The sequence below is a fragment of the Amblyomma americanum genome, chromosome 1 (genome assembly GCF_052857255.1).
Source record: "Amblyomma americanum isolate KBUSLIRL-KWMA chromosome 1, ASM5285725v1, whole genome shotgun sequence".
NCBI classification, from domain to species: Eukaryota; Metazoa; Arthropoda; class Arachnida; order Ixodida; family Ixodidae; genus Amblyomma; species Amblyomma americanum.
The window spans coordinates 202,497,751-202,641,929 of record NC_135497.1 but is presented as its reverse complement, the minus strand read 5'-3'; the positions used below and the strand labels follow the sequence as shown (position 1 = coordinate 202,641,929).

Sequence of the window (144,179 nt, the reverse complement as noted above, 5' to 3'; positions counted from 1 at the left end):
AGTACCGGGGTAAATGCGACCCCATCTCTTTGCTTCTACAGCTGTCAGTTGTCTTTCCCGCATCCATAAATGCTGGTTATTCTACCTCTTATCCTATACTTGTAAGCAGCGTCGTAAAGGAAAGCAGTCCAAGGAGCCCAAGGAAGCAGACCACCGTATACATCTACAATGGCATGAATACTGGCCGCTTTAGTCAGCCGAACGGTTTATATTCTTTCATTTGTCATCGCCCTATTTCACCTGTATATTATTGAGGCAGACCGTCTCCCTTACTTCAGTTGTATACAACGCTATTTTTCTTTTCTGCACACACATATGGAAGTGATGCATTGGTTGTTTTACTTCTCACTCACAAAGAGAGAAAAATGAGGGAGTCATGTAATCGAAGCAAAGAACTAAATCGACTTTGCTGATGCATTGTTCTGCGGCCTGCTCATTTGGCCAGAGATAATGTGCATGGAATAGCACCAGAGGAGCGGGCGTTTATTATTCATCGTTTGGAAGAACTCACAAAGAGGCCGTCAGACAACAAAGAGAGGGCGAAATTCGTAGCGATTCCCTTTGTTCTACGCCAAAATTGTTATGGTACTCACAAAAGAGAGCCTCCCATAATCGGGTAAAATTGTGTCATGTAGTACCCGCACGCGGCGAACATACAGCCCTGAGTAAAAAAGATTAGCACAATGACGTCACTGGAGCGGTGAAAATCGCACTGCGCAGCTGGCGCGGCGCCGTGCTTTGCGTGTTCGTAACCTACGTGCTCGTAACCGCAGCGCCGAGCGTTCATCTACCGCTCGTCTGGCACATAATTAGTGCTAATATCTCCTGCTCGGGACTGTACGTCCCGCTGCGACCGACGCCGACCCACTCGTGGTATTCTGCGGTATACTTTGTTGCCCTCCAGGAATAAGCGCAAAGAAATTCTCTTCGCTAGTGAGCGAGAAGCTGGCACTTGAATGCATGAATAATTTCTTCAGGGCTTGAAATCGTCTTACCACGCAAACGAGATTGTACTGCAAGATAACGAACATGATAATTCGTACCAAGATCAGAAGCGCGTATACTGGGTAAGTCTTTAGTTTTTCCTCTGTGGGACCCGATAATAGACTGGCGATGTTGGTAGTGTGCGGAGCTGCGTTATCATGGTCCACAATTATCTGCCGCCATCCTGCCCTTGGTTGCCATTCTTGCATCGTGCTTCAGCGTACTAGCACTTTTTTCCTCCGCGGAAGCAGTCGTGACATGACCGCTTTTTCCGAAGAAAGTTGCAAGAATTTTTTACCCCTGCATTTGGAGGCCGATTTACTTTTAACGGTCAAGTATTACTGAAAAAAAAAACCGTGTGGTTGACTGGCGCCCGTCTGCATAAGAGCGAAAAATTCAAGCCTCATCGCTTTCAACGATCTCAGAAACACGCCCACAGTTGCGTAGGTCGAAGCTGACCCGAATTTCTTCGCACCATCCAGCGCGAACGTACTGTCGCTTATGATCAAAGCGTAAGGTAGAAATCAGCATGAAACCTTTCTGAACCGAAGATGCTCGTGCAGTATTTTCGACACCGGCGGTCATCTAATCTGTGCTACTGCATCAGTGTCCTTAAAGGGTGTTTAGTTTACATCGAGTCCAATTCCTTCAACGTGAAAGCGTTAAGGCTCCCGCCTTGCAGAAAATGTGGCGTCATTGGCGTCGGCGTTGTGAGCGAAAAACCCCTGGAGAAGCAACCAAGGTGGGCCACCTAGGTCACGTGACCTTGTGCCGTCGTCACAGCCTGCCCACCGGATTGTGAGCAAACTGAGCACCGTGGTAGGATGCAGTTAAATAATTGGTTTGTCGCGAGAGGTTGCTCGGGGAGAGCGATCTGGGTCGCACAAGCCCCACCGGTGGCAGCACCTGCCATCGAAGGGCAGTGACGCGCCGCTTAACCGCTGCACCACTCAGCCAGGAGTGGTACGAGCACCCCCAGAGATCTTTGAATGTAAAGTCGAAAATTACCAACTTCACATACATGGGCATTAACCCATTAACACTATCGCGTCATACCCTCGGGGCGGAGCTAAAAGTGTCTCCTCCATATTTTATTCAGCGCCGATAGCTTTCTCGCTGAATGATTTTGACTGACTCCCGCTTCAGCGTATTGGACATCGTTGGCACCGCCGAAAAACTGTCTCGCGGGAAACGGTACGGTTCCCGAAAACCTGATGCAAGCGCTCAAGGTTTCAAAACTTGAAAGAGCTCATTTTTGAGCCCGAATGCAGCACCAAACGCTTTTTTTTCGAGGAAATTTTTGATACAAAATTGGCCCCGAAGGGCAAAGGGAATGCTGATGGGTTTCCGGGGAACTTCAATTAGTACAGAAATGAAGGGAATGTTTCCATCTGAAGATATTTTCGCTTAAAAATACAGATGACGGGCAGGACAAGCGCTAGCCCGACTGGAAAAGCAGAAATGAAAGGAATAGGGTGGCGCAATCGATGACCGCAGCGGTGCCCGAGTGGTTGAGCATCCACCTCACATGTGGGAGGTGCGGGCCCCAGTGCCGCCGGGTGCCCACCGGTGATACAATGGGTACAAGCTTTCCCCTGGGGCGGTGTTCGGCTTATTTAGGGTGAAATGCTTGGGAAATAGGTTTTTTACCCTACCTTGAGAAATCGAAAATACCTTGTGCCATGGCGCTCTTTGGCCATAGATGCCTTTGCGCCATAAAATTCCATAATCTTCATTATTTATCGATGACAGTGCGGAAAGCCTTTTCTTACGGTAGCCACTGAGTCTTCTCAGATACAACAGTCTCTACCGTTGCTACTTGGCAAATGTTTCAAGCGTGATCTTTTTTTTTTTCAAAAAAGCCGCGAGGAAGATTTTGAGGGAAGGCTGGTGCGCCGATGAGCACCAAACTCTACTACACTCTACCGTGTTATGCGTTCTCACTGTCGTTAATTTGTTGTTCGATATAATACGCTGACGCCAATGTACGTCAGCACTGACGGCAGCAGATGCTTATGCTGTCTGCTGAAAATTGATAGAAAGAATGGGCGATGGTCTCATTTCACGCATTTTATCTAGTTCTCCTGTACACACCCGTTTTCGCGCTGTTTACGGTCGTGTTTTTGCCACAGCGCCACAACGTCAGCGACATACGAGACACCTTAATTGCATTTTGGTGGATCAGAGCTTTCGTTGGAACACCTATCCTCCATTGCAACCTCAATTTTTTTTTTCAGTTCCTAAAGTAGGGTGCCGACCAGTACGACGAATCCAACAATATGGACGTAAATACGGTATTCACCACGAGACATTCTAACCTGAAATTTATTTTTATTCCAGTTTTCCGAAGTTTGAGTGCGCTGACCAGTGCGACTGATCGACCAATATGGGAGTAAATACCGTAGTCATGTTGAGCCTGAGCTGCAGAAGTCATTTACAGTGACGGTCAAAATAGATTAGCACAAGTTACCGACCTCGAAGCGGTGTGAAATAAAAAAAAATGGCTTAGGTTCAACCCGGCTCAATGTAGTAGACGAGCCAAAGCATAGCCGGCATTATTTATAGCGAAGAATGGTGCGACGTCATTGCTACGTCATCACATCACGTCACCATCAGGCGATGCTAATCTCAGCTTTAAAAGTCAAGGTCAAAGATCAAAGGCAAAGGTCAAGGCCACAGGTCACATGACCGCTATTCAGTGGCCATGCTAGCATTAGATATACCCCGTGCCATAATTTGTATATCATGGCTATGGCAGAATGACTAAGTCCTGGTTAGGCCAGAGCCACCGCTGTGGCTCAGTGGTTAAGGCGCTCTGCTGTTGACTCGAAAGACGTGGGTTCGACTCAGCCGCGGCGTTCTAATTTCAATGGAAGCGAAATTCTAAACGCCCGTGCACTGTTCGATGTCAGGGCACGTTAATGAACCCCATGGAGGTGGTCAAAATTTACACAGCTCTTCACTATGGCGTCCCTCATAGCCTGAGTCGCTTTGGGACGTTAAAACCCCATAAACCAAACCTAGTTTGAACGTGCTAGGCTTTGAAGGTCACAGTGACGAACTGACGCTAAAACAGAAGTTGCACCTTGCGTAGTAGAGCTTTCGCTCTTAAAAAGTTCTTTGCTTTGAAACAGATTGAATTTCCGCTGAGCCCCCCGCAGGACTGAAGAATGCAGAAGGCCTGACAGTCTCGTTATAGGCATCTTGGTGAACCGTAACGACTTCTGCTAATACTTTTCACTCGCCACTGCACCAGATGTGAGTTCGTGCTAGTTATTTGCGCTCTTGTTACTTTTGTTTCTATTAAGAAATACGTTCCAACTGCATCAAGCTTGAAAATGAGTTCTTCAGTTTTTCTTTGTAACACGCAACTTTAGGTGGTGATGGTGGCTATCATAAGGGACTTTTCTGTTGCAGCGAGGAGAGAGAGAAAGAAAACTTTATTTGGTTCATTAAGGGTTTAGCGTTCGGTCTTCGTCTTCATTGCTGCAGACTCATGACCTCAAAGCAGGGTTGGGCCCCTAGTCCAGGGCTCCACTGAGTCGCGCTGCTTCGCTTGCGTGCTGCACCATTGCCCTTTGGGCGACGAGCTCGCCGCTGGTGAGCCGGCTCTCCCACTGCTCCGCACTCGGGGTTTTGTGTTGGTGGAACGTGTAGTTTCGCTTACACTCCTAGGTTATATGGTAAAGCGTTATATGGGGCAGGGAGGAGCATCACTGGGGCAGGGTGACGAACAGGTAACGCAATCCTGCCAGGAACTACAGTAAGTCGAAGAAGTTGAAACTTTCCCGTGTCACTTGAAAAGAGAGCCGCTATCCCGGCCGTGATTCTTGCAAATGAAAGGGCGATTGCAAAGTAATCTGTTCCCGTACTTCTATAATAGCCCAGGGATAATTTTATTCTCCTCGGAGTACTGTATGCAGCATACGAGTAACTTTTTACGCGTAAACCCGCTCTTTCCATCTTAGAAATTTAACAGCACGCCGACATGACTGGCTAGCCACCGTTTTTAGGTTCTGGTGGTATACCAAGTATGCGCTATAATTATTACAACTAAAAATTCTAATTATACACATGAGGATGTTTTAGCCAAGCACAGTACTATCATTATCTGTTCTAGTCAGCATGAGTTCACACCGCAGATATCGGCAGGATCCGCAGTCTTTTTTCTAAAGCAAATGGCAAATACAGCCTTTCACGAAAACAAGTTTGCCATAGTAGCGTATCAAGACATTAAGAAAGCGTTCGACACAGTTAAGCGCACAATCCTACTTGATAATTTTCGTAAGTATGGCTTTTTTTTTTTAATTGGAAGGCGCCATGTGGCATAAGCAGAGGCTGTCGAATAGCTACAGTAGGCCGTGAAGACTGTTCTGATCCAGAAACATGAGCAGGCTCCGGCTTTAGAGGGAGAAATATCACATTTGTTTACTATTTGTTTTACAGAACACGACCAGCATATTTTGTAATGAATAACCAGATCTCTCAACCGCGGGCCGTGCTGACGGGGGGGCAGGGCTCAATACTTGGGCAAATATTTCTAAGACTAACGCCGATGACTAGGCCCCAATATTCATAGCAGAAACATTAAACAAACTAAACAATAAAATAATGAAGAACTAGAAAGCTACCTGATGTTGTTTACTACAAATTACCTAACCGCTCATATTCAGAAAACCAAATACACTGTGTTCAGCTCCAGGGGGAAAAAGCTCAAATCACTGCCATATTACCCTAAGCAAATAAGGAGCCGATACAATGTGTTAACTGTTTTAAATCACTAGGCTTATACTTTGAGTATGATATGCACTGGCAAAATTAAATAAAACAAGTTTCTTCAAAACTAGCATATGGTTGCACCTTATTTTGAAAGAGTGAGAATGCTTTTGATAATTTCCCCCTCCGTGCAATCCAGTTTCCTTTCATACTTAGGCAGCTAAGTTACTGCACAGAGTCTTCAAGCAACACGTGCCGCACATATCTCGAACATACAGCGATGGCAAAAGAGAACGATAAGAAATATTGCCTATTCAAAATAAGCTGGCTCTATCAAACCGCTTCTTTAACCAGCCCGCATTCTTCCTTGAAGCTCAGACAGTTCTTAAAATACTGGACCTCAAAGACCCGTTATCCCATAGCATCTTTATAGCTCTTATCAAATGACAACCATTTTAATTACCAATGCATTGCAATGCTTATGGAAATATATTGATCGAGATCAACGGTTCACATATTTGGAATGGCATTGCTTATAATGTCAGAATAAAAGTTGATTTCAGACAATCCCTGAAAACGTTTCTGCTAAGTATTTAAATTTTGAATCAAAATGATTACCAAATTTATGTCAAAATGACTGTGGACAAATAATGGATTTGCAGACCTATCTTCAAAAGGAGCCACAAAAAAGCCTGTTGTGAATTTGGAATTTAGATTTAACTGATGTGATAAATGTTTATTTCAGCCAGCCGCAATTGTCATCATCATCATAATCAGCTCGACTACGCCCACTGCAGGGCAAAGGCCTCTCCAGTGCCTCTCCAATTAATTCTGCCCTTTGCCAGCTGCGCCCACCCTATGCCTTCGAACTTAATCTCATCCGCCCACCTAACCTTCTGCCGCCCCCTGCTACGCTTGTCTTCTCTTGGAATCCAGTCCGTTAGTGCTTGCCTTAGGAGACAGGAGTTGCTACATTAAATTATTACTCGATTAATTACTTACCTTTCAAACCGGTGAAAATTCTCAGAAAAGAACTTTAAAATTGAATGTTGGAGAAGTTGACAGATCTAATGGCGTTCCTTTTTGGAAGAGAGCTTAAGTGCATACGTGCTTTCTGCGTAATAAACAGGAAAGAGACAGGTTTGTTCACAAGAAAGCACAGATAGGCGGGCCTTAGGAAGGGTAAGCGATCCCAAAGGCCTGCAGCAGTTGTGCGCATTTCAGACATCGTCAGGCCCGAGCGCTGTTTTACTTGCAGCTGCCAGTGGGAGGCAAATTCGCTGCCACGCCACTGGAAACAAGCGCGCGACAGCGGCCGCGCTCTTCTGCAGCTCGGCATGCGTTTTTAGGAGCTTTCTTCGGAGCTTCGAAAAAAAAAAAACAGTGAGGAGCGTTCAGAGGAAAGGTAGCGGTGTCATTTTACGGCTTCCTTTTACAGGTCGCGAAGTTTCACATAGGGGCAGATTCGGCCACTAGAGGCGCCAGTGTCACTCAGGAGGCGGCAAGAATATGCCAGTTTAGACAGTTCTGTGTTTACGTAGTGCGCTCGCACGCATTGTACAAGACACTAAAGCAGCCCATTATCGCTGAGCCGGGGCCAGTGGGGATTTCATGTGCCTCTGAATGATTCCAAACTCTCTAAAGAAGGATGTGCCCCTTGCTCGTCGACGTGTTGCCGCGGCGGGGTCAGTCTAACCGGAGAGCAAAGTTCTCCAATAACATATAGCAGAAGCTTCCTGATCAGCAGAATATTACTCTATAGCGTATACAGCTCGTTCGGTCGATGAAAAGCCGTCGCTGTGACCTAGTATTGATAGGAAGGCCCAAGAAACATGACGGAAATGTCCCGAGAAGTTTCAAATGAAAAAAGAAATTCGCCGGCATTAGGGTTTGCACCCAGGCACTCTGCGTGCCAGGCGGGCACGCAACGCATATGCCAGAAGGAGCACCATCGTAACGCGTTGTGGTGTGTATTACAGCAAAGTGTGCTGGGGGGGGGGGGGGGGGGGGGGGGGGTGTACTGAAGTTATCACAATTAAAAAAATAAATATAGAAAAAAAACGTTATCGCCTCTGCCCTTAAGGCGAAGTTTAGGCGTCCTGCTAATTTTTATCGAAATATCCAGTAAGATAATCTTACTCAACTCCTCTAACTTGAGGTTCCTTTCGGCTATTTACAGCGTTTTAACACAATGATATTGCGTTCATTCATTGTCTTAAAATGGGAACAATCGGATAATGATACCCTAGTTTCATTCCCGCAGTATAAGAGTGCATTATTAATGGATCGCCGTTGCTTGTGGCTGGGGATGCGGTTTGGCTCAGAGGCTCTCAAACCAAACCTCATTCGTAACAGGTAGCAAATGAAGACAAAAACTCCTAATATTTCAATTACACTGATGTATCGCTTATCAAAAAGATGACAATAGGTCTCTTCTCGTTCACGTTTTTTCAAATATGATGTTGTAATTTTTGTTCGTAGAAAGAAACAGCACAATAGAAGAAGTGACGCTGTGCATGCCCCATTTATGTTCTTTTAGCGACATGAATCCGTTTCAGTAAACACGAGTTAGGGATATTTATATTGGTGCATGCGGTAATGCGATTCCTAGTACATACGCATCGTCGCGAAGCATAGACATCTTTGTGCGTTAATGACAAAAAGAAAAACAAACAAAGCACTAAGGTAGGTTATGTGTCTTTCTTCTATTCTTTGAACAATCGTACATTAACAAACTGGGTTCTTGTTTTGTCATTTTTACCGCGGGCATTAAGGTAAGCTGAACGTAACTGAATATAAACTATCTTGCTCTACACGAGGTCTGCGATGGCAGTATATAAAATACCATTATTATTAGGCATGCAAAGGGTAGCAGCAAGTTCAGTTCGTGTATTACATAGTGCTTAGGGTCACCTTGGAGACCAGAAAGAAAAATACAAACACAAAAAGGGGCAAGCACGCCCTTACTGTCGTACTGCTAGAGGTAACCTCGAAGACCAGAAAAGAAGAAAAGCGGCTGTGGCTCGACTCACCTGAGCCCCGATATACAGAGCGAGAGCTCTGTTAAGCATGGTTAGACACGGTTTAGCTTTGGCTCGCCTTTATTTTTTCGAGAGTTCAACGAGAGAAAATCACGTGTTGCATCACGTGCCACAATTAAGTGCAAGAGCGAGCGTCGAGAGCGGCGGTAGGCGCAGCTGCGGCAAGCGCAAGAGCTAATCACTTGATACATCACATGCCACAACTGGCGAGGAGGAGCGGCCGAGCAGTCAACACCGACGTGACTGCCAAGCGCGCAGCTATGGCACCGATGAAGAAGATCGAGGGCCCCGCCACGCGAGATTTTGCACCTGCGGCGCGTCTCCCGTTAGAAGTCGAATCCAAGAGCCAGATGACCTTCAGGCTCAGCATGGGAGGAGGAGAGCTCTTCGCTCTAATATGCGAACAGAAAAAGCTTCGCGTACAACATCCTTTGTCTGTGGTGAATGACCACAGGAAGCATGCACGGCTAATACCACATGTTCGTACAAGTACACGGCAAATAAAACGTTATCCCAAGGCTTAAGGTACATAATATATTTAACCACACGGGCAGTGTACATATTTTTAATTAAACAAGGCATTAAAATGCAGAAATGCCACAACGTTTGTGACACTTTTTCACGATCCTATTACTGTGGCGCGAGATAGCGGATTTTGTTTGGAATTGCGCAGCACCTTGTTAAAGGAGATACAACGAGTGGGAAATGAAGTTCGAAACGTCCTTAAAAACACAATGCCGAAAAAAAAGCTGTTACAAATTATGGAAAAGTAGCGTCCTCAAAGTCTTAGAGGACTTAAGTTATCAATTCTTATATTATGAAACATGCTCAGAAAGCATATCCAGCCTCAAAGTACGACTAGGAGGCGTAAGCATGCATACTCTGGTTGGCACCAATGAATGGTTCAATTGGAAAACCGCTGAGAACTTCTCCTCACCGGCCATGGAAAAACATAGGTCATACCCATATAGGGGAATATTCGGACCGCGTTTTGTACTGTCCCAGGGGCAAGTCACTTTAGAGGCAAAAACAGAACGCTTACCCTGGACGCCCTCAATGAAGATGCGGTCGCATTTACCTGTTCTTAACGTGTATGGCAAATAAGCTGTGGCCCGAGAAAGCTAGGACACACGCCAACTTCCTCGTGTGTTGCACGTGAAGGCACAGGTCGCTCTATTTCCCATTCCGCTCTCTTTTCATTGCACGGCGCCTGACCTACCGCATCACTTCACCCTCCTCAAGAGCCTCATTGGCATAGTCCGCCGGATTGCGAGTCATGTTTGCACGGTGCTTGATGCTCTTTGTTCCGAAATAGTTTTGCACAGGTTTCGTTGCTTGTAGTCACAGTTTTCACGCGTTATCGACCTACTCTGTCTGCATGGATTCTTCATGCCTTTTTCTCAGGACCGATCTGGGAAACAGCATCTACAATTGCCTCGACGCCCAAAGCGAGTTACACAAGTGTGGCCAAAGTTAGCGGCACGAAACATGAAAAAAATATCTGAACGTGTAAAAGGATGAAGAAAATAACACATACAGCAAAAACTGTGCAGATCATTCAAATAAAAAGTTCACGGTGAAAAAAAAAAGAAAACAAATATGAAAAAAGTTTGGAGCCGTTGCATTGTATTAGGTTGTTAAAATAAATCTCGCCAATGTGAGGGCAGGAAATCACATTCTGTGGTTGTTCTTGTTAAAAATGAATAACTAAATATTTTTGAGGGGAAAATTGGAGCGGTCGCTTTGTGTAACTGATTGATGCGCCATCATAGGTAAGGTGGCTGTGAAATCAAGTGAGGTTTAATATAAAGTTAAGAAATAAAATTTCTGAAGAAGACATAGACGAGAAATCTTTCTTCGAATGTGTGAGTTTGGCAAAACGAGTAGGACAGCAACATGAACATTATTCGGGAAGATGCCATAAAAACTTCTGTCACGCAGATTCAGGCGCACTTATAAGGCGTGATATACGCTTAGCATATGCAGTTAGTTTTAGTGGTTGAATAATGTGAGCGTACTAAATCGACGTTAGAGTGTCGTGCTTTTGTGCTTATTACCATTTAAAGTCACTGGTCATTTGTTGCACCAGTTAAATCAGTGTCAAGTTTTAATTGCAGGAGGAAATTATCATCAGCAATGCATATTTCCGGTAAACACACGGTAGTCCACGAATAGCTCTGTATACCAGTTAATACGGTTATGGAAATAGCTGCTGCTCAAAAGCGGTTGGTCAGGTGAGACACAATCGCTTTAGCAATGCATGGACAAACATTTATGTAGGAGTGAGACTACTTTGTCCAAAAAATTAATTTTAAATATTGAAACCTGCTGACAGCTTTCACAAAATATATAGCACTCGTGTATTCAGGACTTCAGTGATGCTTGTTTAATCCATTTTCGCGGTCACGTCGAGCGAGAAGGTGAGAGTTTTCAGATGCTTTATCAGCAATTTTCTCAAAGCAGCATTTTTGGAAGTTTCGATACTGTTCCTCATGAACTACTGGGCTTAAGCAAACGGACTTTTCCCCAGATTTAAATAAATGCCTTTTAATTTACTGTTGCAAGAACCGAAAGCACAAGTGAATTGATACTTTTGCGGCAAAAAAGAAAGAACAGTTCATGCGTGACAATTTGGATGCACCAAGAAAAAAAGTAGTAGATCTAGATTTTTGTTTAATGCGCAAAATTTTAGCATCAGTTGTGCAGAAGAAGAGATTCTACTCTTGTGCTAACCTGCAACACTCTGCATTTAGTAGAATCGAAGAAACGTGTACATTAATGGAAATAAATACGAAACAAAATTTCAATTCAGAGTTATGCGCTAACGCGAGCTCCATCTGTTTAGAAGACTGCTTGCAAATTTCATAGCTATAGCTTTTATTACAGCTGCTGCACAGCCTACTTTTGAAAACCATTTCCGATGTCTCACTCCGCCTTAAGGGGATAATTTTTTCATGTACTAAGGTATGGAGAACTTAGTAGAACCACGTTGTACAGCCGAAAATTTTTTTTCCACATTCCATTCATGGAAGAAACAGGAGACGAAGCTTTTATATGAAGACGATAATTGAGTTTTGAAAGATTGGTGTTCATGAGGCCCGTATGCTAGACATGGGAAAACAAAGGTCGAGATGCCAGGAGAAATGCGCGGTCGGAATATATTGTCTTGTAACCCCGTTCATAGACAATGATCGTTATTGTTATAGGCCTCTAATTCAAAAGAGAATGAGCATTACCGAGTTTTCAGAGAGGAACCACTTGGCCTATCTTGTAATACTGCCGCAGTACACTCTATATTTAGAATTTTCCTCTGTTATTTACTTAATTAAAGATACTGCAGCACCCATCGTATCTAACAGGAAGGGCTGAATAAATAATTAGGAAATACAGAAGTAGGTAACAAAATAATGAAGATTAGACTGCGCGAAATGAATGGGCAAAAGAGTAATAAATATGCTTCAGAGTTTCTCAGAAGCCTTCAGTTGAGAACGACACCGGGACAGGTGGAAAGCTTCAAAGGCGGAATTAATCTCATCTCTCCAACATAATCTGTCACGACAGGATCCATCAGAACGAATACGTGACCGGTTAGTTTCGGAATTGCACCAGCAGTGACATCCCACTAAGACTACGAACGCATCATTCGTCTTCGGAGGAAATCTGCCTGTTGTGAAAAATGTCTACAGAAGCTTGATAACGGACCAGAACTTTGAAGATTTTTAGGTAGAAGCGAATTAATATCGTAGGTTAGAAAAGATTCTTTGCTGCGTGTAACATAAACGCGGTGCTTTAGAAATTTTTGTTAGCATAGCATTGTGGAAAAGCCCCCTTTTCTGACTAGGCAATCCTTATTTGCACCTATACTCTAAATTAGGAAGACTGCCATTTTTTTTTGCCTGAAAGTACATATTTGACATATATCTGTAAATGAGTGCTATAATTCTGTTTTGGAATGAACGGCAATTTTCTTGATGCGCGGTCAAAGAAATTGGGCATAGAAGTGTCAATGAAAATTTGAACTTACTGTTTTTAGAAATGGAGCCCTGTTTGCTGCAATATCTGATTGTTATAAATGAGCGAGTTGGAGGTAATGAGCAGCCAGCCGTCATAATGTAAACAAAAAGCAGCGGTCACTCGCGACTGTAATGTGCGTCCTCCACTGCGCAAGATAATAGGATGTCGGTGTTGAGTAAAGCGGGTTAACTAAGTAGGTTCCACTCTGGTAGGCTGTGACATAAATCAAGTGAGGCACAAATCTATGCCCAAATTTACAAAGGGTGCTTCCCAAGGGACGTTCATTGGCAACTAGGTTTGGCTGCGGACAGTTAATTTTCGGAAAATTTAGGTCGCCGCGTGAAAGTAAACGATGACGACCTATTAATAATTTATTTATTAATGGGATCACGAACTACATATATGAACCTACATATATGGACCTGGCTTAGGGCTAATGCCCGGTCATGGTGCACCCAGATCAGACAAAACTACTGATATAAGTTCGCATCATAAACAAAAATAATAATTAAATTAAAGATAGGAAGAGGTACAGATGCAAAATGGAAAGAATATAAACAAAGAGGCTCAAGCATATAGGTTGAGAATAACAGGCTTCAGTACTTTCCACTTTACGGAAAAAAGGCACTGTTGGGCCTTGACACACAGACACACCTTGACACATAGAAATAACGAATGCGTTTGCCATATCTGGCCCTCATTGGACGCAAAATGAAACAGAGGCCTACGGAAGGAGAAATTCATTAATTTACAGGAACTAACGAACAACACTTTCGTTATGAAGTCACAGTAAGAAGGAAGGCATTCGTGATCACAAAAACAGACTAGAATTATCAGGCTTTGGCGTACCTTACACCACGATACGAATTGTAGACTTCAATAAGCAATCAACCCTTTGCGCCACAGAACCATACACAAGTAAAATGAACAAAATTCATAGTCCAGCACGCTCTACGCGAATGCATGTGCAGTCATTTTGCTGTTAAGGAGCATAGAGTATAGCAGACACGCGATTTTGAGCATGTAGAATGCATTTTTTCTTCATATTTTGAGGAGACGTTCGCACACGTAAGCCAAAAGACTGTTCCAAAACATTTTTGGATAAAAAAAACGCCCATATAAAGAACACGATTGCATCTTTAAAATAAGGCAAGCTTGTTTTAAAATGTCATATATTTACTAAATTCTAAATCTGTGCCTGGCGCTGAATAGGCCAAGCATCACAATGCTCTAATGGCGATTTAACTAAATAGAACTAGCACAAACAAAAACAAATTTCCCAACGCGAACTGAATAAAGCTATGTAATACAAGCAGTATGGAAAGTTGGGCCAGTTGGTTCGAGTTCGTGAAGAAAAAATAGCCCGAAGGGAAGACGAAAGATGGAGCGGACGACGGAGAGAAGCGCTGTCCGAGCATTGCCCCTCATGTAAAGAAAAAAAAATGGAAGAAGACAACAAGAAGAGAAAGTGTACACCTGTGTTTTCCAGACCGGCAGTCCTTTCACATACTGTCAGAAGCTAGTACGAGAAATCATGAGGGCTTTCACATACGGAACTGCCAAAATCTATCTATAAACCAGCACTGAGTCACAATGGCAAATTGTGAAGTTGAGCGTGTGACGGAATCCCGTCTGGCCGGGAGCGAACATTTGAAAAATAAGAAACGCCGACCACTGAAAAAAGGTACGTTCTTGACGTTTCGGCTTCCACACGGAAGCCTTGTTCACAATGAATTCATCACCAAACAAGGGTCGTTTAAATATGGTTGAATAATAGGCGCAAGGAGCGTGCGTATATAGGGTTTAGATTTCCGTCGTTCCGAGTTAACGTGCGTGATGTAGTTTGTATGATTAGGGATTCCAAATGTAGCCGTGATACTGCTACTTTTTCCGTTGCGATGATCCTTTCCTTGTCACAGTCAATTTTGTGGCCATTCACGATGGCGTGCTCCGCTTAGGCGTTGTTGCAAATGTTTTCATTCTTTACGTCCCGAGCGTGCTGCTGTAATCGCTTCGGGTAGTTTCCTGCTTCCCCGATATACACACCGTTGCAGTTCGCGAGGGGGATTTCGTAAACAACTCCGGCAAATCTTTCCTTTGGCAGTGTGTCTTTCACCTTAACAAGCTGATGGTGCATCTTTCTGGCCGGTACATGTGCCACCTGCACGTCATATTCCCGTAGGATACGTGCTAGGCATTCACTAGTTCCCGGGATTTACGTACGGCACAGAAGCACGTTTTTTTTTTTTTTTAGCGGAGGGCGGGCTTAAATTGTGCATTTAATTTCTTACCCTCCGGCTTGCACTGTTGCCGGGGAAGGTTTATTTTTATGTTATTTAAACCTCTCTCACACGATGAGTAGCACGAGCGGCATTGAGTTGATTCTCACCCTTTGTCTATTTGACTACGGCTTCCGGAGAAAGCCTGCTTGTTTTTTTTTGTTTTTTCAAGCTCATCATCATCACCATCAGCCTGACTACACCCACTGCAGAGCAACGTCCTCGCCCATGTCTCTCCAATTAACTCTGCCTTTTACCAGCTGCGGTCACCGTATCCCCGCAAACTTCCTAATTTCATCCACCCACCTAACTTTCTGCGGCCCCATGCTACGCTTGAATTCTCTTGGGATCCACTCATCCTGCCTTCGCATTACATGCCCTGCCCACGCCCATTTATTCCTCTCGATTTCGACTAGGACGTCATTAGGCCGCGTTTGTCCCCCCCCCCCCCCCCCCCCCTCCCAAATCTGCCCGTTTTAGGTCTCTTAACGTGACGCCTATCATTTCTGTTTCCATGGCTCGCTATGTTGTCCTTAGCTTAAGCTGAACCCTGTCGGTAGCCTCCACGTTTCTGCCCCGTAGGTGAGTTGCGGTAAGATACAGCTGCTGTACACTTTGAGCTTGAGTGATATTGGTAAACTGCCATTCATGATTTGAGAGAACTTGCCATATGCGCTCCACCCCGTTCTTATTCTTCTAGTTTATCGCTTTCACGATACGGATCAGCGGTCACTACCTGCCCTAAATAGACCTATTCCCTTACCACTTCCAGCAGCTCGTTACCAATTGCGAGATGCTGTTGCCTTGCAAGGCTGTTGAACATTACTTTGATTCTCTGCATGTTTATTTTCTGAGCCACAGTTTTGTTCTTCCGGTCTCTGCCACTGATCATGCTTTGCAATTCATTTCCTGGTGGCTTAGCAAGGTAATGTACATCATCAGTGAATCTCCGATTACAAAGATATTCTCCTTTAACTGTTATCTATTAGCTGTTATCCCCAAGGCGGGGAATAGCACTTTTGAGATCTTGTCTCTCTGTCTGACACCCTTCCTTATTAGAAAGGGTAAAATGCGTGCATTCCGCAATAAACCATAGTTGTGATAACGCATGTTTCCGTCGTCCTGTCCATCTTTCGTCTTCCCTTCGGGCTATTTTTCATCAGTAGCATAAGGTTGGAGCTCAAAGCGATAAGCACGCCATTCTACCTCAATCCACACACAGCGTGTACGGTCACGGCTGTGAATGGAGTACTTTTTTCTAGACCCGAAAGTTTCGTACTCTCTAATTCGTCCGGCAGCTAAGCTTCGCTCAAAAACTCAACGATGGCCTAGCCCCCATAAAAATCCGCAGCGAAAACATCGCGTTTTTTTTATCGACGTGTTCCCTAACAGTTCCGAGCCGGAAGAAAGGTTGAGTGCAACAGTGTTTGAAGAGCACTTTTTTTTGGAATGCAGACGCTCTAGATTAGCATAGAATTTAGCGCACATGCACGGGACCGAGCAGCTGCTGGGTGGTAGTTCACAAACGCTATCAGTCGCCGATGGGTGCAGGGAACATTTATGCTTTGTGAAGAGCTTGTTTTGGGGTATGCATGGAAAATATACTTCTCTTCCAAAATATGGTAACTTTTTTTCCTTGATACCTTTTGTTTTTTTAAAGTCATAGTTAACCGACAGGCCAGAATTTTTAAGCATGCCACGGCAAGTATGTTATTCCAGAGCTTAGGTGATAAATATGTGACAGCTATTGACCCGGACTGAGCGCAAACGAACTTTCCAAGCATAGAGGCACGGGTTACACGATGACCGCTCGATCTGAGCTTGAAGTTCTCGCTGTGTTTAAAAATAGCGCAAGCATTTTATTTGGACTATACCCTGTTTCATCGGCACTACCACAGATGCCATTTACGCTCAAGTTTTCTCTTCTGGGAGTACTGGTCCTTAAAATCGTAGAGACGGTCGGCTAACTAGGTTGTTTTAGGTGTATCGTTTCAGCCCAGATGCACCACGGAAGTGCTTAAAGCACTTTCTACCAGGGTAAACTATTTACGCATATCGGGGATTTCATGCTAAAAAGACCTCCGAGATTGCCTTATTTTGTTGAGCGAGAAGACAGCTTCATTACGTTTGCTACGCACATTTTAAATGCTGATACTATTGGTGAGATCATTTCCGCATACTATTTAACGGGATATTTTTAAAGGCACCCGGGTTTGCCACCGCACCGTCGCGCATGAGTAACAGCTTTGCGACATGGAATAATTCGAAAGTCAAGGAAAGAAAAAGTTGTGAGTTTGGAAGTAGCACCAACCCGTGTTCAATGAATGAATGAATGAATGGCGTTCTTTGCCCAATTTTGCTTACTTCATTGCCAGATGGATGGTGACAGTTGTTTACCTATAGAGGCGTGTCCCTTGCAAACGTTTCAAATGAAGGAAGGAAGGAAGAAAGGAAGGAAGGCCTCAGACGTTGCTGGCACATACCCACTACGGGGGAGTGGCCAAAACACAGGCGGTTAATTGCTGGATAAGGAAAGTTTTGACGGGAAAAGCAGTGGCAATAGTATGTAGTCTGATAGATTGGAAGATGGAAGGACAGGGGTCCTGTTAACTTGGAGATCGAGGACGTGACAATGGCTTAATGTGCATAATAGTATACAATGCCGGTAATGTTTCAACGTCGTACTGACTGAGAGCGGGAAAAAGGAATTATAATGGGAGTCGCTGCGTTTCTTGAAGAAAATTTTGCACAGCAGAGCGCACACTCCTGTCGCTTCGTCCAAGCAAAGAAGCGCCAATGGAAAGAACAACTGCGGAGGACACAGGCAAGCCCCGTTGATGAAATGGAATTTGCAAAAGACGCTTCCTCAAATGAGAGAAGCGGCGACAGAACAGCAGGAAGTGATCTATTGTCTCAGGCTCGGCACAAAAAGGGCACAATGGGGAAGCCGCCAGGCCAGATCTGTGAAGGTAGAAATTTAAAAGGGGAACCCGGCAACGCAAACGCGTGAAAGAGACCGCTAGTCTGCGCGAGCGCCAGTCTTTGCTACTCCAAGGATGCAGAAGATGCTGATATTCGGGAGATGATGTAAGAGCCGAGGCAGCAAAATCCTGAATTATTTTGTAGCTGCGAAACCTCACCGCAGCTGTATATGCACACGTTGGCAGGACAGCAACAATTGGGCCGCAGAGAGAGGCTCTTGCTAAGGAATCTGAAACCTCATTTAAGTGAAAGCCCATATGACCTGGTACCCAAAGCAACCTTACCGAATTTAGATGGAGCGGAATCAGAAACTTAAAGAGGCGTAATGCCCGAGACTCAGTGGGTGAGGATAATGAAGAGCAAATGGACAGAGAGTCTGTCATAACCACGACCTGGGAAACAGTAGTTTATAATTTTTGTAAGGCTAAGATTACTGCTAATAATTCAGCCAAAAAAATTGGAGTGAAGTCAGCAAGACGGAGAGAAAAAGACCAATCCAGTGAAGGCGAAAAAATTCCCACAACTGCCTTTTCGCGATCCTGCGAGGCATCGGTAGCAATAAGAACATGAGAGGGAAAGGACCTTAGGTGGTGCTGCAACCGACCCTGGAGAAACGGGAAGGGCTGCAGCTTTTCATTCGATGGGAAAATGTCATCGAATTCAATCTGGACAGATGATGAGTTGTTATACATTCGGCGGACATCTGTGAAATGAATATTTATGAGATCAAGGAGGGACTGCACGTAGCATATTTGCGGAGTATGAAAACGAGACCAGGCAGAACTAAAAAAGGCGGAAAGTTGACTAAGAAATATTATACTTGAAGCGTGAAGAGGCGAGTCGCACAATATTAAAAATGTTCAAATGAAAAGTTTCAAATGAAAAGTTGGAAGCTGACGCTCGTGTTTTTCGTTTTCTTCGCCCCTAGCTGACGTGTCGTTTCGCCTTCTCGCGCCTCTTAAGGCTTCGAAGGGGAATAGGCGCACAAAAGAAACAGTGGAACGCAATCAATGCGTTTCACGAGTTTTAAATGCTGTTGCTGTTTTTACCTGAAAGCTATTTTTGCTTTCCGTGGCTATGTTCCCCTGCTGTTGTTTCTTGAAACTCTTATTCAGAAGGATGGGAGCTTCTTGCTTCCAGGGTTCGAAATTGGAGAATTCTGATATTTAAATTACACAGTTTCTATTGTACATGCACTTTTTTTTCAGCTTGCTTTTGATTCATCCCAGAACGTGTTGATAAACTTTTCTTCTTCACCGCAGAAATAAAATAATGAAAATAAGTAAGTACCATTGACCTGCAAATATTTGTTCGAGTTTCTTCACTTTCACTAGCAGCCCGAACTGCGCGCCGTGAGCCTAAGATTGTAGCAATACGGCGATTAGTACGGCCGTCGCCGATCCAGTCGTCGCTGCAATGTTACATGCATCTCTCATTAACTGGAGTTATTCCCACGCCCAACTCCGGAATTGGGGCTTTCACAATTTTTCATAATGCTGAAATCTGCTCACTCGAGAAACGTCCGTGAAGTGCACTTTACCCGCTTGGTTTTGCCGTAGCGATAAATCTTGAGCTCATCCCAAACGCACTCGACGCAAAGTCCAGGGTAATTTAGCGTCCATTTGGGGGCTACAGTGGCTTGCATTCTTCGGCGGAACAAGCCTTAAAGGGACTATGCAATGAATAAAAAGTCGCTTGTAAATGTTTTCAGTGCTTAGAAATGATACTAAGAAGCATTCACACCAAGTATGAGTCCTCGGAACTGAGCCGAGAATTTATTAGAAATTTTTAAAAACCGTGTTTTTTTTTAAAATTCGCGGGCCGATTGGTGTGCTCGTAGTGTGCGATTTTGAAACTAAAATCGTGAAAAAAGACGTCACTGTACCCATGACGTCGCCAGGCCACCACACGCTCTCATTCGCTGGCGCCGCGGCAGCCACGACGTCAAGGGCACACTTTTGGTAGCCGTGAAAATCGTCTGCTCGTGCCGCCGCGCGACCCTCTCGGGCAAGCGCGAGCCAGGGCATTGCCTTGGCGCATATGGTTTAAATTTTCCTCTGCCGCCTCCTTCTGTCGGGAGTTCCGGAGACACTCGCAGTGGCTCGCCTAGTCGCTACTGTCGTCGCTGGCGTTCAGCCGGTACGGCGAGAACGCATAGGGCTCTATGCCCATCGCGGCCTTAAGAGCGAGCAGTCGCGCCTCGAGGTCCGGGTCCATTACTGCTAACTAGAACAGATGACAAGCAAAGAAACCCGCCGCGCGCCGCAATCACGCCGCCGACGCTGCTGCTGGGGTGCTAGGAGCGACAACCGGAAGTTGCAAAGGAACGTCAGCGGATGACGTATTCATGGGCGGAGCCAATGTCCCAGAGCTGTTTTTTTGGTGTCTTCGACTGGTCGCTTTAGATCGCTCTAGAGCGCTCTGAGAGGCGACCGCACATTCGGCTCGTCGAAACCGGCCGCTCTGACTACATTCGGCTGGTTCTTTCTGAGCGCTCGCCTCCAGCTCAGACTGCTCTGGCGCGCTCGGAGAAAAAAGTCGGAGCGGCTACGAGATGACTCCAGGTGAGAGAGCCACTTCCGCCATTTCGCGAAAGCGGTGCGAGGCCTGGGCGTCCACTGCGCGTAGGCAGAAGCAAGTGTAGGCTTTTGAGGCAGTAGTAGCGTCCTTGCTGTGTTGTGTTTTGCGGGTGCCGCGCTGTGTGAGGCAAAATGTCCAAGAGACGTCGGATAACTACGCTCGCAGCGCGGTCTGTGTTGCTGTCGCATGACAGCAGCGATTCCAGCAGCAGCTCAGACGAGGACGACAGTGCTATCCACAAGGCGATGTTCGAAAAATGAGCGTCCCGTGGGACGGAAAGCCGGGGTAGCGATCGATACAGACTAAGCGGCGACCGCGATGCAAACTGTGCGCGGCCACGTGCGGCTAAAGGTAATCAAGGGACCTTACATGCGGCTACTGTTGACATCAGCAGCGGTCCCGCGTAGTGGTTCCGGAAGTTACGTCCCTCTTCTGCCTCCTGCGCTTCCGCTCTAAAACCTCGCTGACCATTCGGCTTGACTAGCCTCGTCATGCGCTCAGAGCGAGAGCGGGCTCCCACTCTGCCAGATCCTAACCGGATCGCGGGAGAGACCAGTCGAAGACACCATTTATTTTTGTCTGGTGCCCCGCGTGTACGAGTTGAGGGGGGAGAGGTGGAGGGTAATTTTCAATCGTCTATATCTTCGGTGTTATTGATGCTAGCTTAAAAATTCTTGCGTTGGGGTGACGAGTGATGAAATGCCTATCTCTCGTATGCTTTACGTAATCTCAATTAATTTATTGCATAGTTTCTTCAAGAGAATTTTATTTTTCCAAAAAATATCTACGGTGCTAAGGGCTCTTTACACAAGTGGTCTGGTTTCCAAATACATCACAATGAGCCATCATTGTACAGGCATCACATATATGCAAATGACATTTCAGTGGACAATTCGTGGTTTCTACACGAGCTGGCTTAAAGCAGCTTCATTATGCGCTTAAGTGGAATACAAGGAAGGAAAAACTGAGCAATATTCGCCAAACTTCCTAATACGGAAGAATGAGCGTGGACTCACCTCTATCGCTAAGAACAATGAACCTTGTTGACCAGCGGAGGAGGAAGGCCTCCTCACCCAACACGACGAGTTCTTCATTCAAGTGTTTCAGCATCAAAGTTCTAAGGCGGTAAAGTAAAGGAAAAATTGCTTTCTGCGGGCGTCCCCGCAAGACTGCAAGTCCCCCGCCCCCCCATTTTCTAGAGTACATAAGCACCCACACACATTATTAATTCAACAAAGAAATCGCGACTGCGACTCTGCCACCGCATGCGCACCTGGAAAATGCGTCTGTTCTCCGCCAGGTTAGTTACACGCAGTGACCGAACACTCCGCGAGTTCTACCTTGAACGATTAATAACTGGACGCCCACTCCAGTTGTAGTCAACACAGTGCTGTGCGCGTGTGTTTTTATTCCTCTAAAATGAACTAATCACGCACACAACCTGGACACATTTATTATTGTGTAAATAGTCTGTGTATATTACTTCTCCCCCTATCCTCTCTTCCTGTCCCCTTACCTCTTTCATTTCATTTCTCCATTCTGCCTGCTATCCTTTATTTCCGCTGCCCCAGCTCAGGTGCTTCAGTATCGATGGCAGATGCCGGGGCTAGCAAAAACCTTTTCCTTCCTTTTTACTATTATTTTAATAAAAATCCACTTACTACTACAACATGCGCGCTACCAAGCGGCAGAAATTGCGCGCGACTGGGCATTCAAAAACGGCATTGTTCAGAGTTTCATTTCGACCGCATTGCGGACATGAGGTGGAGGGCGCCACGCCCCACGCCGCAAGGCGTTCAACTGTGGGTAACGCTTCCCATTCGCGAAGGCAGGTAAAATTGGATACATCAGCGGGGAGAGAGGCAAAGATCTGTTTCCGCCTTTTGCGCACTTTCCTCAGCTGGACTACATTCAGGGTGCGAAAAGCAGAATATTCACCAGTTTCACTCGCGGAAAGTTCTTTCAAATCACAATAAGGAAGTGTACCTTCAAGAAATTGTAACGATCTCAAAACATATGTATTGAGAGCTGGCAACTTTTCAGCCGCAGGGCCTTTCCAATGTGATAACTCAAAGAAGCGACGCGATGTTCTCATCAAATATGTGGTGAGTGCTCTTCCTCGATAATCTGTGTCTGAGATAAGGTCCCACATGGCCCTTAAGGCCAATACGCGACACATAACTTCAAGATTCGGGATGCTGAAGCCACCCATGTCGGTGGGCAGGCGCACTAAAACTCTTGCAACGCTCTCTGCATGTCCACCCAAGAAGAAAGATCCACACGCTGTGGCCAGCCTCTGGAGGACGCGGCGAGGAGGGCACGCTATTTTCGCGGCGTAGAATATGGAAGTAATTGCGCCGGCGGTTCTGATAAGGTAAGCTCGATACATGAAAAGCTTGATAACGATATATGAGACATATAACCAGTTGCCACACCGGTGCTTTGCAATGCTGATGTCGCTGGCAGATATTAGCTACACTACAGCACGCTTTCACAACCACCGCTACAAGACATGATGGTTTAACTGGCATATTCAGTTTATACGTTTATTAAGGTTACAAGGAAACCGTTACTCCAGTAATAAATAACAATGCATTCTATAAATTGCATAGAATTGTTAATCGGACGAAAAGGGTTTTAATGGCAATTGAGTGTAGTGTCAACGAATGTTGCAATATTTCATGAGAATAATGGCAGAGGCAACCCATGTCGACACGAGAAACGCTCGGCCTGCTGAGAGCACCGAAAGACGGTGTCAGGGGTTAGGGGAAAATTGGAAAGGAGGAGGAGGAGGTAAACTTTATTAAAGGAGAGGTCTTAGGCGCGGGTTGGGGTGACGCTCCCCTCCCTGCGGTGGGCTTCCCTTCAGACGATGTCATTCGGCGACCTCTTCGGCCCGCTCCGTGAGTCGGAGTTGAACCTCCGGGTCGGAGCTGAGCAGCGCGGCCTTGGAATTTAGAAATTGGAAAGAAACTTTTAAAAACTAAATTTTAAAAGACCCCCCCCCCCCCGGCAGCGGTGGCTCAGTGGTTAGTGCGCTCGGCTTCTGATCCGGAGTTCCTGGGTTCGAACCCGACCGCGGCGGCTTCTCGCGTTCTTCAGGAATATCAGGGGTTCTAGACACGGCCATAATTTGCAAACGCGTGACGTCTTTTCTGGTGCCTACTCAAACACCATTTTGTAAATTTTGCGCCTTGAAAAAAAAAAGAATACCCGGCGCAGTGGCTCAGTGGTTAGGCAGGGCGCTCGGCTACTGATCCGGAGTCCCGGGTTCGACCCCGACCCCAGCGGCTGCGTTTTTATGGAGGCAAAACGCTAAGGCGGCAAGTATGCTGTGCGATGTCAGTGCACGTTAAAGATCCTCAAGTGGTCGAAATTATTCCGGAGCCCTCCACTACGGCACCTCTCTCTTCCTTTCTTTTTTCACTCCCTCCTTTTTTCTTTCCCTTACGGCGCGGTTCAGGTGTCCAACGATATATGAGACAGATACTGCGCCATTTCCTTTCCCCAAAAAACAATTATTTATCTGCGAGAAACATATTGATGCTAATTTAAATTTCCTTTTATGCTACTACGCGGATCCAACAGTGACGCAGCTGGTCAGTATACATGCTGCTTCTGCAGTGCGCAGGCATGATGCAGCCGCCAGTATCTGCGGCAGCTGCGGTATACAGGCTGTAGGATGTGGGCTCGGAGTCGCTCTCGACGGGACCTCAGGTCAGGATCGACGCTTACTCCGAACACCGCCACCACCACCAGGACAGGACTGCCGACGAGTTAAATGAGTTGGATGATGGGAGGAAGGTCACAAGTGGGTTTATTTAAATTATATACATGGATAGAGATCAAAGGGAACTTCTCTCCGAAGAGAGGATCTTAAGGTAGGATCATAAGGGAGGATCCCAAAATGGAGCATGAATCCCAAAATGTAGCATCCAGAAGGAGCATGATGGAGCATTAAACGGGAGCACACAAGTGGAGCATGAAAACTGCAATCGCCGTCCAGTTTTTATACAGTTCTCCGTTCCTAGATTCCCCAGGTTGAGGACATCTCCGGTATGTTTGTGCCTGTCCCAACTCTGAACACTCCCGGACGAGGTGGTCCGGCGAACTACACGCGTAGCAGCACCTGCGTGCCCATGAGCCTGAGCCCCTTCTCCCTCAACCTGTCCTTCCCGTACAGACACCTACGCCCTGTCTCTCAACCACGAGCTCAGTGTCGCCACTCGAGCTTGCCAGCCTGCGGTCTGTCTTTTTATTTCTTAAATGAGAAAATTACTCCAAGTGTCAGTACTGCTTCTCTGCCTATTGCGACAAGTCTCATTTTCGTTTAGAAACGCTCCATAAAAACACAATTTTTTTTGGCTATTTCTCTTCTTGTAGAAAAAGCGATACTAGTTAACAGCATCTTGCGGTCAACTTTAATCAGAATAAGGACACTAACATTCTCTTTACTTAGCGGAATATTTTCCTCTCGTTAACGTTTTTCTGCTTGACTACATGTACCTTTATATTTAAAAACCCTTCATTAGCTAAAGAATCTGCACTCTGTCGTTTCATTTCTTGCTTTTTCGTTTTTGAAATGATACCAGTATACAGTATACCGTAACGTGCTACGAAAAACCATTACAAGCAAACTTTTTGCGCAAGATAGACGAGGCGTGGGAGAGAAACACAGACAAGCACAAGATTGCAACTATACTGAAAGAAAAATTGGCTGTGGTTTAGCTCTGGTTAACACTAGTTGAATTGCGAAAGCTTCGTATCCTCGGTACGTCGTCTACGCAGCGCGACGCTCTCGTGAACTCAAACCTGTCTCTTTCGCAGTTGAAGAGTCACTCCGGGACGTGGCGCGAGTTCTTCTAGCCTCATCTTCGTTACGACGCTTCTCGAGTCGTGCGGCGCGTTCTTGTGACGTCTCTTGAGCGCGTTGTCTCTTCCTCGCTTCGTTCTGTCGTTGTTGCGTCTCTTTCGCGCTCTCCATAACGACTACAATACACTGAGGCGAAGAGCATATATATGAACCCCCGCGAGGCGACACCTCCTCTCCCTCTACCCCAGCGGAGCACATCTGGCGGAGCGAGGTGCGATGGCGGCGCCATCTATTGGAGCGTGGCTGCGGCGTTGCTAGGCAACGGCTGGCTCAAGGTCGTTCGTCAGCCACGGCATACGGCATACGCCTGAAGTGCGACCACGCGACGAGCCGAGCTGGCTGGATGGCGCAGTGTTGCTTTCGCAACAAAACGAAATCCTTCCTCGGAACTATGAAGCGCAGGACTGATGCAAAATATGTGCAAAAAGAAGCAAGGTTTACGTCACAATTAGAACCATATCAGCAAGGAAGGCCGGCGAGCACCAGAGCTGAGCATAAAAACCGACCCAAACAAACAAAGGCAAATGAAAAGAAATATACGCCGAAACTGAAGCAATGAGGAAAAACGGGAGTCATTCGGCGATAAAGAGATTCACCTTTTTCTTTAGGAAGGCATCTGATGCCTTATTCACGCAAGCTTGGGAACCATTCTTTCTAATCATCAGTTTTCACAATTTATCGAGCCGGCCTGTCAAAAGCGCGCCCAGTTTCACCAGTCGAATCAAGAAAATGATGACACGTGTCTGCGTGTTCCACAATGAAAATACAATTTGGATCCAGCATAGGTGTCCAGGGACGTAGCATGCTTTCTAATACTGTAATTTTGATAGTGGCCTGTCTGGCCTATGTAAACAACGCGAGAGCTAAGTGCTATCTTTTATACCACGCCCACAATGCAAGGAAGAAATCTAGTTCCATGTGTGATGTCAGATGCTTTCTTTGTGTCTGTGCACTTACTGGTTAGAGCGCACCGACAAGATAGTTTTAAAGGAGCGATAAAAAAAATAACAGGTGATTACGATAGCCAGTAATGCGTGAGAAAGTTGAGCACAGCTCTTCACACGCCACCAGTGGTGGCACGTGTGTGTGCGTAACACGCCACCTCACAGGTGGCGTGTTACGCTATGTATGCCAGGGGACAACGATGTTTGAGAGGGTAACTATTGCTGAAGCAAATTTTCCTCGAAATCGCTTCGGTGCATGTAGTTGATGCGACGCGTCTATTCAGTCAAGTCTATATCCTCGTCAGACCCCGCGCTCATTATAATGCACAAATGTCTTCTAAGAATTTCTTAAAAAGCCCATCCCTCCTGCAGCCTAAGTGCCATTGAAAGCCAGAGAGCACTCACTGTGCTCCCATGTAGTCAGCCTTTCAAAAGGTGGGAAATTATAAGGGCGCTCTTAGCAGCCTCCGAAGTTTGTGGATTTGGCTAAACCAGATTTATTCCCCAAGCGGCCGAAATTCTTCCAACTCACTCGCGCTTTTTCATGAGATGTGTTGTCATTTTAATTTAAATACGCATTCTCTCGCACTTGTAGTTAACTGAATATACTCCATAAAACATTGTTGCTTGTTTGTGTAGGCCCAGAGGCCTTAGCAGAGGGCATGCAGAAATCTTATATATGAAGAACCATATATATATATATATATATATATATATATATATATATATATATATATATATATATATATATATATATATATATATATATATATATATCGCCGTGAGACCCGATAAAAAGTTTGGGTAAAGGGCACAGGATAAAGAAAAAGAGGAAAAGATGTGCTGATTATGAAGTAGATGACCGAAACCAAAGGGCATAGGGATGCGTATTTTTTCCAATTTGCAGTGTTGATTAATGTGGAATTATCAGTTTAATTATGGGGTAGATTAAAGGAAATTGATAAGGAAGAAGAAAAAAAAACCATATGCCACCGGTGGGAAACGAACCCACGACCTCCGGAGGTGAGTCCACCACCAGCGGCCGCTGAACGCATTAGGAAGTGAGCGAGTTGTTCATAGGTGCAGCCGACCAAATCTTTAGCTGGCAATAAGATTTGTCGGGCTCGTTTGGTTCCTACTGAATGACTAAGGGTAAACGCGGACGTCGCGCACGCCAGCTAATGGTTAAGGGCAGACTGCGCGAAAGGGTTAAGACAAGAGAAAGGAACAGACATGACACTTAGCATGTTGCCAACCGTCGTGTGTGTTCCTTTCTCTTGTCTTAACCCCTTCACGCAGTTTTCCCTTCACCTTTAGCTGGCTTGCACGACGGCCGCGTTTTCGTGTTCCTGCAGCTTATCACGGAGCAAACTTTCAAAAATATCAAATGTAATCTCAGGCTCACCAAGCCCGTGCTTAACACTGAGCTCTCCGCAAGTCTGCTTCGTCGCAGAGCGCAGGAGCGCAGAAAAAGCGGCCGTCGCGCACCCCAGCTAAACATTTGGCCGGCTGTACGTTGCGTGTCTCCCTTTTTAATGAGCGTTGAAGGATAGGAAAGTTTGTGATACATAGCTGGATTAAGCATTATGCAACGAAATCGATGATATCAAAGCACACACCACCACCATAACTTTCAACTTTGAAATTCAGCGTTTAACGTAAACGTGCGGTCGTTCCCATAAAGGCGGCGCAGTGTCCCTGCCCGCCGTACTACTAGCGATACACCATGGAGCACTTAAAGCCAAGGGATGCCCTTTGCAGGGTGCTTTGGCACTTTTCTGCTTCACGTTTTTCCTTTCTTTTACTTTTAATGAGATAACATTAGAAGTCTCATCAAGATAAAAATATGTCGTCTTTCATAAAAAGCGCCCATTGACTGGAGAGAAGTAACGCCACCAGACCGGAAGTGGCATCACTTCCGGAAACACAGCAAAAGCTTCTAAAGCTATCGCATTGCCAGCTAAATGCTATTGGGTGCCACTGCGCATTTTTTCAGCCACGGAACAGTGCACGTGCCAATCATTCGGTGAGGCAGTTACGGTACTCGCGGCCGCTTTTCGTTTCCCCTTTCTCTTATATGAACAATCACTACTACTGCAGTCCCACTCATTGATTGCGCTACCTTTAGTCTAGCACCGTCCCTATTCCTCTAGCATATAATGCATGAAAGATGAAGGGGAAGAAGCGAAAGAGTGCCATTCTTCTGGCATTTTTGCTCCTCGCTGTGTGTCCATGAAAGTGGCGGCTGGCGGCTGGAAGGTCACACGTCTGGCGCAGCCGTCGCGAGCCTCTCTTCATCCTCGTGCAGGCCTCGGTCCGTGGAACAGGGCTGTTCCACGTGTAGGTCCTACGGCTGGCCTCAGGCAAGGTAAACGCGGTCGCCCCCGCTGGGGGCTCCGCGGTCCCGCGGGGCGCCCAGAGCCCGAGGCCATCCCAGCCGCGGCTGGCGACGCGGACTTCCTCCCACGGCGGCTCGCGCACCGGCTCGCCAGGACTGCGCTCCGGCGCGGTGCCCGCGGAACGGCACAATGCGCGGATGGCGCGCAGATCGCAGAGTTCTTCAGTTCAGCGGATGGCCGAAGGCATCCCGATAGAGGTGAGATACTGAACACGCTAGTACTGTTATGTATAAGCTGATTCAGCAGTGTTAAGAACGCCTAGTATGAAACGACGCAATTTATATGTATACTGTAGCTGTCAGACACTACGAACAAAACCATCAAAACGGCTTGCAGGATTTTCTAAACAGACGAACACAAAGTACTCTTCATCAAACGGTCTCGTTTTATTATCGCAATAAAGTGCAGCTCTACTTTCATTACTTAATCCCTTGAGGCATACCGAATGATGGCGGCTTTGTTAGCACTGCACGCAAGAAATAACAGGAGCGTAACAAAGCCGCTCAATAACTGAACACACGTCGAGGGCTAGTTGGTACTCGACGGGTACCACCTGGGTTATTGCACTTAAAAACTCAAAGCAGTTTGTCTTCGCCGAGAAGCTTAAAATATATAAACATGCTGCAAAGATAGAACTTACTGGTCAAGTCAGTCCCGTCAACCTGTTTTTATCAACGAGCCCAAATACTCGCATGCACACTGTGAAAGCTTCACAGAGGAATCCGGTAAACTGGTGTTGTGAGTAGGATGCAGGAGATCACTTGTCAAAAACGAAATGGGCAGTAAGCAAACCACAAACCGCATCATAGGGGAAATTAAGGTCCTAACAAGTAATACAGGGAAAAAAGCTCTATGCATCTATACGACGTGAAAACCGGAAATTAATAAACGCAAATTTCAAAAGCTACAGCGTAAACAAATGCTGTCATGCTCCCGTAAATTACGCGTAGATGCTTTGTTAGTTTTCAGTAGCTGGAAATTATTCCGGAGCCCTCCACTACGGCACCTCCTTCTTCCTTTCTTCTTTCACTCCCTCCCTTGTCCCTTCCCTTACGGCGCGGTTCAGGTGTCCAACGATATATGAGACAGATACTGCGCCATTTCCTTTCCCCCAAAACCAATTATTATTATTATTATTATTATTATTATTATTATTATTATTATTATTATTATTATTATTATTATTATTATTTCTCCTTTATGCGGACGATATAAAAATGTTCAAGGCAATACATACTCTTCATGATTGCTTGTCATTGCAATCGGACATATCCGCCTTCTCTGATTGGTGCTTGAAGAATGGGCTCACTCTCAATTCATCTAAAAGCAAGGTTGTCTCATTTACGCGTAAAACGCACAGTCTTCTCTACTCTTATTCTGTGAATGGTAGGCCGCTGCCCAGGGTTGATGAAATTAATGACCTCGGCGTACTTTTCGACCGTAGCCTCAGCTTCTCCTCTCATACAAAACGCTTTGCTCTACGGGCTATGCGTACACTCGGCTTCATCTGCAGGCTTTCGAGAGAGTTTCGATCCCAACTCCCTTTCTTAAAGCTCTTCTCTCCATATGCTTGCCGCTTTTGGAATATGCGTCTGTTGTTTGGAGCGGCACTTGCCAGTCGAACTGTGAAAAAATCGACAGAGTTCAGATAAAGTTTTTACGCATATTTCAACATCGGTTTTCTTGCAAAACTTCTAGCTCTCATCCCAGACAGAGTAACTCACTGCAGCTTCCTTCTCTTAGCTGCCGTCGCGTGAGGGCAGATATAATTTTCTTGTATAAACTTCTTCATGGTCACATTCTATGCCCTCAGCTCCTAGCGCGTATCCTTTTGCATTTTGTCTTTACTACACTTGTGCGTTTGCACCGGTATTATATTGTTTTTTTCTCTCCTTAATTGTACATCACGTGTACTTGTTTACATTAATATTATTTCTTTAATACTGTGTACTTACGCCTGATTGTCTGTAACGCGTTCACTAATTACATTTCTTATTGTGTATGATTGTATTTCTAGCTTGTATTTCAGAGATCTCTTATTCGTTCATATTAGTATTGGCTTTATTCTTGTTTGTATTTTGATATATGCTGTACTTGGCTGTTATGGGTCGTTCTTGTGTTCATTCTCTTTGTTTATTGTTTTATTAGTTATTTATATGTCTGTTGCCTGTTCTAGCTGTTTTCATTTACCGCTGTTCTCGCTGTTTCCTTGTTCTCGCTTTTTTGTTTCATGCTTGCTGTCGCGCCTAGTTTATGTGTCTTTTTTTTCTATCGCCTTGACTGCTGCATTACCTCCCCTGAGTGTCTTCCTTTGTAGTGAAATAAATGTACATTTTGTGCGTGTGAATGGTGTACCAGCACCAAGACCTTTGGGTTGTTCCTGGGCACCGAAAAGATAAAGATTGATTGATTGATTGATTGATTATACTGTATAGTGTTTTTTTAAAGGAGGCATTCTGCTTTCTTTTGCAGGAGGGCCCTCAGACAGCGAGTCGAGAGAGCGTACGACCGCAGCACACATTTCTGGCCCCAAGCAACGACTCACAGTTTTGCTCAAGTGCACCGGCTCAACAGCACAGTCGTGAGCGGGTTCATGTTATCCACACCTTCCATGAATGTCAACTACATCCAGGCAGTGACGGTGTTGTTGTCTGTCTTTTTTTGCGCTTTAAAGGGACGCTGAGGAAAAACTGAATTTGCCTTGCATCGATAGATTACCACATTATAACGACAACGACGCTACATTCACAGGAAAAGGGCGCTTTTTAAGCTAGAAAAGGTAAAAAAATGACATACACGTTCCGCCACAACTGGCCCATTTCGCAACGACATTGCGGTGGTGGTGGTGGTCGTAAAAACTGCTATTCACGAACAAGGAGGGCGAAGCCCCGAAGGGTCTCACTACACCGAGGGACATCCTTAGTTCAGGATGTCGTTGGTCGATTACGCCGCCCTAGCCCGCCGGACAAGATCTCTCTGTCGCTCCAGTCCAGCACTGCTAAGCAACGTTGCCTTACAGTCCTCCCGAAAGAGGTTAGGAACGGGTCCTAACACTGAATTTTGTTGACTTGCCTAGACCATGTGATAAATGTCTGCCACCTCATTACAGAGTTTGCACCATCCACTCAATTCAGGGTCGAAATGTTTTGCTAACGATGGGCAGAGCAACGTGTAGGTTTGGTGGCGGGGCTTAGTGCTCTCTTCCGCTTTAGATAATGTGCGCGCCGGAGGGAATGCTGCTTCCGGAGATCGCAGAAATAAGTTCGTATCACGCTGAAACGTAGTAAAGGGGCAGGTGCCACAGTGTGCTTAGAAGAGAGATTGAGCTCCCGGGAAGTAAACGCTCGGGCGGCCGCATCAACAGCCTCGTTCTCCCTCATACCTTGATGGCCTGGGGCCCATATGATTCGTTTTTTTTTTTTGGGGGGGGGGGTGGGGTCAGCGCTCCGAATGCATGAGTACAGAATTTTGCTATAAAGGGGGGAACTTGGCCCACTAGATGATTCTCACACTCCCTGCGAGAGTCCGTGAGAATGATTTTGGATTTAGAAAAGGAGGCAGCCAGTGCAATAGCAACCTCCTCTTCGTGTACTGAATTTGGAGCACGTAGGACAGACCGTCCACCTGGGTTTCGGCTTGCATAACCGCCGCCATGCAGTACCCCCTTGGCGATGTGCCCGCAACGTCCATATTAAGGACTCCCGGACGGGTTTAAAAGATATGTTGCAGCGCCCGAGCACGCACTGTGCGTCTGCCTTCGTGTGGATCGTGAGTCATGTTTCGGAGTAGGGGTTAGACCCAGAGCTTTGTGGGCCAGATCTCCGTTAGACGCACCCTGTTTTCATACTGCAATGGTGCTGGATGCAGAGTCTGGCTAACAGCCCACGCCTGGGGTTGGTTTGCATGCGATGTGTATTGGTTCGTGAGGTGGGCCTCCATAAGTTCCACAAGCGAGTTAAATCCCCCAGAGCAGACACCCTCTTGTTGGAGGTGCTGATGCGCGCTTTTTAGCTTTATTTATAACCGCGTCAATACGAGTCACCTCGTGTTTGGTGATGCAAAGGCGCAGAACCATATACAAGACACGACTGACCACGAAGGCTTGGACAAGCCGAAGGGCATCCTTGCCGCGCAGTCTGCCGCGCTTGTAGGAGACTCGACGGATCGTACGTCTGACCTGTTCCCCACGGTTCACAACTTATGCTCAGCGCTCCTGTCGTTGGCCCCCCGGTTGTATAGAAGGGGACGAGCACCGGGAGCTCTCGTATCAGACCCCCAGAGAAGGTCAGAGTGAGAGAGGTGCTGTCCTTCGGGTTGGGGAGAATGTGCAAGAGCTAGGATTTGGTCGGCGCGCACTCCAAGCTCCACTCTGAGACGTATTGTTCTACTAAGGAAGCGGCCTGTTGGAGACGATCCTCCATGGCTCCCAAAGGGACTTGATTTGCCTATAGGGTAATATCATCAGCGTATAAGGCGTGGTATATGCCTTCAACTTCCTCCAAGACCAGGGGTAACCTCATCATGGCAGTGTTAGAGTAATGAGCAAAGCACGATCCACTGAGGGTTGCCGCGAGTACCCAAGTTCGTCGTCGGCGAGGAGGAGCGCCTGCCGATCCGAGATAAAGTTCCGAAAGTAAGCAAACGTTTTCCGAACACAATGTGTCAAGCTTGAGTTAGCAATAATATTACTGTGTTTGAAGCTATCCAATTCCCCTTTAAGGTCAAGGATGAGGATAAATCTGTCATTGTGTTGTAGGGTGGTCAGGTGTATCACCTCTAGATTTAGCTGAAGTAATATGTCCTCTTCAAAGAGATGCTGGCGGAAGCTAAACAATCGTATCCGCAAATTAAGAATTGCCCTGTACCGAGCCTGAGTTTTGATCTGACGAGCCCACGCAGCGAACCCTTCTGTGAACAACACGGGGGTTCGAGATTGAGCCCGAAATGGCGTCCAGTTCGTGAGCTTGGCCTGACTCCAATTTCGAGTCACGGCCTTATAGTGGATTATAGTTTTGAGGAGACAGTGGTCACTACATAAGGTCTCGTCCAGGTTATCCCATTGCGAGTGTTGTATGTTTTTGGTGATTTTGAGGTCTGGGCACGTATCGCGGTGTACCGTATAGCCAATTCCCGAACATTTCATTTCATTTTATCGCCTTAAAGACCTAAAAAGGGGGTCTTACATAAGGGGTAGCGAGAATAAAAGCACAAATTCACAATAACAGGAAAGTCTTTACATTTTCAGCGAAAAGACTTGGGCAGGTGATGATGGCAACGTTGTTTGGAAGGCCGTTCCAGTCTTCGGCGGCACTAAGAAAAAGGAATTATAAAAAGTGACGGTGTGTGAGCGTGGTCGGGCAACTTGTAGGTGATGGCTGGTACGATGAGATATGCGTGCTGAGGGAAGAATATAAGATGCGATGTGCATAAGGCTGTGGAAGAATTTGTGAAATAAATACAGGCTGGCAATGCGAACCTGGAGCGATAAGGGTGATAATCCAGATTCTGCTTTTAAGAAGGAAACGCTGATGTCATAAATGCACGATGAATAGCCCAAATAATGGCTAGGGGCGTTGAAGTCCCCCACCATCACGAGAGGGTCAGGTCCAGCCTCTTGTACTGCATTAAATAAGATCTCGTTAAAGAGAATGCTAGTCGATTTAGGTGGGCTGTATATGCTAATTATGTGGACACTGGGATCCTGGCGACGACTTTGAAGGATGCGCACCATATTGTACTCGTGTTCCTCCGAACGAAAGGTCCAGGCATACAGAGAGAGCAGCACATATTTCTTATGCACGAAAGCGCAAGTGGAAAGTCCCCCTTGAAAAGATTTATAGCCAGGCAATTTTTCCTGTTGTCCGGTTTCCTGAAAGGCCAGCACATCAGGTGTGGGATCCATGGTTTCAGGTGGAGATGGAGATTGGCCTTTTTTCTGCGATCTTGGAATCCCCTGCAGTTCCACGGGATTATGTTGAATGTTTCTTTTTTCTGTTTAGGTTTTCCAGCCATGCTTAAGTTATTGTTGAAGGTTAAGAGCCTGTGCGCTAAACGGGCCAGGGGAGGGAGGCTCTGAAGGGGCCCCGGCACCCAGGTTGAGGGTTGTACAGAGAACTACTTCAGGACGGTGCTGCTGCGTGGAGCGTATGCTTGCCTTGATTTCTTCCAGCTGAGGGGCTAGCCAATCTTGGCCGAATTGAAGATGATTGGCAGTCATCATTTGCATCTGATTTTAAATTTGCCGCCTATCTTGAATTACTTCTTGGACCGTAAGATCCACCTGCTGCGGGAGTATAGTTGCTCCAGAGTAGTCCTAACTTGCTCATCGACTATCTGACGCACCCGTGTTTCCCAGCTTGCTTCGACTTTAGCCGGAATGGTTGAATACACACTTGCCCGACTAGAGCAGTCCGATTCAACATTTATTTATTTATTTATGTATTTACATAATTACATTACATAATTACATTACATTACATAATTGCATTAGAGTGGGGAGGTTACAAACACAGAAGTATAGAGCACAATACAAAATTTGAAACGCGGTCACATACAAGTAAAAAAAAGAAACAAAAGTTTCGGCAGAATGTTTTTGAGGTCAGTGAAAACAGACATGAACATCTTTTCATCGCTACATTGGGATGGCATTAAAACTAGCACGAACTGAGAACACAGACATGCACTTACATAATAACTTGGATCAAGGCTGTCGTCAGATTCAGTCGCGAACTATGCCAGCAGTGATACGAAAATCCATATAGAAAGAGAGAAAAAACAGTGCAAAAGAGGAACACACACGTACAGGAGCATTGATAATAGGAAAAAGTTATCACTTCTAGTTGCGACCAACAAACCTTGTCTTCAGCGAAATGTAGTCATAAAAAAGAAAAGAGAAAAAAATGAAGAAGTAAACGCGGCACTAGTTGTGCAGGCAACGACAAATGAGGGCAATGGGTTCCATTGGCGAATTGTTTTCGGGAAAAAGAACAGAAAGATTCAGTTTTGCATTTGTACTTTTGTGTCATGATCCAAACGTAAGGGCACACAATGAGGTGAAAAGATGTATTTTTCCCGTGGGATACCAGTTCGGGACTGGGAAATGTCATGAAAGAACGTTAAACGAAGCACAGCTCTGCGATGTTCTAAAGATTACCAGCCTAATGCTTGTTATGAAAGTGTAGCACTTAATGATACATCTTCGGCTGACTAGACCGTAACGAGCAGATTTGTTTTGCACTTTTTTAAGCGCATCTTTATCTAATGCATTGGGAGGATCCCATGCCGGGGAGGCATATTCTAAAACGAAGCGCACGTTTGATGTTGCTGCCCGAACTGGACTGGGCTGGCATATGCTCCGCCTCCGGCGGTGGAGGAGCCTGGGCTGCCCTTAGAATCTGATCTCGGTGCGTCAACACGTTTTTTTTTTTGCAAATCCCATAGGCTAGACTACACCGCCAGTCACTTCAAAACAGCGATCAGGGAGACCTTTTCGGCGCAGCCATCACAAGTTCGAATCGAGTAGCCGGAAAAGTTTGAGATGTAATGTCCTCAGTAATAAGTGCGTCTTTTGCGGCCGGACAAACTTCAACATGCCCAGAAAGAGCGGCAGAATTTATTTGCTACAAAAAAAAAATTGGTAGTAGTTGTGCCGAGTTCCCCTTACGACCCCAGAAGTTAAAGCCCAAAGTGTGCATGGATTGATTATTTTGGTAATAAAAGGACGAAACAAATGTGAAGCGTATTCGCGCAACTTCGGAGCCAGAGCTAATACTCTGTTGGTACCCAGGCTCAATCGAAGATTGGCAGTCAGATTACAAGTAGGAGCTATGTGACAAACTGCGCGTGAACACGTTCTTCAGCCCAATGCAATAGATTTTTTTTCATCCAGTTCTATTGCACTTTTATTACCTACTTCATTGAATGACTGATCCCTGAGATAGCTTAGCTTTAACCGGGTAACTGATGAGGTGAATTAAGATAACAATGGAACAGTTGAAAATAGAGCACCTATATTTCAGCGGCCTTGGCTTTTTGTTTTCACAATGCAATGATACTACCTCAATTCATGCGCGTATTACTTTGCGCGCAGGCCGTTTACGGACTATCGTTTTCTTGCTCCAGTTTCATTCCATCCGCATCAACCAGCGCCTGGAGTGGCAATTCCTTGCGATGGCAGGAACGTCGTGGCGTTTGAGGCAATAATACAGGGCGAACAGCACGAAAACAGAACACAACTGCCCCAACAGCTCTTCTACAAGTCCTCTTCAGCTGTTCTGAACTGCGGCACTTAGGTCGCTGTTTATTGGGTCCGCACCGTTCCTGAAAGCAAGAGGTAGTGTGTGATCTGAATAAGGGTAATTTACGCTCGGTTGTTGGTTTCAAAATATTTAATACTTGCTTCCTATAGCAAAGTGACGGGACAAGGGATTTTTGCATTCGTATTTGCAATTCACATTCACCGTTGAGAGCAATGTCGGGAACGTGTTGTCTCTATAGAAAGCTAGGGCTTTTTTCATGGAGTTGTCATCAATAAAAAAGACATTCGTATTTTGCAAACGAAACACAATGCAAGGAAAGGTGTTCAGTAGGAAAGTGAAGAAATCCCAATTTCCAGACTGTCTCCTGTTTCAGCAGAGGAGAGAGAAACACGAGTAATTAACGCTGTTGATTGATAGCGAAAAAGAATGCCTTCAGAGACAAGAAACAAAACTCGGCTCGGCATCTATAGAACAATCCGAATGTGTTCGATTTCTCATATATGAGGGTCGGTTATGGTGCCAGTACTGCCTGGTTCAAGATTCCGCCTGTTTTGCGTGCGATTTAAACTTTCAGCCTTTTCTATTTGCGTCATTGTCTTGAATCCTATGCCCGTATTGATCTTGCAATTCTCTACGTGAGCTCATATGTTAAAAACAAAAATAGGGACGAAAATAAAGATAGCAGGGGACACATTAAGGAAGGAAGGAAGAAAGTAAGATAAAAGAGAAAAGGAAGAAAGGAAGGAAAGAAAGAAAGCGAGGGAGGGGGAGAGAGGGAACACATCACGAGAATTCCGGCAGTAAATTCAGGACTCCCGAAGCTTTAAGCCGCCGATGTACACGGAGAGCATCAGAATATGTTTCTGTGTATCCTGTAGAAGATACCTTGCTTCACAGGGACACAGTAGCCGCGGTGGTGAACGGTATGAAAATGTTTTAGTTTAATCATTATTCGAACACATTTAGCCTAATTGACAGATTTGTGTAGAAAAGGTGGCCCAGTATTCTAAATTAGGTTGGCCATTTCCTGTTCTGGCGAGGGGGTGACTCTTTGGTAGCTCTCTCTTGAGCCTGTTCAGCTTTGCACCTTGACTCGGCTAACTTCACTGGCACTCAGCTCTGTCCTCTGGGACGACGCAGCATCCCAGATCTGGCTCTTCAGTTTCATTGGTGTCCAATTCTTTAATTGTAAGAGACTGCGACGCTTTTAAAATTTCTGTGCCTACACTTACGTTTTCGCCATCGTCGTGCCGACCTGAATTGACTTATGGCGTATTCCAATCGGCGATGCGGTGCAAGTTTCCTTGCTTTGCGATACCGAGAAGCGTATTACAATGGGAGATTAGAATGAAGATCCTGAGTTCTGATTTCAGCTTGACGAATATATCTTGCTTCTTCGCGAATTCGGAGAGCTGCTCCGGACTGCCGATTGGAATACGCTGTTAACTCACATACGCTAACTTCTCATTTCGTTGTCCCAAACACTTCATCGGGCTGTGAAGCTTGCCCTGCTTTCTGCATAAAATTTATAACCGTTTGAGATTTGCGAGGCAGCAAGACTACTGCAGTCTGTTGAAAAATTGGTACTGAAGTGGAAGCTGCTTCTATAGCGCCAGCAAGTCTGTGCGCCGACACCTGAACGCCGTTCACGCCTTAGCTAAAAAAGTCCCAGATTCGCCGTCTCCCCGGCTGTATCACAGGCTGTGTGATCATGATTGCCGAGATATCGGACGCGGACCACTCACGCACCATTCTTACGATCGAACAGCTTTGAGAATTCGGGCCCTTTATTTGCTCACGCCATAGCTGTATAGCTTCCTCTTCGGTGCCACCAAATTGCGGGACAGGGTGCAGCCACAGTGAGTAGTAGACTTCTCTTTCAATCGACGCGCGAAAGCGAAAGTGATTAAAAACAAAGGCGGGGGGGGGGGGGGGGGGGCACCGTTGCCCCGCCCAGGCAAGACGTGCTTTGCCGGCGGGTCTACTTGGAAGGGAGCGCAGCCGTCGTTAGCTGCCGTTAGAAAGGCTCGCGGGCTCCCGTCGAGAAGCACTCCCGGGGCGTCAGCAGCGCTCTGAATGTCGCGGAGGCTTGAGGTGGCGGGCCGCTCGGCGATTCGCGAGCAGGATTTGACCGATGAGCCCCCCAGCCAGGATGATGACGGCCAGATAACGACGGTTGTGTCCCACTGAGCGTCAGCGATGGTCGTATCTTCTGGGCGCGACAGTTTAGCCTCCTGGCTGCTTAACTTCAGCGTTGAGCGTCAAATCAAGCAAAAATCTCCGAGTATACAGCGCAGTACAGCGTCGCGTTTTGTAGAGATAAAAGCAGTTAAGCGGAGATTAAAATAAAGGCTTACAGCGCCGCTATAAGCGCATTAAAGCTATTCCTTTCAGTTTTCAAGCGGCGAAGTCTTGCTATTGCGTTCACCATCGTAATAAGTGTGATCGTGACACAATTGACTGGGTCATTTTACATCGGCTTCCCCTGCAGAGCTTTTCAAGCCCTGTCTGCCTGGGGCAACAGAGTTTCTAAACAGCCTAAGCGGGTAAAATGCTACTATTCATTTGTTTTTCTGTTTATTTCACTCTTTTCTTCATCATCCGCAGCGGTGGCCTAGTTGTTTGAGCATCCGCCTCGCATGGGGAGGTGCGGGGTTCGATCCGCAGTGCCGCCAGGTACCCACCGGTGATACAATGGGTACAAGCTTCCCCTGCCTGGTGCTTGGCTTCTTTAGGGTGAAATTCTTGGGAAATAGGTCTTCGATCCCACCTTGAAAAAAAGAAAATACCTTGTGCCATGGCGCTCTTTGTCCACAGATGGCGTTCCGCCGTAAAAATTCATCATCATCATAATCCTCCGCGACAGCTGGTTGGCACCGGCAATGGCAGTGACGAGGGCGTGGATAGGCCGAAGAAATGACCATAGTGAAGCAAAACTGATAAGCACGGTTTCCGGGAACGAATCTCACGTTTGTCTGAAACATAAATGGTGAAACTCAAGTGTGGTAAACAGGACCCCGGGGCTCAGGTATACCCTAACGGTCGACGCAAGAAGCTAACAAGCATGCGTACCTTCATGGCGTCTCGCGTGTGCTCAAGAAGGTAGCAGCGTGGCACAATGTGCAGGGGGTGCTCAGCTACGGCCAAGGTCAGCAATGTGCCCGAGTAGTATGGAAAAAGCCAAAATCGGGCCATTGCCATGGCAGGGAAAGGACATGGCGCTATAATGACTTTGTGCAAAAAAAAGCGAAATTTACGGCATCTTGCGGAAAAAAAATTATTATGGGAAAATAAGCAGCTGCATTAACGTGCGGCTAAAAGAACAAGAAAAGTCTGCAAAGATCGCCATCATGTATTCTTGCGCTATAGCACCAAGAACTCACGAAACGCAGACAACGAAATTTCGCCGGGCTGGAGAAGTGCTAAGGTTACGTTAAACGCCGCGGTCAGCTTTGCAGAGAAGTTGTCGAGGCATATCTATATAATCGCCAAGTCACAGGACACATGTGTCGCAAGACGTCCGGTTGCGTTACAGAAAAAAACAGGGGGCCTATCTGAATAAGCGCTCACTGCTGCATACCACCGTTCAATGTTTTATTGTAGCTTGGTGTGCGCATTTTATTGTGCGCATTTTTCGGTTGCTGTGTATTATGCGTTTTTCAATAATATTACTAATTGGTAGTCGGCCACATTGTGTTTCTTTGCTAGTCAGTTTTGTAACTTCGCTCTGGCACAATACGAACGATCATCAGCTTTTCCAGTTCACTGTACTTTTGGAATTTAACTGCTACGTTACCCCGGTGGGAGCATTAGGTAAAGCTTCTAGTTTAAATGCTGCGTATTTTCGCTGCACGTAGCGCTGAATTTAACGTGCTCTTTTTTGTCTGTAAACAGCCTCCTTTTCTTTTAGTTGTATGGTCAAAGTGTCATTAAAGACTGAATTGAGAAACAAGAAATATGACACTGAACTATAGTTAGGATGTGGTTTCAGAAAGACAAGTCCTCTTGTCTAAACGTTACAAAGCACCGTGAGGCCTTCCTTTCCCTTGTTCGTTTTGTGTGTAATTCATACTGAAGGCAGTTCTAGCTTTGGGAACACCTGCATGTTGTCTTACTTTGGCATGCCTACCTGAATAAAGACAGGCAATGATGTCAAGCTGGGGTGTAGAACGTTTTCGTTGATTCCTGCTCTGTGTGAGAAAAACATCACGCATTTTGTACTACTTTTCGTTTTATTTTAATTTCTTAGTTTTACGACAGGTTGAATTGGTGTCGTGTAATTTTCGACGGCCTGTTATTTATCCAGGTATGGAAGATATAACAGTTCGTTTTATAAGAATCTATACCGCGCTTACCACTCAACCTTCTAATGAGGAAGTCACCGCATAGCGCAATCCATGATCTGCTAGCGTGATCCCTTCCGAGCGCTGCCAGTGCGCACACGCTGATTGGTCCCGCTTGCTGGCACCTTGCCGGCTCCGCGCAGTGGCGGCCCGCGCAAGTGAATCACGGTAGCAGATCGTGGATCGCGCTATGCTATAACACTGTATTGAGAGATCCCGGTGGTAGCGCGTGCATGGCGTTGCTCGAACAGCGAGAAGCCGGAAAAAATAAAACTGTAGTATATTTCTTGAATTAAATGTTACAATATCCTGGCCTGCAGTGCCGTAGTTTATTGACTGCATTTGACAATAATAAATACTTGGGTTACTTGCAAAGGACTATGCAGTGTGTTGTCAGGCATTCCAGCCATGCTCGGTAACAAAGTTACTGACGTCATCTGCTGCGAAGTAAAAAAACGCGTGGTAAGTATGCTCTGTATATTTTTTTTCTGCCAAAAATACATCCCAATGCAATACGGCACCTGAAGGCGAATACACAACTTACGACGAAGCCACCGAGCGGGTTTAGCTGGTTTTGGTGGTCCATGCTCTTGTCGCAGTGGGCATAACGCTGAGCATACGTTATGAGCTCAAATTTTGATCTTACATACGCCTCAGAGCTTAATAAGAAAAGTTTTTGTCATCCTCCGTGCTCTCCCCCTTTTCACTGTTTTTGAAAGTGGGCTTTGTATAGGCCTCCGCCATTAATTTGGCCTGTAAAAGATATCTCGGGCTGAAGGCGAAAGCAGGCATTCTGATTTGGAAATAGGTCATATAATGCGGAAAAATTTTGGCAGGCTAGCTGAAAAACTCATGACTTCATGAAGCGAAAAGCAGTGAGTATTGATCAGGATTTAAGAACTTGGGCCGTGTTGATAGCGCCGATCAATACACAGATCACCGGCGTGGTGTGGCAAATAAATACTATACGTGCCCTTAGGTTAACTTGTGACGATGTATTTTTTCTTACGTTTCATAGAGTGCCGGGTGGTCGGCATGGAGTCACGGAAATATTTACGCTTGAAGAATCGCGGAACTCCCATCTGCTTGTATTCGAATACGGAGGAGCAGCGGGTAACCTTAGGGCAGGTGCACGGGCCGGCGCCAGTGACTTCTCCCGTTTTAGTGCTCACGATAAACTGTTTGGCGTTTGCCTGTACCTGCAAATGCGTCCGCGTGGTTAGAACTTAGTCCTGTGACTTCGGGATCGGCAGCTGAACATTAAAGCCACCGAACACCTCGATGGGTGCTACTAAAGAGGGGATGTCACGTATATAAGACCTCTCCGGAAAGACCTGACGAGATTTCTGAAACTTTGTGCGTTTTGCAAGTTTAAACTTTTGCCATATCAGAGGGGCCAACCCCATGGTTTTAAATAACTGTGCTATTGCTTTGCTGTGGTTTATCCTGATATCAGGTGCATCAGCCGAAATACCATCTATTCTGGTCCACCGAACTTCAGACCCATTTCCCGGAGCCGACGATCCAGTTTCAACATTTCCGTCCGGTGTTGTTATGCTCCACGTGCCTTCAAAGGTGACAAGTGAACCTTTTATTTCCGCTAGCGGCGTTATATCCTTTTTGATATTCATTACCGGCTTCACGTAATGATTTAAAATCTGCTTACCACTAACAGTTGATTATTGGAGAAGCTTCCTCGCAGAAGTCAAAACACGCTGTTAACAGGGGAACCCTGGACAGCAACACTACAGAGATTTCCGAGTTTGTTTCCTGCTCGGGCGGCTGCCGCGTGTGCGCAAGGCCATGAAACGCCATGGAAGTAACACGTCCGCACACCAGATACGTCCGCAGTAATTTGTACTTTTCCTGCACCTGAATCGGAACCTGTCAGGCGCGGCACAGCCTCATAGACAGCGCCACCAAAGGCGGGATTACACGACGAGGCAAATCGCCAGTTGGGAACGGATGCACCACGTTGTGTGACGACGATGATTTGTGAAACCGGCGCGTGCTCATGGCTCGCAGCACCAATAAAGCGAGACGCTAGCTCCTCAAGGCACCTTTAAAAGGTACATACCGAGTTTAGGAAAAGCGCATGAATGATCGGTATTCCATTACTCGCCATCGCACCTCAAAAATTTTAAAGCTAGCTTCGTTAGCAGCGAAGATATCTGCGAATAAAAATGATGTTCCTCCTCACTCCCTTCAATTCATACGCGTCGACGTTCAGAAAAACAACAAATATAACAGGCCGGAACTGCAACCCTCCCCACTCTCCCCGTCCCATCTCATCCATGCTTCCTAAGCGTGCCCGATGACGTGAATGGGCTTGCCCAGACTGCCCACTGATGTCATCGGGGCAGGGGACGCGCGAGGACGTGTCTCCCTAATCGCTTGCGAGCTACTCAGAGCAGCGATTTTAAAAAAAAAATTATTTGTAACTTGTAGGGTTCACTCAGAGCTTCTAAATTTGACTCGAACATCCACAAAAAACCACTTCTAAAGATCTATTGCACTGAAAACATGACCGTCGAAATCATTTCAGGGTCCCTATAAGGCGAAGTTGTCCGGCCAGGGCGTAGTAGTGCTTAGGAGTCGAGGCTGTAAACATCAAGTGCCTGTACTAGCGAGGGGGAGCAGAGGGAGAGAGAACGTACGGCGTATGCTGGCTAGAGTCACTCGCACGCGCCAGTCAGCAGTTAGCCAACCGCGACATAGAGGGCGCCAGGCGGCGAGCCCTTATAGGGTGCCTCGAAGCGCGCCGCGTATCCGCCAATCCGCCTTGTATCCGCTTCCAGTTCTTCCAAGGTAGACAGAGCCCTTGGCGCGTACCGTGCCGGCCTTTCGCTCCCGCGGCACCATTATGATGTCGCCTTCGCCTGTCGCATACATCGTACGTACACTACGCGCTACGCGTGTGGTGCGCCCGCTGTTCGGCTATGTGCCAATGAAATAATTTGAACTAGAAAGAGGCATTACATGATTGTTCTGTCCGTGGCAGTAACCATCTCGCCAACCGCGATGCAGACGCTGCGACAACACGGCGATCGACAAGTTATGACGGGCTGTTGTGCAGTTCACTGCACTTGCTGCACTTGAAAGGGACAGTGTCTCCTGCGTTCTTCTCTTTGACGTGATTTAGAGCATTTGATTCATAGAATTGTGAAAGATTATGTTGCATTCATTGCTAGAACATACCGACTTGTCACTAGGCCCCGAGTTTCTCGGGAAGCACAGAAGGTGATTTGTCAAATAATAACTATTTCTGCCCAGTTAACATCATTTTTTTCAACATTCTCTGAGAGTTCTCTGGCTTAATACAGCATCAATTTTGCATAATTTCACGCATTAACGGCTAAATTTCCTTTCTAAACGGCCAGCCGAGACCAAATGGTCACATCTTCCTGATTGCTTCCATTTAGTGGCATGTTCAACAACAAAATCATGCAGACAGCTGCGTTCCCATCTGGATGATGTAGGGTGGGCGTGTAGTATAAGATACGTCGCGATGACGTCTTCCCAGTTGCTAAGTCGTGTTAGTCGGGGACAAATCTCATTAGTGGGTTAACTTTTTATTTTTAATTAGAAAGAAACAAGTCAGGAAAAATTATTAAATGTAACTGATTCGCAAAGAAACCTGACTAAATGATAACCATCAATTTGAACAGCAGCGTTCGCGCCTTCGGAATTGGCTAACAGCCACTTTGGTTTGACGCGGTTTAGAACTCAGCCGATCAATGAATATGGGAAATAAATTGTAAGAGTTTAACGTAGTTAAACCGGTTACACTTGCGAAAGGAGGGGACACTTAAGCTCTGCCTTAAGGGCTTTAGTGGGTTAATGCCCATGTATGCAGAATTGGTCGTTCTCTACTTAGCATTCATAGATCGCGGCGAATCTTCGTGCCACTATCAGCGCAGTGGCCTGGCAGTGGAGTGGCGCTATTGCACTGGCAGGCGGCTGTTTCTGCCACAGCCACCGAGACTGATTATGCGACCCATGTTGCTCTTCCCTAGCAACCTCTCGCGACAAATCTGTCATTTATTAACTACCATCTGCGAGGGCAGGTTGGGATGACGCCACAAGGTTACGTGACCTAGGCAGCGCGACGCCCTCCTCCCATTGGATATAGCTAGAGCGACGCTCCTCCGAACTTACCTGAGCTTCCTCCTATTGGCTGCAGCTCGCGCGACCTTTCTCTGAACTTACCCGAGCTTACTGGAATAAGCTCGAATTAGTTCGGAGCACAACACAAGACAAGATTCTTGCTTGCGGTTAAACAAGACAGTGCATGAGGCAAGATTCTTGATCGGGGTTGGTACGCCTGGAGTATTGCTTTAGCATTAAACTTCCACCCAACCAGTTGGGTACTGTTATTTCTTCTCAGTTGTTTGTAGTTACCTGTTATATCTCTTTTTGTGGAGACATGCATTCAGTCTTCGTACAAGAGCGCTGAGATCCCACGTGGACAAAATATTTCCAGACGTGGCGTATGTGTCGTTTATGCATACTGACTGAAAGACAAGCCATTCCCGAGGCAAACTCATTATCGAAACTATGATGCTGTCACCCGCAATTCCAAGACCCTTTCGTAGGAAAGTATTTATTGCTATTTTTTACTGTACCCACAACCACACCCCTGTGCTAAGAACACTGCTAGTGTAAATAGCAAAGAACACTCTGTATAAACCACGGAAATATCCCTAGACAGCCTCTCATCCTAATAGCAAGTGTGGGAACTGTTGGAGGTGGGGTTTCAACCCCACCGCAGGCCACCAGTATTGGGAATTGTGCTTCAACGCCACCGGTGCCACCAGAGTAGGAGACTGAGGGGACCTTGAATAGGCTGACCCGTTCAGCACCGCAGGTCCCGGCTCCGAAGGACGCTGTACAGTAGGTTTATTTACATTTTTACAAGCATGACTGTTGGCTTCCTTCATATGTTTGTCAAACGAGCCCCTCAATTCATATGCCTTCTCTGTTAATAGCTTAACGAGGGTCTTGGTTCTGGCAGTCTTCATGCCATAGGTAGCATAAGAGGGTTCTTGAAGTCTCCGCCCTCGCCGTTAGATGACGTTCCACGTCACGCTCGCGGTATTACAGGACGTGCTACGTCCGCCTCTATGGACGAGTGTGGCGCTGCTAAACATTCTCAAGGTTCGATTACACGCAAAACATAAATACCCACGCGAGCAGCAGATTGGACAGCCGTCGCCGTAGCTCAGTTGGTAGAGCACCGGACGCGATATTCGGAGGTCGTGGGTTCGGATGCCACCGGCGGCATGGTTGTTTTTTATGCTGCTTTATAAGTAACTTTTTAAAGTGACAGATTAATCGAAGTATTATTCTCGAATTGATTGGCACTACAAATTAAAAAAAAAAGAAACATTCCCCCATTCACCTTGGCTACTACGGTGACTGTTAGCTTCCTTCATAAGTCTTTTTCCCTGATCTGGAAATATGCATCACGGTGTCATGAAAGTGGCGATTTATGTCCGACGTTTCGGCTCGGCTCGTTTTCGTTCGTGCGTCCCTGTACAATATATATATATATATATATATATATATATATATATATATATATATATATATATATATATATATATATATATATATATATATAAACTGGTTCCCAAAGGTCAGTGAATCGTTGTTATGTTTCCAAGCGGGTCTTAGTCTACCTCTTAAGTACACAACCTCTGGCTCATAGTTCCTTCTCAACTGTTATAAATTGTTATTCTGTGTGATTCTGGAGGCGTACAGGCACGGACTGAGGACAAGATAAGCGGGGCTTGCTGTTGTTTTTCTTTTTACATCAGGCGGACGAAAGTGCAAGCATAAACAACCCATAACCACGAAAAAGGTGTCAGTCAGCTGTCACACAGGACACTATCGATCCTGATTGAGTTCCGACCCGGACTGAAGTTTGGAAACCGCTGAACACACTATTCTCTGACACGCTGCTACTAGATCCTGATCAACGAGTGTCCTGCTACTTGCCAAGTGGCGCTGCATATATCCGCAGTTTTGATTATTGTAGCAAACAAAACCAGTTTAGAATTAAGCCAAAGTAGGCAAGCGATCTTCGAGAGAAATACTGCGTGGTAATTTTTACATTGTCGTCAAGGAAGCAGCTTGGCCACTTATTCGTTTACATTTGTTCTCGGAGAAAATGGCAGGATCTGCCTCTTCTAGATCAAGGATGAAACTCTCAATCAGACATAGGGACCCGGGTTAGCGCCAAGCTTTATTAAGCATGATCACGGCTCAAACTGGCCGTGTAACAACGCCGGTTCTGCACTCAGTTTATGGGGTGACTCTGCGTCCAGCCGGCCGGGAAGGCGAGCTTCCGTGCCAGCTAAATGCAGGCGTTACTGGCACGGGACATGCTTCCTGCGACATGGTAGGCAGAGTCGCAGCCACAGCAGGTTCGAACGAAATAGGCAACTGCAGAGCACGCTAGAAAATAGTTCATTGTCCCAACGCAAGGCAAAGCACACTACGGAGGATGTTCCATCCGATTTAATAGATGTTTGGCAGGCTCACCAAGTTGTCGCTGTCGACCGGCGTTGGGTCCGTGGATCGGCGGGCAGAAAGGGGTCCCTCGGGGCAGGTATGAAAGAGAAAGCAGCAAGAGAACGTTTGCCGCCGCGAGCGCCTCTTTTAACCTCCCGGGAATTGCCTAACGAGGAGCAATGGGTTACTCACAGGCATAGGAATGCACTCTTCCCTAAGTGGCTGGTGAGATTCCGTGACGTTACGTAATTTTGGGGAGTACCTTCTCTCTCCATTCCCGGTGGCGAGCGCGCGAGGTCTCGTGACTCCGGCGCACTCACCGCTGGCGCGGGAGACGAGGGAGGTGCGCCGATATTTCACGACACGACACGATATGGATTGATCGACGATATGGATTAGTCGACACGATATGGATTGAAACTACCCGTGTGGGTATCAGAGGCACCTCTTGTATGTACGAGCGAACCACATTCGGTACTTACAGGGTGTCTGTTTTCTTCCAGCCCTGACTGCATACAGTGGACACGCCCCATCCATCCTATCTATGCTTTCCTTTTCGGCCGAGCGAATTCTTTCAAAATGCGGGCGGTCGGCTAAATTTTCATGACGTCACGAATTCATCCGTGAAGTGGTCCCCACCCGGCATATCCACCCAATCAGTCTGCATTCCGGCGGCACGCGATCCAGTGAAACGAGGGCGGCATGGCGAGAGCTGTAGCGGAGAAAGAGCAGCCATTCGAAAACCTGAAGCACAGGGCTCCAATGTGGCAATCATTCAGAGATTAGCGTGTTTTCTAGCATATAGACATAAGAACGGCACCGAAGTTTCATAAAAAGAATTTTCAAGTGACATGATACCGTGGAAATTATTGCCACAAGCAGGTGTCAATCGTCGCGGCCAGCAAGCCCGGTTCATCACCGAATCGCCTCCGCAAGTCCTCGTCGCAACGTTCCGTGCAGAGCCAAAAGAGCTGCAGCTCGCTGACCGACCATCTAGTCTGCCGCTACTGTTTCAGGGACGATCACCCAGAAGACATGGTGGCGCCGTGCCGATGCATAAAGCGAAGTAAGTACACGCTCTTCTGGTGGCTGTCAGCAGTATAGCCGTGAGAACGCTCGCCTATAGATTGATCAAGCGAGGCTCCGCGGAGTAAAGGAAGCGAAAAATTTACACCAGGTGCTGCTTTTCCCACTCAACGCTTGCTCTCTACTGCAGCCTCATACAAGCGGCATAAGCACATGCAATGTGACCCGAACATAGCAGGACAGTTATAATTTCGTTTTATTTATGTGAGCGCATAGGAGGGCCATGTTGCAAAAACTATCCGTTGTCCGTCTGAAACCTCTGTAGGTAACATGTGTATGTTGCTTAAGGCGAACAGAGGAGATGGAAGTCCTGATATGATAGATGACAAGTATTAGATAAGATGACTAAGCCGACAATGATGAAAGATACATCAATGAAAGATACACTTACCGATAATCGCTCAATAATGACTATTGACGTTATGACTAACCATAACTCGTTAAGTAATTGTGATTAAGAGTGGCTCATCAAAATTAAAGATGACCAAGAATGGCTCACCAAAGTGAAATGTCGAATGCTTTTCTATTTTCTCCGTATCCATCCAATTGATCGCCCCCTAAATTTTTGTTACGCAGCGCACCACTCCAGCGTTCTATATAGTAAAGCAGCTCACGAGTGCACAGCTTGGAGGTCTCCATCAAACTACGGTGCTTAGCGCTCTTAAGAATGCATGGGAATAAAAGTATTCAAATCAGCTTTTATTTCACAGTGCACCTATGATGTCGTCCCCTCGTGATGAATAACCAAGTTCCGCCTAGAACAGGTTGTGAAAGCATAAAACGTCATTTCGAAAGTGTATCTTTAAAACACCGCACCACGTGCGCGTGGGAATGATCCTCGGCGGTGGGTATGGCGTGGAAGCCACGGCCCATAGGAACACATATATAAGTAAAACATTTAGAACAGAGTATTCATGGAGGCGGTTGTTGGTTAACAGTTGGCGAGTCCTTTAAGGAAGAAGAGTGTTGGAAATTATGCCGCTTTCTTTCACACAATACTTTCTCTGAAAGTATGCTATTTAGAAGCTACCTTTTTAAAACGCCACGATAACTATGTGTCGTGAAGCCGGACATACTTTCAAAAAGCCGCTCTGTCCGCTGGGTGTTTCCCCGAATCGCGCAAGCTTCTCGTGTAGTCTGACAGCTCCTCCGCGCAAATTACATTCCCTCCCACAATACTGCAGTTCAAACGATAGCAAGGTTTACATTGAGGAGAGTCCTCAAACAGCACGGTAAACAAACCGCGCACTGTAGCAGACGACTCGCATCGTGATTACGTTATTATGCATACAGATGGCACTTGCGGAAGCCGGAGGTGGCCCGAGGGTATCATCTGCAACGTCGTGTAGTGTAATCAAACCTTAAGAATGTTCACCCGCGCCACCCTCGTCCATATAGGCGTATGTAGTACATCCTGTATTACCGCGAGTGCCACGCAGAAACGTGATCGAATGGTGAGGGCGGAAACTGTGCGAGAACCCTCTTATGCTACCTATGGACTCAAGACTGCTAGATTCGAGGCCCTCGTTAAACTATTCCGTAGACAAGGGAATGGAAAGAGGCGCTCGTTATGACATACATGACGGGAGCTAACAGTCAGCGAAACCAAGGAGCATCGACATTTTCTTTTTTTTAATCTGTGGTTTTCATCAATGAGAGATTAATAAAAGCAGAAGAAAAAAACAAGCACATGCCGCCGGTGGGATCCAAACACATGGCCTCCGAATTTCGCATCTGGTGCTCTACCAGCTGAGCAGCTCGACGGCGGTGCGATCTTCTGCTTTCGGGATATTTTTTTTTGTTCTATGTATTCCTACGAGCACAAAGCATACTTTTCACCTCCAAGTTTTACCACAGTCGTTTCAGCAGGCGACAGCAGTGCCACCGCATCTTTCTTACGTAAGAGATCGTTGTTGGTCTACAGACAGTTTTCCCGTTATAATACGAGCAGTATGAATATTCTTAGTGAATGACGTAATGTATATCTTTTCTTGAAGTCCTGCAGTCGAAGACATAAGTTGAGGGAGCTGAGGCTTGCAGTGAAGGACAGTTGTCTCTTCTATCCTTGCAATACAAGAGAAAAAATACAAAAAAGAATGAGAACTTTTCGGTTAAATCTTACGTTTGGGCCCATCCGCAGGGACAGGCTTCTACGCGTGTCTACAGCCTGAATACTTTGCACAGTTACTGCCCATCGGAAAAGGTTTGGAAATAATGGAGAGGTACAAACAACTCAATCTAGCTAGAACTCGACGTTTTGAATATGGCCCGCTTGACTAACAGCTTATAACAAGGAAGGCAGAAACAACTCAGGCAGCAGTGCATTTACTGGGAAGGGTGGCACAAGCACGGGCATGGGTTTGGAAAACTGGAATTGCCGTGTTATTCAGTATTCTTCTAGGTTTCGTTCACCAGCCTACTAACAAGCCTGGAATACTAAGAAGAAAAAGCGCAGCAATTGACCGTTATTTCACTGCTTTAAGTCGTCAGAGCGAGTATCTGAGCAGCACCAGTAGTTAACTGCTGCAACTGGGCATGAACTCCACCGCAGGAGTTTGTAAAGCTGTACGTCAAAGGTGTGCTGTAGAAACGTACTGCATACTCAGAGCACAGAGTTTCTCTTGTTGAATGTGCTGGTCTGCGATGTAGAAAGAAAAGGACTACCATAACTGTTTCATGAGCAAGTTCACAGCAACCGAGGAAAATTTGCCTCCATAAATTTGTTTTTCTCACCCCTTACGTTTGCACTCAATCTAAATTGCCATGGCTAAGCGAAGGCGCTGCGGTGGATGGACTCCGAGCAAGAAAAGCGTAGCAGAAGACGGCGGAGAGTGATGGGTTCAAGTGAGATCAATAAGGTTGGAGAAGGCATAAGAGGTGGCCGTGGTAGACGCAGTGCAGGGCTGTGTAGAGTGCATCGACCTGGACTTACGATGACGATGATATAACGCAAAAATTTTAAAAGAGTGAAAAGGATAAAAGGTTTCGGCACCCGAAAGTATTCGTCGCAGAGAGCAGGAAATGCGAGCAGTTTAAGGCTTTGATTGTTCTTGCGCTTGACGAATAGTTTGCTGCGCGCTTCATGCATGGGACGGTTTAAACCCTTTCGTTGGAGTGCCCACCGCAAGCGAACAAAATGTTCGAACCAACACATCGCATTGGTTTTGTCCATAGCATTACTATTTTGCCCAAAATGCGTGCCTCGCTAGGTTTAGGAAATGAATGTATAACTAAAAGACCGCGTAGAAGGAGAATATTTATCGCTCCTTCGCGGTGATTCAGGGAAGATGAGCCGAAAAAAAATATGTAAGTATACCACAGAACCCACAAATCGCGACGAATCATATCTGAAGGGCGTGATTCTAGCTTGAAAGCTCTTCACGGTGTTGCAGAACAGGAACTAAGCAAGCTCGTAGGGTTACGATTAGCTAGGTGGGAAACAGTAGTTACGTAGGGTTCACGACATACGTCTCTGCTAAATTTAGAGCTTAACTGCTTGTTTAAGTCAGCGAATAAATGGGCCCATATAGTGCGCGTGAGTAGGTAACAACTGTAAACAGGCGTCAAAATCCGGAAGGGAAACGAATGAGCAGTACCACAACGCTAAAAAAAAAACTGTCACAGCATAGCATGAACAAAAAAGTTCCTCAGCACTGCGCTGACACAAATAGCCAAATGTCAGCTTGTGGACGAAGCTCCTATTATGAAGCTTTAACAATCAAGCGCTCATTGCATAGCAACGCGACGCGCTACGGGTAGAGTAACGGGCGCATGAAGAAGAATATCCTTGCCGTCCAAGATTCTAAAGCTGATCAGGTCCGCGGCTGTCCCTGCTGATTTATCGATACAGTCGGATGTGACTCGCTGTGAAGCACCAGAGTTCGTGGCGCCGAACGCTCACGTCAGTTCATTTCAGATGCTGTGACCGCAATAGTGTCGCTAGTCGAACGAACCATAAAATAACTGCCGGTAAATGCTTCGGCTCACTTCACGCTCTCTGAACAATAGCTGAAGATGACAACTGTGAAAAAACAGCATAATTAATCCCCTCCAACGCACAAAATGCGCGCCAAAAGTACACTGCTGCACGCGGTATCAAACAGAACAGGGGAAAGTAAGCTATGGCTGCACCGTTCACGTTTCAGTGTTGCCGCCGGTGTATTATTAATTGAGCCCTGGTAGAGGCTTATATGGCAGCCGTAGCAGTCGTAGCAAAGAAGGCTGCAATATAATTTGAAAATATCCCAGTAAAGCCCCGGCTAGTCTTTTCAGAGTTGTCGCGTCCCACTTACGACCTCAAATGGGGCTGGGAGGTCAGGTTGCCTTTGAATGCCTTTTCGGCGCCAGAAGGCTGAATGGGAGGTCAGTGAACGGCCTTCCAGTGCATTAAATTCTGCGCGACAGCCGGCCGTGTCAGCCGAAAGACTGCGGGGGCGCACGGACTTCGCGAGTTTTCTCCGCTTGCGGAGTGGTTGGCTATTCCTGATGGTGGGAACGCATGATCGTCGTTCCTAAAAACTACCAGAAAACGGCAGAAATGACGACCCTTTTACGACGTGAAAAAATTGGTGGGGGTGGCGTATCCTTACTCCACATATGTCCGCTTCCAGCTCGACTGTGACTGAGAGTGCATTGTGAATTAGCTCATCACTGAAAATCGTGAAAACACTGAAGGAATAGAACGCCTCTGTTTTGATGCCAACCCTTAGAACAAAGCACAAAAGGCTTCTACCGTTCTAACCCTTTGGTGCGCGCCCACTTTTTGCAGTCGGTTACCAGGTAGAATTGTGTAGCCTGTCGTGGAAAGTCTGAGTAACCGCCGGTACGATCGTAGAAAAATGCGTTAGGAAGGTTTGTATAGTACAGCTGTACGATTGAGCAGCAACTTCAGAACAGAGCTGGCGTATGCAATCCTAGCCATCATTTTTGGGCACTGGAAAGTGAATGAATCCTGAATTTTTTTTTTCAGCCAAGCGGCTTTTATTCTTTGAGAGTGAGGCCAATTAAAATCACTAGCTTGTGAATTCGCTTTGTCGGCAATTGCAAAAAGTGCAGATTTGTCTGTTAGGTTGTTGTTTGACGCACTCTGTACATGATTGCCTCTTTTAGTCATAAAACTGCCTTTCGCGTTGTTTAGGCAGTTACATTTTACAGTGCACGAGCGAGAGTATTTAGCATACATTGTAAACTTACCTTGAAGTGCAGTTTCAGTCCATATTTACCTCGAAATGAAAGCGCACATTTGTCAGTCTAAACCTCTGCTTGGGAACTTAAAAATATGCGTATAGAGGAGCAACCAAATATTTGCGTCTTCCTGTGCGTCAAGGCTCTTTGTACTAAACGCCTCGCATTCCAGGGAAGGGGATCCGTGAGCCTCGGTATCCCCCGAGTACTGACACACCCACAGTTCGCACAAAAGATACCGGTTTATTGCGGACCAAACCAACGCTTCCCAACGGGCACAACATAGGATGTAGCGGAGGAGCACAGCATGCGGTCAAGGCTCTCAAGAGCGGAATGCTATGGCTACAGCAAAACTGGCGCTATAGCACCTGACCGTGGCAGAACAGGAACACACTGAGACGTGAATCGCGGCATAGGTAAGGGCTCGAAGCCGTATACATGAAACCAGGCTGCTCGCGTAGCAGCCCCTCGCGCCAAACAGCTATTCCTTCTTCGGAGATGACACTTCCATCTACTGAACTCATCCTGGTAAGGTGCCGCCCCTCCTTCTGTGTACGTACAGTCAGGCCGGAATGAAACACGAGCACGCATATGTCACATTTTTCTATTCTGAATGAAAATTGAACGACGCTTACGCTTCGGCTTTAGGAGTGGAACGCAACAGCGTGTTGCAGCGCTGCCAGGGAGTCCACCGAACGCCATCACCCGTTCGGCGCGACGCCTTTCCCGTTGGAAAAAACTCGGAACGCATTTTAATTTTTTTTGGTTGTGTCAAGTAATTAATTGATGAATTACACACTCTAAATTTTCGGAATTACTATCACCGAGCATTGGCTTTTTATTTCGACCATTTTGGCACCTTTGAACCCCATTTATCTATTTTTCATTTCTCTAATTAATCAATGGATAAATTAATTACAATGATTTCATTAGCTCGTCATTGCCTATCATACACCAATCAATCATCAATCACTGGAATCAAAAATTACCATGATATGATTTTTTTACGCAGTCCCCGATTATTTCCGACACGCGGTGCCGACGGCTTTTTGACGGAACGAGCTACGCTGCCGCGTAATATGTGCTTCTATAGCCCCATTACCCAGAAGCATGAATCGAGCTAGTTGTACACTGAAGCTGATTCTACAGACGTACATTTTTTTCCTTTGTTCACAGGCGTTTTTCGCGTTTCATTCCTGCATGACTGCCGAAAGCATAACAGACTCCCAGCAGCTCCCGCCGGAATCCGCACCCCTCCTCCCCGGCGCGCTACTTTCGCTCCCTTATTAAGTCATCGCCGCAGGGATCACATGCCCCATCTCGTGAGCACGTTTCGGTCATGCGCAGTTGCCTTGCATCCGCACGAAGCTAGATAACCGGAAGAGAGAGCGCGCCGTTTAAATGGCTAAAAAGCGGCCGGGGAGAGCCCCTCTGTATCAAGGTTAACAAGCAAAAATCAAATGCAAGAAAATGCTTTCAATCTTATTCACACTGTTTTATGTACTTTAAAACTTGGAAACCACTTTGCCGTTAATTGATTTGCGGCAGATTCTGATCAGCATGTCACCGTGTTGCAGGCACGGTGCGCTGGACGCACGTACGCTGCCTCGAGAAGTATATGAATCGCGTGCACAGCAACCGGTGCAACATGTGCAAGAAACGCATGGCTGCCATTGTCCGACAGAAGGTGAGATGTTCGAATTTTGGACGTGAACCTATGCGCGGGTGTTTCTTCGGATATCATCTAACGCATAAATGCGGCATGTGGTTCACAACCGCTGTGGTCTTCTTTCCAAAATAATTTATAATAATAATAATAATAATAATTGGTTTTTGGTGGAAAGGAAATGGCGCAGTATCTGTCTCATATATCGTTGGACACCTGAACTGCGCCGTAAGGGAAGGGATAAAGGAGGGAGTGAAAGAAGAGAGGAACAAATAGGTCCGTAGTGGAGGGCTCCGGAATAATTTCGACCACCTGGGGATCTTTAACGTGCACTGACATCGCACAGCACACGGGCGCCTTAGCGTTTTTCCTCCATAAAAACGCAGCCGCCGCGGTCGGATTCGAACCCGGGAACTCCGGATCAATAGTCGAGCGCCCTAACCACTGAGCCACCGCGGCGGGGCCCAAAATAATTTCCGCCGTACTGCGTTTTCGCATGAGAAACTGAATGTGACGCATAAACTTGGCATAAACTTGGCAGTATATGAAGAAAAATTATGCAATAGACCAATTCGAACTGTCTTGACACTACCTGCGGCCCTTAGCTCTCCAATCAGCTGTCCCATGAGGTTTCGGTTTTCGCCGTTTATTGACATGAATGCGCACCAAATAGCCAAATATGCTGCTCAAGTTAATTAGCTGAATACCTGTTCTGAAACATGGGGCACCTTATCCTCATCAAACAAAGCGCAAATTACAATGCACATCGCCTTTTACGGTGTTCACATAAACTGCTATAATCCTGCATCTAAAATAATATTGAGGGTCACAGTATACTCAGTGTGCTTCTCCACAGTATAAAGTTGAATGGCGCACGGGAACGAACACAGGAAGACACAGAGACAGAAAGGCGCTCTCTCTGTCTCTGTATCTTCCTGTGTTCGTTCCCTTGCGCCATTCAACTTTATGATGAACCAACTAGCCCAACAGCAAGTACTTCTTCAGAGTCACCTTTTCAAGAACTGTGTATCAACACGAGTCTTCAAAGACCGTTGCTTTGTCTAAATCAGCTTTCTGTTGCCAACGACTAAATGTCTCCCAAGTTTCCCGCGCTTCACAAATATATTACTTGTAATTTTGATTCAAGCTATTCTACCACATATGCATTGATATATGCGTTATAAGACTTTGTAGCCCGTTTATGAAGGTGCACAGACCCGTAGCCTCGAGCATTGCGAAAAAAACTGTTGCTCCTGCGGCTTCAAACTTTTTGTGTACGTTGATGTAACAACCGAGATTGAAAATTATGTAGTATTTATTAATGCTGAAAAGAACTTCACCCCAAATCTGAAGTGATTACAGCCATACCTTGTCCTTAATATTTTTATTTATTTTTCGTTCACGCCCCTAGGGTAAAACATTACAGAGGGGAGTGGAGGTTAGTACAGTAACGCTTAAAACACAAAAACTACACAGCATGTAGTTTAACATGAACCAAGACATGAAGAATCTGGTCCTAATGATACTTATCTATTTGAAAAGCATCCAAACAACACAGAATGAATAAAACAAAGAGTAAAGTGCTCTTGTACCAGAGATCAATGAATATTATTTGAAACCGATTATAGAAATAATAATAAAGATCTAATTGTTGCCAGTAAACAGCGAAGGTTGTCCCAGTTTAGAGATGTACATGGAATATATAATCAATGATTCAGCAAAGGCTTTAGTATTACATGGAATTGTACAAACTTTGTGCATATGATCGAGGCGGGAGGTCATATGAGTAATCCGTCTTCGAGTCTTTCATGATGCACCAGTTTTTTTTTTTACTGCTGTAGAACGTTTTCCGTCAAATACAATAGAACATCTCAGAGTGGCCACAAAAGTTAAGAAAAAGGTGCGAATTGCTATTCGCAATTGAACCGCTGATCACACTAGAATGCACGGGTGTAGCGATATGAGCATGTTGGCGAAGGACGGATTACAAAGAAACAGACACCATGAGCGCTGGCTATCAAATAGCGGTTTTTATTTCAAGAAGCGTAGAACACAATAGACAGGCTTGACACGCCATGAACACAAAAACGAAGACAAGGAAGAGCTGGCTGCAGAACGCGGCATGACCGGGTAAAAGGCACGTGTCCAACCCGGCCGCTGAGTGAGCAACTGCAAAGAAAAAGGCAAAGAACCAACCGAACCACAAAAATAAACAAAAATGTGTAAGCAAGAGCCGACTAAATTCATAACGAGTGTATAAATCAGGAGTTAGTGATTGTTTACACACACACTTTTTTTTTGCGGTTCTGTAGGTTCTTGGCATTTTCCCCTTTGTTCCTCTCTCAGAAGCCAGGCTAAGGACGTGCCTTTAACTAGGTTTTGTCACGTTGTGCACATTTTCCTTTCTTTTGCCTTTGTTTTCATGACATCTCAAGCCTATATATTTTGTCCCTGCGCTTTTTGAATTAAAGACCGCCATTTGATACTCAGCGCTCGTGGTATCTGCTTGTTGCTGTCTCGTCCTTCGCGCTGTTTTTTGTGTGAACGCTAGAATGACTGTGCTGAATAGAATTCTCCGACCCAGTACTTCAGCTTAGTGGAGCTCGCGAAGATTTCTGATTCTTGAACGCATTTTCTTTTTTCATCGCAATAGAACTTTTCTGTTAGGACAGAAAAAGCATTTTAAGAATTTGGAAAGCTTTGAAAACATCGTTACTCACCTGTCTGCTGCCTGTATGCCTTCTTTTCCTCTTATTTCCTGGACGTCTCCAGAGAAGACCTGTTATGAGCGATAGGCTCCCAGTAATGAGCTCCAGACGCATGTCGTTGTTCAAAGTCTGCAGTTGTAGCGCACATAGGCTCCGTTTAAAAAAACCAAATATTTTCAGAAAGAGGGGGAGGGGGAGGATCTACTGCCCGCAAATGGAAATGAGGACCAGAACAACGCCTGCTCGAACGCACTCCGTAAAAGCGAAGGTCCGCTGCAACTATTACAATCACTTCTGGACCACGGGAGAGGGGGAAAATCTGGCAGTTGTTTAAATTGAGGGAGACGCCTGGAGGGGCCACAAATAACCATCTCAGTTTATTCTATGTGACCTGAGAGCGCTCGTATTTGAATAGCACGGACAAAGGCTTTTATACCAAGTATAGGGTTGACAGGAAGGTGGGATTCTTGACAACACAAGACGCAATGAACAAGGGTTTAGGAGGTAGCCTGTCTGCTTGGCTTAGACTGCGACAAGAGGCTCCGTCCTCAACCCTTGTTCAGTTTTAATAGACAATGGTAGTAAATGAGGGGCTGGTTTGTGACATACATATGAAGGAAGCCAACAGTCACTGAAACCAAGAAAAGCGTAGGGAAATGTTTCTTTTTTACTTGCGGCATTGATGAACGAGAAATCAGCTGTGTAAATTCTTTATCGCTGAAAGATATTAGATTAGAAAGTGCAAGAAAGAACAACCATATGCCGTCGGTGGGATCTGAACTCGCGACCTTTGAATTCCGCCTAATGCGCTTTCCCAACTGAGCTACGGCGGCGAATGTCGAATCTTCAAATTTCTAGGCTATTTATGTTGCGTCTACACTAATGCTGAGAGTTTTCACCATTGCCACCTTTGTCCAGAGCAGTGGATAAGTCTTGTATTAGCACGAGTGTCACGGGGAATGTGCTCGAATGAAGAGTTTGGAAGCTGTACAAGAACCCCTTTATGCTACCTAAGGCATCAAGACTGCCAGAACCGAGGTCCTCGTGAAGATATTGAACAGATAAGAGCAGGAAAATGAGAGGCTCGTTTATGACTTACAAATTATCACCGATAACCACTAGAGCGTTAAAGGGAGGGAACAGAAGCGCTAGTCCGGCAGGCATGGCTCAACCAACCGACGCTCAAGCAGGGGAAGATGAGGACAGACGGGGCCAATGCTCCTAGTCCGGCCTCATGATGGCGCCAGAAAATGGCCACCTGTGTGGCATTTCCACTCCGCTTTGAAGTGGCATCGGCCCTATGCCGCAGGGATGGTCAGGGAAAGGCGTCTCCACGGTGAGCGTGAAGAGACTCCCCGACTCCGGGCTTGGCTGAACTCCCAGCGGGCGTGGAAGGGCTTCATTCTGACGTCGTGTATGATGATGACGCATGCCGCCTAGAGAAGCGAACAGTCTCTTGTGGGAGCACTGTGTAATTCATGTTACTGAGTTTGCGCTGTATATCGCATGGGCTGGAGGAGAGGCGCAGTCGCTTCTCGTAGCGACCGCGCAGGCGGATTCGATCCAAACCGAAGCTTGATCGCCAGGGTGGTAAAGTACCTCCCTGGGTCGAAAGTTACAGCGCTGAACATCGCTTCCTTGCTGGACACGGGTTCGCTGTTTAGCCTGCTAGCGGTCTGCTTCTGCACGCCGAACGAATTGTGCAGCGTTAGCGACAGAGGGGTGCGCGACATCTGGAAGTATAACATTGCGTTGAGATTAGTCGTGTGCCAAACAGAATGGCGTGAAGCGCGTTGTTTCTTGAAGCGTACGTTACTCAAGGCAGTATCTGCTCCTATTTCTTATGGTCAGCGTCGACGTACATAGAAATCATATCGGCAATGGTGTTATAGAGCCTCTCGGTGAGTCCATTTGTTTGGGGATGGTAGGGGCGGTGATTTTTCGGCGTATCTGCTCCTATTTCTTATGGTCAGCGTCGACGTACATAGAAATCATATCGGCAATGGTGTTATAGAGCCTCTCGGTGAGTCCATTTGTTTGGGGATGGTAGGGGCGGTGATTTTTCGGCGACTCATGTTACTGAACCGCACAACTTCCTGAGTAAGTACTGATGACAATTCCATGCCTCTGTCACTTGAAACGACTATATTGGCACCGGCACGGATGGATGACTATGCTAAAGATAAAGGAGTTAGCCATTTCAGCCGCGGTGCTGAAGGGAAGGCTGTCGTCTCACAATACCGGTTGATGTAGTCGGTGGCGACGACAATGTACACAGCACGCTTATCACCGGGGGTCGAGAACACAGCGACGGCAGCCCTCCTTTTGGGGTCAAGCTTAACACCATCAGCGCTCACAATGTGCCCTGAAACTTCAGGGGTTGGAACGCAAACTGGCATCTGACTATTTTTAAGGAGAGGCCGGCCGAACGAATGGAATCCAGCACTGCACTCAAGCGCTTGAGATGGCGGAAACTGGCTGCGGCTTAGCTCAGCTAGGCCCGGTTATGTAAGGTAAAGCAGGATGGTCCGACGCGGCTTGCCACTTTCGCCACTGGGACCGCGCAGACAACGTCGGCACAGATAGACCAGCGTCTTCGCTCTCTCCTTCCATCGCACAACGGCTGAACTGAAGCACTGGCCCGGCTATAGCGAGAAACGGCGAGGTGGCAGAGGGAGCGGCGCCGTCTCCCTTTCATGCGACCAGTGAGACACGTGGTTAGTTACGTGGACACAGCGGTCGGTGCAGCGGCGCCTGCAGCTGCGACGAGTCACGTGGTATCACTCCTTCAATTCAAGACCTGTCAAACTCTCACGCACGGCAAAAGTCACTCGACTAAGCCAGAATATGCTTTCGCTTTAAAAAATGACAACGTAACCAAGCTAGACGAGGCACGACTGCCATTTGAGGTCAACTAGGACAGCGTCGATCACTCTTTGAAAGGTGGCAGGAGCGGAACACAAGCTGGAGGGAAGCTCCTTGAACTCGTACAACCCGTCGGGAGTAATGCACGCAGTCTTCTCGCGGTCATGTCCATCCACGTCAGTCTGCTAGCGCCCACTACGGAGGTCAGTGGACGAAAAGTAGCAAACATGATGCAGCTGGTTGAACGAGTCATCGCTTAACGGCAGCAGGTAAACGTCCTGTTTGATAATCTTGTTGAGCCGTCGATACTCTACGCAAAATCTGAGCGTCCCGCTCTCCATGGCGAACAGCACAAGTGGCGAAGCCCATGGGCTTGTGGGCGGCTGTATGACGTCATCCCGGAGCATTTCGTGAACCTGCCATCCGAATCGCCTTGCGTTCTTTCGTCGACATGCGATAGGGATGTTTTCAGATAGGCCTTTCACTATCATCAACTATTAATCACACTGTTGGGCGCTTACTGGCGCCGCCATGCGGTCGGTCCCCTGCTCGTGCGTTGGTTGGCTGAGCTGTGCCTGCCATGCTACTGATTGCGTGCTGTTCTAAAGGTCTTCTCAGTGACATTTTAGTGGAGCCGCTGGGTACTTCCTCATGTATAATGAGCTCCCGGGAGCCTCCAAAGCACATCTATACTCCGTGCTTACGACACCTGTTCACAAGGCAAGCCGCCGTTTGCGACGCTTGGATGCCGAGTTCCGACTTCTTACCACACCCATCTGCACCATGACATCAACAGCGGCAAGCCAGACCATTCCGAACTCTGTGAGTTCCCCACCACTGCTTCTTCATGAGCCTCGAACGTCCGCGTCGTTTCATGGCCACAAGTTTGAAGACGTTGAGGACTGGCTGGACAGCTATACGATCGGGTCGCTAGGTTCAACATGTCGGACGAAGATAGCAAGCTGTGGAATGTCTCTTTTGCCCTCGAAGACGCCGCCAAGGAGTAGTTTGAAAAGCACGAGTGCGCAATCACAACCTGGTGATATTTCTAGCGGCAGTTGCTGAAAGCCATCGGCATCAGCGAGCGAAAGGAAAAGGTGGAGCTCGGCCTGCAGTCCCGAGCACCACGGCCGAGTGACAGTGTCGCCATGCTCATGGAATACATGACGCGGCTCTTCAACCGCGCATGTCCTCCAATGTCGGGAGCGAAGAAGATGCGCCATCTTATGCTCCGGGTCAAGGAGCAGCTGTTCGTCGGACTTGTGCGCGACACTCGAAGCACTGTGGACGGTTTTTCTCAGGAAGCGACAAGCATGGAGCGTGACCTGCAGAAGAGGATCGCTCATTACGGCCGTTCAGCGAATATGACTGCTGTGGACGTCCACATGCCGCTGCCGGGCACCGAAAGTGAGACCCTCCGTGAACTTGTCAGGAGCATCGTGCGGGAGGAGCTGCAGAAGGTTCACCCTGTTGAGCAACACCCGAGTGTGGTAGCCATCTGGGATGCTGTTCATAACGAATTACGTCGAGCGGTGCAGCCAGTGCCATCTCCCGAGCCGCTGCGTGCGCCTTATGCCATGACGTACAGCGAACCGCTACGCAGCCCTGCGCAGCACCAGCGGCGTTCTACTGTCGTTCTCCTCCCGCACCGTATCAGAGATTGCCTAATTCACCTGCTCTCCAGGCCGCACAACCACTCGTAAGGAAAGTATACGGGCGGCGCACGTCGAACAACCGGCCCCAGTGCTTTGCCAACAAGTGTCTTTTATCAGGTGCGTCAGAAAGCGAAATAAAGCAGACTTCAATGCACCTTTCAAGCAACCAAAATGATATGGCTAACGGCAAATAATGGCTTTAATGGGACGATCCAGGTTTTGTGTCTGTGCTCAGCCCTCTCCATGCAGTTTTACCCTGATCTCAATCAATCAATCAATCAATCAATCAATCAATCAATCAATCAATCAATCAATCAATCAATCAATCAATCAATAAATCAATAAATAAATCAATCAATCAATCAATCAATCTTTATTTCGCCAGCAACGTACGTATGATGCAAAAAAAGGGCGCTAGATTAAAAGCTGCTTCATAGCAGCTTGACAAGAGCTCCATCCACCCCTTGCGCAGTGACAGGCTATGTTACAAGTGAATTGCATATAAGGAAAAAATAAAAGAGTAGACAATGTAATAAAAAAATGAGGACAGGTGTCATCGATGCACAGGGTTGCAAAAAGAAAGATACCTTTCCGACTCGTAATTCTCGATTGCTCAAAACATAGACAAAAGAAAGCTGTTAAAATAGCGCATGGTTACAAATAATGTAAAAAATCAGAGATGGTAGTTTCATGGAGTACATCGCTGACAAAAAAATGGCCTTCGATTTATGTTTGGCCAAATGCGAATTAGGTGCGCTAGAACTTCGGTTTTCACTTCGGTTCCATTCGGACCCATTGTTCATAGATGGAAGTTGTTAGATTAGACAAAATGGGTGAATATCCCTGTATCCGGAATTGGTCGTTCTCTGATTTACATTCATAAATCTTTGGGAGCCCTTGTACCACTCCTCGCAGTGGTGCAGTGGTTAAGCGATGCACCGCTGCCCTGCGATGGCAGGTGCTGCCATCCGCGGGACCTCTGCGACCCAGGTTGCTTGGGAACAACTAGTCATTAATTGAACTGCCGCCTACCATGGTGAGGAGTTTGCAGGGTGGGAAGTGTATGTATACAGTGTGTCCCAGCAAACTTCAGCCAGGCTTTAAAAATATGCCGAGACACTGTAAGACGAGGTACCCAACCATTATGGACAAACGCGTTTTAAAGCGAAAGCTTTACTACTCCCCTCCGTAGCTTCTACGCCGTGCGCCGACTGCGCCGTGCGGCCGTGTTTGACCTTGAAGCGACGAGAAACCACGTGACAGCTATGACCGAGCGCTCGCCTCTGTTTCGATAGGCCGTCGGCGTTCATTGTGTTCATTGGCGGGTTCATTGGCGATGATTTTGAGGAAAGGAAGGGCGTATAACTGCCTCCCTGGGTCAGTGGATGCCTCGATCGCGTTTTGAGGTAGGTGGCGGTGGTGAGATAGAGATGTGGGCTGCATGCATTAGCGCTGACAACGTTGTGGCAGACACGCGGCACTGTAGCAATAGGGCGCAGCGTCCATCGGGTGACCAACCTCTCGCGATCAACCATTAATTTAACTGCCACCTGCCAGGGCGGCAGGGTGGGCGCGCTGCCTATCCAGTGTGCGGAAGAGACTCAACGTTACAAACGCCAACCAGCGTCTATTTACCCGATACAGCGCAGCTTCCGCTGTCTAACCAGGTTCAGCAGGTTCAGCAGTGGTTGAACCGCAGCTAATTTTTTTTTCAACGGGAAAGATTTTATGAGCGTAATTTTTCATATCTTGCTAGAGTTCCATATAATAATCAATATATCTGCAGATCTCCCTTCGGTAGGTTTTAATTATTTTGTCATTAATGTTTTTGCTGTCCTCAAAAGCATTCCCATTGCTTTTCAATGGAAGTCTTAACTGCTTGGTGCGAGCGCCTGAAACACTATGAAAGAAATATTTTCCTATATATTGGAAGAATTGACAATTACCTTCAATATTTATGTACGAGTACCCTGCAGGTTTCAAATATTAAATATTTTTGTCCAACAATGTAGCACATGCGCGACCAAATGCATGCTGCTGGCTATTGTATGGAGCAAGTCACAGTACTTTTGTATTATGCTGAATTAAACAACTTCGCAAGCAACAAAGTTAGGCGACAAATTGGAATCAGAAACTTGTAGAATGGCCCGCAAAACGCTCGATTGAATAGCACCTCAGCTGCCATTTATTACATATTAGCTTTTCCGCTCACTGCAGATGCCCGCTAAATAAAAAAAAATGGCAGGTAGCAATACCGCCTGCACGCCGCGGTTGCAGTGATCTGAAACGTTCCGCCTACTAACGAACCGATCATTTAGCCGGGTATGCCGTGTGAGTTACGCCAGCGCAAGCGATAAGGGCTGCGTCTGCGCGTCGCTGTCATGAAGCGCTGGGAGGGAAGCGTACCGCTGGCGTAAATCGCGCAGCCAGGGCCTGCGTCGCCGCCCTGTCGCCTTCGCATACCCGGCTAAATTATCTGTTCGCTTGTAGCACACGGAACGTTTGAGAGGACTGCAATCGCGGCGCGCAAGCGGGCATCTCACGTGGCATATTTTGTATTTCGTGGGAATCTGCAGTGAGCACAAAAGATAATAATGCGCAATAGATGGAAAGTTAACTTAATCAGACAGACAGATAGGCAGACCTTGAACCGATGAGAAACCATGTGACACCTATGACGTCATTCAGCCACCGCCGTCGACGAAACCGAGCGCTCGCCTCTGTTGCTATAGGCCGTCGGCGTTCATTGTGTTCACTGGCGTGTTCATTGGTGATGATTTTGAGGAAAGGAAGGGCACATAACTGGCAGCATAACTGCGCATAACTGCGCATAACTGGCAGGCAGGCAGGCAGGCAGCGGCTAAATGCGGGGAATTCCCTCTATTAAGTGCCCTCGCTATAAAACAGGATGGCATAACATGGAATACCCGCCGCGGTGGCTCAGTGGTTAGGGCGCTCGACTACTGATCCTGAGTTCCCGGGTTCGAACCCGACCGCGGCGGCTGCGTTTTTATGGAGGAAAAACGCTAAGGCGCCCGTGTGCTGTGCGATGTCAGTGCACGTTAAAGATCCCCAGGTGGTCGAAATTATTCCGGAGCCCTCCACTACGGGCACCTCTCTTCCTTTCCTCTTTCACTCCCTCCCTTATCCCTTCCCTTGCGGCGCGGTTCTGGTGTCCAACGATATATGAGACAGATACTGCGCCATTTCCTTTCCCCCAAAAAACAATTTTATATATATATATATATATATATATATATATATATATATATATATATATATATATATATATATATATATATATATATATATATATATATATATATATATAGATTTAAGAGAAGTGCCCACTTCTCTTAAATCTTTATTCTGCGGAGCCAACGCAACCTACGTTCGTAACATATATATATATATATATATATATATATATATATATATATATATATATATATATATATATATATATATATATATATATATATATATATATATAACATGGAAACGGCCGCGAGGAATACGCATCACAATTATTGCAGGTAACTGCATCTGGAGCGCGCCACGCTCGTGCTACATTACCCAGCAACGTTTTCAGATAGAGTTACTGAATATCTCCATGTATTTGTCTAGTTGAGGTTTTCGTCTTTTGCCAGAGAGGAGTGTCGCTATGGCTTACACAAGGAAAACAATGACCATGCAGATATCCGCTCCTCCTTGGTGGACGGCTGCTCCCTTAGGTACTTTCCCAGAACTTCCTTGGTATTGTGATGGACATAGGCCTGTCTTGGACACTTCAGATTAAAAAGCTCCAGGAGAGGGTTGCTAAAGCATCCCAAATTTTCATGCTCTTGGCGGGTACGCGATGCGGTAGCAATGGTTCTGTTTCAAAAAGGGGAAAAAATCTATGTTAAAGGAATTTTACGATATTGTTTACTGCTACCTCAGAGATTATGTACATTATGTAAGAACACCCTGGAAACGACGTGGAACAAGTACCTGCGGATCTGTCTTGGCCTCATAAAGGGGTTTTTTTTTTGCCTCGGGAACAGTAGCGGAAGCAGAATGTCTCCCGCTTGATGTTATCGCCTTCCAGGAAACTGTGTACCCATCTCAGGCATGCACTCAAAGAAAAAGAGCACTTCCTACGCCTTGTCCGCATAACCCACAGTAACTGTGGCTTCGACCAAGCTGCGCAACTGCTGCACCTCACCACTATGACTCAGTCACAGAGATGACCGACTACGGCCTTTCCTCCATGGACACTAGCCTCTAAAGATCGGGTTTTACCAGGAGTGGATGTGAAGAGCCGCATGGCAACGGCAGCGTTACTTCAAATTGCTCTAGCCTACAAAGCAGAATATTAATATGACACATCTTCACCGATCGCTCAGCTTCTCAGCAGACCTCTTCCTGTGGCTTTTTTGTGCCCTAAACAAGTCAAATGTTTTCTATCAACTGCAGTGGAAGACATCCTCCACGACTGTAGAGTTTCACGGGGTTAAAGAAGCTATTCCTATATCCTGCGCAAAACCTCTGGCCGATGGGTGATTTTCACGGACTCCAAAGCAGCGCTAAGAAACCCTGTCCAATGTACTTGTTGAAAAAACCAATCATCACCAAGTTTCCCACGACACTGCATACCTACATCACTTAGCTACTGCCGTAGGCCACTATATAGGGTGCTTCGCCTAAGATTTTGCCCAATTCTTTAAAATACACTTTTTGAGTTAGAAGAGCGCTTTATTCGGCATAGCATTGCCAGCAGTCTGGTACATAATAATATAGCTACTGCGTGCTAACTTGCACGCTGATTAACTAATATTGAAAGTTAGGTTTTTATCTATTACTGTTAGGCTCCTTAATTTTTAAGAGGCGTGTAGCCCACCGTAAGTAATATCCATATCAGTTTTTAGTACTTAGAAAACGCGGTTACCTCGGTGCTGTGGTCCAACAAATTTTGCCTACATCGTGCCAAAACACATGCGCTTTCGAAAAGCTCGCAGGCAAAGCAACCTCTCCAGTGTACGCAACACGTCGAAATAGCGAAAATTTGCTGGGCGACAGCACCGGGGGTAACTGGGTTTTCGTAATTCTAAAAACTGATATGGATTGTATTTACGATGGGCTACACGCCTTTCAATAATTATGGTGCCTAACAGAAACAGCTTACAAGTTAGCTATTCAATATTAGCTAGCCAGCCTGCTGATTAGCACGTCTTGGCTATTTTTAATGTACTACTCCGCTGGCAATGGTATGCCGAAAAAAGCGCTCTGATAACTCAGAAAGCCTATTTTCTAAAATTGTGTGACGTCTTAGGCGAAACTTCCTGTATAACATTACAATGGATGCATGCTCAGTGTGGCCTTCTAGCCAACGAAAGAGCAGATGAAGCGGTCCGCAGACGTGCTCAGCATCCGAAGTACAAGAGGAATTTCTTCTGAAAATCGGATGCGTCCCAACTGGCTAGAAGATATACCGTATGATATGCCTATGAAGAAAGGAATCGCATCTGGAACTCGCCGTCACATCACAACCCATTTCTCGACTCGACTCAGTCGACCCACATCCCAAACGTAGACTACCACCTAGTGGAAAACTGTGCCATCGTCTCCTTCTGAACATCGTATTTTCAAAGAGCTTGCGGTGCCGTGTAGGACAAATAAACAGTTCGCATTGCGACAACTACGCCTGACTAGAAACAGTACAACATACTCTTTTTTAATACCCCGCGTATGCTGACGGGTGTGCGTTCTAGGAACATTGTATGGAGCAATTCACCCAAGTGCCTCTAACAGTGGATTGTGTATTCGGTCCCTTAACGCGCTTTATGAACGAGAGACATGCAATCAACTTTTTATTTGCCTATATAAATGACGGTGGCCTACTCTACAAACTCGAATTTCTCATAAAATATCACCATTATGCGCGCTTCATTCTTCATGCAGTGAACTTTGTCATCCCCTTTGTAGGTCATTGCAATTCACCACTTACGATCTCATAGCACTGGTCGTTGACGCAAGTCAGCCCAAGTTCAATGACCATTTATTTTTATTCTTTTCATTGCACTTTTTATTTTCCTTTTGTTACTTCTTTACTTAATAATTTTGCCCTCCCCTCTCCTTCCTTCTTGTTATCACCAATTTCTTTCCCTACGCAAAGTAGCACGTCAGCAAATTTTTTTTTTCATTTTCAAAAATCTTCACTTTTCAGCAAAGGGTTTCTTTATCTCTCTCTCTCTCTCCTTCCTGAAAAGCAGCACGCTATCAGTTTTGGGCTGACCCTTCGACGAGAGCGTCCTCTCGAGGTGAATGACTTATCTCAGTAGCTCCGTGCTTCGGCCTGAAATCGGATACACATCGCAGCAGTGCAGCTTAAGTTGGCCAAGTGGGAGCAGCGCGATTGAATGCACGGCCGCACCCGCGCGTCTTCCGGGATCGAGTCTTCACGCTGGCCATTCTGGCGGCCAGCATGCCGGGCACGCGTCGCGGCGCGGGCCTATGGTCCACGCGGCAGGCTCTCTTCGACGCCCTCTCGTCGCCACCCGGGGCCGCACCCTCTTCCCCCTCCTCCTCGCCCAAACTCTTCGGCAGCGCACACAGTCGTCGACAACGGCGCGGCCAATTTTTCATCGCGAATGCAATTCGACCCAATAGCGTACATAAGAGAGCGTTTTACGGTCATTTCGCGGACTTTATGGTAAGCAGCGTTGAAAAATATGAAATGCTAATACCTAATACGGCGTCGGCATTCTATTTTGTAGCGCCGGCGGCGGTGACGATGCCGCGCTGCAACTGCGTTCGACCCACTGCGTGGCGCCGCTTCGAACGGCGGGCGGCGCGAGCGCGAAACAGGGCCGCCAATCCTTCAGCTGACGGCCCGCTGGCTGCGAGCATTCCGACCAAGCAGGCGCACGCCGGGAACAGCCGCGCGTACCCTCAGTGCCCGACGCAACGGCGCGGTGTGGAAGCTTCGGGGAGGTTTTACAAGTCTGGGCGTGCGTTCGCGAAGATATGGAGAAAGTGTCCCTATTTCGGAGTGTGGGTCGGATGGAGCTGGCTGGCTTATGGAGAAAATGGAAAGTGTCGCGAAAATATCAGGAAGCGCTCTTGCGAAAGCGTATTATGCGACAGCGAAGGGATTTCCCCGCAAAGGATGACGCAAGGAGGTACAGTAATATAAAGGGGCGTCCATGAGAATAATACCGCTTTAAGCGTTGAAAGGCATTAAGCAGGAATTTTGGTCGCGTATGTCAATATCCATTGATTTTGTAAGTAGGGGAGAGTGGGGCAAAGCGCGACATGGTGCAAATCGTGACATTTTGCTATTTAACTTCCCCAACTTTGAAATGTGAAAACAATTAACGGATAAATAGCTGGCATCATCCGCCACCTCTTCGCTGCAAACCAACTTGAGGCTGACCAAATTGGCCTCTTCTGAGCAGAGGAAAATAAAGGTGAAGTCAGCCTTGGGGAACGTGAAAGCAGTCGGAAACGTTTGAAACTGTGCAGGTCCCATTTTTCAAATTTATGTGTCGCACAAAAGTGAGAATATGAAATGGTTTCCGGATAACATCAAAATTATTATTCTAAAAATAAAGGCTCAGCTTTCAGATTTGTGTTCATGTTAGCTTGTAAACTTCATAAGCTCACTGGCTACAGCTGACACCGCAGAAACAAACACAATCCAATCTTGTATGTCCTTAGTCAAACGTGGGAAGCTCTATGGATTTAGCGGTTGATTGTTCGAAACTAATGCACATTGAGCAGAAGACTGGCGCATTCGGCTTTGCAGTTGTGTTCATCGGACAGGTCAGCTATAGGCGCCGGTCTATTTTGAATAGTAAGATATTCTGAATGAGCCTGTTCTGAAGGAGTCATTTACAAGATCCCTCTAACATGTGGTGCCAGTTACATAGGCCAAACAGGAAGGTGCCTCAACGAGCGGCTGAAAGAACATCGCAGGAAGTTACGTCAATTGGCAATTGAAGGCCATTTAGCCGAACACTGCAGGTCCTGCAAGTGCAGGGCGCTACTCAAGAAATGCTCTGTTATTTACAAGCACAAAGATCAGCTCACCCGCGAAATTGTAGAAGCGCAAGAAATAGCGCGAGCTGAGAAGACATGCATCAGCGCGGCATCAATCGGCCTAACGAAAAAAGAATTAACCTTCCTCACCGAACGAGAGCGCTCTGGAGGTGGCAGATCTAGTTGAAGGGTTTTGATTTTGTTGTCCTTGACTCGCCATACGGGGCCCCAAGGTCGTGTCAGCATACTTAGTGTGTTTTTTGAGCTTTTAATCCAGGTTTCTTGTTATTAACTTTCATCGAATTTAGCCGTGTTTTTGTTGGCTTTTTAGTTTTGTTTTATGCGTATTGTTTTACACTGAGTCTTTGCCGTGTTCTGTTGACGTTTCAGGTTTCATTCTCATGGTTTTAGCCCTTTTAGACCTCTTTTGTCATTTTCCTGGTTTTGTGACGTAGCCTTCCGTCATAATTTTTCTTCAGTGATATGTTCGTGATTAGTTTAGGTTTTAGCTTGTGTCGTCCCGTCTTTTACCTCTTGTTTTTTGCCAGTTAGTCATCTGAGACAGGGATGTTCCACGTGCTGCGGTAGAGCTTAGTGCACTCGTCATGTTGTTTGCCTTGTGCGATATCATGATTTACCGCTTCGCACATAGCGTCCATGTGCGTCACTGTTTGATTATTGTTCACAGTTTGGGCGTGTTGCTTGGTATAAATTCGGCATATTGACAGCCAAACAATAAAGTTATAAGTTGGCGCTTGTGTGTGTTTGTGCTCTCCTGCTGTCCTGTCACTTGATCTGCGCCATTATTCTGTTAAGCAAACTAAATGTTTTAGCAAATGCACCGGCAACGGCTAAGACCGTTTGCCAGTGGGCAGAGAAGGTGAAGCTTTCTCGCTGAATGTGTGAGAACTTCAGTGGGTTCAACGGGCCTCAAAGCAGGTCTAAAAGCAGCTGGAGCCTTCCGCGCATGGTTTCGATGGTGTGCCACTACCTCCTGGCTCTCGCGAGGCCGGGTCAAGCCTGAAAGATGGGCATGAATCGAGGACAGGAATGGGGCTTTTCACGCTAAACAGCTTCCTTCCCTTCTCGCGTTCTTCGACCGTTCTGGGACGGAGCGTCTCGTCCTCGTCGCGGTGAAGGAAGCGGTATGGGTCAGTGCCCGGTCAGAAAAGCAAGCGCAAGTCGTCGGCGCCAAGGGATGAGGGCCCCTCCAGCAACGTGCTTGTACGTTCTTGTATATGCCCTACAAAATTTATGGGCGTTAGTGAATAGCAAAGGCTCCGTCTGGTTTATTATTTCTTTTTCTTTTGTATACCGCTACGGCTTCAGCTGAAAGAAAGGCCGTATTGCAAAAAAATAAATAAATCTTACGCAGAAAATAATCAACGCTGCCGCTGAATTGTGCGCGCCCTGTAACACAAAGTAGCACAGGCTGTTTAAATTACGCACTTGTTCAAATGTTTGGCGTTAAAAAATGCGGAAGTTGCCACGAAAAAAAGTTTCACCAATTGGCTACTTTAGTAACCTAAAACCATGACGGCCCGGCACGAAGACAATAGTAAAGAGACGCGTGCAAATAAATTGTCTTTCTTGCTCTCACCTTATCTGGTTTCACCGGTATTGTTACCGGTGCCAATAATGCACTGGTTGAATATATTGCTCTGCCTCATTTTACAACCGGGAATGCTCACAAGGTTGGCAGATGGCAAGGGAGAGTGGCCAGTATTTTGGGGTGTTACATGACCGTTCATATAGCGTTCTTCCTCATTGTATTCTAGTATAGCGATTCGAAAAGTAGAGCTGGGAGATCATAGGGGTAGTATTTGTAACTATAACTGGCTTGAGGTGTTTAAGTTAATCTCTGGTTTATGAAGCACGCCTTAGTGGAGGGCTCAATATTGTTTCTACCAAGTGCGACTTTTAACGCACACCGACATCTGTACTACAAAGCAGCAATTACGTTTAGTCTCTACCAGAATGACCTTTGTGGCTGGGAGAAAAACCCTAGAATACCCTATTAAGTAGGCGAACAGCGCAGCTAGTAATTAGGGGTGCGTGAATAGTACTTTTTCAAAACTGAATCGAATACGAATAGTGTATTTTTTCTACAAAAACAGGTACGAATACTGAAGGTAGGCTCCGATCTTATTCGAGTCATATAGTTACTTAACGGAATCGAACACGAATCGAATATTTTTAAGAGCATTAGCCACTTATGCGAATATTCACACGAATCGAACAATCGTGCAACAGAGCTAAACGGTAGCAGCGGTGCAGAGGTACGGCGCTATAGCTCATGGAGATATAACTGTAGCTGTCGAAAGACGCAACAGTGGTCTCGACTAGGGGATGCGCGATATGATCTCAGTATATCAACTCTTTAACCGGCACCTGATACGAGTAAGAAAGAACTACGGTGTGCTTCATTTAAACTTCGTGCCAGGTATTCCAAAATCGTTCGAGAAGTGGACAATATATTCGATGCGTTTAGAATAATTTTGCAATTCCGCTATTCGATTCCTTAGTCGAAGTGATTAGGAAGATTTTGGACGCACTAGTCGAAAACTTTCAATACTGGCGCACCGCTACTAGTGATCTATCGCTGGGGTTGGAAAAAAAGAAATTCAAGAAGACAGGACAGCAGCGCACTGATGTTGCATGCGCATCGATGAACAAACACATAAACGCTGCTATCAGGCGCTGCTATCATCTTGCGTAGTGCGGTGACAAAGTAGGGGGAATTATGCAGCATCATTGACTGAGTTTGCAGCATTGGTTCTTAGTGTGCCTGCACAGCAATGAGAAGGCTGCTAATCTTCTAACACAGCTAGGCCCACTCTCACAAAAGCTTTGGCTCAGTGGCGATGGCCTCTTGTTGTTGAACACGAGTTCACAGGTTTGCTTATCGGCCGCGGCCACCGCACTTCCATAGACCCAGAATGAGAGAGCAAAGAAAAGCGCCCGCGTATTGAGATTGTGGTGTGCAGAAAGGACACTAAAGGTAGACGTCATTAGCCCGTAGCTCTCGTCTACGCCATGCTTTGCAAGCCTAAGCGTTAGGTTTTTTCCATAAAAATCTAGGAATAGCAAGTGTGGCTCCTCCCCTATGCAACTGCACTTCTCACACCGCTTCCCATGTTCTCTGATTCATAGAGAGAAGCGACTTGCGCCGTAGCCCTGAAAATTGATCCCCACTGCCTCTTTGAGCTCGTCATCATTGAGAAATCGGGCTCCTCAGACGTAACTCTTCCAGCGTGGAAAGTGGAGTCACTCAGGCCAAATCAAGGGGAATAGGAGAGGTACTTGCCGACTTTGAACCCTCGTTAACCTTCGGTTCCTTGCGTTGCGAGGGACTTGCGAGCGTGGACAGTGTTGTGAAGCAAAAAGCCCCTCTTAGCTCAATTTAATCCCATATTTTTCTTTGACGTGCTCACTCGAACGGACGAACATAAGAGGCCCGTACTGCAGCTCGCCATCTTCCAAAATTTCCCCAACGGTCTTTGCAGTGGTAGTCTAGAATTTCACGGGTGACTAAGAATTCTCCTTTCAAGAACTACTCGAGTGCTTGCGGTCGGGCTCCCTAAAAAAACTGACTTCGAACCCTCGTTAAACTTCATTTCCTTGCGTAACGAGAGACTTGCGAACGTGGACAGTGTTGCGAAGCCGGAAGCCTTTCTTAGCTCAGTTTAATCCCACATTTTTGTTTAATGTTCTCACACAACCTGACGAAGCCTGTATTATAGCTCGCTTTTTCTCAAAATTTTCGTAAAGCTTTCCAGTGGTAGTCTTGAATTTCACGGGTGACGAAGAATTCTCTTTTCAGGAAGTACTCGAGTGCTTGCGGTCGGGCTCCCAAGGAAAAATCTCAGTATCATTTTATCATCAATTGCCCGTGAGAGTAAGAATCATCAGCGCTTCATCCTGGCTAACATTTGTGGACAACGCTTCCTTCGATTTTTCTCATTTAATCTCTCAACATTTTTCACCTTTAGTCCGGACATTTTGCACATGCTGAAACGTCCGTTTGAGGTTGTTTCAACGGTTTCACCAATAATGTCCAGCTTTTCGAAAACTTGAGCCACTATCGCCACGATATTATTCATAAATAAAGGTCTACCCATTTTCGGCACATTTTCTGACCCATCGGTGACCTTGTAAACAAGCCCGTTAGACGGTTACATAGGACGGAGTACTGCTCCCATACACATCCTTCACGCACTGATTAATACTTGACTACGCTGCTCTTTCTCTAGACAAAAAATCTGATCAATGGCGGCAGCATGCTTCACGCTAGCCACGTAGTTCCTAACGGTTACACCCAAGAATGGTGTTACCGGTATGTGTAATTGAAATGGCTTCACTATTTCGCAGTACACATAGGGTAAGACTTTGAGCCTAGCTCATACAATCAGGTACCTTTTTAATATGGAGGCTTTTCGGTAGTGGAGTTTAAAAAGACTGACATTCAGAGACCTACTCTCGCGACAGAAAAACTTCCCCGGTGTAAACATATGAAACTCGGAAGCACTAAATGTGCGAAAAGTGAATTTTTTTCTTTTAATGGAAGCAAGGTGAGATGGCAGCTTTGTATCTGCTCCCGCTGGAACGCTTATCGGTCGCACGTCAAGCGCCGCAGCGAGAATAGATTTTCTCATTCGGAAAGATCATTACCGGCAGAACAACGATCAATTTTTGAGGCGGCGATGGAGAAGGTGTAACACCGCAGTCTCAATAATAAAAAAAAAGAAGCAAAGACCTGACCTGGGAGTGCGTCCTATCGATTCCCTTGGGTGGGTGCGTCACATGAGAGATAAAAACAGCGCAAATTGTAACCAGCCAGCAGGATGTTTGAACCGTCAGCTCTCGCGGCATTTCATTGCTTTCTGCCAGATGTGTCTGAGGGTCTTCTCCTAGAAAAACCGTCAGCAGACGGACACATCGCGAACGAAAAGCCCACACTATGATACCAGTGTACAGTCTGTTTGGCGCATGGCCACTGACGTCACGTCTGCTTCTAGGTCGTAATTTCGCTACGAGATAGCTTTAAATCGCTATGGCTACTACTGATAAAAAAGGGTTAGTTTATAGCAAGGTTATCTTGCGGAATACGCGGGCATCACGGAGCAGGAGAAGAATAGCATTTTCTGGACAAAAAAAAGTACAAAAAAGAGAAAGTTTAGCGCTAGATGCAAACTGCGACGACCCAGCAGCAGCAAATACAATGGGTGTTTTGGGGGGTTCTTAGAGCTTTGACCGCTGATATTCTTTTGTTGTTAATGTATCGCTACGAAGTATAGACTGACTGACTGACTGACTGACTGACTGACTGACTGACTGACTGACTGACTGACTGACTGACTGACTGACTGACTGACTGACTGACTGACTGACTGACTGACTGACTGACTGACTGACTGACTGACTGACTGACTGACTGACTGACTGACTGACTGACTGACTGACTGACTGACTGACTGACTGACTGACTGAGCCTGCACGAGAACAGGGCAACTTGTTATATTTATTCCATTCCATTTTTCTTCCGGCATCGGATTTTTTGAGGACGAACCCTTGGTATGCGTCATAACGTCATGATCTAATGGGTCATCCTGGTCTGTTACGACGTGTTGTCTCCGCTCGTGATATGATTGTTCTCGGTATGTCGTACATGTTGCCGTCGAGTACGTACGTACTGCCTATCGCCAAAAGTGCCCAGGCTGCATGGTTTGCTTCTCAGTCGTATAGTAGAGCGCTTATGCGACTTCTCAATTTCTGAATCTCTGTAAGGCGAAGAGAGCCCTTTACTCACCTTTTAAAACCTTTTGATCTTGAGGGGAGCCGTTAGGACTCCTCTATATGAATGAGAAACAAATAAAGCAGCCTGGTTACTTTTGGCAAAAACCATACGTGCCAGCTCGGCGCTTCTGAACAGGTTAATAAGCTCATATCGCATACAGCACAGGACCTCAGAAGAAGGCCTTAAGAAAATAATCTTAGCATCACTTTATCTTTTAATTTACGGTGTGAGGGGCGCGATAATGGGCGTTAAAAGAACACTAGAGTGAATTTTTATACTCCATGCATGTTGTAAAGTACACTACATTTAAGAGAGCAAATCACTTCCACAGTTTTTAAATTATGTCGAACGTAGAAACAGGAAAAAACACCTGACGACTCTATCGGCCATCACCCTGGTCCGTGAAGAACTGTCTCATACCATTTATTGTAGTCGTCTTGCAACACCCGTGCTAGCTAGCTGGCGTTAGGTATACTGCATGTATGGTCCATTAAAAAGCAGGAACGTGCACATCTTTTTGCTGCGCTCGGCACGGAGCGGCAACTTCGCAGTGAATTTCGACATAATGACTTCGCAGACAGTGAGACTCATCACGTTGAGTGCCTGGTTTACAAACGGTCTCACTGCATGAAGACGCGTTCCGCTGAAAATTATTCCTCCGAACGCACTCAGAATCAGTGAAAGTACGGAGGCCTTCAAAGGCAGTCCATGGCAGAACATGAAATTGTCATTAGTGTCCCCTTGGCCGGTGCTGCACGTCTGACCAGGCAGCTCTATACTGCTGGCCTAGTCTCCCGAATGCATATAGCCAGACATATCAAAGGCACGGTAACCTCGCTAATTTTTTTTGTCTGAATGTATTACAAAACTGAATTGATAAGACCTCTGATAATAGCACTGAAAAAGTTACATGCTAATGGGGATATTTAACATGTACCGCTTGGCCATCGTTCAAGCTTGCTACTATTATCGTTGTTCATGTTGTTTCTTTCCCTCTTATACACACCTCAACACGCACAAATACAGAAAACGTGCCCTACAATCACTCATTTCTGCATGCAAATTTTTGTTCAAGAGGTAATTTAAAACGTTCAGTTGAGCTTGATTGTCAGTCTTGTCTGCGTTATCTCTAAATACCGGCGACATATACGCGTGACAGTAGCTTAGGAAGCGCATGCATTTCTCGAACTCGTTTCGTGATATCATAGCTCCTAGGATAAAACTTAGTAGTCCTAGTAGTCTTAGTAGTCGAGTTCACTAATCTTCCCTCACGCGAATACTTGTTCACGTGTTATGTAAAACACACACATACCCAGAAATTCTGGGCAAGCACTATTTTCAACGAGAAGTTGTTTATTAAAGCTATTTTTTATATATCATAGGATTCCAATCTAGCAGTTATTACACCTGCAGATTTCTCTTCGGCAGACTTGCATTTTGTTTTGTTATTAACTTATTTGCTATTCTCAAAACATTCACCGCTGGTTTTTTATAGGATTCTGAGCTAGTAGATGCGAGCAATAGACAAACTTTAGAAAGAAATATTTTGCTACGCAGCGGAACAACGGGTCATTACCTTCAGTATTTTTCACAGTTGCCTCACAATTAAAATCGTTGTCTAAGAATCCTGGACTTGAACACATTCGCACTTTCCATCTGACTGCATTCAATAGGCGCTCATTGGCCACTCGAAAACTCTTCAGAATGGGCTAGGTTCGTAGATATAGGAATAAAGCCCATTTAGATTTACAAAGGAAAAACCGGAACACTGGGATAACCAGTGCTTAGCAGTGATGTTGCTAACGTTGGCGACAGCCACGTCAACACTGGGCTCATTCTGAGACTTACCAGGAATGTGGATATATTTTAAAAGGAGACAAACATCTGCATATTTACAGACGGACAAAGGTGGAGTCACCATAATAAATACTAGGCACGTACTGAGTTTAATGCGCCATAATTATTGCAATACTAAAAATTGGAGGGGAGACTTAAGCTCCGCCTTAAGGGTATGACGCGACAGCGTTAATGGGTTAATTCCCATGTATGCGGGATTGGTCATTCTCTACTTTAAATGCATAGATCGCTGGAAGTCCTCATACCACTCCAGGCACAGTGCTGCAGCGGTTAAGAGATGCGTCACTGCTCTGCGATAACAGGTGCCGCCACCGGTGGCGCTCGTGCGACTCAGGTTGCTCTTCTTGCAACCAATCATTAACTTAGCTGCCACCTACCACAGTGGTCAGTTTCCTCACAATGCGGTGAGCAAGTTGTGATGGCGCCACAAGGTCGCTTGACCTAGCTGGCTCACATAGGTTTGTTCTCCTGGGATTATTCTCCGCCGGATTTTCGGCAGAACGGCAGCCTCAACGTTACCGCGTAAAATTTTAAGTATCTAATAATTTTACTCTGGTGAGTGTGTTAATCTTATTAGCTGTGTATCTAATAATTTTACTCTGGTGAGTGTGTTAATCTTATTAGCTGATTATTTTTGAAGCAAGGCTTACTTAGGTATGCATACATCGCCGAGTGTTCGGATTGACAACTCATGTGAGGAAGTGTGTGAACCATGTCCACAAACCAACGTGGGAAAACTTTGCTAGTGTCATGCGACTGGAGATGGCTTCATTTTTATCGATCAAAGCTTCTACAAAACCAAACGCTTAGCTTAATATGGCCGCCACGAATCTGTCTGCCACTGTTCCTTTACGACACCAACAACGACAGCACCCAGGAATTGCTGGTCAGTTTGATCATTCATTTCTCTTGGAAGATGCACTCCAGCTTTTATAGTGGAACTGCATTCGGCACATTTTGGTAGACTGGGAAACAAATAGACAGCAGCTCTCAAAAGGCTCGCTGACTAATTCGTGTTACACGTGGACTAGCCTTGCTATTATTTATGCTTGCATATACACGAATGCTCCTCTGTTGTTCACGTGAGCTGAGTCCTGTATCGGCGTGATGAGCTGTGACCGAAGCTCATGCATTAAAGCGCTAGCCGTACAAGGGATATTGGCCTATTGCACGATGCATCCGCACAGGCGTGTGACGGTTCGTGCGTGTGCACCGGGGCAAGACGATGGTCAGAGTCTTTTCCCTGCAGGCTGCTGACCGCACCACCTTGGCGTTGTACCCCCGCAGAAGAGTTCCGCCTGGAAGAAAATTCACTGACTGGGGTCTTGTCCCGGTGCACAAAAAAGAATCATGGAAGGGCAGAATTAACATGGCTCGAGAAACATTCACAACGCTCAATAAGAGAAATAAAATCATGCGGTTATTTGAAGGATCCGAACGGGGCTGTCTCCTTGGGGTCGTAAATGTGACCCGCAATTCCTAGTTCTGTGTATTAGTTAATCTGGCATTCCTCTTTCTATTGCTTACATGACTGCTCGAAATGGTGAAACTCTCGTTATCCTCGTTCAACATCAAGTGTGACCGCTGAATACAGTTGCAAACAACACGACTTACATCCCCCCAAGGCTGAAATGCTTAGAGTCGCACCAGCACTACTGGGCCGCACAATTTTCAACTGCTTGTGCAGCTGAGAGACGGGTGCTTCATTCACAGGCGCGAACTAGTGAATCCAGTTCTGGCGACAGAATCTTGGTGAAGCTAGGCAACGACCTGCACAGACTGGTTACTCAAATCCCTTTTGCCTCAATATTTCTTGTCGATGTAGATACTTACACACTACGGCCTCTTCTGCGCTAGGACATTTTGCGGTTTGCATGTGTTGAGGATGGGATGAGGCAGTACTTTTCTCAACCGGCCTGCACTCGGTGTGCAGTCTGTTTTGTCGTGGTTCCGGCACCCAAGCACGCGGAGGCATCAGCTCGAGCTAGTGCTGGCCGTGATGCTGTCGCTGACAATGCTGCCAGTGCTGTACATGGCTTGGGCGTACGCCTTCTTCACCGTGGCGCCACAGGTCAACTGGCTGATCGCCATCGTGCTCACCCCCTACCTAATCTTCCAGACCTCCACCTGGCTCGGATTCGCCGCGTACAGCTTCTGGTAGGAGCTGCTTGCTTATCTCGCCACGTGCGGCTTGCGTTATTGCATCGTGCCAGCTGTCCTCACGTTTATTTTTGAGAACCGTGGTCATACAGGAAAGGAGTCAATGAAGAACACCCGTGCAATGAAATGTCGTGATCTTAAACGGCTAATAAAATGTAACATGAGGTTAACCGACTAAAGAAGAATTCTGGGTATGCGCACGAAAAAGGTTCATGTACCTACAAACGATGCTATTACCTGAGCACCCAATTCACCTGTTCGGAAATTCATCTACATCGTAGATAAAACACAAGTGGCTCCAGTCATTCTCATTCTCAAAATAAAACAGCAGTTCGCTTCGCTGCTTTGCCTATTGTCACAAATTTCGAAAAGCCATTGTTACTGGCACAATACCTATTACTTCCTTCTCTGGGGCTCATTGGCTATATAGCTATTGCAGTTCGTTTGTACGATGTAACCTCATTCGCCCGAGGAATTGCAGAAAGGACTCGTAGTAAAAAGCATCAAGCAATCTAAGACAACACGGGTACCAGAAAGGTGGTGTGCCGTGGTGCGTGGGAATTAACATCCCAAAGACGCACATCGGGCCATGAGGGATGCCGTAGTCGAGGGCTCGAGATTAATTTCGACCGCATGGTGTTCTATAAAGCGCACTAACATCGCACAGCTAACTTACACCACCTGACGTTCTATAAAGTGCACTAAGATCGCACAGCTAGTTTAGACCACCTGACGTTCTATAAAGCGCACTAACATCGCACAGCTAGTTTAGACCACCTGACGTTCTATAAAGCGCACTAACATCGCACTGCTAATATAGACCACCTAGCGCTCTCTAAAGCGCACTAACATCGCACAGCTAGTTTAGACCGCCTGACGTTCTATAATACGCACTAACATCGCACAGCTAATTTAGACCACCTGACGTTCTATAAAGCGCACTAGCATCACACAGCTAATTTAGACCACCTGACGTTGTATAAACGCACTAACATCGCACAGCGCACTGCAGTTTTTGTGTTTCGCATGCATCGAAATCCACCATGGCTGGGATTCATTCTTTCGACTTTGCCCTCATAAGCCAAATGCCATAGCCGCTAAGCCATCGCGGCTGGTCGAATATATTAATCCAAGTTAAGAAAAAAGCTTAACCATGGCGGTGCGCTCACGCACACATATACCTGCGTGCGCGTGGGCGCGCACTCGCACCAAAAGAAAGAGGATATAACAAGATGTATTCTTGGACGCACACTTATAACAACAACAAAAAGCTCTAGTGTTTCCACGGAAACCGACTAATGCGATGTAGATTCGATATGAGTGGGAATTTGATTCCAGTAGCCTCCTCTGCATAGAATAAAGGAGTACACAAATTGTGTGTGCGACAGAAACTGCACCCTGCCTTACTGTGATGATCGCAACCCTAAGAAGGATACGCAGGCACTGCGATGATTTTATTGCATAGACATAGGGGATACGTATTTTATGAAACAACAAATATAAATCATGTTTATGGACAGAGATAAACAAGATAAAAATTCACCTGTCGTCATTGACGCTGTACTGGTCGTATGCTCATAAATAAATATTAACAAAGATTACTTTATTCTGGACTTTACCAGAGGTTGTATTAACCTTAGCATATGGTTCGGGTTCTAGGTGGAAGTAGCGTATATTCCAGCACGGCATGCATAATTTTTTACAAGCATTTTACAGTTAATATGCTTCATGTTTTATAACTCAGTGCCTATGATGTGATCTCAGCGGGGCCAGCGTCGAGAATTCCAAGAGCTCTCAATCTTAATGCAAGTACTTCGGTCCCGAGCGATTACTGTCCCTGACCTCGCAGCTCTAGTAAGAGCATTGTCTTAGTTTTCAGTCCTGAGTGATTGCCGTTTCTATGATCCCTGTTTAAGTTTCTTGGCCTCTGAAAGACAATAACTAATACTAGTTTTCCCTAATGCAGATGAAAGTCGAAAATGAGCGTTGCCATGCATGGGTGCGCTCGCGTCTGGGACAGAGTATGGCGCGTGCGTCTAAGAGACACCGAAGACAAGCGCAAGTTGCCTTGTACTTAAGAGATTACCGCGTTTTAGTGAGAAAGAGGCTGTTGTCCCTGAAAACGCAGCTTTATGGTTTGGTTTATGGGGGTTTAACGTCCCAAAGCGACTCAGGCTATGAGAGACGCCGTAGCGAAGGGCTCCGGAAATTTGGACCACCTGGGGTTCTTTAACGTGCACTGACATCGCACAGTACACGGGCCTCTAGAATTTTGCCTCCATCGAAATTCGACCGCCACGGCCGGGATCGAAACCGCGTCTTTCGGGCCAGCAGCCGAGCGCCATAACCACTCAGCCACCGCGGCGGCTAAAACGCAGCTTTATGAGCTGAAAAAAAAAATGAACTGCAAGTATTCCTGCCAGTGGTCGTTTACTCAGGGAGACTGCGATGACGTCAATTCCTTTTTTTTTCTTGGTTGAGGATCTCTCAGGCCAGGCTGAGTAGCCATTTCACTTCCAAACGATAATCACGGAGCCCTTTTTGTTACTGACGGCACTAGTTTCAATAGAGTGCTGGGAAGAAAATTTAAATTTTAATTTTCTCAATAACAGGTGCGTCATTTGCTGACGAACAACCAACAACACAGCAACAAAGAGCCAGTGAATCTAAGTCTATCGAGAACAATATTGCACTCAGTTCCATGGGTGCCCCTTTGGCGCATGGAAGAAGTTGTGTGGAAAAAGTTTGTGATGCTCGGAAAAGGAAGTAACTTGACGCACTTAAGGAACAGCTTCCTCTTACAGTTGCAAAGCTTACCGCTCTTAAAGGGACCGACCACTCATCAAAACGTGTCATAGGATGACGGTGGAAATGAAAGGATCTTGTCTCATATTGTAAGGTTTCAGCACTCCAGAGTATTCAAGAAACGAGGATTTATAATTTTGATTTTATGTTGAAAATGCATAAAACAAACTGAAGTGCCATCTTACGGTGAACCCCTGCCATTATCGGTGTATCCCATCACGTGACCGCACCTCGGTAAATATAACTGATTGGTTTTGAGTGCATTGTTTTATTTTTCTTTCAAAAGTGTTTGCGATGTTTTATCATATCGCTCTCTCCTGTACGTTTTGTCACTAGAAGCCACCACCGTGTTTTGAATTTATTGGATGAAGCCGTAATTATGATGCTCTAAATCTTTCCTCGACGAGGCGTACGTTAATGTACCGTAATACCTTTGAGTGTGGAAACTGATATGTACGTTACTCTGTACCAAAAAAAGTATAATTGCTCTCTGACAGGTGGGGGTTGTATTAGATTTTGGTGCATCATTTTTGCTGACGTGCAATCACCATCGCGGTCGTTGACCAGGGTTCCTAGCATCGGAATACACAAAAACGAGCGCATGCACTGATCGAAAAATTCTTGGTAAAAATCTTCATTTCTAACAAACCCTTTGCAGTATCGATCCTCTTAGGCAGCAAGCTGTCCGTTGAGCAAAACAAAATTCTCTGCTCACAATTCAGTGGTCGGTTCCTTTAAGTGCTGCCACTAGAGCGCGCTCTGAAAGAGGTGGTCTTCGTACATTTCACATAAAAAAAGTATGCTGAATTAGTCAGTTGGTGGGTGTGTGTGCTGTCCGGCATCAGAAGGGCAATGACTAAAAGAAGCTACTTCTGTCATTGTTGACAGCATTGAAAACAGCTTGAAAGCTAAAAAAAAACACGTTGTATTTAAAAAAACTGCAATCCCAATTGGAATTTTGAGCAGGGGGGAATACACGGATACATACATTTAATAGGCAACGAAAAGATAGCCAAGTGTAACATGCAAACAAAACTCAACACAAAGCGCCACGTGAAAAAAAAAGATTTATGACTGAGATTAAAATGTGATGTGGTTACAATAGAGATCACAGGTCGAGGCGCGAGGAAAAAAGGTTTAGAGAAGTCCCTAAAACTGTATCATGGTCCAGCTTACTTGATTCATTAACGAGACTAGGGAAGGAAGAGTACTTATATTTATGACGAGTGGAATAGGAAGTTATGGTTAGGGGCGCCTCTGTCGTGTAGCATATCCTGTAGAAAAAGAAATTACGGGACAAATTTCTACTTCGCAACCTCTCTCCTAATCAACTGCGACAAACTTCAGGAGTAAAGCTGCATTTTTTTTCAGTTAAGGTTGGCAGTTTATTCTTTTCAAAAAGAGATTGTTATTGAAGTGCCTCAAATTGTGTTATAAATGAAGCAAACGGCTTTTTTTGTATATTTTTAATCTGGTTAATGTTTAGGAAGATAGGGGTATCATATAATCGAATAACCAAATGTGGGAGGCACGTTAGGTTTCTTAGCCGTTAGTCGAACAGCAGATGTGAGAAATTTAAAGCTCGTCCCAGAAAAGAGAGTTTTTATTTAGGACATCTTGTTACAATTTGGCATAATTAGTGAAGCATAGATGTGCAATCCATAGCGCTAGATACTTAAAGTGTTCGATTTCCGATAGCATAACATTGCAAACGGAGTGCCTAAGATGAAGAGGATTCCTTTTTCGAGTAATTTCCATAAATAAAACTTTTTCAACATTAACTGCCATTTACCATACCTCACACCCAGACTTTTTAAAAGCCTCCTTTAACTGTAATTGCTCACTAGTGTTCTTATCTTGAGAGTAAATGATACAACCGCTGGTATAGAACTTAATTTTACATCAACATTACCCAGATATTATTATAAAGACTGGAAATAAAGGAGGTCTCAGAGTAGAGCCCTGAGGAACGCCAAAGTTGACTGGAAGGTTATCGGAACCGTGATTATTGAATGAAACATACCATGCTAAACTCAAATTGACGAACTGCTTGTTGCTTATTATCACATTTAATTTAAAGAGTTCTTATGCTAGATTGTCCAGTGCTTTTGCAATGTCCATAAAGATTTTATCGACCTGTTTACCAGATTTTAATGAGGCTGTAAAATCATATGCAGTAGTGACTAACTGAGTCGATGTGGAAAAACTTTTTCTAAATTCGTTTTGGGCACTACATGAAATATTGAACGTGTCGAGAAATTCACAGAGGTGTTTAAGTATTTTGTTCTGAAGCAGCTTGCAAGATGTTGAAATTAATTAAACAAAGCCACAGTTTACAATACGCTCTCTGTAACCGTTTTTATGAAGAGACCTCATTCTGGCTGTTCCCCAGTCGATCGCAATCTGTACGTCGCAGAGAGGTATAGAGAATAAAACATTCAAAGATTTCGGAAACGCAAGGAGCGCAACATTTCAAAAATTCGCGGGGGATGCCGTCCGGCCAAGGCGATTTTTTAATATAAGGTTTGAAAAGCGAGCTAAGTGCGCTCGGTTCACTGATAACGCATGGCTGGTTTATCGTACTGTTTTTCTCCTTCTACTGCTGATGGTTATGGCCTTCAGTTTTACGACTATAAAAAAAGTTTCAGAGCCCATGTAATCAAACGAAAGGAAACTACAAACTGTGACTCCGGCTTTCAGCAGGACGTGAACGGTTAGTTTTATAGCGACAAAAAGATAGTGTGATGGGATTCAACTTCAAGTCCTTGATGCTCTCTTGGTTTTTCGAAGGCGGATTCCTCGTAACTCTTCTCCGTGGGAGACTCGTACCGTTTAAGGAAACTGCCACTACCAGATCGGGGGGGGGGGGGGGGGGGGGGAGGGTAAAGCTGAAATGCCTTGCAATGCAATTCCTTCGCGCCTTTTGCCCCTGTCGCCGCCTCTAGAATATAATAAAACCGCTGCAAAAGAAATGCTCTGTAAAAATGGCCCAGGCAGCTACTAAGTGCATCTCTTCGGAAAATAAACCGTCGTTTTTCAATGCCGCGCAAGCACTCGATGTTTAAAGCATAGTTAGGATATAACTGCGTTAATAGCTGCCGTGTTGAAAGATAAACAATGAACTACGAAGAACAGGGCACTAAAAGTAATTTCTTCACACTATAACTACCGTTAGCAAGGAAAAAAAAATGGCCGTTAAATTACATTACTGCTAAAGCAAATTACTATACGGCGTTTATGGAGGAATATATAGGTGTGTTGGACGTGCATTCGTGAGCGGCCTAAAAAAAGCAGTCGCGCAAAGCCGAACGGTGAAGGTCACCGGCTCCACTATTTCCGTCATGCTCATTATCGCTAATTCGTCCTCTTTTTTTTTGTACGCTGGCAGAAGTAGTTGCTCTGCACTGACACAGTTGACACAGTGAAACTGCCGACAAATCAGCATACGCACATATTGGATCCCTGCTAATTCCATTTGTGAGCGCGCAGAAAATTCGCGCCAATAAATCTGCGTTCGAGCTGAGATACATATGGATGGATATCAGCACTGACGTTCCACTCGGGTTGCTACACAGTAACCGCTCCTCTTGCACAAGAAACCAGGCGACCTTCGTTGTACTTTTTCCGCCGCCATATTTTCTAAAGACTTAGAACCTGTCTTACGGTGGATGCCATTTTCACTGCGAAAAGTAGCCGCCGTGGTGGCTGAGTGGTTATGGCGCTCGGCTGCTGGCCCGAAAGACGCGGGTTCGATCCCGGCCGCGGCGGTCGAATTTCGATGAAGGCGAAATTCTAGAGGCCCGTGTGCTGTGCGATGTCAGTGCACGTTAAAGAACCCCAGGTGGTCGAAATTTCCGGAGCCCTCCACTACTGCGTCTCTCATAGCCTGAGTCGCTTTGGGACGTTAAATCCCCATAAACCATAAAACCAAACCATCACTTCGAAAAGTGCGACGAGAAATATGGAAATGCTTACACCGAGTATGTATAGGAGGAGGAATGGAGCGTTACTATTCGAAACGAGGGCAGCGCCCTCACGAGAGAATTCTTTGTAGCCTTGAGTTCTTCACGATATCGATATGTCAGCCGCACAGTTGAAATGATAATGCATTTCTGATTTCACATTTGGCTGAAGAGACTGCGTTTGGTTCCTATAGCTTTGATATCCATAATCGTTAGCAAATAAAGAAGCTAAACACTTACAGAATGTTTCTCGCATGCCTTTACAAAAACCATGGCGCTAACTTCCGCCTTCACCTCGAGGAGTTTAAGGTGATATTTGTAATATGCTCAAACTAGTCGCTGTGTTGAAAACATCGTACTGCCAGAAATTTGATTACAACCCGATACGTATGCACCGTAAGATGAAGCAGCTATTTGTCGCACTTTCAAACCCATTAGTTACCAAACTTCTGCTAAGCCAAAGAGTAGCACCCTTTCATGAGGAGTCATTGTAGTGTCGAAACACTCCCCAACAGGCGAAGGAAGAATGCTGTCTTATTATAACAGGAAAAAAATATTCCTGTGACGCACGACAGTTTAATACAGCACAATCTATCAAAGTGATTTTAGAGCGGCAGCACTCGATGTTGACTCAAACCCCCCCGGGGGCGTAGAAAATGGATAATTATGTCGACTTTCTCATCCTCACTAACAAAGTTAACCGCGTTTATGCTGCATTTTGAGATATCCGGCTTTGAAACTGTGCAGTGTTTTAAGTACCACACACTTGAGAACTGATATAGACTGCAAATTAAGGAAGCCTGTAGAACTGCGCAGAACACAAAAAATGAAATTGTAAAGCAAATTACTTGTGTACTTTGGTTCGCTTCTTCAAGAAGAGCTGTGGTGCTTTGTCAACAATTTTTGCAAAGCAAAAGAGGTGTTTGTTGCGCTTCACTTACGCTCACATATCCATCTCATTTGCGCCAGATTTACACCGTAGCATGAACGCTTTTTGGTACGGGGATCCAGGAATGTGTACTGTCTTTTAGCTGTTTTTTAGCGCCAACGCTTCCCTTCAGCTAGGTAACCTGCATATGGACCTCTTTTCGCTAGTTAAGCCGCTTTTCTAACATGGGTGTGGGCACAAGTACAGTCGCCAACGAATTAAACGCGCTAATTTACGCGCATTATTCTCAGTATATTCTGCGCCGCGGTCAGATGTGGATGTCTGGGGAGATGCTCCGTAATATGCGAACAGCACAGGCTCCCTCACGCCATTCGTTTGAAATAATCTTTGAGTGAAAGGCCTCCCAGCACACCCTCACACGGTGACCAGCAGACCTGAGACCTGCCGGCTCTGACACCTAAGACCGCTCGGCAGTACAGTGAAATACCACTTGGGCAAACCTGCATTAAACTTTTGAGTTGGATTGACTTTTGCGAAATCCTCTTCCTAGAACTTCGTTCTATACACTGCCGATAGTTGCACTAATTTGAGCACGCGTGCGCTTTCACTTCAGCAAACATTGCAGAAAACGCTAAGGTACTGCTTCAGAGTAAAATTGCACCTTTTCGACACACATGCAACAATTTTCGTCCGCGAAACTTCGCAGAGCCGTGCTTGCACAAGCATAACTTCGGGGTTCTGTATCTGCTCAAGATCGGTGTGGCTGTGCTCCTGAGCAATGACCGAACATATTAACGAGAGCATTTGCACCACTTAGACGTTCGAGAAGGAGTAAAGGAAGGACCTATTTTAGAAGAAAATACGCGACGAGAATGCTCGAACGAGAGGCAATAATGTGTCTCTTGAAGCTGGGAACATTCACCGCCCAGCATGCATTCGTGCCCGAAAAGCAGCATGAAATCGCAAACGAACCAGCTGAGTTTTCGAAGTTTTCAGTGGTAAATACAAATGATGAGCCGTAAAGTGTTGAAGTTTGTTTATTTGTTTATTGTTTATTAAGATATTACATAGTTCCTCAGAGAGCACCGACGGTGCTTAGGCCAGGGCCTAGTCAGTTTATCGGAAGTGCCAACTATTTACACAATACATGCGAGGATTTTGAATCACTTTGGAATGAGTTCCTTGAGTAACCATTGGATTTCTTGAAATAAGCATCGAATTATTGAAATAAGCACATTATTGAGTCGCATGCGCAATTCAGTTCGCTGCACTTTCACTACGGCGAATGCTTCCCCAACGGCCCATGGAGGCTGTATTTCGCTCTGCTATCGCGTTTCACTCGTTGGCGATCATACGCGCACTTTCGCTGAAATGAGTGCGGCGCTCTCACCGTCCGCTCGAGAAAAAGGCTTCTGACGCCACAGTTAGGAGATTCAGTGAGTGACACGGAATTTTGCGACAGATGCCGGTCGTGGAAAATTTTAAGAAAAGGCGCAATGCACTCAGGTCTGACAGAGCAGGCCCATCCTGTACACCTCCGTTTGTGCTCCAGGCTGTTTTGCTCTCTTCCGAAGACAGAGTTAACACGAATGACAGCCGACTCCGCAGGTCATTACGTCGGAGTAAACGACGACTAAAAAGGTTCACGCCGCCTGTTTGCACTGGCCGTACTGCCTTCATCACTAGTTTCCCCGATGTCACAAGAGGCTGATTGAGCTGATCGCCGCGGAATCTCACATTAATCATCCTAGCTGAGTATATTCTTCCTACTGTACCTTTGTCTTTGTCTTGTAAACTTCAGGGAGTGGCTACGTATCCTGTGTAGGAAAAGGGCATATTGGCAGGTGATTTAGTGGATCTAGAAGCTGAAAATTCTCGCAATATGTTCGGGGTTCCGCTGAGACTGTGTTCATCTTCTTCCTTCCTATCTACAATATGTATAATTGTTATATTGGGAAGATTACCGAATTTATGGCTTTCGAAATCTAGGCAAATCGAAAAATTAGGCAAATGTGCTCTTATTGACATTCTATTTTTTTGCCCATGCACATTTACGTATTCTTCCCCACCTTGAAGAATAACTACAGAGGAAACAGTAGCTCGTAGGCTGCCCTGTCGCAGTTTCCTTCCGACCGCAGAGTGCTCGCTCGACACTGTATACCAGACTACGCTCCATAATCGTACTCATGATTTCTAGATCTCAATACTTTGTCATCCCCGAGTGGCTTAAAGTATGGAAAACCGTTGCAGTGCCACGGCCTAAGACATCTAATGTCGCGATTGTACACGGCATATCAGCGTCCCTTTCTTAATGACTCTGTCATATGACATCCAGCTCATGAGAACCTTTTTCTTTAATATACATAGGGCGCTTCAGGAAACCTCCGGCTCAAAAAAAAATATTTACCAGCGCAATGAATAATTATTTTCTGATAGTTGAGTTGATATACTTCGGTCAAAAGGAAGCCATGTTTTCTACACTCTTTCTGAACAATTTCCTCGTGACATCGCAGTTTCAGATTAGAGCTACATTACTTTTTACTCTGAAAAGTAATTTGTGTGCTCCAAGTTAATCAACCTTCTCACGAGTGCCCTGACAGGTGCTAAGTCAGAAACTCTTTGCATCTCGTCACGCTCGAGTACCTGTGCGACCAGGGGAAGAGTTCCCGTGAAAGGCGCGATGGGTGTCAGTGCATACTAGGTAATTTTAGCATAGCGTTACTTCATACTGCTGCAGGCAGTCGTCAATAGCTCACGCGCGGATGTTCCTGGGGGGTCAGTTGATCCCGCATCACTCCCTCACGTGGTTTGCTGGAGTCACCTGTTCATGCGGTATTGGCACCTGGCGATAGTGGCATGCGGTAACGCTGCGCTAAAACCATTTAAAGGTATCAGCATAGCGTATATCGCCTGGCGCTACCACTTAGCGCGAACGTTAGCCGCCAATGCTCAAAACACACAGCACCGCCAAAGGGGAATTCACATGAGCAAATCGTCGAACGATATGAAACCCACGGCGATGGCCTATGAAGAACGTTTTGCACTCCAGAAATGTTAACAGAAAGCTTTCAGTTGGCGCATACCTCCACCGCTAGCCGCCAACAGCGCTTGCGCAGACGGGCTCGACGGGCCTGGGTACCATCTGTGCATGCGCATATGTTGTTGCTGGCGCAATAGGGTAACGGTGGCGTGATGGGCTATGCCAAACTCTAATTAAACTAGCCCTCCCACAAGTAGCTGACTTCGGCTAAAGCATGCGCTATAATGCACTTTTGTGATGAGAGCAAGTATAACTGAAAGTTGAATTGCGTGAATGAATCTGCATTTTGTATTGGCACAACATTCGGGCGCGTTTCTGGCTTTAGTAAAGACAGAAAACGTATGAAGCTCTTCGTTTTTTTATTTCCTGTGTTGTCGAAATCGTTTTCATATGTCTCAGATTTTAATTACTGATAAGAAAAGCGGTTTCACCTCCGTCTGGTGTATTCATGCAATCTGATCAAATGATTCAGTGGTGTCGAATACTTTCATTAATAACGTGAACGCCTGGTACTAGGTAGCCGAAAGGAAGGGCTACCTGGACTACCTTCTCCTTCTCGCCAGGTGTCGAGGAAACTTTCTCTCCTTCACATGACATCCAGGTATTAGACCACGTGCATTACTGCTGCTAAACCATCACAAATCAGAGGGAGCGCAGAGGGAGGTAGCGAAATATATCTGGTAGGGTTAGTGCCAAGAAAGAAAGCGTCCGCTTCGTGCGCGTCCAACTTGTACGTAATGCTGAAACGCTGTGGAAACAGGCATGGGTCACCTTCGACGTCTCTTCATGGGAACAAGGAAAGCACCCGTGAAAAGCCAAACACCGGCGGAGCAGGGCGCGCTTCACGCGCACAAACGCGGATGTATCTAGGCTCGACGGCTGGGCTCGGCTCCGGCGCCCGAGATGTGCGGCTAGAAGGTGGGCCCGCGCTAATTCCTCACCGCGGTTTATAAAGCACGACACCGGCGGGATCATCGACCGGCCCAATTGGAAGCGCTCCGAACAGGACGCCTCACTAATCAGCCTTGATCAATGCGCGCCGCGCGCTTCCATCACAGTTACGCGTTGTGGGCATAGTCGCCTCCTCCTACTCTTGGACTCCTTTTCACTGACCTGCCTCCCTTGGAAAGCACGTATGCTCCCGGGTGCCGCTTTGCAGATCGCCTTGCGCGAGCGGCGGCGCTGCTGTCGTGTTCCTCGTAACGGGAAGCGCCGCGAGGCAGCCCCTGTCGGCTCAAGCCGACCTGATTGGATTTCGATTGAAATTTCCTCACCCGTGAAAGATAAAGAAAAAAAAAACTCGGCTTGGCACTGGATGTTCTGCTCGTTTCTTTTTGCCTCTTTATTCTGCGCACCTTGGACGAATGAGGAGGGCGTTACATGTCGTAGACGCGCGTATTAAAAACGCGCGTTTTTTTTTTATCTCATCACGACTGATGAGATGGTTGATGAGATGTATGCGCTCCAATCTGCATTTCTTCATCGTACACAACACGAAGCGGCTGCCGGCTTGGGATTACAGAACTCGTTCTTTCCGGTCTTCTGCGCGGGTGCAAGCGCACGTTCTGATTTTCATTTCACTCCTCGAGATTGCGTGTACTTGATCTGCGAATTTAAAAGTGCGACCTCGCTGGGCATGCTTTCCGAATTGCTGCACAAGCTCTGGGAACTATTTCGATTTCTTCCAGGGAAACTTATTTTAAACCTCTGCTGTAGAGTGTACCAAGATACCTTTCGCCGAAATGAAAGGCGTTTTTGCTCTTCTTTTCGCACTTCATCGTTTATGCTTGAGTCACGATCGTGTCTTTTTTAAGACGCAAGCCTTACTTGCGCCATTGAGTGAAAACACGTGTGATTGGTCCCGCGAGTAACCTGGATCGCACAAGGCCCACCGTGACAGTACCTCCCATCCCAGGGCAGTGGCGTACCGCTTAACCACTGCACCACTGCGCCATGTGTGATATGAGAACTCCCAGGGACCAATGAATGTTAAGCATACGACGCCCAATTCTGCACACAAAGTGCTTCAGGGAAGACTTTAATTCTCAAAAATAGGTTTCTTTAGGTAAAAATACGAGTTTTTCAAAGTAGTATTACCAGCGTTGGCGGGCACCAGAAAACCGGTGGATCGCCTTAAGTAGCAAGCTGGCTAACTAATTAACTTTTAAGCATTACAGTTAGGCGCCTAGTTGCAATTAGAGTTTTGCAGCCGGTAGTTAGTAATACCCATATCAGTTTCTAGAATTTAGAAACCGCGATTACCCTTGGAATTGTGGCTCGACAAAATTTGGCTTTTTTTTTACTAGTTACGCGCTCTGGAAAGGTTGCTTTGCCTGCATGTGTTTCGAAAGCACATCGACCTTGGTATGATGTAGCCGAATTTTGTTGAGGCACAGCGCCGAGGATAATCAGGCTTTCGAAATTCTAAAAACTGATACATGGCTATTACTAGCGACCGGTTACAAATCTCTGATTTCAACCAGTTGCCTAGCTGTGATAGTTAAAAAGTTAATTATCAGAAATAAGGCAACCGGCTTACCACTTAAGAGAGTTCACCGGCTTTTCGGTGTCCGCCAACGCTGGTAGTACTACGCCGCAAAATCGATATTTTTACCCGAAAAACCCTATTTTTGATAATTTCTCAGTCTTCCCTGAAACATCCTGAGTATATATGTGCAATACCGCATCAGCTATCGCGCCATACCTTTAAACCGGAGCGCGGGCCGCGGTACGGCGGCGGCTGCTTTTACGAAGTTAGTGCGCAGATCAGAAGAGGTGCGGTGGCGGCTACGTAGAGCCATGCAGAGGTAGAATCGCGAAATGCGTGGAATCGAGTTACATCACGTCGCCGCGCGGCGACTGGGTTCTATTGGGATGCAGGTGGCGTGGTCGGGCCGGAGAAGGAACGAGGATGATCGCAGACGTGGTTACGAAGGAAAACGCAAAGAAAACTCTATACAAAGACTATTTACATAATGTACAAGTAGGAGCAACTGAGAATGCCCCTCAGTAAAACGAAGCTTCTTAGCAGACGGGGGTCTCTTCGCAAACGGGAGTCTCTCTCCGCCAACGGGGAGTCTCTGGGTGCCAAACCAGAAGCTCGTTAAATACCCTTCGTATTTCCCAAATCCCTGACTGGGGAATACAGTTCGGAGAACGATGTCCAATCCAGATAGACATGCAGGCACTGGTTGCATCGCCCACGGCAGATGGCGGTGCTGATGTTGTCACGGCTTGTCGCCTGAAAGGATAAAAGACAGTCCCCGAACACTGTCACGTTGATTTCAACACAGCTCCAGGTGGGCGGTGCTGATGCTCTCACAGTTCGTCGAAGGGAAGATGAAAAGACAGTTCCTCAAACACTGCCGCATCGATGTCACCAGTGAGCACAGCTGCGAGGTCGGCACCCCCGTGGCAAACGAATGCCGAGCAGTTTCCCAGCAGTTGGATGAGCAACCCCGGACTCCCCCGCCTTTTGTCCGAAACGCGGGAATTTTGTCGAAGTCGCAGCCGTCTGCCAATTGTCATCCCCAGAGTGTCTGATGAAAGCAATGCTCCGCCCGTGGCATAATCGGCCACGTGGCGCCGCCATTGTCGCCCTTTCTTCCGTCACTACTTCCGCAACCTCCAGTCCAGGCAGCGTTTCTTCAGACGACTCGTTCGCCTTTACGTTGGTTTTCTATAAATCCTGGTCGTGGATCCCGCGTCTTTATCCATTTAGGCTGGAAGGCACGCCGGGCCTATCAGTTCAGAAATTGAGCAGACAGCCTTACGTCTTCTAAGATGTAAGCAGTCTTAAGTGCCTCTGCCGGCTTTTTTCTTCTCTACAAACTAGTTTGCGTTTCTGGGTATGAAACATAACTGCTGGTTTTACAACGTGTTTTGTCTATATATTCTATGACTACCAGAATCCACAATTGAATATCATGGACGTTGTGTTTTACGAACAGTACGATAAAGCTTAACTGGGGCTCCAATAAATACGTTAGCGGCAGCAGCTTGTTTCAATCTCAAAACGATTTAGGGCGCGTCTCGTCGCGTTCAAGTTATGGTCAAGGGGCTAAATAAGTCGTTCAGTGCGCGGTTGGTATAATTCCCAGACCATGCTGTAAGTGTATTTAATCAAAGTAAACAAAGCATTCATCGCAGCAACAAAAAAGATGGAGAAAACTTTCACGATTTTCGCGCTTATGATTCCGACAAATATTTCTCTTGTTCTGACAAAAGTTTCACAAGTACTTACCGTAAAAAGTCGGCGAGGGATAATTATTCCTCTTGGTCCAAAAAAAGGCGGAAGGAACAAAGAAATGTTTCCTGAATTGATTTTTGCCTTTTAGTGATTTAGGAAATGTTTCACAAAAAGAAAATTAGGCTTAGCATTGACTTGTCGTATATGCTCCCAGTATACGCAAACGCACACCTACCATGCTCTCAAACGCACTCATTTCAGGTAAAGTACATTGTAATTTCTCTGGCGCACCGCAATGCTACAGTAAAAAAAACATGTCAGTATGGTAAACAAATGTGAGAAATAAGTAATTTATTGTTTCGTATAATATGCGTTTTGTCAGACGGCTGCATAGCATGCTGACACTTAAGTACAACCCGCAATGCAGTAAGAAATTCGTACCGTTAAGGAGCATAAATGTTTTTAAATTATTTCTTGTAATTCGCTAACCGGACAAAATGTTCAAATAGGCTACACTATGTATGGTCTTGTGTGCCTCTTGGTGTTTTTTACACTGGTTACTCGATTCTGCGATTGTTAGCTCATATACAGCCACGTTGAAAATTCAGTAGCATGAGGCAGCAAGCTGAATTTCTGGGAATTTACCGCCACCATAAGGACATAACGTAAGACAAAGGCTTGTACACTTTCATAAATGAGAACATAACGTGGGAGTGCAAGCCACATGCTGTGCCGAAAAATGCTTGCCACGGAAAGGTTTTTATTATCTGGGAGCTTTTCTATCATGAACCCAATATTAAAAACTGTTTGTTCTGTTCACGACTTTTCCCTATAGCTGATACGTTGTTTATCTTAGTGTAGTATGAATTCAAACCTATAGACGAGCGCAATAATGCGACCCGAATTTCATCTCTAACAGCTTCCGCAGTGTATGTGTTGTTCAATGCACTGAAGCTTAGATTTATTCAATCTGTTCGCTGTTCTTCATACCAATTGAAAACTAAACGACTACGCCCACACTTCCCGTGTTCCGTCAACGGCGTTGAAATAGACATCCTGGAAAGATTTTCAGTTCATACGGGAGCTAGTCATATGAGGCTGAGAGTCGCCAGAAAAGTTGACGTGCTGCTAAAGGACATAACACAAGGCCCGTGATGGATGGGCTTTTATCCTCTGCACTTTTGGCGGAAGCGGTGGGATTTCGGTAAAGAAAGGCGTAGGACGACAGCTTCTTGGAGCCACGGTGGCGGCAAATCGGCACTAACGTAGTGACTAGTTCAGGAGGACAGATCTGCAAAGCTGTAGAGAATGCGCCTATCTGCACTGCCTTCTCCCAGGGCTGCCGAGGCCTTTCTTCTTAGACCTCACAATACTACCTACCTACCCTTCTTATTTACAAATTGTAGTATTTTAGCTGAAGAAGGAATACCTTTCAGAAGTTTTTCAGCGAAAACTCCTTTATTATTAGAAAAATACATTCTATCTGAATTTATAAAACCCCTTGATTTCTTTGAAAATCTTATTCTTACAGGCAAGTTAGCATGCATGTTTCACATAAGCTATGTCTTATCGTAGTAGCAGAAATCAAAGCGGGCACATAATTATTAGTCGTATTTACTGCACATCAGTGGTGTAGTGAGGAAGACTGTGCTTTGACAGTGTGGCTTGTCGAGCTAGTTGGTTATGCAATTATAAAAACCAACCGCTTGAAGGACACAGACAGAAAGGGAGACACACACACGCACTGCCCTGAACTGACTACTAAGTTTTATTCATGCAGAGATGCTAAATATCAGCAATGCAGATTAAACAGTCGACAGTCAGTTCCGTCACATGTTGCTAAGTGCCCTCAACTTCCCCCCTCCAAAAATGTCCTCTCCTTCGCTACCAACGAGAGGGACGTGGTGCTCACACATGTGTCTTTACACTCAAAGATTAATTTTGCCTCGATGATTTCGCGTGTTGTCTGGTGTCGGTTTCGGTCAGTTTATCACTGTATCTTTATACACACTTGCAGCCTCAGCAGTGTAAGACAAGGTTCCCATCGTTTTCATTTCTTACATTCCGTTTGTGCTCACTGAGCCAATCATTAAAACATCGGCCCGTTTGACCCACATAAGTTTTCCCGGATGTCAGCGGAATGCGGTACACAACTCTGTCGGCGCATGCGCCCATGGGGACTTCATGTTCCTTTTTGCAGTGTTTGGCCTCTTTTTACGGAAAGCGTTGTCATTTTAGAAATTTTTGACAATTAGTCAAGTGCCGAAAAAACCTTTGTTTTCACTCGAGAAGTAGTTCTCTTCAAATTGTGGAATAATCCATGGATGTATGTATCACCACCATCCTCTGCTTTTCTCTAGCTGAGTCTTTGATAGTTGTTTGCCTGCCACGAAGGTCTTTAAGCATACTTTCTTCCACCGAGACCAAATCATGGGAAGGATACCCCGCATCTTTCAGCCTTTCCGCCTGTTGCAAAAAACTCGCCTGAACAATATGTGGCATGATTTTTCCAGTGCATTACGAAAACATAGCTTTATAATCGCCCTCTTCACCAGCTTGGAATACGCCGAACTGAATGGTAACAGGCCTCTGTTGCCTCGAGGCTGGTACATTCAGCATGCATGATCTTCAGAGAGCAGGAGCTTTATGTCCAAGTACCGAACAGCGCTATCAGTCATTTTTTTCACAAGTGCTGGTCAATGCACTGAGACAATCACAAAAACAAGTAAGTCTAGAACCGCAGAGTCATAATTGCCTGCATGAGTTTTAAAAAGCACCGAAAATCACCAGAAAATCATCCACAAATCGCATGCTTCGTGGATGATTTTCTGGTGATTTTTCGGTGCTTTCCTGGTGCTTCGTTGGATGTACCAGCCTCGAGGCAACAAAGGCCTGTTACCATTCAGTTCGGCGCATTCGAAGCTGGCGAAGAGGGAGATTATGAAACTATGTTTTCGTAATGCGCTGCGAAAGTCATGCCCGCATATTGTTCATGCAAGGTTTAGGCAGCAAGTGGAAGGGATGAAAGATGCGGGGTATCCCTCCCGTGCTTTGGCCTCGGCGGCAGAAGGTATGCGTAAAGATCTTCATGGAAGGCAAACAAGCGTCAGACTTAGCTAGAGAAAAGCAGAGGATGGTGGTGATCCCATACATCCGTAGATTATTCGACAGTTTCAAAAGAACTACCTCTCGAGTGAAAACGAAGGTGGTTTCCTCGGCATGTAACAGATTGTGAAAAGTCTGTAAAATGACTTCGCTTTCCGGAAAAAAAGCCAAATAATGCAAAAAGAAACACAATTGTGTTTCTTTTTGCAGTCTTTCCATGGGTTCTTTTAAGAACCCATGGTCGCATGCGCTGAAGAATTTGTGTAGCGCATTCCGCAGACGTGTGGGAAAACTTATGTGGGTCAAACTGGCCAATGTTTGAATGATCGGCTCAATGAGCACAAAAGGAACGCAAGAAATGAAAAGGATGGGAACTGTGTTAACAAAATACACTGATAATTGATCTAAATCGAGACCAGGCAACACGAGAAATCACCGAGGCAATAATAATATGAGTATATAAAGACACGCGTGAGCAGCACGTCTCTTTCGCTGGTAGCGAAAGAAAGGGCATTTTTGGAGGAGGGAAGTTGAGGGTACAAAGCAACATGTGACGGGACTGGTTGTCGACTGTTTTATCCGCTTCATGAACAAAATTCAATTGTCAGTTCCGCGCAGTGTGTGTCTCCCTTCCTGTCCGCGTCTTTCAAGCTCTGGTTTTTATCAAAAGAATATGACTGTGCTTTGTCGCTTTGTGTGTAAGGTGTGCAATAAAGATACTATAACTAGCGGCGCCCTTGTAAAGTTCTTTATGTTCCAGTTATGTCGTTTGGGATTCCAATTTAAACCATTTGTCAATGCGATAAGGCTTAGGTTGTCGACTAAAAAAAATTTCCGGCTTCTCTGTCAAAAAATTTTCTGATTAGCCCCGAGAAGTCACGTGACCTTGTGACATCATCACAACCTTCCCACTGTGGTATGTGGCTTAATTAATGATTGGTAGAGAGAGGTAGGTGACCTTGCGGCGTCATCACAACATGCCCAACGTGGCGCTTCGCATAAGCCGTACAAGCTCGGGAAGAGCAACCGGGATCTCACAAGGCCCACCGGTGGCTGCGTTTGGAAAATCCAAATGCTGGCGCAGTGGTATATCGCTTAACTACTGTATCACTGCGCTAGTGGAGGCATGATGACTCCCCAGTGTCTATGAATGCGATTGAGAGGGTCATGACAGCAACAGCACGTGACCACCAGTGGGCCAATTATATGGCACCACCAAATTTGAAAATCTGAAGGCTTTCGAAATTTGAAAGTTGGCCCGCCTCCCAAAATATTTAAGGACCGCCAAAATTTTAGAATTATATCCGCCCAAGAAAATTAAGGTAGATTGGTTCGGATGAGTGGGTGGATTAGAGTGGATAAGTGGATCGGATTAGTATAATTCAACCTAATCCAGTAAAGGTACTCCAACAATTTAGAATGTGACGAAGAATGCATACCATATCACGGCAATGGAACGACTTCCAACCGGAACTTTGGCGGGAAAACTGCAAGACGTAGTAGACACTCATTGCAGACACCATAGCAGGCAACCTTAGTGATATGGCAATTTCTTGTTAAACAATATGGTTAAGAAGGCCGCCAAGTGTTTTAATCAGGTGCTGGATCGGCTCTCCATGTAAAAAAAAAATAAGCCGCCACCGTCTGGAAGACGTTGAAGTAACGAGCGTTAGCTGTTTGGTAGCACAATCTATCGTCCATCCGATGTATTACCACGGTATCAGGCTAGTTTTCCATACCTCGCGGCGAGCGGGTGCCTACCGCCTTGAGTTCGGATATTTTTGACCAATCTGGGCTGAAAAAGCTTTTCGACTCTTTCGAGGGCCATTTTTCCTTACCTCAAGGCGGTAGATGCCCGGTCGCCGAGAGGTATGAAATTGTGAGCTGGCGAGTCCTGACGTCACAGCCGCCGTGTTAATCCTAATCATAACTAAATATTAACCTAATTAGGCGATATTTGTTTCTACATGTTGTACTTATTGAGCCCGTTACGAATATGCCATTAGTTAGATAATGACGTCCTCGGTTAATTAATTATAAGCATATTATTCAAGCCTAGCCGTAACTAAATATTAATTTAATTAGTTAATATTGGTGTCCAACGTGTTCAACTCATCTAGAGGATTCAAAATATCTAATTCGTTTTATAATGACATCATTAAATACTGTGTTATCAGCGATTAAACATACTCACGTGACTAGTTCATTACGACATGACAAAATCAGTGACCTCATCAATCAATTACCAATTAGATATGCTAATAACGTCACCAACCAATCACCAATTGTATTGCTAGATTGAGTTACTATGGGGGCCGCCATCTTGAATTCCTCGGACAATTCCACGCCGAAGGGAGGTGGTAGCAGACCCCAAGAAATCGAGAAACGTGATGAATAAGAGCTAACGCTCTAAAACACGAAAACCGCATCTCGTGTAGTGCGGTGAGAAGTGAACATTTTTTATTTCATTCCATAATAGATCTTTATTCTTCAAGGCGCAATTTTCGAATATAGGTGATGGATGTTATTATTCACAGCATATTTGCCATTCGCCCTTCCTACAACTTCCTAATATCTTTCGGATCACATATTACGAGCCTTTTCGAAATGCGCTCTTGCCGAAGCTGTGTCTACGGTAGCTTCGCCAAACGCGACGCCACGCAGAAAAAGAGCAGCATCGTATACCTGTGCGTGGGACAAGCTTTAAAGGTCAGCTCTTCTTTGTATTGGAGTTGCCGACACCTCTTCTGATCGCTTGAGCTTCGGTCCTGATTCACAGCTGGACGTAAACAACATGGTCCGCATGGCTATGTGCAGCGAAGGCGCATGAAATTCGGATTGTAAATTCGCCATGTAGAGTCACGCCTTAATTTGCTGCTCTATGCAGTCACTATGTGGCCGCGGTGCCTGTAAACCACCAACGCCGGGCACAGAGCAGCGGAGAGTTCGACGTCATCCGTTAGCGAGTCTTGTGCTGAGGCGTTTGACAAGAAAAAAAAAGAAATTAAGTACTAACAAGCTTCGCCAAAACAAACATTATTTTCATTTTTAGAGAGGATTGCTCCTGAAGTTAACGCCAGGAGCAAACGGTATAGTGTAGTCATATATTTCAGACAACCCTCGGGACGAAATTAATCCAAATACAGAAAAATGTAAATTTCTGTGCAGTAATTCCTCCCCTGGAACCTCGTGGGGTTTCGTGCTTTCACCATATACAGTTATTCTCAAACGACTCGGTATTCTAGGATTTCCAGGAAATGTCCAAATTAAGGTTTTAATTACCTCGTTTTAAGAAGCCTGACCTGGTAAACCACCACCTGCGTTCTTTTTTTTTTTTGGAGCGCTTAGCAGTGCCAGCGAACAATGAAGCATGACGATTTCTTGCAGGATTTACTACGACGGCATGAAATCGTGGTTGGAAGCGCACGCTGTCTACAAATTTAATCACGAAAGCTCTGTGCCCAGGGGAGGAGAAGGCTACAGCTCCCGTTGAGACGGCCCATGGTACACCGTGAGACCATCCCTGCCGCCGATGCCAGCATAGACCGTTCCACAAGTCAGATGGCATGCGCTTAACTCTACAGTTTGATTCATTATGTGTGCTTCGCGACGAAACCCGTATGCGACACCATGTTTTGACGCATGCTGATTGCTCCCGCCTCATTCAACACAGTTTACTTATGATCTTCAATAAAACAGTGCTTCTTCTTCTACAGAGTACATTCATTTTTCTCTGTTTTGCATGGTTGGAAACATAGAGCATAATACAGCTCTGTTCTCTTGACGCTAGTAAAAGCTTGTCATGAGCAGGCGATATTAAGATAAACGGATTGCTATTGGACACTCTTGTTCGTAAGCTATGACAAATAATAATTGGTATAGAGAAATAGCATGGGTGAGATTCCCATTTTCACAGAAGAGATTTGTTACCGCCCAGCATAGTGGACAGGGCATAACCACAGCGGATGTGTCATTCAAAGCCTTACAGGAAGAGAAGTGAGATATAGTAAAGCCATCGAACACGCGGCTGCACCAGAATGAAACTGCGCTCATAGTTTTGAAACTAGGTTTGGTTAGAGCACGCAGGATTTTATCAGTGCATATAATTGTTGATCAGTAATAACAGTAAAAACTGCATCAGAGGAGGGCCACAAGTCTCACAGCGTCCGGCTTGGTCTGTGGGAGGGCCCGAAGTGCCACCGGCGGGAACCGACCGGAATAAATGGGTACAGATGTCCTTCGACCAGTTGCTCGGTCACTTAGGGGCATCGTCTGGAAGGGAGGCTTATGACGCGCCCTTGCTATGGTGGAGTATTCGCACGGCCGTGGGAGGCAGTTCGGCGTCTCCGGGTACTAACCGGTAAAATAGGTGCGTGTGCGCTCCCGGCCTGGTGGTTGGCCATTATGGGGCTTCAAATTTCGGAAAGATGACCAAGCTCGTTCTAGGAAAGCGCACCGTTTTTAGGGGCAGCCACCTTGGGGCACCGAAGCAGTGGCCTTGTGGTAGAGCATCTGCATCGCATTCGAGAGGAGCTGGGTTTGGTCTCCAGTGCCGCCGGGTATCCGCCGGTTTTCTAACGGGTACAAGTTTTTGCCCGGCCTGTTGCTCGGTTTTTCAGAGGTGAAATTGTTGGAAAAGGGCCTTTGGTCAACCACGCATCTTCCTGGATAGGAAAGTTATCCGCGAGGTACCGGAATCCGCATTTCTCGGTAAAACCCATTGTGGCCTTTTTTTTTGTTCTTGACGCAATGACGAACTCTCGAAACTTGTTTCGACAATTGAGACTCTCATATGCTAAAGTCTCCCTAAAACCGACCTAAGCGAACTGCACTAAAATCTTGAAATTTCAAGAACTCCGCAGAACCTCTCACAAACTGATCACGAACGACCCTCGCATGCTTCTGTTGGATTTCCCACCATGCTCCAAGAACTTTGTAATGGTCCTAAATAAAAAAAATGAACTGAATCAATGACGTTGATGTTCATCATGTATGTTGATCGTAGTGCCCATAAAGCGCAAGCATGCAATACGCAATGTTGTTTAATGACTGGAGCAGTGCCCAGTGAACTAAACCAAGCAAAATGCGCAGGTGGTAGCTTGGAGACGCTCTGTTTCGTGGTCTGTAAGCACTACGTTTTTGTCGCTGACATAAGAAGCTTAGCATTCAAAGTAATGAGTTTCGCAATGGTTGCATGTAAAACGCGGTAAGAAATCTGAATTTGCTTTTTATCTGCGGACAGTCACCTTCACATGCTGTCCTGGCGGGGGGCACAACGGGCATCTAGCAGGAGTCATAATAGAAATGTTCCCTGGCTAACATTCGCACATCCGCAAACAAGCCCAGAAAATCTGGACAAACTGAAAGGAATGCTCGGTACATACCATTGATTTCTTCAAGGCCGTCGGAACTAGTCGGTGTGAGCGCGAACTATTTTATAAGTAACACTTTGCAATGAGAAGGAAGAGTCAGCCATGATGATGACCACTTTCGCGCAGAATCTTTCGGCCTTCTCTAGTTTTATCATCATGAAAAGTTACGCGGTGTCCGCTACTGGCGGCCAGGAAATGACGCCATTTGATGCACAGGGGGGGGGGGGGGGATTACACGAGATTTTGAACTCCAACAGCAGCGTTTCTGTTCTACGGTATGCTTGTATAATTGAACCAGTTGTTGTTCTTGTCGTCAGCCTTTCAAAAGATGGTACATACCCACACTGGGGGATCCGACAAGAATCTAGAAGCAGTGGTTGCTGTACACCTGTACATAGTAAAGGCAAAAAGAAACGCACTCGGGACAGCAACACCTGTGGAATCTATCTCACGTAGGGCATAGACCTAAAGGGAATAAGCGTTTGGAAGAAAAGAAAAAATAAGTAATTGATTAAGTCAAAATGTAATAGTGCATAAAACAGAAAATATTCTAACATTTAGCAAGGCAGTTGATGAGATTCTAGCAAGAAATTTTGAGCAATAGCTCAGTAAGGCATGTTGCCGGGCTAGTTGGTTTAACATCTTGAAACTTGGAAAAAACACCTTGGCGCAAAGATATTGACATACACAAAAGAGACGAGGAGACACGTACAGGCGCCTGTCCGTGGTCTCCGCGTCTCTTTTGTGTATGTGAATTTATTTGCGCCAAGGTGTTTTATCCAAATTTTGAACAGCGGTACAAACAGATCTGTGGCTGAACCCAAGTGTGGTGGCGCCAAATGATAGCAAGAGCGGGCTGCTCAAACTAAGGCTAAGCCTCCTCCAGCAACCTTCTTCTCAAAGACCTCATGTCACAGCTGTGGCGTTTGTTCGCGTCCGCTTGTAAGCAAAGTAAATGTAGTAAATATAATCTATTTTTTACAACATATTGTTACGCAGAAGGGACCGAGTCAAGTCCAGGCGCACAAGCTTGAAAACACACCAAGCCGTAGAACCCACACGAGAACAACCAGCAAAATCTCAAGCATATATAGCGCCAAGCCCAGGCAGTTGGTTCTCTTTGTTGTCGTTCACGTACTTGGTCGCAATATAATTACTTACTGGCGATTAATAATTAATAATTAGGAATTATGAGTCATTAACAATACTTATAAATAGCATCTTAAAACGTTACGATAACAGTAAAACTGTACATATTTAAATAATAGACATTGAGCTTGGTAGCACTCCCCTCAACAGACTAGTAAATAAAGTTATGTTACCTGTTTTTTTTTGCATCTTTGTAAAAAATATGTGACCCCTGATGTGTCGAGTATTCTCTTGAATTCTGGTGTTCAGGTTTTAAATTTCCGACCAGTGTGACGTTTTGTACAAAATTTTGTCCTCACCTGCAAAACAAATGATCGATGCTGCTTAGCTTTTGAAACCTGACTAATTGGCGTTCGTGAAACCTGCTTAAACTATTTAAGCGATGAAGAAACTTTTCTGAAGTGGACTGGCGAGCGGCGCCTGATAAGGTCAAGTACACTAATTCTCTCCAGTGCGTCACACGTATATCGCCACTTTTTCTGGCGTTTTTTGGTTAGAGCTGCTCGTATAGCACGGATATCGCGCATAAATGGGAAAATATAAAAGGCACGGTCAGAAAAGCTGCCCTATCATCTCATCATTTGCCTTTTGCAGATATTGCGGCGACAATGCCCGAGGCATAATCTTGAACACAGGCGGTTGAGAGCAGGGCAGTTACATAGGTTGATTTATAATATCCATGCGACATGGCGTCGCGAAGAAGCAGGTATACTGACCGGCCACGACGGTCGAGGCAACTTTGAGCTGGTACAGTGGAAACGGGTGTGCTCTGTGCAAGAGCGCCATCTGATCGCCTGGCACGGCTTCGCTAAGGGAGATTCGCGAAACGATGCTCCCTGTTCAATGTGAATAATTGCCAGTCTATCTCCTCGCCGAGAGTGTCTGACACGCGTAATGATTTTTCTCCGAGGTGCACTCAAGCATGCTGCAGTAATAAACAGCTATTGCTCTGGCCCGTTACTCAAGTCTGACATAGGACAGAAGGCTTTCGCGCACGTTCCTTCGGCCGATCTTTTGAGCGCCCCGTGCGCTGCCGCAGTATAAGCGGCGTGAATGCGGGTAGCGTCTACCTGTGTTTTGCGTACTTGTCTGTCTAGCCACCCAGAGAGAGACCATTTAACGCTCTGCGTCTGCCTATTCTCGTCGATGCTTTTTTTTAGCTCAAGTTCTATACACAAGAGGCTCTCAATAAGAAAAAAGGCTTACCGGACGGGCTTGTTTACACAAACACCTTATGTTCAGGCGCTTTTGACAAAACTAGTTTTGGCGATTAGCATTACTTCGTTCATTTGCGCATATGCTGTGTATACGTGCTCCGAGGATGTTGTACATGTTAGGCAGAGGGATTGAATATTTTATACAAGCCTTTGGATTCCATTGCACTTCTTTTGGTTTCTGTAGGGTTTATTCTGGCTACTCAGAGAACGGTCAGTAGAACACCCAATAATAAGAAAATTATCCGCCACTTGAAAGCTTTTGCCAGAAATAGCCTGTCGACGGAGATCTTACTGCATGCTTTATGAGGTCTCCTGGAAGCCCCATGCTCGACATCGTGATGTTTCCCCGCTCAGGAGGCCCCACCATACAAATGGTACAAAAAAAAATAAAACAGCGTGATCAGAAGATACTACACCCGTAACCACTCAGAAATCGAAGAGAGAGATGAGGTGGGAATGACTGCGGAAAGAAAATTGGCGTTGCCTGTGTGCCGACGCAGCGCAGGCGCAAACTAACGACTAGAGCAAAAGCTGCGAGTTAGATTCTCTAATCATACTTAAGAAGACTACAGCGCAGTAGCAACACGGACAAGACAAGAAGCGGACAGGCGCTGCTTTTCTTGTATTGTATGCGTTGCTAGTGTGCTGTAGCCTTAAGTATACAAATTTAAGCCAACTAGCCAGCCATTACGTATTAAGCAAGGTTTCTAATCATATATACTAATGCCTTCGAATGCTCACAGGCAGTGTCATTCAAGTTTCAGACAAGCTGCCGCGCAAATACATACTGTCGTAGTGTCTCACGCAAACAGGGTCCGCTCCTGTCCTTCCAGTATGGTCCAGTGGGGAATTCACCCGTCAACTGTCAATCTCAAGACGGATGCATGCAGTGCGAATCTTAAGGGGACATTTTTTATAACAGTTCTCATGGTCAGAAAGAGATATGTCTTGCAGCTATTTACAGAGAGGAAGGTTAGTGATGCAAGTATGCCCCTTATCGCGGTGACAAGGAGTGTTGGAGTATCCCAAGAGTAGTCAAACATCCACACCTAACATGAAAAAGGAGGGGAAAAAACAACTAATCAATTTGAGGTACGTTACCTACTGAACGCATCTCGCAAGTAGACAATGTATTTATTAATCACAGTTGTTTCTAAGAAGCGATTCACGGATAGTTTTCATCTGACAAGCGTGTTTGTGACATGCTTTGCATGCTTTTTTAGTAAAAACGTTCTAAACTTTACATGAGAATAAGTAGTCACCCCCTGCTGTAAAGTACAGAGATGCTAAATAGTTAAGAATAAAGGAGGTCTAAGAATCTCTTTAGTAAACAATAACTTTCCCAAGTACTCTTTGCAACAGATCTGAAAACAAAATAGAACCTTCAAAAATAATAAAACTGCATCCCTAGCTATACAGGTAATTACAAAGGCGACAAGTAATGCTGACAAAAACTTACATTTTTAAGCAGACCAGTTTTAAGTGTCTGGGTCACGGTGTGCGATTTCCAGAATGCCGTTTCTTTTCCAGACCTACATGGTGTTTTGTTACCGACCGCTCTGACAATAGCAGCATGCATCTGACTTTATACACTTCTGCTAAGGTAGACTTGGTCTGTCAGTCAGCAACATTTATGAATTGACTGTAAACAATTAAGGTGCGTTAAAGGGCTACATGGCGCAGATCGTAGCTACAAAAGATTCAGTTATGACATAAATATAAGAGACTGCATCTTCTTGATTTTTTGTTATTGTGAGATTACATGAAAGAGCATAAGTATAAAATATCTGACACGCTCTCCTCATTCAGCGTTCTGCTTAGCGACGCTAGACTGCAAGCGCGAGGTTTCGCACTAAATGAACTTTGAGATTGCTTGAAGAAGTAAATGCACGTTGTATCCGCATAACGAGAGGATTGATCGATCTATTGACTGACTGATTGATTGATTATTTGCGATCGATCAACGCCGCTGCGTTGAATCAGTGGTTAAGGCGCTCTGCTGCTGACGGGAAAGACGCGGGTTCGACCCCGGCCGCGGCGGTCACATTTCTGCGAGGTTGAAATGCTAAAGGGCCTGTGGACTGTGCGTTGTCAGCGCACGTTAATGAACCCCAGGTGGTCGAAATTTCCAGAGCTCTTCGCCATATGGCGTTCCTCATAGCCTGAGTAACTTTGGGACGTTACACCCCCATAAACCAACCAGTGATTGATCGATTGAACGGTCTGAAGATCTGAGTATGTGCCAGTTTTTATGTGCTTTAGTTTCCAGTTTTTATATGCCAAGACAACGCAGTGGCTTTGCAGTACGCGGTAGTAAAAGCGCTGGACTAATTTCGGTCACGCGGGTTTCTTTAAGATGCAGCGAAGCATTAGTGCATGGGAGTTTTTGCATTTTGCTTCTATCAAATTGCAGGTGTCATGGCCACAATGCAGCCACGGCTTCAGAAGAGGTCGACAGCCGAGCGCCATATCCACCGAGCCGCCAAAGGGACTCGCATACAACAAATGCATCTTCCTACACGAAAGTCAATTTCAACTCAAAGATTTTCCCTTTAGCTTTCGAAAAAAGCACCTCCCCATGTCTTGTCTGTCGTTCCTCTGCGCTTCTGTCCTTTGAGAAAAGAGCGCCGCGGAAAGTGTTTCGAGCTTCGTTGCCTCACGTAACGTGGCACTAGTCGGGAAGGAAAAAGGGCGTATGGAGGCATCCCAAAAAAGGATTAACGATCGCAACCTCACTCTGTTGCGTGAGACATTCTTTTCGTGGGTTTCTATCTCGGGCTCTCGCTACCTAATTTGCTTGTCAAGAGTGTTTGCCGTTATGATACACGACTGTAGCCAAATCCAGTTTCGTCGTCTTTTGTTCCGTGGAAGGAAGGGGCTTTAGGCGGGTAGAGCGCGTGCGCCTGTAAAAAAGCCCAGGCTGCTTTGGTGTAAGAGCTCAAAGGTAGGCATCAGTGCGTTTATCGCCGCTTCTAGAGAAAAACAGAGCGGTTTTTCTTCAGATTTCCTGAAAAGGGCTCACTTTGTGCGGGCTTAATTAGGAACCTTTCAAACGTTCTTCAAATGCAGCAGAAAAAAAAGCAACTGCGTTTTTTTTTGAACTTATAGGAACTTTCGTTGCGGTCTGCGAGGGTGCGCAGCAAAACTATTAGAAACAAAGCAAGAAACGGAGAAGGCGGGAGCCGTTACGCATTTGGACGAAGTAATCTAAAGTCGTTGGCGTGCCATGAGCCAGTATTGAAGACAGCGAAGACCATTCGCATTAATCTCTTTTCTACATTTTAGCGTTATTAATTTCTGCAAAGACACAAAAGGGAGGAAAGAGAGAGGTAGATAAGTTTCTCAACTTATGCAACAATAACTCTGCACGCAAGAGCGGTTCAATGCCAGAGGTGGGCATTTGACCTGGAAAATCTCGACCTCACCTCAAACTCGAAAAAATTTGCCGACCTCACTCAACCTCAACCTCATCAGTTGAGGTTGAGGTCTCATGAGACGCCCTCACCTCACTTTTCCTTAGGCCACTGGCGACCTCACTCAACCTCACCTCAACCTCATATTTTGATGTTAAGGTCGGCTGCTCGACCTCAGAAAACAAACAAAAAACAAAAAGCGATTAAGATGGTTTTCAGTTACGAAGAATTCTGGGAATCCTGTGAGACAGGAATGCCAAAATGATTGTATAAACTAGCGGCACCAAGCGGTCTGTAATTATTTTATAGGGTGTGTACAGACAGTACTGATGTGCACGCAATAGGAGAAGCTTATAATCTGGGATCAACCCTCGGAGAGGTTATGACCTGCGGAGAGGGGTGTCCCTTACGCGTTTACCACCAGTACGTCCGAGGGTACTTACCTTTTCATTAAGTTTGCTTCACTAGCTGTTTTTGAGCATATCAGTGCCAATATTCGGCAACCTGCTTCACGTATACTTGTTCGTATTGGAAGCCCCTCGCTCATTCACGTACGAACCGGCAAATGACAAACCCAGACCTTCTGCACTGTCAAAAATTGGAACGGAGGGGAGGTATTCACGATACTCTTCTTAGATTTTAGAATAATTAGCGAATGTAAAAAAAACTGGTCGCTGATATACTTTACAAAGTGACGGCTACGCAGACGCATATCAGTACATTTCGATTTTCTAGCTCTATCCGGCATAGCGAGAGGACTCAGCGTAAATGGAAATTTTGCCACCCAGCAAACGCTCTTTTCAGTCCTCTGTATGCTGTCTTCGAAAACACTTAACAAGCTGCGACTGCAGAACAACAACAGAGGCGCGTTGTATTTATGTCTATGGAGAAGCGAGCGGCTTCTTTTATTAATGCGAAAGCATTAGATGGCTCAGTTTCAAGGTGATATCCGCAAAAAAGTGTCCTCAAGAAACGGCACTATGTGACATCACGTGCCGAAACCACGCGACGAATATGGTGATGTCACATCAATAATAACACTAATTAACACACACTAACTTACATGTATAATTGATAGTTATTAATGCAATTAGGTAATGCTGGATAACTGACATAATTAATGATGATGTCATATGAGTGTGACGCCATACCAAGTCACGTGATAACGGTGTACTGTGACGTCAAACCTAGCCACGTGACAACGATGTAATGTCATGTCATACCAGGTCCCCACCCACATTACTACACATGCGCGCATGACGCATTACGAAGAGTGCCCACAACCCTGGCCACATTAATGACATTCGGATCGCCCAGCAGGTAAACGCGGCAGCTCCCATGTATGACATACTGTCACGGGCGCATGCAACGACACGTGCCGTTGACACTCGAGGTGATGGCGGTGATGACGATGATGATAATAGTGCATCTTTAGGAGCCCAGGGAAATCTGATATACCGCTACCAAATTAAACGTTGCTAGAATATTTATTAAATATTGTACTTTACCCAGCAACCGAAGACAATAATTCTGCGGGAAAAAGGAATACCTGCAGCTAATAAATATGACGATTATGATGCTCGTGGAAGGTAAAGACCCTCCTCCGTTTCCGCAACTTCCCTGCAGATGGCGATGGTAATGGTTTTGAAATCCTGGGAATTCTCCGGTGACTCGGTGATCCTGTGGCACTTTGCAAGAACGGGCTCGATTACGTCTTCGAACACTGTGCCAACTATTTAAGTCACACGGGCAATCAACTGGCCTAGAGTGGGCAGCGTGAACCGCTCTCTCTGTCAGCAGCACCACGTCTCTCCGTTCAAATTTCGCCGTAGCGCAATCTTTTTCCGAGACCCCCCCAACTGGAAAAAAAAAGAAAACGCCTAAATACTCACATGCCTGAACATAGTTCTGGGCATCATTTCGTCAGCGAGTTTGAGACAAGATGTTTTGTGTCAATTATTTGTTTCCCTTCAAAACTGAACTAATCAATGGTACACCGGCATCCTCGATGTTTTTTACCCGCGAGCACCGCGCGAGCATTCCGCGAAACCGTTTTAGGTGAACGACGGGTCTCTACAAAATAGTTAAGGAAAATGTAATGGTGTGGGTAGTGCCTGGTCGTCTGCAAGGCATGCCGCCAACCTAACTGATCCCATACGAGAAAAAACAGCAAAGGGAATAGTTACAAACTTAGGAAGAAATCGCGCACTTAAACAAGCGAACAACAGTACCCCATAAACGTCATATTAGAAGGTATGAAAGAGGGACTCAGCAGCACAGCGTCAGCACGTAATCAGTTCTATTCACACATCTTCATTAAAAAAGAAAGTAAAAAGAATCGGATACCACATCGTCATATATTCATTGTAGTTTTCAATTTTTTGCACTGCTATAACACCGCTATGCTGGTACGTTCATTCCGTGCTGCGGTGTCGGCATATGTGAATTTTCGAGAGGGAACAAGGTACAGGAGGCCAAAGAGAGGTTATCCGGAAGAATTTAAAATGAACTTATATTTGCATCTGCTTGCATTACGAAACGGGAATATAAAGAAGTAGTATGATATTCGAAAGGGGAAGACACCGATCAAAAGCTTCGACGGTGTTGTACAGGTTTTTCTGGCTTCGTAATTTTTTCATCAAATCAGGAGGTGTCCTTGTTAGTAACCGCCTGAATCCCATTCTTTCGCCTATGCCGACTGCTCCAGTTTCTGTTAAGTTACCTTGTAGTATACAGGAGGATTCCCTTTACTCGACTGCAAGGCAATAGCTGTGACGTCAGCGCCGGTAACGAGCATGAACACGAAACAGTCTTGCTTTCGACCATCCGCGCGGCGATTAACTTATTGTGTGCTTGTTGGACTGAACTTCTTTGTTTGTGACATCAGACAGAGCTACCGCGGGTCAACGTGAGTTATGTGCTTTGCGCGCTTCCGGGAGTTTGAGCCAACCGGCAGGCAGCTACGGCTGCTGCCCCAATGGGGGAAGAGGTAGGGAGAGCGGCATGCCATGACAGCAGCACTCTTTCCACGAAGACCAGAGGGATGCGTCCTCCTGTAGGCTCGGGCTGAACGCGTATTACGGCGCAGCACCAAAAGCTAAGACGGACTGCTGCACATGGTTATCCAAATAAGGGAAACCGAACACGAAGCGTCATTGCATGAACACTGCGGTGGTGCGCTCCAACTCCGCTTCGGAAGCGGCACTAGTCGGAGTGAGCCGCGGCAACTGCAAAAAGTCTCGACCTCAAAATTTCGACCTCACTGAATGACGACCTCACTCAACCTCAAACTCACGCGTGAGGTTGAGGTCTGATCTTTTGACCTCACTCACAAAATTTCGAGCCGTTGCCGACCTCACCTCAACCTCACCTCACGACGTGAGGTTGAGGTCGACCTCATGAGGTCGAAACCTCAAGAGGTTTCCCACCTCGGTTCAATGCCGTTTTGTTTACGATTCGAATAAGTTATTCTTCCTTCGTTACTACTAGTACGCGCAATTAAGCATGCAAGTGTCATCTAAACAAATGTTAACGTACATAAAAACTGAATAGGTGAAATCCGCCAGTGTCGGGCTCCTTTCTGCAACACGGGATGCGAATCTCAGTGTGCTCATATTTACGCATAGAATGTGACACTTCCATTCATGCCAGACGCATGCTTTTCCTGAGCAAAGAACGAGGTAATCCTACTTTTTTGTTATGAACCGAAAACGCGTCACTACGTACTTTTCCTACTAGGCAGATTGCTGCAGCGGCGCTTATCGGGTTGGCAAACATAGCAGGTCGCGCACATGACAGAGAGAGGGGGGGGGGGGGCGCTGCTTGAAGCTCGCGTTTTGTTCCCAGCATGCAGCGAACAACATCCGGCCTGCGGCCTTCTGCCTAATTTCAGTGATGACTATTATGAAACAAAGCAAAGAAAACACCGCCTGTACAATGCTTGCACAGAGCAAACACGTCCTGCACACTGCGGCAGCCAGCTGTAGCCTGGCAGCTTCTGGCACGCTCGTCGAGAAGCGGTCATTTGTTTTCAGTGTGGTGATAGTGGCCGCCAGCTGCTTCACAGATTTTGCTTGACCTTGGTGCAGTCTTCAGCACTACTGTCTTCGTCCGTGTGATTGCACACAGGCTCGACTGGGTGCTTCTGTTGTAGAGAGAGCAATGGCGGGAAAAATGTCGCGATGAGACTTTCGCCAAGAAGAGGCCGATTGGTGGCACAGACTCTGCAATACTTGTGTTCCCTGAACCCTTTCCTTTTCATGCATTTAATTTTTTATTACATTTTTGTTTACAACAAGTTCATATTGTAAAGAGGCGTTCATTGACGGATCGAGAAATTCTTTCAGCATTCGCGGCAGACGAAACAGGCACAGATTGGAAAGGCGACAGTAGAAAGTAATAAGAGGAAATTGCCAGACATTATCCCTAATAAAGACAATTATTGTTGAGCGCACATTCCCTAAATTAGTTATTGATTTCTGAAGACCCGTTATTTCATTCGGAGGAAAATATTTGCTTTCAGTTTTTAAGAGCAGCTATGAAAGGACGTACGAACATATATGGCGCTATTTCGCGGGTGGCATACAGAATGTGTGGCGCTCAGTGCTAACGTTCAGTGGGTTAGACAATAAGAACTAATATTATTGAAAATTTACTTTAGCAACAGGCATTTATAATTTTTAGCATTATTTTGCCGCAATTATTATATTGGTGTTGAGTATTTCTAAGCCGCAATCAGACCCACGCTGACGAACCTTCCGATAATCTCTCGCCTTAGTACTGTAGGTTCTCCAAACTCATACACATGTTTAATTTAATTAGGTTGAATTGAAATAACTTTTTGTCTCGACAATGCGAGGGGGGACAAGAGCTAAATGAAGAGAGAGCCTGACAAAGGCTCCATTTCCCGTCTATACACAGTTACAGCAGCGGTGATAGTACGTTCACATTCATACACATAAAAGACCCCTAATGTTCCTTTCCTTATTTAATGTTTCTAATGTAAGCTGAAAAGAAGGTGCTTATTGTATTGAAAAAAAAAAAAAATTCGACAGAGGCCTGCCGAGTTGGAAATGCAAATTTAATTTAAGTGAGAAATGAACACCAAACAAGTTCTTGTAAGAAAACACGACGTTTCGAAACCTCTTCGGTTTCTTCATAAAGGTGTAACGACAGGCGAGTGCAGCTTGTCTTTTTAAGCCCCCGTATAGCCGACCATCGGGCCATTGAACTTAATATGCGGGTGTAGTAGGAGGGAAGGGTTTTAAGTGATGAGTCTTGACTGAATCAGCAGCCTCCTGCGCGGGTTTTGCTCGGTCTTCACCATTATAGTTGTGTCACTTCGTTGGCGTTCATTTCTCTCTTAAATTAAATGAGCTTAATATGTTCCTAAAGTTCATTCATTAACGTTTAGTGGGTACTCCACGGAGTAAAACAGTTTATATGGGTACAGGCTGCCTACTGGACTCCTCTGAACATCATGGACAGTTTGGCGATATGTCTAGACGTTCGTGCGCCTCGAAGAAATCGTATTGTTCTTAGACTTTCGTAAGACTTGCAAAGCTTATTTCTGCTGCTGCACCGCAGTGAAAACTGAAAACAGAAATCTAAAGCCTTGTTATAGAATCCGTTTTAAGCTCACTTGCATTTTGTGTACTCGTCAACTCCAGCTTTCATTTTTCTTTCTCTATCCTCCTCATTTTTTTTTTCTCTCGAAGGCAGTTTTCCTGGGGCTTTCATTTACATCAGTGAACAACAAAGTCGAGCTACAAAATTCACGGAAAGCAGTAGCGATATCATGTGCTGGCAGCAAAAACAAGTTGCTCATACTACTTTGCCGCGCAGTATGATGAAAGAGTGGCTTGGCCTTCAAACCCTGAGTTTTGAAAATGCCTTGAAAATGACAAAAAAAGCAGAGCATTATAAGAGTAAAAAGTTTACGTCGAATATAGCTCCCTTCATTTCTGTCACCCTCAGCGGCCTCTGCTATAATACGTTGGTTTATTTCTTTTACAAAGTATGAACAATGACGCGTGGAATGATGGGCTAATGATGGGCTCGTTTCAGCGTTACTGAAATGGGTGGCCCGAGGGGAGAAGATAAAAATGGAAAGAAAAAAGAAGCAGGCTCATCCAATTGCTACTATGGGTGTTTGTTTTGAAAGGAATTATCGCGGAGAAGCAGCTTGAAGTCACCTTGGCGCCAGTGGGGTTCGCAAATGACCCTTCTTACTATGCTTACCCAAGAGAACAAAGACGTTAAAACGTCTGCACCAACGGCGCTTCTCTGGACTGCAGCGAATTTATTTTTCCTGCGGGAATATGCAATGTTAACCTTTGTTAGCGATTTTTGTCGCGAAGACACCGACTTCGTTAACCGTTAATCTCAGACTACCGAAACTATATAGTTATCTTTAAGGAGGACCACACCCACAAACAAGCAGATTCATGCGATCAATATCATTACAAACGTCAGTCTTAAAAGGAGCGAAAAAAAATCACTTTCTTGGTACGACAGGAAAATATGTAGCTCTGTGCACCGGCTCGTTCAAGGGCATTTTTACGAAGTGCAGTACTGGGATCACGGTTTCCCCTTTTTCAGTCGAGAGGGGTGATAACGTTCGTAGCGGCTACGAACGCGTCTGCAAGTGCACCGACCTTGTTGAAAAAATTACAATACATGCAAGTCCATTCATGCACGAGAAACGGTCTACAGTCTGCGAATTCTGAAGAAAAAAAGTCCAATGTGAGCTCCCGTCGCGTGATAAGCACTCGGCATTAATCAAACAACAGAGCTCCTTGCCCGCATGCCCTCTCCTTCGTTTCAACAACAGCTGACCCTATAGTTACACGTCATCAATCAGCAGAAGGCGTCACACAGTGCATGTTATCTGTCTTTTCTAACTGACGTCTGAGACGGCTTGCACTTCTCTTTCGTTAATGTTATGGGACAGCAGTATGAAAACCCTGATGTACACTTTAACGATGTTTTTGAACGTTTTTTTTTGTTGCGTTCTTTCTGGCGTTCCGTTTTTTTGTCCTTTTTAAACTAAACGCCCGAAACGAACAAACTACATTTGCTCTAAGCGCACGCGAATAATTCATTGTTTTTTTTTTTTGAGGAAAGGAAATGGCGCAGTATCTGTCTCATATATCGTTGGACACCTGAACCGCGCAGTAAGGGAAGGGATAACGGAGGGAGTGAAAGAAGAAATGAAGAAGGAGGTGCCGTAGTGGAGGGCTCCGGAATAATTTCGACCACCTGGGGATCTTTAACGTGCACTGACATCGCACAGCATACGGGCGCCTTAGCGTTTTTCCTCCATAAAAACGCAGCCGCCGCGGTCGGGTTCGAACCCGGGATCTCCGGATCAGTAGCCGAGCGCCCTAACCACTGAGCCACCGCGGCGGGGTGCGCACGCGTAGGCTGAACTCAATATTACCGGTTAAAGCGCGGACAATTCCTTCACAATTTGCCGAAGATTCACAGGCCAACAACTCCAGCCTGCTGCCTGCTTCCAGCCTGCTTCCAACAATTTTCAGCCCACTCAAGAGTTTGATTTAGTAGCTGTGGGTATGCAGACGCTAAAGCGATGAACAGGATAAGTTTATAGTTTGCATGTTGCGTGCAAATTATATGGCTGTTGTTGTAGCACAGTGCATCTCAAGCTCTTGCTCCGTCAAGGAGGGCTTGTTGGCATCCACTTACAGCAGACGGAAGAAAAAGAAGTTATTGCTAAATGTTCATGCCATCTCTAACATTATTTTAATATTGAAATAAAAGTTGATGCCACGTCTGTTCTTACTATGATATTCTAAGTGAGCCTATATAGTTGTTTGACAGAAGGACGGCAGGCAGTCTTAAAACAGTTTTAAATAGCGCCTGGGCTGCCATGTGCACCTTGTGCTTCAAGAAATCGAGACGCAGAGAGGCTTCTTTACAGACAGAGGCAGGGAAGTCAGCCTGAGCTATGATTCACGGGGCTCCTTAACGTCGCGGAATAGTGAGTGTCCTTGCCGTAATCTTTGCATATCATTACATATAAAGTCAACTGCTGATAATTAATAAAAAAGAGACCGCCACCGTCTGGAAGACGTCGAAGTAACGAGCGTTAGCTTTATTGGCCATGCGTAAAACCAAAGTCTTTCCGCATCCAGCGGGGCCGGTGAAGAAAACCCTGAGCGCTTCTGAAAAGTAATATACTTTTTTCACCTAGCGGAGAGATCGACGCCTAGCGCCGTCTATCGGAGAAATTACGATGCACGTCTACCCGTTGTCGAGTTACACCCCCTCAAGATACCTTCCAAAGGGAATTTGCTTCGTTTGGGGGGATAAAGTGGAGTAGAATTCGGCTTGTGGTGCGATGTGCTAACGCTCCAATTAGTAATTGCACGTATACAATATTTACCGATTATTTAATTGTGGTTTTATTCTATACCACAACCCCTAGGGTTTTATTTGCCTACCAAATTCGGTATAGAACTGTCCCCGCATTGGTGTCCCTTGTTGCCGGAGTATATATATATATATATATATATATATATATATATATATATATATATATATATATATATATATATATATATATATATATATATATATATATATATATATATATATATATATATATATATATATATCGCGGACAAATGTACACATTGTAGTGCATGGCGCTACAAGTATCAATGCGAGATGTTCTGTTTTTTAGTGGCTGCCACAGTGATCTCAGAGTGGTAGCGACCCCACGAAATCTCGAAACGTGATGAGTAAGAGCTAACGCTCTTAAAAGTCGGACAGTGGAGAATCCATAATAACAGTGGCTCGCGTGAAATGGCCCCTGTTTTCAACTCTAACGATACACGCACACAATATTAGACGAGATTCTAGAGACTAAGGCAGGCTAACCAAAGCTTTCATGTTAATTTGGCTCCGATTTGTGTGCAAGCACAGTAGCCCTTCATGAGGGGCCACTTTTTTGTACTTTGGTTGGGCGTTCACTACGTTTCTTCAGCGGCCATCTGAATTCTAGTCGCCAAGTTTTTGTTCCTCAATTTTCGTTTATTGTTATCGTAAAACTGGCTTTCGTGTTATAGAGCTTCACTCAATATGTACTATTGGCTTATGTCGTACTAGTCTCGTTCATAACCTTACAATTGGTGTTCCACTTTTCGTAGTAATTACTGCCAGTGCATCGAACTGAATTCATTTATCCAAGTGCCCTCTGGCTTCCTGGTATAAAGTTCTTGGTGTTTATTCATTTAATACTGTCAATCTTACCAGGGATCGTAACAGAAAAGGCAATGAAAATGCGCAACGACACCGACAATTTTGACATCTTAATTCTAAGTACACATTTTAAAGTTTCATAAAATTATACATCAAGAACACAAACGTGGACAATTACAACAGGCGACATGCGCTAACAATGTGGATTGGCTTATCAAATATTTATTGTACAGACATGCACTGCTGGTAAAATGATAAATAACAATTGCAAAAAATAGCACAACGAAAATAATTATTGTGATGCATGTAGTCGGTTCCAAATGAGTTCCTGAAAAACATTTTATGTACGTGTACAAAAAATGTATGTTTGAAGCGTTTTGTTCGCGTATAGTTCGCGCAAAGAACCAATGCTTGAAAGTATCAGTTTGAAACGGGAACTTTTTTAGTGTGTGGTGCAGGTTATAACGCGCTGGGTTTTTCTGAGATTTGGTTGAAGTGTTCAATTTTATTTGTTTCGTATGAGTTGCTGCATGATATTAAGGCGCAAAAAGTTACACTCTCTTGAAGGGTTACAAGTTAGGTGTGTTTAGTTATTCTTTCTGTGAGTGTGTTAGCCTGTATTAAGTATGCATCTCAGCGGCTTTCTCTGCGCTGCTTCAGGTTTTTTAATGAGCTTGTTAGGGAACGTAAATCAAGCAGCCTTAGGACAGGTAGAACAAAGGTTTTCTAAGCAAGTAGATTTGTTTCACACGGTGCTAGTTTAATGCATCTAATAATGAAAAACAGCTGCTTTAGTGTTGTTGACGAGGCCATGTTAACATCAGAATCCCATCTTAGTTCAGAGGTCAGTATTATGCCTAGGTACTTGTGATCATGGATCGATGGGAGAGAAATGTTGTTAGGGTGTACTGAAAGAAAGAACTGCCTTTATTTATAGTTACATTTCGAGAACAGATTTATTAACATTATTAGCCATTTGTCAGTCTTCGCGTTACTTGGACACTGCTGTTAACACACTATTTAAAGCTATATGAGGATCAACAGAATTAATTTCCCGAATAAGTACACAATCATCGGAACAAAGTAACATGATATGAAATACTAGCAAGCAGGTGGTTAATAAAAATAAAAGAAACGCTGGAGTTAGAACTCTTCCGCGCAGTGCATCTGATTTGACATTAGCAAGTGATGAATTTTCGCCGTTACATTCGACAAACTGAGTTGCGGTCAGCGAGGTAGTCTCTATATACCGATATCGAATGGGGCGAATTCCTAGAGTGAGAGTTTTCTAATTAGGTTTTATTTTTGCGATACGTGTAAAATTCCTTTTATAGGTGCAAAAATATAAAGGCGACTTTTTCTGGTGATCAATAACGATGGATATATTATGCGTTAGGTCATTTAGTTGAAGGACAGTAGAGAGTCATTTACGAAGCCCATGCTGAAAGGCGTTAATATTTCGGTAATTTTTCTAGATAGGCTGGCGTGGCCTTGAAAACAATTTTTCGTTTTTAATTTGAGCAGTTTATTTATAAGGGTAATGCCAGTTTGTAGGTAACGTCATATTAGGCTGCTTAATCATTGCTAACTACTTCTGATGAACGACTTATCCCCTAAGTTATCAAAAGATGCGGATCCATTCCGAGTGTCGCAGTTAGGCAATGCATTGATGTCGCTACTCTATTCATGATGGCATCCTGTTCGCGAAACGCAGTTAATCGATGCTCCTGGAGGAAGACCATAGTTTCGCGCCAGTTTCGAACCAGCGAGCTTGACTTAATACCCACACTATAAATTACTAAGGAGTCAGCGGACAGCATGTGCAGCCGGGGCGTATTAATAGAGCAGCGTGCCTGCGACAAAAGCAAGAGGGCCCAGTGCACCAAGTCTCCACCCAATTTTTCCTGTCAAGATACTTGGGGAGGCATATAGGCGTGCTGTGGGGCGAGAATGTGAAATCGCCGAATGTTCCTGGCAATAAAATTCGAAAAAGCAAGAGCATATGTGGCAAATTCTATAGCTGCGCACTTTGAAATGGAAGTATAGAAGCTTCAGTCTGCCTCTCACGTTTATATTGTAGTAAGGATATGAGGGGACGCTGCACAAAAAAACTGCTGAAGGCAGCTTGAGGAATTGCTTGGCGCCACAGCTACACACCAGCACTAGTGGGTTCGCACATTTCACATTCACATACAATATATCAGAAGCAACGTTCAGTTCGTTCAGTGTTCACACAATATACGAACTAGATACGCAATAAAACATGCACTGCACATGAAACAATCTTAGATATTTACAATGCTAGTGAAATGTCTATATTCCTTCAAGAATGCAAAATTTGGATATTACTTGAGTTTATGATCTTTCTACTATACCCATCGTTTCTTGCCAGTACGTTAAGATATTACACTGTGTTAAGATATATGAATGTTAGTGGTATGGCAGGAAGGCAGAGACCTAAGCCTGTCATTTCATATATTTTATGTGAACATAACCAACAATTCTGTGCAAAACCATTTTTGAGCGGCAAACTGTTTATGACCGCAGTTTTTTCATATAATGGAAGATTTCACTATAACAATCAATATATCCGCAGATCACACGACGGCAGTCTGGAATTTATTTTTTCTATCAACGATTTTGCCATAGTCAAAAGCATTTCCCTTTGGTTTCCTATGGCAGTCTTAACAGCTCGATGCAGTCGATGGAAACCCTTTAACAAAAAAAATTTGCACATATATGAAGCACGAACGATTGCCTTCAATATTTCATAACAGTAACTTACAATTTTGCAATTTTCAAAATTTTTGCCCTAGATTATTGGACATGTATAGATCATTCAGACTGGAAGTTGATAAGAAAGACTTCATAAATTGTATGTAATTTCGACAGATACAGAGTTAGATCCTAATAATGCGGGCTTTTTGAAATGCCTGTTCGTATAATATTATTTTATTTTATTTGAAATACTGCCAGTCTCTAGTTGAGACCTTAGCAGGTGGGCATAACACGTATCACAGCAGAGGATAGCATTTCTAAAAGCGGCTGTGCGAAAGACAGCTATAAATTAGACAGTTCATATCACAGAAAAAAAAACTCAAAAGAAGTTGACATATTTGCTCAAGTAACTGAAGAAAAAAACATGCTCGTTCGAAAACATGAACATTAACATGAGCACAACAAACATGAACATCAACATGGGCACAACACGTCGTGTACTCCTTAAAATAGACAAAAATGCAGAAAAAAATCTTTCTAACCACTCCTCTAGTTTTAAAACACGGCTTCTAGTTCGGTACAAAAATTTGAAAATGAATCGGCGTTAGTTATGAATTCGTCTAGACGGTTCCATTCTCTTGTTACTAGCGGGAAGAAAGAATTTTTGAAGGTGTCACTGTGATAAGGATATTCGGTTAGCGTATACGCGTGCTGGTTTCTTAATGCACGTTTTAGTGACAGTGAAATGTACTTTGATGAATCGATCTTAAAATTGTTATTAAGGAGCTGATAAAGAAATTTTAGTCGCGCGCGCTTTGCCCTTGTTGACAGCGTTTCAAGCCTGGAGATTTCAGCTAGTTGTGTTGGTGAGTCGTTTTTTTTTTGTATCTGTTGTGAATAAACCTCACTGCTTTACGTTGAATTCTTTCAAGTCGCGAAATATTGGTTACAGACTGAGGAAACCAAACAGTGTTAGCATATTCTAGTACAGGCCTAACAAACGTTTTATAAGTTAAAAGTTTAGTTTGTGTTGGCGCAAGACGGAGACACCTTTTAAGAAAGAACAGTTTTCGTAATGCAGTTGAAGTAATGTTGTCAATGTGTTTGCCCCATCTAAGATCGTTAGTTAATGTAACTCCTAAGTATTTGTGTTCATTGACGAAGGCCAGTGGAGTACCATTGATTTTGTACAAGAAATTTGATGGTTGCTTTTTTCTAGTTACTGCAATTGCTACAGGTTTCACTTTGTTAATTGACATTTGCCAATCACTACACCAGTCCGAAAGCTTCTGCAATGATCTGTTAAGTATGGCATGATCTTGATGGCTTCTGATTTCTCTGTAAATTATGCAATCGTCTGCAAAGAGTTTGATGTTACAGGTAATGTCGGTGGTAATGTCATTAATAAATATAAGAAACAGCAGTGGCCCAAGAACAGACCCTTGAGGAACTCCGGATGTGACTGGTACCGTTTCAGATTGAATGTTATTATACAAAACGAGTTGGGAACGTTGTCACAAGAAATCTTCAATCCAAGCCAAAACTTCCCCATCACCGATGTAACCCCGTAGTTTTACGATTAGTTTGGAATGGCATTAGCAGTCGAAGGCTTTAGCAAAGTCGAGTAATATGATATCAGTTTGGCTGTTTTTGTCAATACTTAAATCTAGGTCATGCACAACTTCTGTTAATTAGGTAACTGTTGATAAGCCGCGGCGAAATCCATGCTGATGAGGCGACAATAAGTTATTGCACTCTAGAAACTCTGTTATGTGCTTTGAAATTATATGTTCTAGTATTTTACATGCGGTACTAGTGAGTGCTATCGGCCTGAAGTTGGAAACCAAAGAAGTATTGCCTGATTTATGGATCGGCAATACCTTGGCAATTTTCCAGTCGTCTCCTAGTCTGCAAGTGGCAAGGGATTTACGGTAGATTAGACCTAGGTACCTGCTGCAGGGTTTGGCATATCATTTTAAAAAGGCGTTTGGAATTTCATCTGGGCCACTTGCTTTTTTACTGTCCAGACCGAGCAGAAGATTGAAAACACCAGCGTCGGTAATGCTAAGGGGACCAATTTCCGAACCACTGCATAATTCTGCTCTGGGTATAACACAGTTATCTACAGTAAAAACTGAACGAAAGTAATCATTATAAGCATTTGCTTTTTTAATCTTTTCTTCGACTGGCAAGTGTGAAGTATTATTTCTGTTGGTGCTAAAATGTTTCCAGAACCGTCGCGGATTATTCGTGAGGAAATTAGGAAGTATAACCTGAAAGTAGCGTTGTTTGGCCATTTTTGCTTTTTGCTTAAAGTCTGAAGTAGCATGCGCCAGTTTACTTGTTTCAAGTGCGGTTACTCCTTCGGATTTCAAGTTCTGCCTGAGCCGTTTAACTCGTCGTTTTGCATGAATAACCTCACGTGTAATCCAAGGATTTTTTGTTCGAGGGCGTTTTGTTAACGGCGGTACAAAATGAGATATACAGTGACCTACAGTGTTCTTAAACTTAAGCCAGAGAGCATTAATATCTGTATCTGTATTGCATGAAAGTGCGGAAAAGGAATGAAATTCATGTTCGAGATAAGTGAGTATGCTAGCATCGTCAGCTTTGTCAAAATTACGCACCGTTGTTAATTCAGTTCGAGGCGTGATAGTGATCCCCATGGGTAGTATGCATATGGGAATATCATGGTCAGACATCCCTTTGATGATGTCAGTCTGGGACTGGTCTAGGGGAAAATTATCGCTGAGAAATATAAGATCAAGTATTGTTTTCGTTGTATCTTGCGTCCGTGTTGCACATGATACAGTTTGGCGAAGGTTAAAGTTCAACATTAAATCGACGATCGCATAAGTTGCAGGGGATGAGAGGTGCATATTTGTCCAATCCATCTCAGGTAGATTAAAATCACCCATGAGTATAACTCGAGTATTGGGATTGCGAATGTGACGTTGCATGAACTCTTGAATTATTTTTATGCTCTCGTGCCCTGAAGAAGGGCTACGATAAACACAACCTATGACAATATGAGCACCATGGGCTTCTAGCTTGCAAAATATGGCCTCGGCTTCTTCTACATCTGGGAGGATGACAAAGGAAAAGTGTTGTTTTATTAGTAGCGCTACGCCTCCGCCACGTGTCTGGCGATCTTTACGTATTACTGAATAGTTTGGAGGGGCGATTTCATCATTCGAAATGTTTGCCGTCAGCCACGTTTCGGTGATGCCTACTATATCGGGATCGTGCTCTAGTAGTAAATACTCAAGGTGATCAGTTTTGTTGAGGATACTTCGGGCATTTATGTTTAGCATTGTTAAGTCCTTGATTGCACCCTGCGTCGGGTGTTCTGCGGCGGCGGCCGGCTTAGATCGTAGTTTTTTTCTAATGGAACTATGTCATTTCTTTCGTCATCCCATACAAATATGCGGCTGTTGATGTAAAGTTTATCAAATGCCATTGAAACCTTCTCACGTTTGTCACGGTGTGGCTTAGCCTTTTCCCACAACTTCTTGCGCAGTTCTCGTATTTTTGGTGAAAAATCTTCGCCAATAGAGTATTCTGTTTCCTTTAGCTTGTGACAGTTTTTCAGTATTGTGGATTTCTGCCTTGTATCAAGAAGTTTAATAATGACCGGCCGTGTTTTATCGGGTCCTGGTCTTCCTAAACGATGTATTCCTTCAATAGCAACCGGGTCTAGCTCTAGGGTGTCTTGTATTATTTCTTTGTTGACAGTGCTTTCAAGAGAATCATTGGTTTCACCATCATTTTCAGGTAAGCCGTATATGATCAGGTTTGATCGTCTACTGCGGTTATCCAGGTCATCAATTTTCTTTTCTAGTTTTTTGATTACACAGTCCATATTACCTAGCTGCTGATGGAAGGAGGCAACAGAATTCTCAAGTCGGGTAAGTGCATCTAGTTTTTTTTCTATATCGTCCAGCTTGTTTTCCTTTATGTCCTTAATGTCTGAAGCTATTTCCTTAAGTTGCTTGGCTATTTGAGCCATATCCGGACCCGGATTTGTTTCTATATCTCCTCCGAGCAGCAGTAGCTTTCGCAAACATGACGTCATGCAAAACACAAAGCTCAGTAGCCGCGGGCACGGCAGCACTATCAAACATGGGTCACTTGAACAAAAACATTTTCCGTACTGTTTCCTCACCTGCACGATGAAAGAAAACGGATTCTGAGCGAACCGCATCCCCGCAGTGCTGCCGTGCCCAATGTCAGCTGAGCGTTCGTCGGTGCTATATATTGGCCAGTCCAGCGGTGGCGTTCTCGTCAGCTCAGGCGCAGTAGACACTGCGCAGCTTGTCTCCGATAGGTGGGCCAGGTGGTATGCCGTTGTAGCCGAGGGAAGTCGATGACGCGGCACATGGAAATCTGTGTCGAAGACCCATCGTGTCATCCGGTTTGCGTTGGTCTGTCCTGTGCTCCCAGCCGAGGCATGAAGCAGCAGGCCAACGAAGAACTGCACGATGAAAGAAAACGGATTCTGAGCGAACCGCATCCCCGCAGTGCCGCCGTGCCCAATCATGGTATACTTGCAATTATTCTAACTTGACTCTTGTAAATTTTGTTTCTTTGTACCCCAGACAGTTAGGCAGCAACTAATTATTGAAAATATGCAACACAATTATCTATCTCCTGCGTTGTCAGTGTGCATTAATGACAACAGATTTACTTCGGCACATCTTCCTGAGGACACAATCTTCATGCATGTCGCAACTGATATTCACCTTGGCACTTCGGTAATGTTTCTGACAATATTAGGTACGGTGACAAATTTAACCGAAGTTTGCGGTTAAACGCCAAATGCCAAAAAATAAATCGCAGAAATTCGCGACAAGACTGTAGCGTTGGGATTAAATTTGATTGCATAAGGGCTGAGACTGAAACCACTCTACATCAAAGAAATTAAGCGGGCAGCTTTCCAATGGATTTCCTCAAGTATGATTATGTTAGAGATGTCATGCTGGTCCCGGAAAATGCCCGTGTTAAAGGTTTCGTATGTTGGTCCTTTAACCTGAACTGGTTTCTCTTTTACTTTACGGCGCTATAAGCAGAGTTTTTGTCACGCAGTGGAATAAGTAGTATATTTTTATTTATTTATTTATTTATTTTACCCTCAGGGCTTACAGAAGCATTGTAGAGGGGAGGGGCAGAAATACAAGGAACACTATGCAATTTGGTTAATAAAAGGGAACAGAGAAAAAAAAAAGGCAACAACAACAACGACGAAAAAAGAACAAAAACGGCAGGTATTCAAGCACACGGGCAGGTTACAAATGCGCAATAGTTTGGTTGAACAGAATGCAGCAGAGTACAGTATCAACATTTAAAAAAAATAATAAATAAAAAATGAAGGAACAGTCATACAGAACATGATAAGCGCCAGTGCAAGTTTTAAAAAGAAAATAAAAAAAATGGCTTCAAAATATGTTAGTAAGGCAAATACGAAATCGGTGGTTGTCAGTGATAGCGACCAGATCAGCAGGTAGTCGGTTCCAGTCACGGGATGTTTTTGGTAGAAATGAATGTGCATATGTCGTGGTGTTGTGGCGAGGTATGGCGACTTTGTAGCAGTGATCTACACGGGCAGAAACATGAGCAGCATCTGTGATAACGCGCGTCCTGAGTTGATGGTTATGATGATAAATTTTATGGAAGAGGCAAATACGAGCAATGTTACGACGGACAGTGAGAGGGGGCAAATTTAGACTTAGTTTCATGTTAGTGACGCTTGCTGTGCGGTGGTAATTATTGAGAATAAAACGAGCAGAGCGATTTTGTACGCTCTCCAAGGTTTTATTCAGTGATACATGGCCAGGGTCCCATATGGATGAAGCGTACTCGAGATTGGGTCGTACATAGGTAGTATATAGCTGTTTTTTAAGTGGAGACGGCGCTAGTGAAAAGTTACGTTTCAAATACCCAAGCATGCGATTGGCTTTGGCTGTTACGTAGTTAATATGAAACTTCCAGGAAAGGTTATTCGCGATGTGTACTCCAAGGTACTTATAAGTTGAAACGGAGTCGAGTGGAGAATTATTAATACAATAGCTTGGACAGGATGATTGACTGCGGGAAATTCGCATTGTTTTGCATTTTGTAGCATTCAGTTTCATCTGCCAAATGGAGCACCAAGAAGCGATATTATTTAAGTCAGTCTGGAGTAAAGTCACATCGGAAGCATTAGCTATTTTACGGTAAATTACACAGTCATCAGCGAAAAGACAAATAGAGCTAGAAACACACTTGGGTAAGTCATTAATATAAATAAGGAAAAGCAATGGAGCCAAGACAGATCCCTGAGGCACTCCTGATTGGACGGGTACCTCAAGGGAGTCAGTCTCGTTAGCTGTGACATACTGGGTGCGGTTTGAAAGAAATGCGATTATCCAGTTAAGTACTACGGGATCGATGTTAAGGCGACTGAGTTTTAGTATAAGAAGTTGATGGTTAATCTTATCAAAGGCCTTCGAAAAATCTAGAAACGCACAATCAGTAATGAACCCCGAGTCTAAAAATGAATGTAGATCATTGGTGAACATAAGTAACTGTGTTTCGCATGAGTATAATTTGCGGAATCCATGCTGGGAGGGATGAAAAAACTGGTTTGATTCGAGAAAGTTGACGAGGTTGGTGAAAATTATGTGCTCAAGTACTTTGCAGGGTATTGATGTCAAAGAAATGGGGCGATAGTTAGACGGTTTGTGTGAATGGCCAGATTTGTATATAGGAACAACTTTCCCTGTTTTCCAGTCTTTGGGTAGACAGCTCTCGGTAAGTGATTTGGTAAAAATAAAGCTTAATAAAATAGAGCAGTATTCAGTAGTGTTCTGAAGGAATTTTGATGTGATTCCATCGACACCACAAGACGATGATCGTTTCAGTTTACTAATGATGGTTCTGATTCCGGCGGGATCAAAAACAATGGGGTCCATTGGAGAAAAATGAGCGTGAGGGAAAAGCGGGCATTGAGTGGCTGAGGGACTAGTGAACGAGAAAGAGAAGGTGTTATTCAATAAGGCAGCGCATAAATTTTCAGGGACCTGTTTGCCACACTCGTCAATCAGGGTGATTGTTCGATCGTTGGAGCTCTTTACAATGTTCCAAAATTGTTTCGGATTCGTACTTATTAAGGAAGGAAGTGTCGTGTTAAAGAAATTGAATTTAGCTGTTTTCAGAGCGTTTATGTAGTTTTGTGCTGCCTGATTGTATATTGACCATCGGTTAGGACTACATCTCATTTTTGCTTGGCGAAAGAGCCTTTTTTTCTTATTGGATAAGCGTTTTAGATAGGTGTTATACCAGGGGGCACTGGGTGAGTGATGGATCGTTCTTAGTGGAATATACTTGTCACTGAGATGGAGAAGTTTACTTTTGAAAGATGACCAGAGTTCGGAAACCGAAAGCCTCGAGTGGATTAGCAAAATGTCATCGAGAAATGAGGAGAGCTCCATGTTAATAGCGTCAAAGTTGGCTTTGTTGTAATCTCGGATACGTTTCTTTTGTCGCTTTGCTCGCGTAGATGGCACTGAAAACGAGAAGTGTAATATGTCATGGTCGCTGAAGCCTGGTACGTGTAACACTGCAGAACTGATGTCAGGAGCTGATGTAAGTATTAGATCAATCAGAGAAGATGACGACGGTGTTACACGTGTTGGTAGATTGACAAGCTGAGATAAACTGAAGTCAGAACAAACAGTGACAAAGTTAGAAGCTTCAGCGGTAGTAGAACTAGTGCAAAGATTGGACCAGTCAATGCTTGGGAAGTTAAAATCCCCAAGCAAAAAAATAGGTGCACCAGGAAACTGTACAGTGATTTGGTTAAGACAGTCATGGATACCTTCACAAAACGCCGTGCTGCAATTGGGAGGGCGGTAACAGGCACCAATGACAAATTTTTTGAAAGCAACAGTTATACAGCACCAAACAGTTTCTAAGTCACAATCAACAGATATAGGAAAACACTGAAAACTTTCATTGATAGCAATTAGGACTCCACCACCCATTCTATCAGCTCGATCATAACGAAAAGTAACGAAGTGTTTATTGCAGTCGAACAGTTCATTTGATGATATTTTCTCAGAAAGCCAAGTTTCGGTTAGGACAATTATGTCTGCTTCAGAGTCGTTAATTAGCGCATTAAGATAGTCCTTTTTATTGTAAAGGCTGCGAATGTTTGTGTATAGCACGGAAACTTTCGACACTGATCCGCTTCCCCTCACCCATCCCTAACTTTTGGACGAGTAAGTGCGGCCAGAACGTGTTGCCATGGTGGGTGGGGCCTCGTTATCAACTGTTCGGCTAGCGGGTGGCATCTCGCGTATGTTGTTGGTAAGCGCGTCATAAAAGTAGCATTTGTCTTTGGCAAGTAATTTATTGTGACGTAGCTTGTACTTAGTTTTGAGTGATTTCGCGAACTCAAGAAGTTTCTTTCGAGCTTGTCGAGTAGCTGGGCAGAAGTCCTCGCTCATGCTGAAATCGCTATCCTGAAGGCCGGACCGCTTGGAAAATACCAGCTCTTTGGTCTTGTGGGTTATGAATTTAACAATAAGCGGCCTGTTTTTTCCGGAATCGTATCGGCCAATTCTATGAGCACGCGCTACCGCATCTGATGTTAGCTGCAGCTCAAGTTCCTCAGAAAGTAGAGCTAAAAGTTTTTCTTCGGACTGCTGGGGTGTTTTTGATTCGTCGTCACTGATTCCAAAAAAAATTAAATTATCGCGACGAGAATGGTCTTCCATTTGATCAAGTCGAGAGCGGAGGACTATGGAATCTTGTTCAAGGCGGTCAATGTTTTCTTGTGCTTCATTCATGTCTAGCTGTACGGTTGCCAATGAAGCGCGTGTGTTCTAGCCTAATAGTTGAATTATTTGTTCTCAACCAAGAATACAAAAATTTAAATTAAGAATATTGTGAGGGGTGGTGTTAAGTACTGCTTGATTATCAGCTGACCGGATCGCATTGAGAAGAATACAGTCATTGGCATGCATGCGAATCTGCACAGATTCATGCGCCGTCTCGACAATATCTTTGTAATATATCACAAATATCAGCCGCCCAAGCTCACTGCCCATGGGGATACTAGACGTGATCGGCAGAGTAGAAGAATATTCTCGGCTAATAGTCACAAACTGGATACTCGATATTGAAAAGAGTTGATACCCAGACAACAAGAATACTAAGGAGTCCTATCAGTTAAAATTTGTCAATTAGTTTCCTGCAAGTCGCAAGGTCGAACGCCTTGCTCAAGTTCTAGAAAATGAGGTCCACCTGGTAGGCCCTATCTACTACGGAGAAAAACGAAAGTTATATTGTGACTAAATGAATAACTTTCAAAAAGTCCTTCTCTTAAACAATGCTGGTGTTGTGTTAAATTGTTTATTTTCTGAAGAAAATTTGAAATGCAGTTAGCCACGATATGCTCCATGAATAACTTAATATAGATATGGGGCGGTAGTTGTACAAGAAAGTGGGTCGGGTAATTTGTTCATGAAGAGCAAGACGCGTGCCGTCTTCCACTCTTCAGGTATCGATACAGATCTAATGGAAGCGTGAAATATTAAAACAAGGAACTTACTCAGTGAATGAGCGAAGCGCCGAAAAAATGCGTTGGTATACTTTCAGGTCTCGGTGAAGATTTAACTTTTAAAAAGCCTAAGCAAAAAGTGAAGTACTCTCATGTGAGATCAAACCAATAAAATGAAGGTCTAGATGCCGTGGAAAAAGCGATTTGGAAATGTTGACTAAAACAATATGCAGTAATCTTGGGATTACTTATTACTGCACCGTCATGAGGTATTTGCTGCACAGACCCTCTGCTTCCCTTCACAAAGGTGCAAATGCCTCGAGGATCCTCAGAAATAAATCTCGGAGGGGCTGTGCTAAAATAAAACAAGTGCGAAAATTTGGTGGCATCAGAACCACCTAGGCGATCTTTGCTGAAGGCATGAGATGTTTGTTTGTCTCTTGCAGGCATTTGGCCTTCCGTTTATAAGTATTATATGCCCGATCATCCATGGCCCGTGAAGCAGCATGAATTGCAACCTAACGCTCTGGGAAGGCTGCTAATGCTTGTGCAAGTAATAATGCTCGCCAGTAATTAACCCAGTAACAATTTAAATATAATACATATTTTCCCGATTATTTCAGGCTGAAAGAAATTGATGCTCCAAATCTGATCCGTGACTCAGACCGCATAATCGATTCTGGAGTGACAAAAAGTATTTTGTATAGAAGGTTTTGAAGAAATCTTCGAAGGTCAGCTCTCATCATCGTCATCAGCCTGACTACACCCACTGCAGGGCAAAGGCTTCTCCCATATCATTCCAATTAACCCTGTCTTGTGCCAGCTGCGGCCATGCTATCCCCGCAAACTTCTTAATCTCATCCACCCACCGAACTTTTGGCACCGCCTGCTACGCTTACCTTCTCTTGGAGTCCATTACGTATACTCTTAAGGAACATCGGTTATCGTTCCTTCGCATTACATGCCCTACCCGAGCCCATTTATAATTCTTGATTTAGACTAGGATGTCACTAACCCGCGTTTGTTCCGTGACCCACTATAGGCCCTCTTCCTGTCGCTTAACGTTACATCTACCATTTTCTTTTGCGTAGTTCTCTGCGTGGTCTTCAATTTAAGTTGAACCCTTTTCGTTAGCCTCCACATTTCTGCCCCATAGGTGAGTACCGGTAAGATACAGCTGTTGTATATTTTTTTCTTGGGGGATATTGGTAAACTGCCGGTTATGATATGAGAGACCGTGCCAGATACGCTTCGCCCCACTCTTATTCTTTTAGTAATTTCGCACTCGTGATTCGGATCTGCGGTCAATACCTGCCCTAAGTATCCCTTTACCACTTCCAGCACCTCGCTGCCAATTGTGAACTGCTATTCCCTTTCGAGACTGTTGAGCATTATTTTGTTTTCTGCATGATAACATTTGACCCACTGTAGTGCTTTGCCTCTCTAACTGATTGATCGTGCTCTGCAGTTCTTCTCCTGAGGGACTTAGCTAGGCAATGTCAACAGCGAATCGCAGATTACTTAGGTACTCTCTATCAACTCTTATCTCGAATTCTTCCCAATACAGATCTCTGAATACCTCCTGAAAACAGGCGGGGAATAGCATTGGCGAGAGAGTATCTACCTGCCTGACACGGTTTGCGTATTGGAATTTTAAAACGGACTTAGTGGCAGCTGCGCAGCCGTTATAGACATCTTCCAGTATTTTATATAAGGCTCTTCTACACCTTGATTCCTCAATGCCTGCATGAGTGCTGAAGCTTCGACTGAGTCATATTCTTTCTAGTAATCAATGACGGCAATACATATGGGTTAGTTATATTCTGCTCATTTCTCTATCACTAGATTGATACTGTGAATATGGGGTATTATAAAGTATTCTTTACGAAAGCCTATCTGATTATTTGGTTCGTTGAAGTCTAAGGTTGCCCTGATTCTATTAGCGATTACCTTAGTAAATACCTTATAGGCCACGGACGCTACCATGATCGATCTGGAATCTTTCAAGTCCTTGACTCATGCTTTTTAATGGCTTATGATTATGTTAGCGTTCTTCCAAGCTTTTGGTACGCTCGAGGGCATAAGGCATTTAGTATATATAGAAGGGGCTAATGTTTTAGCACAATCTCCCCTCCGTTCTTCAAAGGCTCTGCTGTTACTGATCCTCACCATCTGCTTTCCCCATGTGCATTGCTCTTAAGGCTTTCTTTACTTTCTCTTTCTTTACTGGCGGGATGTCCTATTGCTGTGTGATACTGCCCGTCTCATTTACGTCCTTATGACATTCGCTACCATATATATGTATAGGTTTTGTAGAACTCTTCGGCTACTTAAGCTATCTTATCCATGTTACTAATTACGTTGCCTGCTTTGTGTCTTAACACATACCTCTGATTTTTTGCCTATGCCTAGTTTCCTCTTCACCGCTTTTAGGCCACCTCTGTTCTTTAGAGCATGCATGTTAAACTGCCCTATGTCGGCTTCCCTGCGCTTATTTATTAACATCGACCCCCGCTGCGGTGGCTCAGTGGTTAGGGCGCTCGGCTGCTGATCCGGAGTACCCGGGTCCGAACCCGACCCAGCGGCGGCCGCGTTTTGATAGAGGCGAAACGCAAATGCGCCCGTGTGCTGTGCGATGTCAGTGCACCTTAAGGATTCCCAGGTGGTCGAAGGTCCAAATTATTCCTGGGCCCTCCACTACGGCATCTCCTTTCTTTCTTTCTTTCTTTCTTTCTTTCTTTCTTTCTTTCTTTCTTTCTTTCTTTCTTTCTTTCTTTCTTTCTTTCTTCCTTTCTTCCTTTCTTTCTTTCTTTCTTTCTTTATTTCTTTCTTCCTTTCCTTCTTTCTTTCTTTCATTCTTTATTCATTTCTTTCTTTCTTTATTCCTTTCTTTCTTTCCTTCTTTCTTTCTTTCTTTCCTTCTTTCTTTCTTTCTTTCTTTCTTTTCTTAGTCCCTCCTTTATCCCTTCCCATACGGCGCGGTTCAGTCGTCTGCCGATATGTGAGACAGATACTGCGCCATTTCCTCCCCCCCCCCCAAAAAAAAATCAATTTTCAATTGTTTACTTTGATAGCTCTGCCAGTTCTATTCTGTTTGTCCGGTTATACGCTTTCGTGTTTTGGCTTTCTTAAACAAATCTTTCGTCTCCTGAGATAGCTTGCAGGTATCCTGTAAAACTATCCTACGAGCTATTTCTACTGAGCACTCCCTGATGAAAGCTGTGAGATTATCGTTCACTGTTTGAACATTAACGTCGTCGTCCTCATTTCAAGCCGAACATCTGTTCTGAGGCGGTACATTGAATTCTTTTCGTTTATGGGTGTTTAACGTCTTAAAGCGACGTGCATTGACACTGCACAGTACACAGTGGTACCCTGGATTCCCCTATTTTCTCTCTTACCGTTAACTCTTTAATGGGCTTCCGCTTCACTACTTTCTTCTGTTCTCTCTTCAAGTCTAGGCTAATTCGAGACCTTACTTTCCTGTGGTCGCTACAAGGCACCTTTCTGAGGACCTCCACATCCTGCACGATGCCATGGTGTGCGCAGAGTTGAAGTATTTCTCTCTGCGAACTCTACTAATAATTTCCCCCTGCAACTCCTAGAGCCTATACTATAGTCGCCTACTGCCTTCTCTCCAGCTTGCTTCACTCCAACCTTGTAATTGAAGTCAATAAACAGTACAGTGTACTGTGTTTTACTTTGCTCACTGCCTATTTCACGTCTTCAGAAGCTTTCGACAAATTGGTGATCATAACTGGTTGCAGGCGCGTAAGCCTGTATCACCTTCAGTTTGTACCTCTTATTAGGCCAAATTACGATAACTGCCACCATCTAGTTAATACTGTAGAATTCCCCTATGTTGCCAGCTTTATCTCGATTGATGAGGAATCCCATCCCAAGTTCCCGTCTGTCCAATAATTAACGATATCATAGTAGTGCATGCCCACCCCTTACCACTGTATACGCCTCATGTGTCCTCCTAACCTCACTAAGCCCTATGACAACCCATTTAATATCCGCTAGTTGCTCGAACAGCAATACTAGACTAGCCTCACTGGATAAGGTTCTAGCGTTAAACGTTGGCAGGTTCAGTTTCTAATAGCGGCTTGTCCGGAGCCAGAGATTCTTAGCACCCTATGTTGCCTAACCGGTCTGACCGCCGCCTTGGTCAGTTGCTCCTCAACCGCTAGGGGCTGAGGGTCGATGGTTATTCGGTTTAGTCATATAAGAGCTTGCGATAAAGTACTGCACCGGGGTGGCCAAATCCTGTTCTGGTGAGGAAGTTCATTGTCGGTTCTGGTCACCGAGATGGGGTCGAACCGTAGGCCTGGTTATAATATTGAAAACTAACCATTTTGACAGATTTGACTGTCTGGTTAGGTTTGAAGGCTTATAATAAGCTATACATCTTCAACCAAAAATTGTAACTTTAACCCAACGTTTCGAAGCCGACTCGGCTCCTTCATCAGGGGTGACTGATGGCTGTAGCTAGCGTCTTTTAAGTATGGAGGGGAGGGGAAGGGGGGGGGGGGCAAGGGAACGACAGCTGTGACGCGAAAGGCGCGGGGGAAGGGGAGGGGGTTTAGGCTGTTAGTCACGCTGGAGCACTGCAGGGAGGTGGTGAATGGCGACTTTTTTTTGTTGAGTTGAAGAGCGAAGTCCCTGGGCATATACTGGGGGCAGGTTTCCTTTTGTGCGGTTGATATTATTCGGGGTGGTTTGAATATGCCAGGATTCCAGAAGGAGCGTTTTGTGGTAATTTGTTTCGGCTCCGAGGCTGCGGGTTTCTTCGAAGTTGATTCCATGGTCGGAGTCCTCGGAATGTACGGCTACTGGATTGCGCTCTCGCGAATATGCGGACGTCGTTTTTATGTTGCCGAATTCTTTCTTTGAAATTTTTGGTTTCGCCGATGTAGCTTGCGTCGCAGTCGGCGCATGGAATTTTGTAGACAATGCCTTGGGCTCTTTCTCTCGGCGGCCGGTCTTTGGGAACAAGTAGGCAAAGCGCAACAGTGTTTGTGGGCTTGTGCGCAACCTGGAGACCCGATTTCTTGAGGATTCGGGCGATGGCTTCGCCGACACCTCCGACATAAGGTAAAGCTACGTATTTTGGTGGTGGCGTTGGTCTTTGTGCGTTGATTTCTTGACGAATGGTGTGTTTTTGACGTAGAACGGTTTTTTGAATAAAGCCTTTTGGGTTGGGTAGCTGTTCATGATGAGTTCTTTAAATACCGTGCGTTGTTCTTTTTTTCTGTCAAGTTCTGTGCTGCACTGTGTCTCAACTCTTCTGAACAGCGTCTTCACCACTGATGCTTTATGGACGGTCGGGTGGTTCGAAGAGAAGTGGAGATACCGCCCTGAGTGACTTGGTTTGCGTTATACGGAGAATTGAAGGGTATTGTGGTTTTGGGACACGAGGACGTCCAAAAACGGCAGGGAGGTTTCTTGTTTCACCTCTAGCGTGAACTGAATGTCATGTTCTACGGAGTTTAAATGACGAAGGAAATTTTGAGTCTCAGATTTTTTGATGACGGCGAAGCAGTCGCCGACGTACCTGAGGAAAATCTTTGGTTTCGGGTGGAATGAGTTGAGGGCTCGCTGTTCGACGTGTTCCATTGTTAAATTGGCCATGACGACAGAGATCGATGTGTGTTTGATAGGCACAACTCCAGGAGGCGGCACACATCATTTACACTCAGCGGGGTTCGTGCGCTGAGTGTGTCGTCGCGTTGTAGGGCGTATTGGGTAGCGGTTACCGCAAGCTTCACGGGGATGTTTTCGAAAAGGGACACCACGTCGAAGGAGACAAGGCATTCGTTGGCCTCAAGGGTGGCTTGGGACACCAGTTCGATGAAGTGACTGGACTGACGGATACGGGTCGCTGTTTTTCCTGCGATTAGGGATATGAGTTTGTGAAGGTATTCTGACAACGAGCGAAGAGGGGAACACCGGAAGTCGACAATCGGGCGCAAAGGTATCCCCGGTTTGTGGACTTTGGGCAGGCCGTAGAATGCTGGAGCCGATCAGTTGGTGCTCAATAACTGAAGGTAGAGGTTTCGGAAGGGGGGATGTTTTTGGAATACTTCTTTCAATGTTTTGTTTAGCCTTGCTTGGGTAGTGGTTGTGGGGTCCATCTTCAATTTTTCATATTCTTGACTGCTGAGTAAGGTGCATATTTTATCTTCGTAGTCCCGTCTGTCCAGAACGACTCTTGTGTTGCCCTCGTCCGCTAGGAGGATCACTATGTTGGTGTCTGTCTTGAGGTCTTGCAGGGCTTGCCTTTCATCTGGTGTTAGGTTTGATTCTTTTCGGTGTGCTTGCACTGAATTAAGTACACCTATTGTTTTGAGCCTGACCTCTTCTCGTACACTAGGTTCCAGTTGCCGGATACCGACTTCAAGCGCAGATACGATTGCTGGAAGGGTGGGGTCTGTTCACCTGCAGGTTGAATTTGTGTCCCTTGGCTAGGATTGACGTTTCGGCGGCTGTGAGCTTCCTGGAGGAGAAGTTCGCGACCAGGTCAGAATGGTCCGGTGGGGGTTGTTTGGGCCGGCGTTGAAGTTTAGACAACTTCTCTGTCTGCTTGGTGCGGAGTTTGTCGGCTTTTTACGATGCGTTTTCTTTGGCAAATGCCTCGATAGACGTCACTAGGTTTGGCATCTTGTGCTCGAGTTGTCGGTGGGCGAAGAAGGCGTCGATTTCTTTCTTACTAATCAAGCTACGGCACTTATGTATCCGTGCCGTTACTAGGTGCTGTTCTGCCTTGCTGATGATGTTTCGTCCTTCCGGTGTGGGGACCAGGCGTCGTAGTCGTAGGCTCTGGGGTACAACCGTGGTTTCCTTGCATTTCTTGGCGAATTACAGAAGTGTCTTCAACACCGAGATGCCTTGCATGGTCTTGATGTATTTCATGGCAAGCTGCATAGCTTCTATACTGAAGTCTGCACGGATAGATTGAAAACTAAACATTTTGACAGATTTGCCTGTCTGGTTGGGTTTGAAAACTTATAATAAACTATACATTTCCAACCAAAAATTTTAACTTTAACCCAACGTTTCGAAACCACAATACCCTTAAATACTCCGTATACCGAAAACCAACTCACTCAGGCCGGTATCTCCACTTCTCTTCGAACCACCCGACAGTCCATAAAGCATCAGTGGTGAAGACGCTGTTCAGAAGAGTTGAGAAACACCGTAGCACAGGACTTGACAGAAAAAAAGAACAACGCACGGTATTCCAAGAACTGATCATGAACGGCTATACAAAAGACTTTATTCAAAAAACCATTCGACGTCAAAAACACAACATTCATCAAGAAATCAACGCACAAAGACCAACGCCATCACCAAAATATGTCACTTTACCTTATGTCGGAGGTGTCAGCGAAACCATCGCCCGAATCCTAAAAAAATCGGGTCTCCAGGTTGCGCACAAGCCCACAAATACTGCTGCGTTTTGCCTACCTGTTCCCAAAGACCGGCCGCTGAGAGAAAGAGCCCAAGGCATTGTCTACAAAATTCCATGCGCCGACTGCGACGCAAGCTACCTCGGCGAAACCAGAAATTTCAAATAAAGAATTCGGCAACATAAAAACGACGTCCGCACATTCGCAAGAATACACGAATACGAGCGCCTCACAGAAGCCGCCCCCCCCCCCCCCCTACGGCCCCTGCCCACCCTGGCCTACTGCCTCGGGGATACAGCGAGGAATCGTCGGCATCGCGGGAAAGCGGAGCACACCCCTGTGCGCTGTGCAGTAGCTGGCCAGAGCCGTCATACACGAGGAGCTTCAGGACCATCTCCTCGTGTACACCGACGGCTCAGTGGTCCGCGACAGCCGCTCCCTCGCAGCGGCGGCTACCATACCCGCTCTGCGGCTGCACAGCCAGACACACCACCTTCCTGGGCTCCTCCACCACGGCGGGGCTGATGGGGATCCAGCTGGGATTGGACCTGCTGCTCTCCATCGTCCCTTCGCCACCCAGGAGTGCTCTGCTATGCGACTCCCGCGCCGCCCTCACCCGCCTGCAGTGAAACGGCCGTGGTACTCCACTAGTGCGCGACATCCGCGCAAGCGTCTCGTGCTTAGCGCAGCAAAGATTCGTTGTGCGCGTACAGTGGGTGCCCGGCCACTGCGGCATCACCGGCAACGAGGAGGCCGACGAACTCGCGATCGCCGCACACCAGCTACCGCCACGAGATCTCCCCCTTGCGCTGGAGGACGTGCGAGCGGTCATTCACGAACATCTCCGACGGCAGCACCCCGACCCACGCATCGCCGGAGGTGAGCGCATCGCCAGCATCAACGGCTGCCGCGCTCTATCGCGGTCGCAACGCGCAATGATCCTCCGTGCGCGCATCAGCTGCGTGTGGCCCGGGGACCGACGGGTGCGTCACGGACTCGCGACGAGTGATGTGTGTGATGGATGCGGTGCAGTGGAGACACTGGAGCACCTGCTCCTTCGCTGTACCGCATTCGCTGATGCTCGTCGCGATGTGCTCGCCGTCTACAGAGAGCTGGGCTTACTCCCGGACTCGCTCAAGACACCACTGTGGCCGCAGGGCAGTGCGCGCACCCGTGAGCGAACAATGGTGAGCCTCTGTGCATTTCACGAACAGACGGGCTTGACGTCCCGTCTGTTCTGCGCCAGGTAGTGATGCGCTGTGACGCAACGCTCCCCGTGCACTACCTCGGACGCTTAACAGCTGGGCGCCCCACCCCAGCTGTTGTGTGAAAAGTGTTGTGCGCGTGTTTTTTATTTTTTATTTTATCATTTTCTGTACACGCGCACGACCTGGACAACATTATTCTGACTCTTTGTAAATAGTGTATATATGACCTCTCCCTATGTCCTTTCTTGCTGTCCCCGCACCTCTTTCATTACCCTTCTTCATACTGCCTTCTATCCTTTATTTCCGCTGCCCCAGCTCAGGTGCCGCCGATACAGTGATTGCAGATGCCGGGGTGAGCTAAAAACTTTTAACTTCCTTTCATTATATTTTTGATTAAACACATACTACTACAATTCGAAAGAGAGCGCAATCCAGTAGCCGAACATTCCGATGACTCCGACCATAGAATCAACTTTGAAGAAACCCGCATCCTTGGAACCGAAACAAATTACCACAAAAGGCTCCATCTGGAATCCTGGCATATCCAAACCACCCCGAACAATATCAGCCGCACAAAAGGAAACCTGCCCCCAGTATATGCCCAGGGACTTCGCTCTTCAACTCATCGAAAAAAAAAAGTCGCCATTCACGACCTCCCTGCAGTGCGCCAGCGTTACTAACAGCCTAAACCCCTCCCCTCCCCCGCGCCTTTCGCGTCATAGGTGTCGTTCCTTCCCCCCTCCCCTCCATACTTAAAAGACGCTATCTACTGTCCTCAGTCACCCCTGATGAAGGAGCCGAGTCGGCTTCGAAACGTTGCCTTAAAGTTAAAATTTTTGGTTGGAGATGTATAGTTTATTATGGTTATGATATTCTATCTACACGCGGAGTTCCTTTTATATTGTTGCGGGAAAGAATATATTTACAGTTATTTACAAAAACGAATGAACAGCTACGGGCGGCACTCAGAACACAGCCAGAGATGAGTTCTCGTCTTCTTCCTCGTCCACTCGTTCACTCGCTCAATGTCGTCGTCGTCTACCCGCTGCAGGACCCCCGGCTGATGAAACGCCGTCTCGGCGTTAGAGTGGTGGCGTAGGAGCGTCGTGATAAGGTTTGAGGCGGCATACATGGACGACGTATGTAGAGAGGCCAGAGGACGATGGCGGGGACGCAAGGGGAGCAATTTCATAGTTCACGTCGGTGACTCGGCGCACCACACGGTAAGGGCCACGGTAGTGAGAAAGGAGCTTCTCAAGAGACCGACGCTGCGCGACGGCGTCCAGAGAAGGACGAGTGATCCGGGGTGATATTCGACGGCCCGGTGCCGGCGGTCGTAGGCGGACTTCTGGGAAGCTTGAGAGGCACGGAGCCGACTACGGGCTATTTGGCGAGCCAGCGTGGCCTGGGCGATGGCGTCCTGAGCGTAAGCAGTGGTGTGGACTGAAGAAGGCGGCATGAGTGTGTCCAAAGGCAATAGGGGGTGCCCAGCAAACAAAATGTAGAAAGGGGAATAGCCTGTTGTGTCATGCCGTGAAGAGTTGTACGCAAATGTCACATAAGGCAAGGCTGCGTCCCAATCGCGGTGGTCCGGTGAGACGTACATTGCTAACATATCGGTGAGCGTGCGGTTGAACCGTTCCGTAAGCCCGTTGGTTTGTGGATGGTAAGCTGTCGCGAGCTGGTTCTGCGTGGCACACGAACGAAGAATGTCATCAATCACTCTGGACAGAAAATAACGACCGCGGTCGGTGAGCAGTTGACGAGGGGCGCCATGGTGAAGAATTACGTCTTGGAGAAGAAAATCGGCGACATCGGTAGCGCAGCTGGTGGGCAAAGCACGCGTGATGGCGTACCGAGTCGTATAATCAGTTGCGACAGCGATCCACTTGTTACCGGAGAGGGACGTGGGAAAAGGGCCAAGAAGGTCGAGGCCAACACGGTGAAAAGGTTTTGGAGGTACGTCGATGGGTTGTAGAAGACCGGCAGGCAAAGTGGAGGGCCTTTTCCGGCGTTGACACAGGTCGCAAGCGGCAACGTAACGCTTGACGGAACGATACAGACTAGGCCAAAAGAAGCGGTGCCGCACTCGAGCGTACGTGCGGGACACGCCAAGGTGGCCGGCTGTCGGCAGATCGTGCAATTCCTCAAGGACAGAAGAACGTAGATGTTGGGGTATGACGAGGAGCAGCGGAGGACCGTCGGAGCGTAGGTTGCGGCGATACAAAATGCCATTCTGGAGCACATAAAGTTGCAGAGACGGAGATCGGTTTGCAGAGCGGAGGCCATCAAAGATAGGTTGTAAAGATGAGTCGTTGCGCTGTTCGTTGGCGATATTGGTGAGAGCAGTGATAGCTAAGAGGCAAGGTAGGGTCTCAGCGTCTGCGAGGTCAGGTGGCTCCACAGGGTATCGGGATAAACAGTCAGCATCCTGGTGGTGACGACCGGACTTGTACACGACAGAGTATGAATACTCTTGAAGGCGCAAAGCCCAGCGACCAAGGCGACCGGTGGGATCTTTTAGTGAAGACAGCCAACAGAGAGCGTGGTGATCAGTGACGACAGTGAATGAGCGGCCAAACAGGTACGGGCGGAATTTAGCGACAGCCCAGACAAGGGCGAGACACTCGCGCTCAGTAATGGAGTAATTTTGCTCTGCGGCGGAAAGTAGGCGGCTGGCATAAGCGATGACGCGATCTTGGCCCTGTTGACGTTGGGCTAGCACGGCACCGATCCCATATCCGGAGGCGTCGGTGCGAATCTCTGTGGGAGACGACGGGTCAAAATGGGCTAAGACGGGCGGAGAGGTTAGCAAATGAACGAGGGAGGAAAATGAGTTTTCTTGAGCAGGGCCCCAGATAAAGGGGGTGTCGTTCTTAAGAAGGTCGGTGAGGGGGCGAGCGATGCCGGCGAAATCTTTGATAAAACGTCGAAAATACGAGCACAAGCCGACAAAGCTGCGCACATCTTCGACGACCTAGGAAGAGGAAACTCCTTCACGGCTTGAATTTTGACTGGATCTGGGCGTACACCAGAAGCATCAACCAGGTGTCCGAGAATAATGAGTTGGCGGCGACCGAATTTGCATTTCGATGAGTTCAGCTGGAGTCCGGCGTTACGAAACACTGTCAAAATACTGGAGAGGCGTTCGAGGTGCGTGGCAAAAGTAGGGGAGAAAACCACAACCTCGTCTAGGTAGCAGAGCAGGTAGACCACTTAAAGCCGCGAAGAAGGGAGTCCATCATTCGTACAAGGGTAGCCGGCGCGTTACAGAGTCCGAATGGCATGACTTTAAATTGGTATAAGCCATCAGGCGTCACGAAGACGGTCTTTTCACGGTCCTTTTCATCTACGACAATTTGCCAGTACCCCGATCGAAGATCAATTGAAGAGAAATATTTGGCGCCGTGGAGGCAATCTAATGCATCATCGATCCTCGGTAGAGGATATACGTCTTTTTTTGTGATGCGGTTTAGGTGCCGGTAATCAACGCAGAAGCGCCAGCTGCCGTCCTTCTTTTTTACCAGGACAACTGGAGAAGCCCAAGGGCTTGACGAGGGCTCGATGATGTCCTTTACGAACATCTTACCGACCTCTTGATTTATGACGGTGCGTTCAGCGCTGAACACGCGGTACGGACGTCTGTGGAGAGGAGCGGCATCACCGGTGTTTATCCGATGCGTCACCACAGAGGTACGAGTCAAAACACGGGCATCAAAGTCGAAGATGTCACGAAAAGATGATAAGAGGCACCTAAGATCGTGAGCTTGCATCGCTGGTAGGTCAGAACAGATCATGTCGGCGTAGTCATCCGTTTGTTTCTCTGGTGATGTTGCCGCAGGCAACAGGCATTGATGAGTGGAAGGTAAGCAGCTGTCCACCACTGATATGACACATTCGGCAGCAGGGCACAGCGTGGCGAATGAGATGCCTTGCGGGAGCGGTTGGATAGACGAGCCAAAGTTCAGAACCGGAAGGTACGCACGGTTTGCCGACATTGTAAAG

The 144,179-nt window shown here is 45.7% G+C and overlaps 1 protein-coding gene across 1 annotated transcript; it reads left to right on the top strand.

Moving 5' to 3' along the window:
* Positions 1-28,806: 28,806 nt before the first annotated feature.
* Positions 28,807-102,541, top strand: LOC144094634 (uncharacterized). The gene is made up of 7 exons (XM_077628560.1): positions 28,807-29,009; positions 31,285-31,393; positions 42,870-42,988; positions 48,812-48,995; positions 55,777-55,886; positions 80,703-80,926; positions 102,307-102,541. Exons 1-7 carry the CDS (start codon positions 28,950-28,952, stop codon positions 102,410-102,412), a joined length of 912 nt encoding a protein of 303 aa, XP_077484686.1. The 5' UTR covers positions 28,807-28,949; the 3' UTR covers positions 102,413-102,541.
* The last annotated feature ends 41,638 nt before the right edge of the window (positions 102,542-144,179 follow it).

What these genes read in the sequence shown, in the direction of transcription:
- LOC144094634 (XM_077628560.1), top strand. Translation starts at nt 28,950, where the DNA reads ATGGCGCGCAGATCGCAGAGTTCTTCAGTTCAGCGGATGGCCGAAGGC. An exon ending in TGCTCCACGTGCCTTCAAAG is followed by an intron (nt 42,989 to 48,811) that starts GTGACAAGTGAA and finishes TGCCACAAGCAG; the next exon opens with GTGTCAATCGTCGCGGCCAG. An exon ending in CTGCCATTGTCCGACAGAAG is followed by an intron (nt 55,887 to 80,702) that starts GTGAGATGTTCG and finishes CTCGGTGTGCAG; the next exon opens with TCTGTTTTGTCGTGGTTCCG.